We start from the raw sequence: 144,179 nt of genomic DNA on the forward strand, positions 1-144,179 counted from the left end.
CGCCACATTTACCTTTTTTGTATTACAAAGGATTAAATGTTACAGGTTTATCAGACATAGCAGGCCAGTGATATATCATTACAGGAAATTGAAATTAAATTCAACTTAGTTGAAGTGTGTAAAAGCACCAGTATTAACTTGTTCTAAAAGCCTGCGCGTGTGAATCCGCATTGGTAAAAGAAAAAGATTTGCTCTGACAAAGTGCCAGCCTGGGTGGTTTAATGACATTTTAAGAACTTCATCTGAATATCCCATTGAGCCTAATGAGGGATACATCCTTCCCCCTGGAGCTAAAGTCCTGTCTCTGTGGGAACCAACTGATAGCAGGTAGACTTTGCCCTAAAGGGGAACCAACACTAACACAGGAAGAGCAGCAGGGCAGATTCCTGGCCGTCACAGCGGAGGTAAGACACTTTATCATAGATTGCACCTGTAATGAATTGGTTTATGTGAACAGGCCTAAGTCAAACAGCAATTGATCACTTGGTAAAGACTTCAAAAATACAAGGAGGAACTTATAGCGCTCCATTCATCACATCTCTGAAGTGATGTTTGAGCTATATAGACGAACGGAAACAAAGTCCACTTCATGTCATTTCGATACAATTGTGTTTCCATGTGCGCAAGTATCCTGGTTTTGATCTTATTCAGGATATGGAACACGAGAAACCTGGTTATTCATATCCTTGTATACATGATATTAACAGTATCTGGGTTTCTGATCATCTGCATACAGCTGTATCTTGATCTGTCACCATCTCAACCACTCTGTTCTGTACCAACAAAGGCTGTTCAGAAGGATTAGGTGCCGCAGTATCCTGGTTTCTATTACAGTACTCCGTGTAGAATATCCAGGTTTCTGAAACCAGGATGTGTAAAACATAACCATAACATTGTTCTGGTTTTAGTTTGTGGTGTTGATTTAGAGTGGAAAAAGACAAAATTTTGCTTTAACCGATCATTTTGAAGTAAATATTGATTGCACATTCTATGTCTTTATTCTATAACCATTATGGTTATACATCCATGTTCAGACTGGTTCCCTATTCGCTTTCACTATACATATCTGTCTGCCACCAGGCAAAATTATGTCTCCATGATAGACTATATGAATGACCAAACTCAAACTTTTTCTTCTAATGTTTTCTTCTAATGTTACGCTCCCCTGTACCCCAACACCAACCCAAGCTCTAATTACTGGTTCGTGTGAAGCAATAACAGCTCAAACTATGTTATTACTATGTTATTACTGGGAGTGGGTACCGGTACTCAGTACTGAACAATACCTGCATTTAATCCTTTTTGAGTCCAGATTTAGAAGAAAATAACTTAATTGTATGCTTTGCTACCAAACTGTTTTAAGATCATGTCTATACTACAAAAAAAAAAGGTATCAAATTAAATACGCTATTGGGATTGATCTCTTTTGACACCGCACCTGATGTGTTTGACAACAATAATACCACATGGAAACGCTAGGGGGCTGAAAAGTCTCTGTCAATCAATCAATTATGAGCTACAGCTACACTTCTGTAAAAATAACTTTGTCATATTTGCTGAAACAGTCACTATAGTCTGGCAGTAATACATGAGGGAGATAATATTTGAAAAAATCTGGCTCCTTTGGCTCCTCTTTGTGCTCCTAATGGCATTTTCAAGAATCCATCACACCTGAACAAAAATAACCAATCAGATCCAGCCAGCGTCAGTATTTTAATGACTTGGGAATACGACTCGACTCGACTTGACTCGACTCGACTAGGTCAAAAAATGCCAACGTTTAGAGTTGGAAACTGGTTTTGACTGGTTTTGTTCAGGTGTGGTGGATTTTTGCAAATGCCAATAGAAGTACTAGGAGGAACCAGAGGAACCAGATTATCTGTCTCATATTACTGTCAGGATATAATTTCAGTTTCAGCAAATATGACAAAAAACGTCATTTTATAGAAGTTAACAACTGTAGCTTTGAGGAGGATGAAGCAGGAATCAGAGGTCAAAACGTGGTTGAAGTTGGCAGATGATTTATTATGGCAATGCATTCCACAGTCATTAGTATGTACTGATATTAGTATGTTTTGTTATTTATTAAACCTTAGATAGATTATTATGTAATCCTGATGTGTCTATAACTGCTGTGTGGAAAGTGTCATTGCTTTATTGCAGTTCTATATCAAACAAAATTGGTCATTGTGTAACAGTGATCATAACATCATTCATTTGTTTAATGATTAATCTTTAACAGGAATTTGTTACTCTCCTGTCGTCACTTTATATAAAATAGAGTCCCTAAGTTTCCTATCTGTTTGTCCTTCTTAATAACAAGTGAATTTCCTCTGAGATCAATTAGCCACAACCTATTTGGCCATTAAATATACATACAGCTATATTAAATGGAGGCTCAAGGCCATAATTATGGATGTTTGTCATGGATGGCTCCCTGTGTTTGTGTGATGCATCATTTTGTAATTACCCATTCATTTTTTTTTTTTCCCACACTGACATCGCCCCATTTGCCAAATTAACATCACTCATGAAAGCTCTGATGCTGTTCAAAAGAACGCTTTTATGTCTCAACTGTGACCTGAACTGTACCTGTAACTTTTAACTTTTTTTCACTTGTCAGTTTTGTGCCTCAATTGATAAAAAAAAAAATCTGCAAATAAAATGGATCCAACTCAAGGCAGCAGCAATGGTGGTTATGGACCTCGCCCTCCTCAGTACAGTCTTCAGGACTATGGACGCAGTCCTTACACAGGGATGAGCTATCAGGTTAGTAGCAATATTAGTACGTTTACGTCAGCCTCACAGGAGAAAAGTGAGTGAGGCAGCAAGCTAAAACCATGTTTTCTTCCAATTAATTTTGGATTTAATGTCCAACTATGAGTCAGGCTCACACACTAGGAGCCTTTGATCATCATAAAACCTTCTTAAAACAATTTTGATTCAACATGGATGATTGATTTTCTTTCATTAACACACTTCAAAAAGAAAACTAGGACCTTTTCATGATTTTTGTTCAAAAGTAGAATTTTCCCCAAGTGTTGCTTGATCTACCTGTGTTGTTGTTGTTGTTGTTGTTGCTTTGGATGAGTCAGGTAGGGAAGGGGAACGTTGCAGTGGTCTCCCCTCCTGGCACCTACGATAACATCCATCCTGAGGACATGGAAGCAGCTAGAGGCGTCCAGCAGTACGGTCAGACTCCACCTGACTACTCTCAAGGTTTAGAGGATAGCAGCTTCAGTGATGGTGCCATACGAAGAGGTGAGGGCTCGAGGGAGCAAGGAATGGGCAGAGGAAGCGATAGGAAGTGAGAAAAGATAATACATTTTTTGTTTGCATGGTCAGAGCTGAAAAGGGATAAGCAGTGTTTACTCCCTCATTTGCTTTGCAATGTTTTTCTTAAAATTGATTTCAAATTGAAAATAGTTTCCTGATCTCTGCTGTACCCTGCCTCAGCTCTTCAACTCCCACACAACACAAATCATTTTAAATGAGAGGATGAAATGTGGGTTTGATGAAAACAGAACCATTTTGAAATGTTGTGCAGCATAAACAACCTTCCCTGCCTGTCTGATTCACTCTGGCTGAGTTGCTGTTGTCTATCCTTCTCTTGTTTGACTACCTTTCTATGTGTCTGTGTCTTTGTTTCTGAACAGGTTTCATAAGGAAAGTCTACTTGACCTTGATGATTCAGCTGCTGGTGACTGTTGGGATTATCTGTGCTTTTCTTTACTGGTGAGGCACCTTTACATGAGGGTTTCCCCTCCAAAAAAGAGACAAATCCATGCCAGCCACCTATCCATCTATCCACATTTAGTATATTCTGTCAGTGTGTAAGTGCACCCAACATCCCACAGGACCACAAGTAACATAGTTGTCCTCACAAAACTTACAGCGTTCAGCCTAGCACATAAATATGTGAGGTGAGACAAGACGGTAGAGAATAAAAGTGCATTTCTGCCACATAATATTTTCGCTTGCAGTAGTTTGAAAGCTTTATGTTTTGTATAATGGATGTTGTAGAACACTGCTACAGTAATTTCTTTTCATAAATTGTATTCAGCTCCCATGTGCACAATGCCCTGTCCTCTGTTAATATTTAATAAAATCATTCTACTACCTATCAAATAAAAGGCGCCTCTATTAAACACTCCCCTCTCCCTTTCTCCCTTTTTCGTAACTAACAACAGGGAAACTCTCAAGAGATGGACGTGGGACAACTTCTGGTTCTCCTACACCATGATGTAAGCTATCGAACACATTCAGTTAGATTGTCTAGATGCTGCACAGTCTTGTTCTTTTGGTAACACTTTATAATAACCACCATTAATAAATGCTAAGTTGAAAGTTAATTAAACTTTAGTTAATATTTATTTTACTGTTATCAGACATTCAAATAATCTTTATATATGGTTTATAAACTGAACTTTTTAAGTAATTTATTCACCGCTGACAAAGTATTAGAGCTGTGAAACTTATAACCAGCAATAATAGATATGCAACATTTGGGTAGAGTTTCAAAATAAAGACACAAAAAGTACTTGGCTATGTTTAGGCAACAAATGTGCTTGGGAAGGTTAAAGAAAAGGTCATGCTTTAGGTTAAAATAAATTTGTTTCTTACATAAGTTCACATATGTAACATAACCTATGTAGTTTAGGTATCAGTTGCAGCTTTTTAATAGCCATCCAAAAATTCTTTATGGACGGTTTACAAACTAATTATGAATCATTACCAAAGTGCGACAAATATCTGGTCTGTCTGTGTATGTAATGATTTCTTACAAAGATTACAAATCATTTGGTAATCATTAACAAAGGCTTATATCATCTCTGTCTGGCAGAAACCTTAAATGTCCAAAATTGTTACTTAAATGAAAAAACCCTGCATTTTTCGTTTCATTAAATACTGTGTTGTCAAGACTACAAGCTTTTTAATACTTTTCATTGATTAAATATTTGTAAAACCCACAAACAGATGTAATGCATTACCAGTAGCATTTATTATTTCTGAAAACCAGACAACGTATGGAGATGCGAGATTTCTGCCCGACTGCAGTGATATTATATGTAAAACGTTATGATGCATACAACAATAAACTGTTAGTTTACCAGTGTAATCAGATGTAATTGTGATTGTATTTTATTAGCTATTAAACAATATACAATTTATTCAAGGATTCAAGAGCCTTTATTATCATCATGCAACGCAGGGCTGTGCAGTGAAATTAGAATTATAGTGCCTTCATAATACACATAAAATACAACACAGATGAATAATTAAATTCAGAGTGGCATAGGGTGAAAATAAATGCATATATATGTACATGTATATACCAAGGAAATAATTCTGTTGTGCCTTTTTTGAATTTGCATCAAGTTGAATAAAAAAAGCAGCAGCAAAATAGTGATGATAACATGTTCGACATCTTCACATTAAAAGTTCATAATCTGAGAAACACTGTCCATCACCTGTGACTGTGTTTAAGAACAGCGCGTCCTCCTCAGGTGTCCTGCCAGAGTCTAACATATTGCATTCTGTCAGCTCATTATTTTATATTGCACAAACTAATTATATAATAAGATAAACTATAGCATTACTAATTGTCAGTAAACATAATTAATTATGATTTAATTGTTTGTTGATGATGAGTGATGGTTATTATAAAGTGTTATCCTTCTTTAAATCAGTTTGTCCAGCGACAGATCTCCAGGTGGTGAGTCATCTGAATGAGAATCTTTCTTATGGAAATCCATACAAGTAAATCCCAAACTGTCACCCCAGTCCAAGAACCTGCCAGCTGCACTGTGCATAAATAATGCACTCAGTGAATTCACATATTGAATGCTGTGCTTTTTTCGGTTTATAGCCTGTTTATTTGCTATTTACGATACACTCTATATTCTCTGTGAAATAGGGCAGTGACAGTAGTGCTCATCCTGGTCTTGTCCTGCTGTGACAACCTCCGTCGTCAAGTCCCCCTCAATTTCATCACCCTGGGCCTGTTTGTGAGTAGAAGCAGTACCAGCCAGGCATCAAATTAAACCCCCACCACACCTGCTCTATTTTACTGTTTTGTTTTGTTTTTGGTCATGTATTTACTTTCCATTTGTCTTTCCCTCTTCCTCAGACTATTGCAGAGGGCCTGATGCTCGGCTCGGTGGCAGTGTGAGTGTTTGTTTCCAGGGTTGAATCCCCACCTGATTCTGACTCATTTACACAATAATAACCTATGTGATCTATATCTGATGACCTGTTGGATTTCAGCAATAAAGCCATCAAACCTGATAAGATGTTATCGTTGCTGGTTTACCAAATTAAAAAGGTTTTTCCGGCTGAAGATAAATCAGAAACATCACAAATAGCAATTTTTCTGTACCGGTGCCTGTGTAAACACGAGTTACCCCTTCCATCTGTGAGACGTTTCTTTTTTTAGCAGCTTGTCACTGTGACAGAAGAAGGTATCAGTTGAAGCCTGGCTATCAATAAAACATTCAAATTATCATATTTATAGGACATCGCCATAACTGAAGCTGTACTGTAACTGATATGAAATGAACGCAGGCAATACATTATGCAGTGCACGTCCAGAGGGGGGTCTCTGTCATCACTCTGGTTGAGACACATAACACAGACTATTAGATGAAAAAATACCACATTCCTTATAAGAAAATAATGTTTCCGTTTTAGGATAGAGCACCACCCTACTGTTTGTGTGTGCGCTTTGCCTGCTGACTCGTTAGACATGATGCTGTGGGGTGTCTTTTCCCTCTGAATATCTGTTTGATATTCCTGTCGGCAGGTACTTTCATGCCGAAGCAGTTATGTGGGCTGTGGGGGCCACGGCACTGGTGTCCTTCGCCTTGACGCTGTTTGCCATGCAGTCAAAGGTAAGATCTGTCACACACTCTGAACTCAGTTTGCAGTGCAGCCAAAAGTGAAATTTCATAAACTGCGGCGACTTTGCTTTGCAGTCGGCGGTGAATGTTCATACGCTGAGCTGTGTTTCCTGTGCACTCAAAGGAAAAGTGTTAAGCTGAGCTATTGGCCAGGTTTTCTCATGCAGTGTTTGCTATTTGCAGGTTTAAAACTCTGATGAGTTTGCTGCCCAGGCAAAAACTATGATTACTGCTGAGATCGGTGTATTTGTCAATCAAGTTAATTCCTTGTGTCCAGCGGTGGGACAGAGTTAAACCTCTGGGCTGTCCTCGTGCTGGCTGACGCTCATGCAACAAATCTTTGAGTTCAGAAATGGCCTGGAGCCTTTTGTCGTTTTGCTAAATACACCCTCTTCCTCTTTTCCTCCTGTCTCCTTTCACAATGACCTGTCTAATAAAGCAAGCATGCTCTGAGATTAATCTTTGAAAGATCCCTTTCAGGGAAACACTCAGACATGATGCCCGTCCAGAGAGATGTATTTTAATATTGAAAAGGTAATTTCTGGTGTGTTTGTGCAGCGGCACGCACATACTCTTAAAAAGAAAGAAAATCCAATTGACTTGCATTCCCAATCTCTCACCAAGAATCTAATCTAAAAATTACAATAATAATTGAACAGCTCTGAAATATAAAAGTAGACCCTAAAGTAGTTTCTCCAGCAAGATAGTTTTATTTTATTTTATGCTGTGTACAAAGTAGCCTGCTTTAGTGATGTCACTTGGTTTATATAAAACAGCTTGTGTAAGTGACATTTAAAAGTTGGGAGTTTTTATTAGCAAGAGTCAATGTGCACAAGTGAGGAGACCTTTCGAGAATGACTTCATAGATAGTTTGGCATGCTGCTTCAATTAAAGGCTCATATTCAGAACAAAAGTAATCATACAGTCAGCGGGGCAAAAAATTAGACAAGTGAAATAGATGTAGGCCAAATTCAAATTGCATTCTGAGTCCCTCTTAATTGCTTCTAAATGCAGTTTGGCATTTCACACATTTCGCCACTTATTACATCTGTAGGAGCTGCAGACATTTATTTCTCCTGCTTGGATAAAACCAGCAAGCAGGTGTCTAATGATTATGTTGAGAATATATCTTTGCTTAAATGCTCTCTGCTCATTAATCTGTAGAAAGAAGTCATAGGCATTAGGTTCATAGAGGAGAATGCTGTGATATATATAGATAAAGTGTCTGAACCAGTTTTACCAGTTTATTTTTTTCATGACTTCATGTTCATCTTGCTCTTCATTTGCTGTGTGCAGAGCTTTTTCTATCTCTGTGGTGTAGGTGTCACACAGACAGCCTTGGACAGTAAGCTCACAGCTCCTCTGGGGATCAGTGTTTCTTTGGTTGTTGGTCCAAAAAAATTTTTTATTATACTGTTTATGTTTTTTAGTATGTATTACACAAGTTGAAAGAGTTGAAAGGAGTAGATACACACACAGAGAAGTAGGATATCAATACAAAAACAAACAAAAACAGACAAGCAAAAAAAAAAAAAAAAAAAAAAAAAAAAAAAAAAAAAAAAATCAAATTAGGGGAGAGAAAGAAGACCAAAAAAGATAAACAAGTCTAAAATTAAAAGCTTACCATTGTATTGTCATTTTTTTGCTACATAAAAAAAACAATTTAGAACAAAAGGTAGCTTCATATTTATAGGCTTTATATGCAAATATGATTGTACATATTCAACCCCAATTCCAAGTTAGCACATTGTGTAAAATGTAAATGAAAAGAGAACGCAATAATTTGCAAAAACTTTTCAAGCTATATTCAGTTACATATAGACAAAAGACAAGATATGGAGTGCTCAAACTGATTAACTTCATTATTTTTTTGTAAATATGTATTAATTCTGAATGTGATGCCTGCAACTCATTCCAAAAGTGTCAGTAAGCGTTTGGGAACTGAGGACACTAATTGTTGAAGTTCTGAAAGTGAAATTTGTTTCCATTCTTGCTACAGTCTGGTTTCTCGATTGTCATATTTTACACTTCATAATGCACCACACATTTTCTTTGGGATACAGGTCTGAACTGCAGACAGGACAGTCTAGAACCTCAAGTGTTTTACAGTGAAGCCACAGTGTTGTAACACGTGCAGAATATGTCTTGGCATGGTCTTGCTGAAATAAGTAGTCATGTGTTTGAAAAAGACATTGACTGGATGACAGCATATGTCGTTCCAAAACCTGTATGTGCCTTTTAGCATCAACAGGGGCCTTCACAGATGTGACAGTTACCCATGATGCTATATGGACACAACCATAATATAACACACCCCCCATACTGTCACAGATGCTGACGTTTGATGTTAGTGCCGGTGACAATCTGGATGGCTCTTTTCCTCTTGAGCCCAGACGTCATGACATCCAAATCCATGATTTCTGAAAACAGTCTGAAATGTGGACTCGTCAGACCACAGCACACTTGTTCATTTTGCGTCAGTCCATCTCAGATGAACTCAGGCCCCAGAGAAGTCTACAGACTTTCTAGATGTTGTTGATATATGGCTTTTACTTTGCATGGTAGAATCTTAACTTGCATTTGTAGATGCAGCAACAAACTGCTTACTGACAACGGTTTTCCAAAGTGTTCCTCAACCTATGAAGTATCTTTTATACAATTATGTGGGTTTTTAATGTAGTTTTTCATGCAGCGCTGCTTCTTAATGCAGTTTGACATTTCACACATTTAGCCACTTATTGCTCTCTGAAGGAGCTGCAGACATTTATTTCTCCAGCTTGGATAAAACCAGCAAGCAGGTGTCTAATGATTATGTTGAGAATTTATCTTTTCTTAAATGCTCTCTGCTCATTAATCTGTAGAAAGAAGACATGCATCAGGTTTATAAAAGGGACTGCTGTGATTTAAATAGAAAAAGTGTCTGCACCAGCTTTAGTTTTATTTTTTTTTCCATGACTTCATGCGCATGATCTGTCATTGTGGTATAAATGTCATGCAGACGGCCTTGGATGTTAAGCTCACAGCTCCTCAGGTGATCGGAGTTAGTGATTCTCCTGTAGTAACTGCCATCTTTTTTCTCGCTATGTGAAAAGGGCACGCAGGCCAAAAGGCCACCTCCCCTCCCCTCTTCTGCGTTGCAGTTTGTTGATTAATTATCCGGCATCATTATATCCAGAATCATTAGATTTTCTTGTGTGTTGAGCTGCAATATGTCTTCATCATTTAGTAATCTGCGGCGCCTCACAGCACAGCTGCAATGCAGACGACCTTGAGCGCCCTGGCTTTTATGGCAATGATGAGTGTAAATGAGAGATGTTTTCTGTTTGAAAGGCTCATCACATTCACTGTCTCCCTCTTTCTTCTCCGTCTTTTCTTGCACCAGTGGGACTTCACCGGACTAAATGGGAGCCTGTGGGTGTTTGCGTGGACCCTCTTTTCGTTTGCATTGCTTTGTGCAATCCTCCAATCCAAGGTAGATCGAGGAGCCACAGTGTTTACACCTGTTTGCAGTGAGAACATGTTTGAAATGAACTGCAGTAGTGTGCAGTTGGAGGCAGACAGTACATACAGCCTCAAAGCTTTTATCCTCAGGATGTACTGGCACTGACCTGTGTGCAGAACAGACTATAAAGAAGAAAGCATGCACCCTCAAACCTCTCAGGAGTTGCACTGATCTCAGACTGATGTATTTAAATATACACGGCTGTTTATTCTGACGGCTGTTAGTGTTTCAGCCTTAAGCAGGGAATTTACAGATATAAGCATCCCACTGATTTTTAACTGCGATTTTTACACGGCAACAACTGAACTGGAACAAAAAATAAACACTGCTTTCTTAAAGCATATTGTGTGCACCCATTATCAGCCTTGATTATCATATTTACCTTACAGAACAACTAGAATGGAAAAATGGATAAAAGGAAGCAAAGTATACTCATTTTTTTAGCTACGGTTTAAGGGTGAGGCTGAATTATTGTGTCTGCAGGAAGCACACTTAATTGTTTCACTAAATAACAAACATTTAATTTAAATGGTAAAATAGAGATTTTTTAATTACACATTCCCCTTGTATAAAGTCACTTATGTTGCTGAATGCTGATTTTGTGTCTCTGATTCTTTCAACAGTATGTCCACATCACATATGCCTGCCTGGGAACCTTGCTGTTTTCTTTAGTAAGTACCCTTAAACTTTAAAAGTATAGTTCATATGATTTAATGTGGGGTTGTATGAGTTATTGATAGTAGTGTGTTAGCTACAGCAGATGGTGGTCGGCATGCCCCCAGTTTGGAGAAGCAGAAAGGGACACTGTCATGGAAGCTGGGTAATGTTTTGCTGGGGACGGGGTCAGCAAGAAAAGGTATTGTAGCCACCTAAAAAAGGTCAGCCTAAAAAACAGTTTAATTGTACACTATATTTTCACTGTTTCACCTTGCTGTCAGACAGGCTTTTCAGACAGGAAATTGCGGTTGTACCAGCCAGATGTCACTCTCTCCAAACAAACCAAACTCCTTGTGTGAAATCAGTAATTTTACCTCAAAGACCACAGGAGTTGCTGGTCTGTCGTTGCCTTGATATGGTAGTTAACTCTGTTAATTGCGTGAATCTCAAGTGTTCTTTTAAATCACAAAAGTCATGCAATAACACAGAAAAACGAACAAATCAAGGCTGCTTGTAACACGGTGGTTTCCTGCCAGGCTGTCTGACAGCAAGGTAAAGTGGTGAAAATACTCTAAATATAGCGTACACATAAACTGATATTGATGTTTTTAGCTGGATTCCTCTGAGGTGGTTAAAATAACTTTTGCTCCTGACCCTGTGCACAGCAGCACATTGCTTAGCTTCTGTGGTGATGCCCCTCTCTGCTTCTCCAAACAGGGGGTGCGTTGACCAAAATCTACGGGGGGTAATACACTAACTATCAATAAGCACCTCATAACTCCACTTTAAATAATCCAAACTATCAATTTATTGATACAATATGGTTTTCTGCAACTCAAGTTGAATGGAAAATATACTGAAAAATACCCCTTTAAATGAAAGAAACCATCATTACAGTAAAGAATGTGTGTGTTAATGTGAAGTTAATGTGAAGTGAATGTATGGGATGTGAGATGTGATCCCAGGGCCATGCAGCCTGCTTCCAGTGTCTGTCACAGTAGTTAGTGTAAAGAGAGAGACTCTGATGTCCTCGTGCCCTTTTAATTTCAATTATGCACCGCTTAACAGCAGTAGGCTTCATTTTCACAGCCACCTCTCCGCGTGCCATTGGCATTAACAGCAAATGTTGTGACCCATCTCGTCAGCTGGTGGAACAAACTGCGACTGCACACAGAGCTGAACAGGCTGTCAGCAGCGAGTCACAACTTATTTTCAGCTGCACAATTCCGACTACTCAAGTATTTACATGGCCTGTTTATCTCCACAGTCCCTTCTCCTTCAAAGATAAGAAATACTTCCCCTTGTTTCCTTTCAGACCGACTCTTGTAACCGGCTCTCCGTCTCTTTCATCACACTAACGCGCTGTCTTCAGATGTCAGTGTTGAAGCATCTCCTCGCTCTCTCTGTCTCTCTGCAGTATTTGGTGTTTGATACTCAGCTTATCCTGGGTGGGAAACATAGGAAGTATGAAATCTCTCCCGAGGAGTACGTGTTCGCTGCGCTCAGCCTCTATTTGGACATCATCAACCTGTTCCTCTTCCTGCTGCAGCTCATTGGCCTCTGCCGCTAACACTGAACCTCCATGACAGGCCACCATACAGAAGCACTGAAACTCTTCTGGCACACAATATCAAACTGTGTAGTAAATCATGCATCACATTTCTACAGAATGAAGATTCCCAGCCCACTGTTAATCCTACAGACATCTGCTGTCATACTTCAGTAAGCAGAGATGACTGTGATTTTTCCAAGATATAGGATTGGGTAACACTTTATTTTGAGGGGTCTGTGTAAGACTGACAAGACAATGTCATAAATATGAGATCACATCTGTCAAAAACATGCAGGAGTCTATGAATGTTTATGACTGTCTTTAAGTATAATTGGGTCAACTATGTCTTTTTAATGCAGTTTTTTTTTTTTTTTTTTTTTTTTTAGTTTTTTTTTGTTATGAAAACTAGACATTAACTAAGACAACATAACCTGTCATAATCATGCCATAGAGCACTTCAGTATCAATGTTTTTTAAAAAATAAATAAATTAAACTGCCTATATGTGGTTGAGTTTGACACTGGCTGTCATGAGACCATTATCATAAAATTTTCCTTGACGTCAACTACGGTAGTACACTTTGGATTTGGTCTGATGTCATTTAGTGTTATTACACTGTCATATAATTGTCTACCAGTGGCCTGGCATTAAGATGCCATAGCTAAATAGTTCAAGTTTGATCATTTGAAAAAGTAGAAGAGGAAGAGGAAGAACAAGGCATACTTTGTTAATCCCTGATGGGAAATTACATTTTTCACACAGTTGTAATTTTGTACATACATTCACAGGCACAAAATACACGTTTATGGCAGTTTATGTTTTCTTTGTTAATGTCAAGTTATCATAACAAAGACACTGGCAGGATGGGTTGTCTCTGTTAATGGTTGTCATAATAAATGTCAATTTAATGTTAACAATTACATAATTGACTGACTGGCATTTAATGGTAACAAATCCTTAACATTAAAGACTCCTTCATGTTCATGACAGGTGTTATGTCATGGTTATGATGGGGTTATGTCAATCTTATGCACACTGCTTCAAATAAAGTGTTACCCAGGTTTGTTTTCTCAGACCTCAGGTTTTATATTATGCACTGCATGCAAAATGCATTTTTAACTTCAGGGTACCATATTTGTGATTTTTGTACTGCACTAGCATGTAAATCTACCTACATTGATGTGCTTAATATTCTATTGTTTTAATATCACACTTGAACTTAGGTTCTATTGTTATATTCAGTTTTGTATAGTAAGAAATTAAAAGAAGTAAAGGCAAATAGAAATTGACTGAACAATTTAGCCACTGAACTATTAATTTACGGTATTACGGTCACATGTTCAGATATCCTTTGAGTTGTGCTGTATTTACAAAAGTTTTAACAGTCTTGCTGTTGAAAAGATCAAATTGTGTCATTTTCCCTCAAGTTTATGGGAAGCATAAAGATACTTTTGGAAAACCAGATTCCAGAAACCAAACTAACTCCATTAAAGGACAGAATCTGTCAGCTTCAGCACTCCCATAAAAACAGGTGGGTGAGTTTTTTTTTCTCCAAAATATTCTGTTTGCTCAGAATGTGCGTATCTCATTGACCAAAGTCAAACACACATTAAAACTTAACACATAGTTTATTGGCATCACACATCAAACATTTTTCATATAAAGAGGGAATGTATCAAGTATAGACTATGAAAGTGCAAATAGCATTTCAAGGATTAGTTGCTTTACAATAGAAAATCTCAACGAGTTACAAAATGTTATATGCCATTTTAAAATAAATCACCTGGACATTAGAGGTGAAATACAAAGGAAGTACAAATTCCATTTAGACTTAAACCCATTTCATGCACAGCGAACTGTTACACAAAATGTGTTATCTCCTCTGTTTAACCCACTTATATTAGCCAAGCTCCACTAACCATATGGCACTCACAGTTTCACAACTTCAAGACACTTGTCAAAGCATCGCTATCTTTAGGTTTAATGTGGCTCTATACATCTGCTAGAAAAGCAAAGGTAATTTACTTCAGTCAGACATTAGTCTGTACAAAAACACAATTAAACGTCTTAAAACACTGATCAATGTGTTCCATTTGATACTGATTACTGGTGATCCATTTTCAGATCTATTTCAAATAAATACCTACTTTATATTGCAACTTTCCTCCATTTTAGTGTCTTCAGGTAAGATACATGATACACATACAGTAGGTCAACTCATTCCAAAGTCAATACAGTGATTTTAGTTTCTAAACCACAGAAAAACCAACCATTTTGAAATGCAGACTAAGCCCCTCTGCACAAAAAAATGAAATAAAAACTTTTTCAAAATATTTGGGAACAAGATTTGAAAGTATGACATTAACCATTACCCATTAAACCAAACCATATAAAATCAGTATTATCCATTAACATAATACTACTAGAACCAACAAAAAGCCTCATGCTACAAATATTCTGATGGAAAAAGATCTCATGTTTGCACACTATAAACTTAATGAGAGAAAAAACTTTAAGGTAACAGGTGTTTGTCTTGTTTACATTGTAAATACTGTGTAATTAGCACTCAGAAAATGTGTGGAAAAAAATTAAATAATGGTGATTGACATAAAGGCACTGAATCTCTAACTGCGTAGAGAACTGTTACAAAGACATGGACTCCCCATGTGTTTGAGATGCAACACACATTCATGAATTCTCCATGCATTATACCCCACAGCCTGGGACTTCTGCAGAGCTCAAAGAAGGCTTTGCTTATGTTACACTTAAATAGAAACCAGAGATAAATTACAGTGACTTGGGCTTGATTAATTAATTCACCAAAGTCTGAATGTGATTGCCTGATTAGCTCTTTCACTGGCCTTTCCTGCAGTGTATAAACACGACTGCTCACTGTCTACTTAGTGTGTCACGCTCCACACTTCACTGCAGTAGTCTAACATTAATTTAAGCGAGCTACAATGGAATTCAGAATATAGTGAACTGAATGACACTGAGCAGCCCCTCTGGGCCTGTCAGCATTTGCCGTTTTTGAAGATCAGAAGACATTTTTCATTGAAAAGTGTGTTAGGATCGAGGCTTTGAGACGAATGAGCATTGTCAACTCAATTTTGAAATGTTTCCGAGCAGGCCACTGACTTCTCATGTGAATGATTAATCTAAATTGTTTTGTGTGAATGTTGAACAACCACTGTGGTCTTAAACTGCAGATTTACACAGCGCACTACAGCTTTCAGATTTGAAAATATCACTCAGCCACAACCACAAATAAAAATATGGCTCGTGACTTTCACATTTAAGTTCGGCTGAATGGTTGAGATTGTAACAAGCAGGCACAATTTGCTCTGAAGAATCCACTTGGTGACTGCAAATTGTGCTTTTGCTAGTCAGTGTTTGGCACCTAGAAAGTAGGCAGATTTGGACAGGAGCGAGAAACTATTTTCCAGCCTGTACCCCCACAGATTGAATATTAGAGCAAAATCTGCTCATCTGTACAGTTGAAAAACCTCTCTCAGACCTGACTCAGACACATACAGTAGGCTTTTACTCCAGTGGAAGAAAAAGAAAAAATACCTGCACTATGCTTAAGACTATAAATCTCCTCTAAAATTGATTTCAGAAAAAGCAAGTTACTCATATTTCTATCAGCACAGATTCACTGTAGGAACTTTATCCTTGAAAACTGCTATCAAATGTAATCTCTCCTTCAGTTAGTGTTTTCCTTGCAGGAGGGCTGGTTGTTGGGGGGATGACGATACAGTAAACGCAAGAAACCAATCTAACTGCAGTGCTAGACTAAGTCTAAATACTTCTTCCCCCATTTACCCATAAACACATTCTTCATTCTGTTTACATTCCACCTGAACAGCTACTACGCATATTCCTCAAATCTCTAGTGTTTTTTTGGCCTTTCTGAAAAATCTCCTTCCCCTCTCAGCCAATCACTTCATACCAAGTGCACTTGGTCCTCCCACTCAGACGAGCTGGTGCTGGGCAGCTGGTCAGATATGGAGTCACATTGTGGTGTGTCGACATGGCAGACCTTCGAGCCGCCCCGCTCAGCGTGGTCTCCGCTCATGTCGAGGGTGCCCATGTAAGGTAGTGGCACGGTGTCCACCCCAACCAGATCTAATTGCGTGGGCCTCTCGGCAACAGCACACTCCTTCTCCTCCATGTCGCTCAGTCTCTGAGAGCAGAAACCCACTTCTGACATCATTTCCTGAGGTTTCCTGGTTTCAGGTAGGACAGCGCCACCTTTCTCGTCATTCTGCAGGCACCCACCTCCACCTGCATGGAGCGTGCCGAGATTTGAGTCCGTGTCAGAGGAGGTTGAAGGGACCAGGGTAATACCTTGAGGATTCATGTCATGGAACCATGCCATTATGTTGCCCAGCAGGTTAGCGTTGGCTGCTAACGCAGAGGAAGAGGAGGGGTCGTGACTGCCGCATGTGGTAGAATCTATGGTGTCACTGGAAGAGGAGAAGAGGCCTGTCGAGGAGTTACTGCCGCCTGGAGCCACTGGTATCGGCACAGAAGCTCTATGGGCCCGGTGATGGCTGTCACAGTGCTGTACGGTGGTGTGTACAGCGGTGGTGGCCGAGTACTGGCTGCTGATGTTGATGTTGCCAAGTCGAGCCAAGTTATCTCCCAGCTCCAGCAGTTCTGAGCTGCTTAGGGAAGCTCTGGGGAGGACCTCCACACCTGGAGCGCTCTGTTCAAGCCTAGAAGGCAGGGAGGTGCCGATAGCGCCGAGTGAAGCTTCGTTGGCAAGAACATCATGGCTGGACCCGCTCCCTGCCATCCCCGAGTCCTGAAGTGACAGCTGAATGGCCAGGAGAATGTTCGGGTCATCGTCATCCAGAGAACCAAGACCCTGCAAGAAAATACAGTGTGTCAGTGACTCAGGCGAAACCAATATCATCCAGTTACAGACACCAGCAGTGTTCAACTTGCACCGCCTATTGGCAAAGAAAGTAAAAGCAGCAGCAGGTTAGAGCTGCAGATGTAGACAGGCTGTGTGTCATCTGCAGAAAACAATGGCTGCTGCTGTTTTGACACTTGTGCCACCTGCAGGCAATGGCAGTTTCTTTTTTTTTATATATATATATATAACTGCTGTGTTGCTGTCTGCTGTATGTATGTGTAAGGCTTTATCTATAAAAAATTCTACAGTGGTCAAAGATAAGGCTGATAATATGTTATGTGCATAATTTAACTGTGTGCAAATGACAATAACAGGAAGAAGTGTATTAGACTTTTAAAACATGTTGTCTTGAGACTGCCTTGACAATAAATAAATAAATAAATAAATAATAAAGTGTGACCCAACTGGTCAAGCAAAATGTTGTTAAAACAGCATTATCTAGCCACAGTGAGTGAAATGAAAAAAAGTCCTTCAATCACTTTAGCTAAATTAATGCAGCTCTTTTTTGACAAAGTCTGAAAAGTTTTAATGGCTGAAATGGTAACATTAACTCACCATCAGAGGACCTTGTCTGCGTCCACCTACAACATCCTGCGTGTCTTTGTAGAAAAGGAAATGGACAAAAACACGTACAGTCAAATACTGTCATTAGACGGAATACAATTTAACTCATTGCTAATTACCACTTTTAGGAAAATCATCTTCAGTTTGGTAAACGCTGCACAATAGTAAAGTCATAGCAACATGAAAGACTATGTGCCTTCAGCGTTTTCCCCAGAAATTCACTAATTTAGTATCTGAAATCAATTAATCCTCTTTGGCACAACAGAAGCCACTACCTGGCTTCAAAACTGCAAACTCTGTCCATCTTTGATTCCACACAGCCAAAAACAAAGCAGCACTCTGATGGACAAGTCTGATGGATTTGAAATATTGGCTTGCTGAACTTCAGCAGTTGTGGTTTTCCAAAGTTTGGGCCAGTAGCCTAATTAGGGCTCTGTGTGAATCAGTTAATCAAAACAGAGAGAGGATGACTGGATCAATGTAGTTTAATTTAATGGATATGTATTATTTTATCATTGATTAGAAAACCTGGCAATCGCACTAGGACAGTTTGCATTAACATTGTATTTAATTTGACATTTGCAGAGTTTCTGCAGGTTTCAACAAGTTAAATTCAAGACTTTTAAAAACATTTTTAAGACCATTATGAATGCAATTTAACCTATTTCATGTCCATACTACAAAATAATCTATGAAGGTTTTAGTGATGTCAGGGAAACAGGGAACATGCTTTGAAATAGCTCACGTCTTTTTTTCAAAAACAGTTAACAGCGAGACTGAACAATGAAACTTTATAGAAGTAATGTTAACTTAATCCAGTCAATTTTTAAAATCTGTCAAAATCATATGTAAGACATTTTAAGGCCTCAAATTCAGATTACTGGATGTTAAGACTTTTTAAGACCTCACAGACACCCTGATTTGTATGTGCGTGTGTATTCACACACGCACATACAATGAGGCTGGAGACTGTCTGCAGCTTATCATGCATACTACTGGACCCATTAGTCTAATATTTTTTATGTACATTTCTGACTATAAATTTAAAGACCTCTCATGTTTGCAGTGATTCACAATATAAAAAAATAATATAAAATCTTATTTAAAATCTCTATATATAACCTATTTGACTCCTCTCTCTTCTTAACTGGCCAGTAGGGGTTAGACTAAAACAAGGCTTACCTACTAGCAGTGCTAGGGAGTAACTATGTAATTAAATTACAAAACAAATGTAACTGTAATCTGTTAAAATATGTAATTAAATTACTGTTACTCGTCAAAGTGCTCAAGATTGCAAAGGGGTTACATCTGAATAATCTATTCAGGTTACCTGGTGGAGATCTGCACTCTGAGTGCACATATAGCCATATATGTTGTATTCATCCTCCTTATTTCCCTACATATCTCTACTTTCACGATCACAAAAAGGCAAAAATGTCTTTATATGCTGTGTATATATATGCACATATTTAAAAACAGGCCAATCAGAACTGAAATTGTAGTTTCACATCATCCACCTGTACAATATCATCGGGCTATAGAATTAGTTACTGGAGAATTTAACTGCAAATAACAAACTACCGACAAGTAACCCAGCTGATGAATGTCCACACGTGAGATTAAAGTCTACTACTGAGAACAAAAGTGAGTTACTCTCCCTCCCGAGGGAGAGTCCTGTACGTCCACTGCAGTACCTGAAGTGCTGTCGCTGGGGTCATCAGGATCAGGTGTGTTGCTCCGGAGGCTGGACATGTCTCCTCGCCTCCGCTGTCTATGTCTCCGTCTGTACTGGAACTCTGCATATTCCTTAAAACAACCATTACATCATCAATTAACACTTTATTTACATATTTACATCCTTTTTTTAAAAAATGCATGATTTTTTTTCCAGCCTATGCTGATAATTGCTTGCTTCTTATGGCTGATAACTTGTAGTTTATGCACACCTGAGGGTAGGAAAGGCTAAGATGTAATGAGCAAAGGTGGATGATTTAATATTCTATTGTTCTGACCAAACCAAATCTCACTGAAGTCATGATTACTTCAAAACAAAGAACAGTTCAAACTCTTCAATTGTCACTTCATATTGCTAATCTGAGGCTACAGTTGTACATTTACTTAGATTCATATATAAGTTTTTGTGTTAGAAACATTTAATAGCTTAAATATGTAAACTGGTAAATTTGATTCAAACAGTTTGTTTCAAATGTGATCTGAGTCTTATGTTATGATGTTTAGATCAGCACCTAAGGGACTAATTCAAACCCTTTAATCTCCAAACCAGGCGTTCAGTCTAGACTCAATCCAAGCGAAGTGTGTGCCTGTGCACGCACACACACTGGAAGGGAATGGGAAATGAAGCAATATGAGGCCTGAAGATCAGATATTTGAAAATACAACGTTTGTATGCCTGACTAATCTCAGAATCAATCAGAATACCTTATCAAACGAGAAAGTGATGCTAATAAAAAGTCAAGTCAATTAAATATTAATTTACTGGCAGGTTTTAAAAACACTCACCAAAATGAACTAAAAATACATAGTTTGTCCTGGTTCCGCTACAACTGGTATGAAATGATGTAACACCCCACATTTAACTTGACTAGAAGCCATGTTTATAATGCTGCACGTTCACTGCATTAGAAGTAGTGAGACCATGTAGAATATCTTTTCTTATTATGACAAACAGCGACACTCTAATTTGATATTTCTAGCACGTTGTCACTCAGGGGAGTTAAAATGAGGTAGAATCAATTAACACAGACTGTGTCTCACACAGCGTGTCCAAATGAAATGACAAAAAAAGCACTATAGAGTAGTTGGTCTTAGCATATGCATGTTTGTAATTATAGGATGTCTGGATATCTGAGTGTGTGTGACGGTCCCTTGTACTAATTTAACAATGTTGATATCAGTGACACAGATACAGATCAAGAGACTAAGATCCAATGATATGACTGCATCAGACAATGGATGATAGAATACGGCTTAAAAAAGTCATAAAAGAAGTTTTACAGATGTGAAAGTAAACTAGCATGAAACCAGAGTTGCAACAATTAATCGATTAGCTGTCCAAAACTATTCAAAATTAACCGAGAAAATGATCAACAAATTAATCGCCAGTAAAAATAATTGTTAGCTGCAGCCCTACCTTAAACATTAACATTTATTATTTTTTCACTTTGTATTTGTTTTATTAGATGTCTTTGGAACTGTCTTGATCCAAATGCCTCAGAAGGAACATGCTGTTTGGATGTGTAGCATAATGAAGTTGATATTGGAGTTGAAATCTGACTTTTGCTGGAATATGGAATTTTGGAAGCAGCAGGGAGCCAATCATGTATGGCTTCCATAGAAAACTATAAAAAAACAAGTGTTCTTTAGTTAGTTTAGTCATACTTCACTACATATGTAGTCTTTCAAGTTGAAAACAACACAGTGTGTGTCAGGAATCTAAGTTTGACTTCAAACCAGGCTCAAGTTATTTTGGAAATAATTCTACAAAATAAGAATCATAGTTTCAGGGTTCTGTTTCAAGCAGTCGGTACTTGTACTGGTCAACTGCAAAGTGAAAGTAAATGTCACTCTACTGCCAACCTAGTGTCTGTATCGCTGAATGCATGGCTATTCTAGGGTTTGATTGTAGACCAACATGAAAAGGTTACATACACTGAATTTGCACATCTGCATACCAATGCGTCCAGAAATAATCAAACTGCGTTCTCCTTTCAATCATCTCATACATTTGCAAAAGTCATTGAGTCACACTCGTATAATCAAAAGCCTGCCACCCAAACTCTGTCTTTCATGTTTCCAGCACTCTAAAAATAGCCCACTATGAAGTGATCTGCAGGCATTGTAAGAACCATGGAGCAGACCATCTGTAGCTGTGCCTGTGAGGCAGTGTCATCAGGCTTTGATTATTACTACGGCGTCCCCATTAACTACTGCAGCTGAGAGACAGAGGCCCTTAATTAGGGGACCAAAATAAAAATCTACTTTTTTAGAGTGGCACGTTGTTCAGCATCTGGTGTCAACATTTACTGTGAACATCCTCACAAATACACGTGCCAAAATAATTTTGTTGACAAGAGAATATTGCAGGCTTGTTTGTTATTTAAATCATGTAAGAGGAGACGGGGGTAGAGGTGAGACGAGCATCTCACCTGAGGTTTACTATGATAATTTGTTCTTTTGAAGATAAGCCATGTCTTTGTAGCGTGTGCTTAATTAAATCTTTTCTTGTGCCTCGTACACTTAAGTGGCTGTGTGTGCTTCAGTTTGCTTGTATACTACATTGTCAGAAGAATCAATAATGTTAAAGCACAGTGCAGCAAACAAACAGATAGATTAAGGTCTGACAGAGATGATCGTCGGCTAAAGAGACAGATGGAGTTTGCAGCTACTTCCAATTAGGATAAACATTGTGGTAAACTGTTTTACAAAGCTAAGTGCTTTTTCACTTTTCATGTGACAAGTGATCACTGAAAGAGCTGTACCTGTAACATCATGTCATGAGGAATAATAATTTATAATGTACAGACAACAGAGGATCTGCCTGGATCACATAGGAACTAGTTTCTGTTGCCTTGTCAAAGTATAGCTCCAATTCCAAAAAATTTGGCACTGCAATGAAAACATACAGAATGCAGTGACATGCAAAACCTTTTTAATCTATACTCAGTTAAATACAGTACAAAGACAAGACATTTAATGTTCAAACTGATAAATTTTGTGGTTTTTTTAAAATATACACTCATTCTGAATTTGATGCCTGCAAAACATTTAAAAAATTTGGGACATCTGCATGTTTACCATTGTGACGCATCACCTTTTTTTTTTTTTTCTTCTTCTTTTTTCTAAACAACACTCAGTAAGTGTTTGGGGTGTCTGAGGACACTAATTGTTGAAGTGAAAGTGAAATTCTTTCCAATCCTGGCTTGATATAGCTACTCAGACTAACAACCTATGGCAGGGATGTCAATAACAGAAGGGGCAAAATTTGCGGGCCAAACAGGATTAACATTTATTGATCTAAAACTATATTTTATTCAGAAATATGAATTTGAACAGCCAGACTGCAACAACTTTTTCCCCAATAAAATGAAATTTTAAATATTTTTTTTCTTCAACAATAACATAAAGCAAAATGAGAATACTTACGCTCAGAATATTTAAGCTCACATATTAAACTCACATATCCGATCAGCAACAGTATTTCTGCTGAGGCTTACTTTTGAAAATGCTTGCTTTTTGTCTGGACACGAGACGTCGCACACTTTAATTAGCTTCACTTTGTGATTTTGCTTTTATGAACATAGCCTGCTGTGACACCAGACTCTTTTTAAACTCTTCTGCCTTCTGTAGCTTCTGCTTTTGTACTTGTCCTGATGTTATGTCTCATAGTGCTGTTTTATATTATATTCTTTAATTATGGTCTTAGTAACTCCACAATCAAGGCACACAGGTTTACCTCTGATGTCGACAAACATGTATTCTGCCTCCCACCTACTTTGAAAGTCCCTGTTTTCAAAGTCCACTTTTTGTTTGGCCATTTATTTTGGGGGCTAGCTGAAGTGTCACTGTAAAAGTGCTGACTGATGCATTCATCTCCTGACCACTGATCCGTGTGTCATTAAAGCAGTGGGAGGGGTTGGTGCACAGGTCTTGACTTGTGCGGCAGCTGTTGTGGTGCATTGTGGGATCTGTAGTATGGGTGGTGGGAGTGCTATTTACCGGCGGGCCATTCATAATAGACACATGAAATTACCTTGCAGCCCTTAAATAATTGTATTGCAGGCGGGATGTGGCCTGTGGGCCTTGAGTTTGATATGTTTGATCTAGGGTCTCCGTTTTCATATTTTACATTTTATAATGCATTACACTTTGTGCATTAATTGGGCCTTCACAGATGTGATAATTAGCCATGCTCACACCCCTATGCCATCACAAATGATGGCGTTTGAACTTTGTGCTGGTAACAAGCTGGGTTAAGAAATGGTGAAGGTCTATCCATCATCTATCCTGAGAGCGTTTTTAGGATTTTGAGCTTCATAGTTCACTAGTCCAATGTTTTAGATCAAACTGCTATTTTGTCATAAACATGTTAAAAAATAATACATCCCTCTTCAACCGATATATTAAATATATTTTATATTTTATATTATTCTTATAAGCTTATATTTGGTTCACCAAAATTGACCACTTTGAGCGCAAAAAATCAGGAACAGTTGTGTTCAATATGGCCGACCTCCAAATTGATGATGTGCTTTAAAAAACACACTAAACATATATATACTTGTCCAGCAGCAGCCTTTTATTCAGTAACCCTTAAGTAAGCAAAAGCTTTACCTCTGCCTCACCGCATGATGCTGAGCAGGCAGAGGAGAAGGATTTTGAAAATTCATTTATCAAACTGACAGACTGATGTTGTCATTTGTTTTCCTGTCAATAGGGAAATGCCCGCTTTATGCTGTTAAAAGATGTGCACAGTAGCTCCAGAGGCTTAGGTTTGATGTAAGATTTGCATATTCGTGTCGTGTTTTTAACACTTCAGAGGGACTCAACAGTAAGAGCCTTAAGGAGTGATGGAGCTGTTGTGTTTCCGATGAAAAGCCTGTATGTTTACAAACTGCAGCAGTCGAGAAACTAAACACTAATGGAAACTTAGAGGAGTAACTGCAGTGTACTGACTTATGCACCGCTATTGAGTGCATGCATCAAGCTTTGCAGAAAAAGGAGGCAGGTCAATAATCAAACCATTATGTGGTCGACAGTTTTATGACTGTAAAAGTTAACTACAAATGCCTGTTGCTAATGCACAATGATCGGGAGCAACCTGCTTAGGTGTTTGCCAGAGAACTGTGCTTTAAATCATTCCAACTATGTGCACAGGGGAACACTGAACCATCTGGCTTGTTCTGGTGTGTTGAATAACATGGTGATCTTTGGATCATCATGGTTTGTCAGTGCTGCTGTAACACAGCCAAAGTAAAAACAGCAAAAAGATTTAGATCTACACACTGGCTTTTCTGAAAGGTATAATAGAGGGATACATCATTTAATTATAGAATGATCATGACTTAAGTTTTTGCAATTAATTATACCTGTTTATTACAGCATCAAATCAAGTGTTTACTAGTCACAGATAAACTATCTGACCAATCGCAGGTATCTGTTTGACTGATTAACCACTTTCAGCCTCAAACATCGGTATGATTACTGACCATTCCCTGGAGCTGACAGCAGCACACTGGCTGGACTATGGGAGGTAACTCTGGAACTGTCAGACAATCACTAAGCTCGTCTGTTAGACGTAAGAGGTATAACTTGGGTTTATTTTCGTTGGTGAGCAGACACATCGAGTCGCAAACTGAGTATTTTGGTTTGCTCCATGGGATCCTGAAGATGGTTCTTTTAAGAAACAGACTCATTCATTGTTAGTTAAACTGACTTCTTTTGAACTGGTTTTGTATTGAGTACTCACTGTATAATCCGCTGTGTTGAAATGCAAATTCTTGTGTTCTGTGTTGCTCGTTGATTACTGGTGCTTTTTGAAATACCAGCTTATTAGTGACTGTTACGGGGCCATGTATTTAAAGGCATGGTCCTCTGCAAGGTTGACTGGTACAAAACCAAAAATTTTACCTTTGTCAGATTTGCCCTCTTGACTGGAGACCCAGGTCCTTGTGAAACCACTACAGTACCTCACCATTTTGCATTCCATTATATTATCAGGCTTCTCAACTGGAATTACTTGCTTAGAGGGATAATAATAAAAATCACTCCCACCTAGATTTTTTTTTCTGGTTCATGATGTTTAGTTCCAGATTTATTTTGGCATTTATTGCTTTGACTTAGATCAGGTGTTTTCAAAGTACCAGCCAGTGGCCCTCAAATGTGACATGAAATGCGTGCGCTATATTTCATCATCCCATTTCAGCACTTTAACTTTCAATAGCCTACATTTAATGTACTGCTGAGCTACTGTGTCAAACTACACCCCCCTAAGAAGCGTCTGTCAGGTTAGGAATGACAACCTTTAGAAAGCTACTGCTTGCATAGCAACTAGTGGTGCAGGAATAACATTCACTTATCAATGCTGCTGCTGTATTTTGGTGGACAACTTGGCAGTTTAATGTAGAAGTGAGATGAAAAAGCCATCACAGAAAAACACTGTATGGTGGAGGTGAAAAGGGAGTGTCAGGAAAAATGGCTCAAATCTTACTTCTTACGACCTCTGGGAAGTGATCTGCTTTCAAGTTCACAGGTTTTCCTGAGTAGCCTGTGATCATATGCTGGCTCTCTTATTTGGCACTCAGTCAAAAAAAACATGAGAACCCCTGACTTATAAGCTCAGTTCAACTGTTATCCAGTTTAAAATAAAGTCAAGAGTTGGAGGGGGGTGTTGATATCAGCTCATTAACTGGCTATTAGCTTTTTCCTGCTCCAAATTATTGTTATTATATCTTAGCTATTATATCCCTGTAAAGATCCACCACAGTCAACCTGTATTATTGATGCTTGATTTGTACTGTAGATTTATCAAATCACATGTAAAAATTAAGGTACTTTTATGTCACTTTAAAATGTTTACCAGGCATTCCTCCCCTGCTCAGATCTGTCATCAGAATGTAATTTTGTCCTTAATTTGAAAATATGTATTTGAATCAAAATCTGATATCTGTCAGGATATAATACAGAGTGTCAAAAGATACATGCACTTTTGTTAAAGTGTGGGGTTCTAACAGCACAGCCAGCATTTAACTGTCAAGCCGTCACTGAAAATGAATGAAGTGCTTGTTCTGTTACCTCAGGTGATGCAAAGCCTAAATATTCCCAGTCCCACGTTCCACCAGCAAAACTGCAAGTGAGGAAGAGACAAAGAGGTCTTGTCAGCATAAAGATGTGACTGTGCTAAATTTTTATAGCCAATTAATCATTTCAAACAACTGTTATCCTGTTGCACTGTTTTTGCTTCTTATTGTAAAGATTACATTGACACATGTTTGTTACCTGCGCCTGGGAGCCTCAGGAGAGTCATTGGGGGCCACGCCCCTGGCTACTGAGGCCAGGAATTCCTGCCTCTTCTGCTGCACCAGACACGCCGCACGGATGATCTTGTGGCGTGGTGTCCGCAGATAAGGCCGGTTAACCTTTTGGGCTAGGTCCTCAGTCACCATCTCCAAGTCCGTCTGGGGACAGAAAGAGAGCTGGCTGGGCGATTTTTTATGAAACTCAGGAAAGTGATTTTAAAGCATGAATACACAATTTCAAGTTTAACTTTGTCTCATAAAACAATCTGTTCCCAAACTGTGATGTTCAAGGACTTTAGAAGAACCCCTACAAGTTAACTCCTTTCAAGGCTACCGTGTATACAAGCCTTTAAAACCTTATATAAGATCTACGGGAGCCATTCCCATTCATTTTACAGTATTTAAAAGGCCACAACATAAAAGATGGTGGATAAGTACATTCCTTGTCTATACCGGCGACCATGAATTATAAAACGCTAGATCTTAAACTAAAAGCTGAGATGTGCAGGTATAACTGGGGCACATTGTGAAGATCATGAGCTAGAAAGCTTTAGTCCCACACCTCTAATGTCCCATATAAAGACTAGCTGCTGTGAACATTTGTCTTTTTACTTAATAAGTAGGACTGAAACCTGCATAAGCTCGTAGATCTCTTTCTTTGTGCTTTTGGGCTCCAAAAAGAAGCCATAAGGATAAGAGCACTTGAGGATGCGGCGAGTCTTCAGTAGTTCTAGGACCGCATCTTCAATGAATGTAGTGTCAGGAGGGCCTCCTTTCCCTGGGAAAGAGAAGGAGAGAGTATGATAACACAAATATGTATTTGCTTTACTTTTTAAGGATACATCCTTTATTCCAGCCTAAATTACGTGAATCACCTCTTGAACAGCTTGTGAAAGTAAAACAACTCTTTGATCCAGGCTGAGTGTCATACTCATTGTGATCTGCTCTTTTCTATACAAAAAAAGCATCCAGATTGAGATTTGCATCAGAATACACAATAGTGTTAGTCAATCACAGCCAACTGAGTTTTGTTTTGTTTTGGTTTGGTTTTTTTTGGGAGAATTAGGCCTGTCTGCAAATGTTTTGTACAGGATGAATTGTGCACACTTTCAACTGAGCCAGACTCATAAATACTGAGTTATGGCTATTTCCATTTCTCTGTCAGCTGGCACACAGACCTATGCGAATACTACCGCAGCGATCAGAATCTACTGAAATTTAAACTGAGTGTTGTGTATCAGAAGAAAACTTGGCTATGCTAAATAGGTTGTAATTGCCTGTACAGATGGGGCTTTTCAGGATTTCAGACAAAGCTTATTCACAAAGCACAGCTTTCTTCTGACTCAGACGTGCCTGCTGAATAACTATACCATACCTTAATACATTATTAAAACACCTTTGTGTTTTTCCTCCCTCCTGCCTACTTCCAAAAGCTCAATATCAGAGGACTAGATTAAGATGTGTCTGAGTGTGTAATAAAGATTGACACCGCTATGGCAGACTGCACACTCACTTCCACTCAGGGCCCGACTAAGCTGCTCCATCTTCTCTTTGGCTGTTTTTAACAGGCGCTGCTCCAGCTATTGCGAGAAAGACAGAAGCTGTTAGGGTTTATTGTTGAGTAAAAATGTCTTGTGAAGACTACCTGACCAAACAATGAATCAAATGCTACAATATAAGGAGAAAAAAAAATTAACAAAGCTGGGAGCAGCAGACTTCAGAAATGTTATATATGTAAAGAATACAGAAATACCACACTTTCATTGTGTTATAGTATATTGCATTACAGCAGCTCTTCTCAGACTGTGGGCAGTGATACGGAAAAAGTTTAGATTAAAATTGAAATGGGGGGGGGGGTTGCAAAGTTAGATATTTTCATATCCAAATGTGCTCAAGTGTTGCCCAAATGTTTAATTTCAACGACCAGTTACATTTGACTATCGTGAACCACCATCCAGCATGACATGACATTGATCAGTTTTTGAAATGAAAAAGTGAAAAGATGTGGAGACAGTGCACCAGTAAAAGCTCCACAGCATGTGGTGAGGAAATATGACCATGAATACATTTAATCTGGATTCATTTAATAGCAGGCAGTGATGCTGAGCTGAAAGCAGTAGGTTGAAAGTGGTCAAAGTTTATTTTTCTCCTTGTCATGTCCTCTCCTTTTTTCCTCAATTATTTGGGAAGGTAGTCCTTGGAAACTATTGAACTATCAGAACTGGGCCTTAAAGGGATAGTTCAGATTATTTGATGGAGGGTTGTATAAAGTACTTATTGATAGTCTGTGTATTCCTGTTAGTTTGTTTATGTTATTGTGTGGCTTCAGTGTTTTAAAAAGATAGTTCAGATTCGCCAAAGTCACACAATAACACAAAAAAACTAAATGATCGAGGCAGCAGTAGACTGGCAACCCCATTGTTTGTGAGGTAAAATTACAGATTTCACCTTTGAGGTTTGGTTTGTTTGGAGAGATCAATATGTAGCATATGTAATGGTGGTTTTCTATCAGAGGAGGCTGTCTGATGGCAAGATAAAGCAGTGAAAATATTCTAAATATAGTGTACATTTAAAACTTGTTTAAATGGCTAAAATACCTTTTGTTGCTGACCCTGTCCACAACAGTGCATTACTCAGCTTCTTACACTGGTATGCCTGCTCCTTATTCATCTACTGTAGGTAATACACTGACTGTTAAGTACCTCACAAGTACCTCAACCCTACTTCAAATAATCCAAACTAGAGAGTATGTCCACCTATGAGGCCATGTGCCAGTTTGACACTAGATGACAAGTTCCCACTTGTTACATCAATAGTTGTTTGTACACCATGCAAAGTAGACATTATTGGAAAGCAAATCCAGGCCTGTTTCTTACCTGATAGCTGTGCTCATGATTCTTGAAGCGTGTGTAGTAGTGCATAAAACGGTCGAGTTCCTGAAAGCTCTTGTGCTTCTTCTCTGCCTGCAAAACCGTGATGAGACACCAGTCACAGTCAATAAACCCCTGAGCATGTTGTTCCCCCTCACAGAGGAAAGTGTAGCTCCTCTGGTTGAGGGCAGTCAGAGTAAGTGAATAGTGCCACAGGTGAAATCAGTACGTGTGATTGGGAGAAATGCTAGTGAAGGCTGAGAATGAACTTCTTTTCACCTTTGATGACAGTAGGCGGAATTGATTGTGGATGGTTCGCGGTCAGGACTCTAGACAAAGCTCAAGTCTGTGTGAGTGTGTGTACATATATATATATATATATATATATATTTATTTGTGTGTTTTCTAGCTTACTTATGTGAGCTCCATAGACTCAAGTGCTATCCTCTTAAGGATGTGCAAACCCGCAAACATAAGTACTGTTCTTGGCTCTTCACATATGTCTGTGTGGGCATGTTTGGATCAACATACTAATACAATGCTACATACTAATGTTTTAATGAGTTGCATATCTTGGTGGTTTGTCACACTATCTTATGTGTTTTTGCCCTTTTAAAGGAACAGTGAGTAGGATCTAGAGGTATCTAGTGGTGACCTTGCAGATTGCAAAAACATTATCAGTCTCCCCTTCCAAAGTGTGTAGGAGAACCTCTGATGGATGGTAATGCAACACTGCATAGAAAAGGTACACGCAGACTCAGAAGAATGTGTGAAATAAAAACAGATAATATCCCTGGTTCTGCTACATCAATTTTGAACCTTTTTTAAGTGTCCATTGTGAGTTTGAATGCGTTAACAGGGGTGCAATGATAAATCAGTGAAGTGCTCTTAACATTTAGCAACATACAGTGTAATATAAAACAGCCAAAGCTGTGCTCCCTTCAGCGTATTTCTTGTATGTCAATACCTTTGCAGAGCTTAACAAGGGGATCCCCACTACCAGCTACAACCACCTAACTCTGTCTGGTCGCATTTTGATAAGATGACGTGTTTGACAGTTAACTGGGCTAAAACACATAATGTTAATAAACACTCCGCTTCTTGGCTTTATTTAGTCTAATTAGATGGACAGGTGAGCTGTGGTAGTGCACTGTGACTACTGGCAAGTCTCCCCACCGCATGACCAAATTGGATATTTGCGATTTAACACACCTACAATGTGGATGCCAATGTGTGTGATGTGTGTGTGTGTGTGTGTGCGTGTGCGTGCGCGCCAACCTCTTCAGTCATCTCCTTTGACTGCTCCTCCACCTGCTGGATGACCTCGTAGCGGGTGCAGCGATAGTAACCTCCTGTTGATGAGCTGTGCTTTTTCCACTCCTCCAGACAGATCCAGCAGAAGTCATACTTACACTAAAATAAGAGGGTAGAAATATTAGACTTAAATCTGCTCTGGTTTACTGTCACATCAAAAACTGGATAGCCAAACACGAATGCTAGTCTGACTGGAGTGGGGTAATTCAGATTTTATGATCACTGAATACTGCTCAGAATTGCCATCAGAAAGTTTCACACAATAATAAATCAAAAATCAATCAAAATAAACTTTCAATTTCATTAATTTAAAGCAAAGGCAGGATGAGCCATTTACCCCAGTATTTTTTTCTCCATCTTCACCTACTTGCATGCATCTGGCATGTGTCCAAAAGAAAAAATACAACACATAAAAGACGACACAGTGCAGTGACAGGTTATCAGTAGACTTACTGATGCACTTTTCATTATCCAATTCTTTGATTGACCCTTGTTGTCTGTCACCCAGTGGTTATCTAACAGGTAACTAGAGTTTTTTAAATTTGTGTTTTACACAATTCTGCTGTGAAGAATGCAGGAGAACACCACAGGCGTTAAGTAACTACTATTATATGCTTATGTAGCCACATTATGGTTGACGTAAGTAACTTATCCACCCCTTATAGCATGAAGCACTTTTCTATTACTGTGGCAATGTGCTGGCACTGAGTAAATGACAGTTCAGGCATAAAATCAATGATCTGTTGATCTTTACAAATCAAGACTCAATAGTCTAACAACGGCACAGCTGAAAAAGAGACAAAATTCAAGCGGATTTGTGGATTTGGAGAATCGTGACACCCTTACGTGTCATTATATGTGATAGATAAAATCATCCCTCTCTGCACAAACACATACAGCTGTTTCTTGACTATTTTCACTAGATCCCCCCCCACCTCCCGAGTAAACAGACTTGCTCAGCTGATATTATGTAACTCATAATATTGACAAGTATGGACCTGTAAGGGTATGAAAGCTGAAAACACTCTGAAAGGATCAACAAGTCTAATCTATTTGAATATCCTTTTCACTGCTTTCAACATCACAGAAATATAATTAAGGGTGAAGGATGTCTTTAAGAGTCCTTAAACCTGGGACTCAAGATCAATTTACTTTTCTCTGAGTCGTCTCTACCTCAATCTTCTTCCCATCTCTTTTTCTTCTTTTACAAATGGCAGAGTTTAAAAGAAGTCACAACCAGTTGTTTGAACCTGGCGGTGAATCCTTGTGACCTGCTGCTTCTAGAAGGCACTCAGACAACATTTGAAACCAGCAAGTCCCATTGGGTATTGTAGAACAACAAAACTCTACAGCCACTCCAATCCGCAGCCTATTTGGGTGTAAGTGATTTCTCTCCCTGTGCCGCAAGTACTTCTGTGGGTGACAAGTTAGCCAGAGCAACGCAAACCCCTAAAGGCTAGGACCTCAGTTGTCTCTAAAACACCATGGTTACATGACACTTCAGAAAAATCAATACAAAATGAAAGAGTGGGAGGCAGGATGAATGGGACGACAGAGACACAAAAAGACAGCGTGTGAAATGGAGAAACTTAAGATAAAAAAGTGTGAAGCCAGACCGGAGGCAAGGAAATGGCAGTGAAAAGACAAAGAAATGTTCCTTGGCAACACTGAGTCCTGTGTTTCCAAGCAACAGGGGTAAAGCCATTTCTTACCAGGTAATAACAGGCCAAGAGGCTGAGCCCTCTGTGGCCTCTCAGCTTGCGAAAGCTGATCCATTCCTCCCAAACTAATCTCCATCTCTAGTCGGCCTCTTTAACCAGGATGGAGACAGTGAGAGTGCTGTCACAGAGACAAAAGGAGCCTGCTTGTGTGACTGCACTGTGCTCTTTTCATAGCCTGCCCTCCAGCGACAGTAGTAGCAACAGAGACACTGTCAGACAGCATGACTCTATGAGATTATCAGTCTCACACTCTCCCTCCACCACTGACTGTCTCAATCACCTCTGTATTACTCTCTCCTGTCCATCTTAATAAGACAGAAGCCGCTGACTAACTGCAGCACTTATTGGCTGTTTGATGGATTGTTTATGAGCATGACAGTATCATAAGCTGCCACTTCTTTTATAATGATAACAAAACTTGTCTGATAGCAGCTTGAATGTGATTAGACATATTTTGACCTTCACAGTGATGTTACACCACAACTGCTACAGTTACTTTCATCAGAACAAGAGTGCTTCTCACTCGCTCGAGTCTAGAGAATAATGTTGTCAGCAATTCAACACTACAGATGTTTCAGAGTCTATTATTTAATCATAAAAATCTGATGGGTCTAAGGTGTAAAGTATAACCCGACAAAAATAACACAGCCGCTGGAAAATCTTGAGTAATGAGCGAGGAAGAATTGCCCAAAATTGAATAACCTAGAGCAAATCATCAAGAGTGTTGTGAGATATTTGGAAGTTAAATAAGGCAAATCATCACAAGAATTCAAAATAGTGCTACAATACAATAGAAGCTGTCCTACAGGAAAATATTTAATTAGCCGCTATTTTACATCCTTTGTTTCCACAAGGCTTCTGAAGTTTAAAAGAAGCAACTTTTCATTGAGTTTGTTAGCAAGTCAAAACAACCATCTGTGTGCTTCTAAAAAATGATACAGGCGCTGTTCTTGAGCCTCCAACTTCCCTTTTTGAGTTAAACCAGCTTCTCTAGTGATGCTCGTCCCAAAGCCTCTGTTAAAGCCTGGGGAAACCTTAGTTAGGTTGAAGGCAGGAGGAATATTCAGTGTGTCACCAGAAACATTACAGGACACCCAGTGAGGACGATGAATATCTTGACCAGGACCAAAGGTGATCAATGCACATTTTATGCTTTGTAATTTTATTTTTCTCAAGCATTTTGACGGTATCTGTAAATACACAAAACTTATTTTCCACCCAACGTTCTGCTCACACTGAGAACAGTATATAGCCAACAAATACTTGTCAATTGTAGGATAGCAGGATGTCAATCATGCAAACTATTCTTAGATGTTCACAAACACACACTTCCAGACAGATCCCAACAAAACTCATGCCATCATTTTTGTGTTTTTCAGTGGAAAAGGCAAAAATGCAAAAAATATCATTTCCACTAAATTGTGACTCATATCACAATCACAATCTGTCAAATTAATTGTCATGTGATATTGTTGAGTCCTACATCCCAATAACAAATAATTTTGATACTATTGCAATATATTAAAAAATGTGGGCATATTTTTAAGCAACTCTGGTGTCTGCACAAAATTAATTCACATCATGTCCAAAAATAGTGGCACTTCCCAGTCCTGCCTTGGCTGTACTGAAAATACTGTGTCTGGCAGAAGAGGTAATTAAACATAGTGTACCCAGTTATTTTATGAGATCTCAAAAACTGCATTTTGCACTGTACTGAATGATCGTAGTGTGATTTTTACAGGGATATTTGTTTTAAAGATGCTACATGCGATTCTGAGTTGCTTGTGAGTCACCAACACCAAAGCAATGGTATTTGACAACCTGGGAACAATACTCAACACTTAACTATTTTTGTTCCAGAATTGCTTGTCGCACCTTTAAATCTGCAGGATATGATGCATAGGACACAGTTAGGGTTAGGGTTAGACACCCCTGCTGAATGGCAATTGTCACTTAACAAATATATTTTTCCCAATCAGAAAACAATCTACTCATTATTAACTGGAAACATATTAGCCAGAGTAGTCTCTGAGATTAAATAGTCCCCTCATTACATAAGATGTTAGTAAGACAGGTGTGCATCACCTCCCAGCCTAACTTACCTTAGCACACTGCATGTGGTTGCAGCCCTCGTTTTTCTGTATTGGTGACTTGCAATTGGCGCAGGGTTTGGAGTTAGACAGCAACCACAGGCAGTTGGCTGCATCCTCGTAAGCTTCACTCACACCAGCCACTTCAATTGGAGGAGGAGGAGGTAAACAGAACAAATAAAGGCATAATGAGACAGAATGAGAATGGCTATTAACATCTAAACAGACCGCTGCACTGAGTGGGAAATTGTCCTGCCTGACTAATGTGTATTGCTTATATATTTTGCTAACATCTCCCAAGATGCTCATGCACCCACCCACCCCAGCCCCCCCTCCCCAACACACAAACAGAATAATTGGCTATTATCAAAGCACCTCTGATGTGCAGTTTGAAATGCCAAGATAAAACAGAATCTGGGGAAATCGAAAGGGAAGACAGTTCTCCAACAAAATAATTGCTTTTATCTTTCAACTGTCACATCACTGAAGTGGCACTTTGGAGCAACTTGGGCCATCATAAATCATCTATTAGATTGCCCACAGTCCAATTACTGCCTCTAAACATTGCATACTTTCAATGAGTGGGTTGTTCATTTTAATTAATAATTTATCATCAACATGGTGGATTTTAATTGTCTTAGCGCTAAACTGTTTGTAATTACTGTAGTTGACTTCCAGGCAATTTAGCTCCACATTAATCACTTGCCTGCAACCCAAAAAAGTCTTGGCAAGAAAGGTGATGACAGGTCTAGAGCTGCAACTAACAGTTATTTTCATTATTGATTAATCTGTTGATCATTTTCTCAATAAATTAATTTGTTGTTAGGCCCATGAAATGTTGGAAAATTATGAAAAATGGTGATCGATGTTTCTCACAGCCCAAGGCGACATCCTAAAATGTCTTATTTGTCCATGAAGATATTCAGTTTACTATCATAGAGAAGTAAAGATACCAGAAAACATTCACATTAGAGAAGATGAAATACAAGAATTTGGACATTTTCTCTTAAAAATGATTTAAAATGATTAATCAACTATCAAAATAGTTAAATGAAATAAAAATACACAGACTGTGCAACACTAAGTTGGTAAAAACAGCATAAACTGCAGAAATTCGTACTGTTTGTAAATTACGCTGAAGCTACAAGTCTGAAGCAAACCAAAAAAACTAAAATAAGTAAATTAATGTCAATACTCACATTCTTCAGGTTTCATCTCAGTGACTTTCTGTAGCCACAACTTCCAGGTCTCGCAGTCGCAGGGCTCGTGGGCCTCGCCTTGGCACTCCCTGGAATATGTGCAGACAGATGAAGGTGATGCAGACAGTTGAAATGAACTATTCAAACCGCCCATACTGTTCCCAGACTATGAACACACCAATCACAGTGCTGTCAGAGAGGCTGTCAAAACCGTCAACCACCATCCATTGGCCACATCTGCCTTTCAACTGCATGCCTTCCTCATGTCAAAGTAACTATAAAAGTCGGACCCATGTTACATCCAGTTCCATTAGGTGTCAGTTCCAGTGTCATGTCGGCTGAACTCTTGAGTAAACCTGACAAGTGAACCTAACACCCACTTTTAGGAACCATATAGTGAGGTGAGGTGCATTGAGGTGTGTAGTATTGGTTGGAGTGTGGTGGAGATCATGATGTGACATGGGGGAGAAGCCAGGGCATTCTTCAGGGCTCTGGGTGCATAAATACAGAGGACAGAAGGTGGAAGACCATACAGCATCTGGGCCCTTCTGCCCTTGAGCATGCTGCCAAGCTAGCGCGCGCACACACACACACACACACACACACACACAAATATAAACCTAGCCACAAGTACATGTACACAGAAAACTTGAGTAGAGAGCCAGGCAACCTGACAAGAATATGTGAATGTAACCGCTTTGAAATCGCCAACATTTTGATTAGTAAGTGCATTTTTTCTTTTTTCTCTGTAACCGTAATGAATTATAATAACATTTTAGCCAGACAGATATATTGGTCAGGCATTGGCGTATATGTTGTCCAATTATTTTCTACAGAACATAATGCAGATTGTTTTTATCAGTCGACATATCGATAAGATTTTTTTTACTGCCTAATACCAGTATTGGCCCCAAAATTCCAGTATAAGCCGCGCTTACACCTGGCAGAGTTAATGAATGGATACCCATGCAAACTAACACATACAAACAGCATGGGTGCTGGAATTTTGTATTCAAGGGAAAGAACCGTGCATTTTCACAAGAAAATGGTTAATACTTTATAAAATGGACAAAAAGGACTTTAGCCTAGTATAGCATAAAGACTGGTGCAATAATAGCCAGATCATGAGAGACCGCTGCTTTTCAGCAGGATTTTTTTTGTTCTCAAACTCAGGTCTCTCTTTTTGGAAAACTCCTGGTGGGCTGTCACACACGTTTTATGAGTGGCTTCCATCTAGCCACTCTATCATTACAAATAATCGATTGAGTGCTGTTTTTTGGAGAGATGGTTTGCACAGAGCTTCAGAGCTCTCTGCTGGAGAGGCCATTAGATTGTTGGTGGGCTCACTGTAAATGGTCCCTTTTTCCTTGTTACTGGGTTTGACTGGAAACCAAACTCTCAGGTGAGTCTTGGTGATTTCAGCCTCTTTTCTGTTTCGCAGTGATAGAGCACATGGGAACTTTAGATATAGATAAACACACTTCGAATGTTTCTGATGCTTTTCTGGAAGACACAAGACATGTCTACAATAAAAAAACTGTAATTAACAGCCTATCTGACTCGTAATCAAACTGATCAAGGCCCATTCTTTGCTTTTAGTGTTACTAGAGTATTTCAAAATGTGTCTAAATTTAAACTTAAATACATACAATTACAGTCATGTTTCATTGACAAATATACAGTATGGTACTGATTACTGACCAGCAAAAGAGGTGACCTTTGCCACAATCTACAGCAGGGGCCCGAAGGAGGGGAAAGCTGAGAGGGTCTGAGGAGGAAATCCCAGGGCCCTGGGTGTTCAGTCTCACCGCCCTTTCACACCCTGCCTCAGGACACCAGCGGATTGCTGGATTGTTTTCCACAAATGCCTATCAACAGAACAAACAAAGAGGAGTCTGTAATTCAACAATCCATTGTTAAACTCTGAGTATTTTAATAAGGGTGGCTTTATTACATTTAGTTCTGCCACAACACTATCTGTTACAGGTTTTGAGCAGTGAAACAACAGCAATACAATCCTTTTCTGCTTGGTATTACTTTACTTTTTAAAGGCTGGACAGGTGCACATAAAAATGACTTTAAAATCTAAAAAAAAAAAAGGATCATGACTTCTGTTTTTGAGCCCAGATATTCAATTGACTATATCAAGTCTTAAGTGCTGCCCTGTATTGTGTGCAATTCAATTGTGACCCAAAATTGGAAATAAAAATAGCCTGAATATGTTGTCAGTGACTGTGCCACTTAAATCGGAAGATGTTTATGTTTCTATGCTTAGTCAAACATAGAGGGTGGTCACTTATTTAGGATTTGTGTTTCTTTGGCATTTCAATCAAGACAAACTATAAGGGAGAAAAAGGTACTTATGTGCAAACCAAATTTAGGTCATTGTTGGCTGATTGGTAATGTCATCTGTCAATTTGATTATAGAAAAAAAGCTGCTTTCAAGTAAAGACCACTTCATTTCTGATTTATTGAGTTCAGCCAAACTACACAGCTTGCCTTTCAAGTCCAAGAAAACCTCTCTACTCTCATTAATGTTTGCTCCCTTTGTGGCCCTCCATGTTAGCTAACTGACATTTATATTCAGTGAAGTCTTTCCTTGACATTGAAACTGAACTGCAGGACTCATGTTTATGTCTGAAGGTTGCAATATCATTTTAATATTATTTGTAGACAGTTCAAATTTATCTGTTTAGTGCACATCCTTGTTTTGTTTTTATCTTGATACCTTGATGTCAAACTGGAGGTAGCGCTTGTCCATCTCTCTAGACACCACACTCTCAATGACTTCCACAGGCACTAGCTGGTAGCAGTCAAAGGCTGGGCAGAAGATATTGTGGGCTTCACCCTCTTGGATCTTTAGATTTAGAAACCTGAGGAAGCACAGAGACATCACAAACATTGATGAGGTATACAGAAACACACTGAAGAAGATCAGTGTAATGCTGCATTCGCATGGATTCAGGCAGATGGTAGGTGCCAGGCGAACGTTGTAATGTTTACGAAGAATGGATTAAAATATCTTAAATAAAAATATTTTGTGTTTACTGTGTTGAATCCATGTGAATGAAGCATAAGGAAATTAGCTACACCCTGAGCCAATCTGCAGAGTCCACAAGCCAAACCAAAACATGACTTACCCTTCCCAACATCCTCTGCAGAACTCATGGCCACAGGACATGTCAACAGGTTCCTCAAAGACGGAGATGGAAGACATGCAGATACCACACTGTGACACAAAAGAAAAGAGATACCATCTGTCTTACAGCCACAGCAAAAAATAGTTTCATGTCAGTCTAGACATATAAAGCCTGATGTATAAGATAATATCCTGGTTTCTAATTCTTAAAACTCTGTGTCTAAAGGCCCTCAAGTACAATTCATGTATTATTGCATCACCCTCTGAATGAAAACACATGCTGCTTTTGAATCTTGGGTACAGGCATGTCAAAATGTGGTGATGGGTGGCATAATTTTAAATATTTAATGGGACAACTAAGCTAGAAAAACTATGCCTAATAAGTTGATATGTCAATGTGTGTAAACTATGCACAATGGCAGCTCTTGATTAATGAAAAAACACAGTGTCAGAGGTCAGCCCAGGCTGAGATGATGACGTCTCATTAGCATGTGGATTACTGTTTTGTCATCAGTTGTATTTTCTCACATCCACAGAAAGTTGACACACAAACAGAAACACACAGGGACAAATACACACTCACACACACACAGGCCTTGTTACAGTGAAAGACTGACCCTAACAAAAGACACAGAGGAGGCAGTGTACTTCAACAATGTAAGTATTGATTTGTGAAAGAGCAGAATGTGATATAATCAACTGTAACCTTTAAATGGGCCCTTGAGTAGAGTGGGTCGATTGGCACAGTGCAGTTCAAGGCACGCCTTTTCAGAACCACAACAAAAGGTACTGTCAGACAAACGCAACCTATAATTTCTCATAAAGTAATTGATAAATCAAGCCTGTGTCAGCTTTCACTGTCACCTATCAACAGTTAAGTTCACATACCGAAACACTCTGGATTGAAATATCCACCCAAGGACAAATCATCATTCATGCAAAGACATTGTGTCTTCTAACACTAAACTTTTCAGAGACTGGCAAACACTGCTGGATTTTCCCCACAGGTAGCAATGTCATTTCAAGAGCTTAAGTCCCTCATCACCAATATTGTATAACTTCTGTAGAAGGGATTTACTGAAAGGATCAGCTTTACATCATTATTGTGTACATAAATCCTCATATGCATGTAATAGCCAAGGAAGTGCCACGTTTATGCTCACAGTGACATTCCACCTGTCGTATACAATACAATTCACACTATTTACTCAAACACAGCAGTCTGTATGTGTCACCACAAGTGCAGATATATATATATATATATATATAAATATATATATGTGTGTGTGTGTATAGCAGAATGTCTTTTGCTCACATTTAGCACGTCAAAAAGCTTTTAAATAGTTTTCCATACTGAATAAGGAAATAAATCGATAATTAACTGTAGAGCTGCAATGATTAGTCAATTAATTAATTAGTTGTCAGTTGTTATACTGACTACACTCTTTTGCTAACTGTTAGTTGTCCCCTATTACATTAACTGCCAACAATTTTTATAATTGATTAATCATTTGAGTCTTTTTTTGTTTTTTTAAGAAGAAATGTCCAAATTCTCTCATTTCAGCTTCTCAAATGTGACAGTTTCTGGTTTCTTTGGTCCTCTGACAGTAAAATGAATATCTTGGGTCGTGGACAAAACAAGACATTTGAGGATGTCGCTTGGGCTTTGGTTAACACTCATTTTTTGACCATTTTCTGACGTTTTATGTGGTAAACAACTAATCCATTAATCAAGAAAAAGATTAGATTAATTGATAATGAAAATAATTGTTGGTTGCAGCCCTAATTAACTAGATTTTTATTTAAGTTAACACATATCCTTAACACTAATTAGTAGATGCGGCAGCCAACTTTGCCTTTCTATGCACCTGACCTCCTCTGGGACACCCTGATTGTTATCAAACACACTTGATACCTTCATTGGCAGGTTTCTATAGTGAGGGGTCCAACTGCCAACAGCATAAACGACATATCACATTACCATGGTAATTTCCATCTTGACAACTGCTCACAAAGAAGACCGCTGAGGAAAATGTCAAGCATGTTTGATAATTATCAGAAAATCCCAGACAAGGTCAGGATAATAACAGGGCAATTAAGCAGGGGGTGCGCCGACCCTCTTGCAGCAAGGGGGCAATAAAGCTCCATAACGCTCCTGTAGACATGTAGACTGTCTAAGAACATCTGTAGAAAAACACACATTCCATGAGGATTTGACAGTACATGTCATGTTTATGACTCTTTGATACTGCAGTTGTTGCAAGCTGGAGGAGAAAATCGATAAAGCATAGGACTGGTAGGTTTTCATATCAATTTTGGTCAGTCTATCTGGTTGACAATCCCATTTTACTGCAATAAAAATTTGTTAAGTGAGATAAACAGGCTGAAAACTTATTATTACTTCTTATTAAACATTGTATTAGATAAAACAGATGTTGACAAAATTTTACTTTGGAGACACAATTCGCTGCAGAAAAAAGGTAATAAATTGCAATATATTACAATATATGTTATTGCAATACTCAGCATATTGCAAAATGTTTAAAAATCATAATAATATCGTATTGTGACTTGAATATTGTGATACTGTTGTATCATGGGTCCTCTAAAAACAAATATTTTGTTACTTGCAACTGGTCATGGGAAAGGGGCTTGAATTTTAATTTGCAGACAATACTTGATACTCAGAGTGGGCCATATGGATAAAATCAAATATCATAATTTTTTTGACCAAATACCTTGATATTGATATTGTGACAATTCTGTAGGGATGACTATTGGTGCTTTCACAACATATTAATACAATGAGGTGTTTGATAAATAATCAGTAATGCGGATAAAATGACTAAGTGGGTAAAGCAAATAATAGAGCAGCTAGAAAAGCCTGATAAGTTGAGAAACTTCACTTTACTGTAATGCAGCCCTTACAATTAGGAAAAGACAACATTTATACCATATCATGACACAACGATATCCAAGACGATATCTAGTCTTGTGTCACGATACTGGTACAATATTAATTGCCCAGCCCGTGATAAAGGAACATGTCTCCCAGTGCAATGGAGTGGCTCACTGATTTGTTTTTAGTAGCTTTTGGATAATAGTGTAGGTCTTAAAATCTGAAACGTAGGAACATTATCAATTTTCAATTATTATCAATATGCAATTACCTATAAACTGTCAACAATCTACCTGTTTATGTTAGCTGTGAGTGAAAATATGAGCATACAGCTACTGTGTATGCCACTTTGCATAAAAGTTATTTTGCCAGTATCCCTATGCCCTGTAAATACAGCATCCCATCAGGGGAGCAGCATGATGAGCATGACATTTCAAGACTGAACAAACAAATTTGGAGGTCTCTGTAGTTTGATTGCCAATTCCTTCGTGTGTAACACAGAAGCAAAAGGTCACTGTGGGATGTTCTACCTTTTTCAATCACTGGCCTATGGACAGTTGAAGTGTATACACTAAAGACATCTTTATTTTCTTTATACGTATTTCAATATTCTCTCATGTTCAGAGCTTGCCGACACCAAAATGAACAAACCACTTGGCCTCTCAGGAGTAGAGGAAGTCCTGCTTGTGTTTATGTTTGTGGGGCAGGCCGCTGGCATGAATACTAATGCTTGCTCGCAATATGATGCTGGGAAATAATGCAACATTATGCAGAAAGACAGGTGTGGCAGTGAAAATTTAAAGAATTCAGCAGAAACACTTGAGGAAATGTGTGGCACCGTAGGGACTTGATTTAAATAAACATTGGTGTACAGTTTTTATGGGTACACTGCCAGTTACTATTAGTCTGTGCGCTTCTGAGCTAGCTTTATCCTTTGCTGCTGTAGCAGCAGCTTCTTGGCCAGGAAAAGATGCAGCTCCCTGGGGCTACTCATCCTGTGGTTTAATTTCATCTGATGGCCCTCCACTGATAAGTACAGTTAAATGATCGACTTAACTAAAATGATGTTCTCATCTACCATATCTGCAGCTTACATTTAAAGTTTTCTCTTAACTTTTTAACCTAAAATTTATGACAACTAAACAGGAGTTTGGAGCCAAATGTCTAACTTATTTTTGGTCTAACTTGGACTACCAGTTCAATGTCAAATGGGGAGCTGAGCACCAATTTTGCTAGAAAAAGTGACTCTCAATTTTTTTCCTCATTCTCTTATTCGACTAATTTAATGTAACTGAAAGGGAACCCAAAGACATCTCTCACCAGAGACGACTCCTCGTCAGCAGGTATGAGGCTGATTTGGTCTGGAGAGGTGATGGAGGATCGGGTGGTGCGTGGCGTCCGGGGCGAGGGCAAAGTGTCCCAGGCGTTGCAGCCACTTGGAGGTGGGTTGGGCATCTGTACCCCTGAGCGTTGGCAGCATTCCTCTGCATTGGTCATCCAGGCCTCTAAGAGCTTCTCTCTGTCCCAATCTGATGCCAAAAAAGGAAGAGAGATATTTAAAGAGGAAGAAATGCTTACACATAAAACCAAAAAAGACAAATAATAGACATAAATGAGAAACCTGATAATTTTGTTATGAGCACAAAGGTATGACAAAAGAGTCTGGATGACTGTCAAAAAAAAATTAAGCTGAGACAGGGAGAAAAGAAAATAATTACAGTAGGAGAAGCGTACAATGTAGTAAAAATCCAATTCTCATAAAACCTGGAACATTAAGTTTGAATGGCCGACTGGGCTGGCCTTTTAAAGAAACAAAAGATCCTAACATATTTTATTTTTACCACAATCATTAAAAACCATGTGATAATCTAACAGACCAGGCCCAGTTACATAAAGCTTCTAACAGTGTTCCTATCTAGAATCACAGAGTTGATCATATAATCATAAAAACAAAAACCATTATGTATTTTGTGATCATATTTTATAAATCTTCATGAATCTAGGCCCTAAACAGGCATGGATAAACACCAAAGACAACATGGGACAGAAATCCTATTCAGGCTGATAAAACAAGAGTCCTTCTCAACTAAAATCTCATTTCATCCACACAAAATGATTTCAAATAAAAATGTTTTTTTTTCTGTCCATCTTGTCTCATATTTGTAAGAATCGGTAAGCGCATTGCTGAATCCTCCAAAGCCCACACAAATCCCACTTCTATGGCAACACCACCACCTAAGCCTTTCAAACAGCCAACAACATAGACCTGCTGCCATCTGGTTTTCTGTTTTAGAATAGCTGTTCAATCTCACATTAGCACAGGAACAGGGTTGAGAGCTTTTCGGTATAAATATTGAATGACTTGTGGACTGTGCCTGAGTCCAAATTTTTCTCTGACGAAAAAGTCCCCTCCTAAAATAAGGAACATGACCCGGTCAACTGTGCAATTAGGCCATTATCAGCCTCGAGACACGTTTCACCACCAATCAAATGCCTCAGACTCTAAATGGCCTCGTTTAGATAATGAATATTGCAACAATTTCCCCCATCTCCATTCAATTAAAACTCATCAATGAATATGACCCTATCTTCATGCTTTTGGGCATTAAAGGCAGCCTGAAATTAAAAGTCTTCACATTTAGTCTTAAATATCAAAAATGAGCTGGCAAACAGAAATTGTCAGAAGCACAGGCAGATTGACAGGCTGGCAGCTCGACAGGAAAGCACCAAGAATTTTGATGATAAGACAAGACTAATATGGAAATATAAAAGTTCAGAAATGCGTGAAAGTTTTCACAAGAAATGAATGATACATAAATCCAAAAACCCTTCTCACCAGGAAATTAACTAAAATCCTGAAATGGTCCATCCCTCTTAAACAGAGAGACAGCATTCCCATGACAGAGGTGAATAAATATAGCAAGAATCTGGGGTCATTCTCTCCCCTCTAAGCTCCCAAAAGTATGTCTAATATGTAGCACACACAGCTCAACAGCCAGGCACTCAGACCGCTGAATTAGTCAATGAGGTATTTAAAGCCTGAAAATCAACCACAAACTGTGACACATTTTTTGAAGTCCTCCACTAAAAATATCTAAGCCACATTTTAAATTAAGACGGGCGATAGTTTTTAAGGCTTCAAATTCAAAGGAATCATGTATGAAGTTTATCATACGTGCTACAGTATCTTAGCTGGGTTAAGTGAAGCTAGTTTGAAAATCCATGTCTTAAGGCTGCAAATCAAATCAAAACTGTGACACTTGGCCAAGCTTAAGTTATAAGAGCATCAGTGGAATCATTCAGGGCAAGTGACTGATGTCTGTGAGCATGAAGAATGTGGCAAAATGAATTTCCTTCACTCTCCTTGAGTTAAAAGGCTTTCACTGATTTGGTCTAATGGCAACATATGTCTTTTGGATGCACGTGTGCAAGATTGCTGTGACGACTTGAAGTTAGCTGGACGATCATACGTGCTATATTTCATATGCACTGAACTGTGCGGATGTGTACATTAAGTTTATTTGTGAATGTGGATATATTACACTCTTAATAAAGCTTGCAAATTGGTTTTTAATTCATAACTACCACCACTTCACACACCAACAGATTTAGTAAGGTGAATGACATGACTTAAAGAGGCTCTAAGAAACTGTTTGTTGATTTGAAAGCACGTTTGGACAAAAGCAGTAGTGTTTCCACCCAAATAATCACAAAATATAACACCAAAAATACAATAATCTAAAGAAAAATTCCCTCATGCTTCTTTGTAACTGACAAACATACTACTCACTGTAACTTTGCCTGTGAAAATGCAAACACAGACTCTTCCAGTTTGCACGCTAAAATCGTTGTGTTTGATTTCAAGGAGAATCTGACCCTGTGTCAGGCATTAAAGGGGTAGTTTGAATTATTTTAAGTGGGGTTGTGTGAGGTACTTATCAACAGTAAATGTATTGTCTACAGTAGATGTCAGCAGTATAGTATTTTTTGCACACAAGCTGTAGATCAGCTGTTTGGGTCAGAGTTACAGCTGTTAATTCAAAAGAAAAAAAAAGGACAAGAGGACACCTTCATGAGTATACAGAAGAAATTTTGCAGATGGAGACTTGGGGTGGTTTATCATAATCCTCTTCAGAAAAATGATCACTGCAAATGCAGAGTTATACCTGTTTTGCAGGTTGAGTGCTGATGTCTATATTCAGTGAAACTAGCTACAGCTAGCACACCCATGTCAATGCAAATGGAACTGCAACATGGGCAAAAAATTAGTTAATACACATATTAATTAATCGTACAGTCTTTTTGTGGACTTCCTTTAAAAAAGACAGTCTATGTTGTGGACAATGTTATTTATAATAAATGCCAAGTGTTTGAGTACACTGACTTGAGGAAATACAAGTAATTCCTCACATATTTGGTGGAAAGGACAAGCCCACTAAAATAGCATTTAAAGCATGTGATGACGACACTCTCCACTGAGAGCAATAAAAATGAAATTCTTTCAGATAACAAAGGCTGTTCACAACTCGCCTCTTTGACTGCAAAGAAATCACTGGAGTGTAGCATGAAGTTTATAGGAGATATGGCCTCTCAAATCCCAATACAAACAAAATATAAGACAGTTTAACAATAAGTGTTTTCTTTCTACAAGTAAACAGTGAAATAGAGTTTGTTTAATAAGTGCATGCTCTTTGTGGAAACAACTAGAACTACAAAGGAAAAAAACATTGTAAGATTTTTGTAAGCATATCTCTGTTTAAAAGGCAATATTTCTGTACAACCTTGATTTAATATACACTGCCTATTTTCTTTCTTTTTTACTTTTCTTTTTACTTTATTGGATAGTGGCCGTGTAGAAACACAAAGGAAACTTAGAGAGACAGAAAGTAGTGTCATGCAACAATGGTCCACAATCAAACATGGGATGTTGTGTATTTATGGTATCTGTTTAAACCACGGGATCATCAGGATGTTGCCAATGTCAGCCATTTTAAGGACAAGCAACTACTCTGAATGTGTGTAATTATGTGTTTGTGAGTTTAATAGTACCATGGGCACGTAGCAGCGCCTCTGCAGTGAAGAGAGGAGCCTGCAGCATGTCGGCGGTCTCCACTATCAGCATGTCCTTCAACCTCCGAAGATCCTGAGGCCGCAAGCCCTCATACAGCTAGAGGGGGGGGACCAGGGAGAGGAGAGGACAGAGACAAGAGTGAAGGAAAGGAGGATAATGACAAGAGGAGAATAAGAGAGGAGGGAATCAAGAAGGGTAAGGAAGAAAAAAGAGTAAGGCAGAGAAAAGAAATTAAAAGAGTAGAGGGAGTGACAGAGGGTGAGATCAGGGGAAAAGGGGGGAAGGAATTAGGGTGGGAGTAGAAAGAAAGATGGAACAAAGGGGAGGAAGAGAATTAAAGTATTAAAAACAAATACAGATGATTGCTGACGCATGACCAGGTCAGGCCAATGAGCTGACACACTGATGATGATAGGAGTCACATGCCTTATGACAGACTATTTTGTGTGACTACTTTGTATGTTTGTTTGTGTCTAACCAAAGCGTCTGCAATGTGATGTGGGGGCCTGGCCAGCAGAATTCCAGGAAAATTTTAAACACCAGGCTAAAGACAAATAGTGTCTCATTCCGAGAGAAAACTACAGACCTACAAACTCTGAATGACTGAAAAAGGTTCAGTTCTTACAAGATGTTTCTCTTCTATTCATTACTTATGAAACCTAAAGTGTGAGGTTTATCATTAAAATGTTGCTCTCAGGAGAAATGATACTTTAATTGTAGGTCTTATTTGGTAGCAATATTACAATACCGACAAATTATGAGTTATTTACAACCCTGTTCAAGTTTTGCTATGTAAAAGTATCTAGGGCAGCTCAATTTAAGGTTTTATTTGATTAAACAATAACAATGACAAAAAATGCCAAAGGCTTCACTCATTCAGCGGTTACTCTTTTAGGAACTACATGGAGGTTTGGTGCTGGTAATGTTGTACGTGACACCAGTTGAGAGTGACAGACTGAGAGCCGTACACCCTCTGCCTCTTGGTATGTTATTCTGTACCTCTCTTCGGTCGAGGGCTGCGTACTCTGCCTCTATACCCTCTGCCTCAGGGGCAAGCGAGAAGACCATCTGCGACTCCAGGCACAGAGCCAACTCCTTGTGGTGCTGCTTCTCTGCACAGTCACATGGAGTCTCGCGGTTTTCGTTCTCCGCAAACAGGTCCGCTTCTCTCTGCACCAGGAACTGAGAGAGTGAAAACAAGAGAAAAATTTGTCTTTGAATAATGGAGTGCATACTATATGCAGGGACAGGTAATAAAGCTCATGAGTTTACATTAGTGCTGCAACTGCCAGTTATTTTCATTATTGATTAATCTGTTGATCATTTTCTTGCCTAATCAATTAGCTGTTTGGTCCATAAAATGGTGAAAAATGTTGATCACCGTTTCCCGAAGCCCAAGGTCCACAACCCAAAGATATTCAGTTTACTGTCACAGAGGACTAAAGGAACAAGAAAATATTCACATTTGAAAAGCTGAAATCAAAGAATTTTGTTTGTTTCTTTTCTTTAAAAAAATGACTCAGTAGTTGCCTAACTGATTAATTGCTCAATCGTTGCAACTTTAATTTCTAAATGTATTTTAAAATCACAAACACAGTGTAGTTGCACCAGTAACAGGAGTGCCACTAACCCTGTGTTAGTATTTAATATAAAATACCATGTAATTATGGCAGACATGCTAGTCCAAATTATTTTTTTATTTACTGTGACTGCAGTTATGACTTACAATTTTTTAAGTTTTAGAACCCATAAGTAGATTGCACTTGTACATCTTAACATAAATTTTCACCTTCAGAGTCGCAGCATTTCTGAAAAGTAGCAGCAGAGAGAATGTCTCCTTTTGATTGTTACTGTGGTACATCTGAGTACAAAAAATTAAATAAGTGCTTTTCACAGTGGCTGAACCACTTAAAGAAAACTGAATGAACTGTTCTCTCAAGTATGAATATGCAATTTCTTCCATTCGTTCTTTTCCACTTTGCTATTTGCTACATTTTCCAAAGTCCTGTGCAGGGTTTCTATCTTTCTATCACAACAGACCTGCCTGCATCTCAACTTTGAGGTTTGGTTCTGTATGTGGTGTAAATTGCATTTTTGGACAGAATTAAATTCAAATAAAAGCTCTACAGTAGAAAATGACATAATTAAAAATCATAGATAGGGATGCTAAAACGCATTTTAATTTGATTGTCTACAGTTAGTTGTGACACCACGGTTGAATCCATCTGATAACTGTGGTTGTTTATCTTATGTACAATAAATCCTTCATCATGGAGATTACACAGCTAGGTTGTACACAAAATCCATTTCAAAATTAAACTCAGATCTTTACAAAGGCAGATATTCAGAATCACACAATGATCATTAATCTATGGGACTTTTGTATGTGATGCATCCTGCCCCAAGGACTAATAAAAGTGTTTTGTGTTGCACGGCATCTTTCCAGAACTCACAAGGGAGTGGTTTGATCAAACAAAACATAATGGATGTGATCATCATGCAAATTATTGTCCTTTACTCAGGGTTGTGACTGCATCCAACAAAAAAGCCACACACCAGCCACTATCCTACAATATTCATAGTTCAAGAGGGCAGATACTAAATAACTGCTGTCAACATTGGGGTTACTCTGGCCCCTTTTATCTTCCCTCCATTGAAATTGCTCCCCGCCCAAGTGAAATTCCTCAGTTTCAGTCTATGAAGCCTTTGATCTATACCTAAATTATTAATACTTGAGAATATATTACATTAGTCCGCAGTGAAAAATATCCACAGGGATTTTGGAATCTCACCTCGACACAAGTCTTCATGCCTGAGGCAGCAGCATAGTGCAGACAGGTGTTTTTCTTGTTGTCGGTAGCATTGATGTCAGCGGTCTCGTACTCTCCGTGGTCTAGCTTTGCTCCGGTCCATGCCAGGATGATTTGTAGACATTCTGCCCGCCGCTGCCTGTCTTCATACGGCCGTGAGATCCGGGGCTGCAGTGCCCCCTCTGAGGTCAGGATCTGGGGCCCCATGCAGAGAAGGTGCAGAGATGTCTCGTTGTGCACATTACGCTTGTTAGGATTCCCATCTTTGCTTAGGAGAAAAGACCTAAAAGAATAAGACAGGGACAGGAATAACATGTGATTTCAACTAAACTCGTTAATTAACCAAGTTAAGCTTAAACTTTTAATTCTAACTTTTTCAGGTTTGATCAACAAAGTAACTTACTGGAGTTTACATTTATTGGCCGATATTAGGGCTGCACAATCGAATTATTATCAGAACTGCAATATGCTCAAGTGCAATATCCAAATCACAGAGGCTGCATTTTTGATACGAGTAAAATGTGGCAGAGATGCTCTGGCCTACAAATCTTGTTCTCCACATGCAAGACAACATGTTTGGTACAGCAAATGTAATGTCATCATGATTTTAACTGTTATTTTTTTTTTTCTGTGAAAATGAAAATGATTACAATAATTCCCACTAATCATCAATCATATCACAATCACAATATCTAACAAAATAATTGTAACATGATCTTTTTTTAAATATATTGCACAACCCTGGCCTATATGAATTTACAGCATGTAAATAACATTAAAAGCATTTTATCTTCTGACAAACGAATTAAGAGTAGAAATAAGCAATTACCGATATCACTTATTTCTTTAATACATAACTGATTTGAGTTTTAGTGTAACTGTACTGTATATTCTAGAGCACTTTAAGTAGTGTACTAAGTAGTGTAGTGTACTACAGAATTAAAAAGTAAAGATCCGTGTGGAAATGCACAGTGCACTTCAGGTAAATTAATATCCAAATCAGTTCATCATTCTGAGTCTCAGAATTTCAATGCTCCACGTGGAAATTAGAATCATCAGAATCAAATCTATCCAGCTGTGTATTTTGCTTTACTTTGCCTTCTTATGTACTGACATTTAACAACCCTGAGGAAATCTGAGGAAGAGCCTTGAGCTCGAAATGTCACTAGCTGATAAAATCTGTTCAACTGGAGCATTTTAGTGTGCAGATCTATTGGTTTTAACTCTGTTAGACATCTTACAAGCCTCCTAGCATCTTTTTCGTGTCAGGTAGGAGGGCAAAATTGAGCAACCATCCTATTAGCAGAGAAACAAAAGGGCCTGACAGAAGTAAAGATGAATACATGCAAGGCTAATAGCTTGTGGGATGAGAAGCTCTTGGAGCCCCATCCTATTCCATCCCAGCATGTTGCATTCCTGAGAGGTGCTAACAGATGGCTATGTGGAGAGACAGATGGGACAGAGACATATAGAGACAAAACATGACATTTTTTCTGTTACGATGCAATAATACAGTACTAGATGGGATCAGCTGATTAGCCACAGAGTGCTAAAAAAATAGAGAGGTGATCAAAGTATACTTGCTATCTGCTCTATAAGAAATACGAAAAATAATTTAAGTAATAAATAACGTGATGAAAATAAAAAATAAATAAATAAATAAAATCAGGCCCTCATCTACCAACCCTTAGATATCTATTTCCCCCTAACTGACAGCAGCCAGCACAAAAACATGCAGCTCTGAATATGTACATTCTGTCTGCTTGCTTCCTTGTTTGTTTGATTTTATCTCAGCAATATTCTGACCTGAGTAGGCGTGTCATGGCGTGCCGGGCAGCATAGTGCAGTGGAGTGTTGTGCTGGTAGGACTCTCCATATGTAGCGTTGGGATCCAGAGCCTCCTTGAACTGCTGGTTGCTCTCGTACAGTTGGCAGGCCAGCACCTCATCCCCGTTGATGAGAGCCTTACGGAACTTGGTCGCTGTGTTGCCCATCTCGTCCAATAACGTAGGTTCAAGCTGTCTGACACAGCAGCTTCTTAAGTCGTCTTCAATCTGTTCAAGTCCAACAGGCCAGCATACTGAATGTCCTAAAGAAAGAAACAAGAACAAGAATTTAATTCCTTTATGGCTCTGTCCAGTTCCATCAAGGCCTTGCTAACTAAAAAATGGTGACTGTCTTGTCATTAAAAAAATGTAAGTCTATTTTCCCCATAAGCCAAACACAATGTCACCATTGTTTCAAGAAATCAGGGCTGCATTTAAAAGTATTATTCACTTCCACTCACTCTGAATCACAAGGATGAGAGCTGCATCTCCAAGGCTGCTCAGGCTGCTCTGCCACAAGCCCCTGTGTCAGCATCACCACTGCACTGTAAACCACCTCTCCCTGTGTTTCTCTTTTTATTTTTTGTTTTGAATAACTAAACATGGTGCCAACAAAGCTCAAACAGAGAGAGGGACAAGACTTCCTTTGGCATCACCAGGAGCTTCCGCCTCTCCATGCCAACACTGCCCATCCCACTGAGGCCAGGAGTCATTGTGAAGCAAGATATGGTCAACTCAAGAGCAACACGCAGCGAGTCAGCATTTCGCTTCCACCAGAGCACCATATGGTCATGACTGTTTGGGCAATGTGATGCTTTTATATGTTTCTGGTCAGCTACAGCACAAATCAACAGAACACAAAATCATGTCCTTCAGCACAATATTTTCATCTTCATGACACTAAAATTTATTCATACTGAATTCACTGCTCACTATCATGCATATCCTTCACTAGAATAGTGTAATCAAATTTTGACATTCCTTTATAAGACAATTGACACTATTTCACAGTTTATGTACACAAAGTCAAGTATGTGGCTGAATCTGACTCCATGGGCTAATCTTCACACAAAGTCAGCAATCTAAAAATACATAAACAACTGTGTGTGTGTAACAAATAGGAATGGAACAGGAGGGCTTTCCAGGTAATTTTCTAATTATCTCATGTTCCAGGGAAAAGTATTACTCACTATAACTTGGGGAATTCACAACATCTTACTAAGAAAAACATGAACAGAATAAGAAGTTGAAGAAAAAATACACATATACATGGATACATACATGTAGACAGCGAGACTGCTGTGGTGATTTTAGTTATTATATCAAACACAATAGCTTTACACTCAATTTCTAGATTGTTAGGTAGCTCAAACTATTTCAGTATAACAACAGCCCTGCAATTAATCTTCCCTTGTTTTTGTTAAAACCAGGAAACTCAAGCAAGAAAGAATTGTGAGCCTGGCAGGTTGTCCAGAAGGAAATATGTACAATGTATTGAATTAATTATTATATGAATTTGAAACTCCACTATACCTGAAATTAGGCCTGAGAACTTAAAGCCATGTGTGTCTCAGAGGTCTTGATTCAACTTAGGCAGCTGCTACCTAAACAGATAAACTGGCAACTACGTACACAGTATATCTTAAAGATGGTTTGATATCACTTTTTCATGCCCAATGCTGATGCCAATCACATAGCCTTGAGTATCTGCTGACATAGATACCAATTCAATACAGTTAAACCAATCCAACGCATTTTTAATCTCTCTTAAATACTTCCCCTCTTCCCCCCTCTCTTAAACAACTAAGATGTTAATGATACATTTGTGTATGAATGCTTTTTGCTTAACCCAGGCATCTAAAAAAAACATTATACTCAAACTGTGGAACAAATACGGTGTGTTACTTGTGACACATCTCTCTTACAGCATGTTGCTAAAGGTTTAGTTAAGCATTTAAGAGACATTTTAGACTAAAGAACTGTTTCGTATTATACCCATTTTCCTCCTGATATGCGAGCCAGTAATTTTGGCCATTATCAGACTGATACCAATGTTGAGTATCATAGTGGCACATCCCTAGTATATCTTTAGTTAAGTTATGAGGTGCTCACATACTACAATTAAATGAAGATCAAGTGCAGTAGTCAATTGCCCATGGTCATGTTCAACTTTTTAGGAAGCTTGGTGAGAGAAATCCTCAACGAAAACACCCATTGTGGAATGGAGGAACAGAGGCTGGACCAGAAAGGGATGGGGCATGAACTCGTCCTTCTCTGACACCCTGCAACAGACTTAAGTCAATTAACATGCATGACTTACCATTTGCTCTTTATTCAGCCGACCCACCTAACTAAATACTGTATACTTTTTTCACATTTTGTGAATCAAACGTGTTAATTGAGTGCCAATACGAGGAGAGGTTATAATCTCCAGCCACACTTGCAATAGGAACCATAACATTAATACGATACACATACACCACTTACACGTTATAAAATTATACATCATTTAATTAGTGATAAGGCCAGTCAACTTCCCCTGCATCACTAAATCCGTATCAAGTTCGTGCTATGTAAGAAGGACAGACACAGTCATAACCACACACAGTTGGAGAGAAACACGGACTATGTCCCACCTTGGTGAACACTTTTAAACACCTTATCTTGAGTTATACAGTCTCACAGTTGGTAACACATACTACTCGATAAGGTTAACTTGCTCTCTCACTGAATAACTAATTAACGTGCCTGGTAATAGTTAACGACACTTCTCCACGACAGATCCAAACAACATCTAATTATAACGTAGCCATCCAACACTAGCAGCTAATGATATAACTAAAAATTTAACAGTTTGTGCGCGTAGCTTGCCACTTGTCACTAAACTCCTTCATGCAGGCCTTTCCCCATGTTGTGTGCTGTTTACCGTTTTCGCTAGCTCAACCCGACGCCTGCCCTGTGTTGTGTTTTGTTAATGAACAGTCCGCAATAACGCTTTGTTATATGTCTGGTTAATGAAAACACTCACCAGCCGACTGACCTTAGATAACGCGAGCTGCAAACCATTCCGTTTGTTGATAGGACCCGTGCTAATCACAATGCACAGGATTGCTTGCTAGCTATATGTTATTCAAAAACATAAAAACATCATGACGCTACCATCTGCGTTGGCTAACGTCAATGCATTACGCTAGCGGGTCAGCTAGCAAGCTAACCGCGCTGCTAGCCAACTTAGCTAGCACAGTTGATAAACTCACAGTAAACAATGAGTAACAAGTATTCATACTTACACAGACGGTTCATCTCGCTGTTATAGATCTTGTGAATTAAGTGTCACTCGCTGGCGGAATAAACAGAGGCTTTTCTTGTTACGTGAGGCGTTTCGTGTTAAGTGAGGCTATCCATAAATAATGTGTGCTCAGAGCAGTGATGTTGTTCCTGTCAACTCTCCGTTGACTCTCTGCTGGCTGCGAGAGGGGTTGCCAGGTTTCAGCACAACCCCCGAAACAAGCGGAGAAAGATGTGGTTCTTTTAGCAGTTCTCAGTTTTTTCTCGACCAAGGATACAATAAGATAGAAAATACACCGGGAACTCCCTCATTTTTACGTGGCCTATTTTTCGTACACTTCTACTTATTAATGTTATGTGAAATAACAGCACAAAAGAAATGTCTTAAAGGGATATTAGACTTTTATTAAATATTTGTACAAAACAATAGGCCAAGCCTGGAACTTGATATGCCTCGAACGTAATCTATGCACTATTTTGAATTTAAAAAATAAAAATATTATTTGTTAAACCACAGACTTGAGCATTTTGTAAAATAAATAAATAAATAAAATAGAATATAAAGTAAATAAATAAATACGTAATTAATTTGGAAACTTTTCAAAGACCCCTGACAGAGTGTCACGGATCCCTGAGGGTCTCTGGAACTCTATTTTAAGCACACACTGACACCACTGACGAATTTTTACATCCCAGCGTTGAAATATCGGACTGCTGACATGCAATGACCATGTGCATGTTTTTGTTGGTTTGTTTGTTTCATGTAGCCTTTTTGGAGGCTCACTTTATGGGACTTCCTATTTATCACACTATTTATCTCAAAGACTATGCATGATGATAAATATGCAGGATTCTGCATATTTATGGTGCAATATGGGAATATGAAGGACATATAAGCTTATCCTATTCAACGTGTCAAATCTACAGGTTCCCATGTACAGAAAAGAAATTGAGTCTTCAATATAAACTAAAATAAAAACTTCAAAACTTCAAACCACTTTTTGGCTGACGGCTGTTTTGCATTAATTGTCAGATAAAATGAAGAATTAAGTCAATATCATGTCAGATGCATTCTGTCACTATTCCAACCATAGACTGTAGATTTCAACAGGCTACTGTGGTGATTTAATTTGGTAGCTGTGAGTGCAACAAAAAGCCACTAGAGTGCGACAGAGTCCACAAAAACAAATGATGCTTTTAGATGGACTTGAAGCTGTGCATTTTATCCCCTGAACAGTCGAGGGTTAATATGCCTTCAGTCAGTTTTGACTCTGCCTTTATTGCACATTTAAAAAGACACAAAAATACTCAAAAAGGTGGGTTAGCTGAATTTTATTGGCTTTACCTGTTTTCACACTCCTAAGCATTTAGTGGTTCTTATGTACAATGAACCAGTCAAAATGTATGTAAGTATCAAACCTGTGAGTAATAACAGATAGTAATTTTAACTGGTGCATTCATATACAAACAATTTATTTTATTTAATGCACACCTTAGCCCATCATATGTAACGTATGGGAAACAGTGACAAAAGCTGTCTTAAGTTGAAATAACCACTCAGATACTAAATAGAACACATATGCCTTTTATTATCAAATAGTTCAACATTGCCATGAAGGTATATACAGCTATTATTTTCACGTTTATGAGTGCACAAATTTCATATCAACAGGCCTTCAATAAATAATCTGTAAACACACAACCTCAATGTGAAGGCAGATCCAGTAATGTATGAACAATAAAACATACATAACACTGTTTAAAAAAACATAAGCGTAACTTAAATGCTTTGGCACTTTCAAAATTTCAAATACAGAGGTTGTTCAAAAGTATGTGTAGTCCAGGAGGACAGAATAGATGGAATAAGTCAATATCTCAGGCTGCTGCTGATGTTTATCGTCACACACACACCCCTTGACTTGATGTCATTATTTTAATGTGTTTTTGATATTTCCCGTGTCACCACAAAAAAACAAAACAAAACAAAACAAAACAAAAAACATTCATCACCACCATGATTAATTCTGGGTGCACAAAACAACAAAAGCAAAATAATATTTTTATTCATGATGGCAAATGGAGAACAACCAAAATGACAAAATGAAAAACACTTCAGAGACGACATTTTCAAGGGTTTGTGTAAAAGGAATAGTACGTTGCCATGCCTTTGGATGAGGAGGCTTCTTTGCTATAGGAGCTGCTGTTGGTAACAGCAGAGGCCAAGTCTTCACACTTGATATTAGTGTGCGAGTCCTCTGAGCCAGGAGCATTAAGAGACAAGCGCCTTCGTTTGCAGGCTGAGGAATAAGAATCAGCCTTGTCTAGAGACAGAGCTGATGGCTGTGTCTCTGTCCAAGAGGAGATCAGCCCTCCGCTGCCGTTAACCTCCTCCTCTATCTGTGTTTTAGTTTTGTTTGAGTCCTCTGGAAAACTGGCAGTGGGACTGGGCCTGGGTGACCAAGGCAGGCTGGGGGTAACCTTTCTCTGATATGCTGCTCTGGACCCCCAGCCTGCAGACATGGTGGTGAAAGGAGAGTCTGGGTAATAGCTGAGAGCATGAGATGTTTGCATGGAGAGGGATTTGATGCCATAAGGTAGCAGGGAGCTTGAGTATTCCCCTTCATAGGGTGTGAGATCTAGTTTGTTGCTGGTGCTACTGCTATTTCCTCCTTGCTGCATGGAGGTGACAAACCACCTCTGCGATGCTCCGTCTTCTGTCTGAGGTGAGAGGAGGCTGTTAGTCTGCGGCACCGCTCTCTCGCTGTTGTAGAAGCGATTCTGGGGAAGGTTGTTGACAAATTGGTCCTGGAAGAGGGGCTGCATGGTGTAGCGGGTGCTGGGGACAATCTGGTGGGCGCGGGGAGAGTCGGTTGGAGATGGGGTGAGACGGTCATGCTCTGGAGCTGTGTACATCCTGAAAAAAAAATACATGTATATATGAGCATGAGGTCAAGTGTGGGCTGTGTGTGAGTGAATAAAAAAAGTGTGAAATGTCTGAACTTGCACAGACATGAACAAAAGATCATAAGCTGCTAGATACAAAAAAACAAACAAACAGACAATACAATAGAGCAATAAAACATAGAATTTGATGTATTCTTGTGTTGTAAAAATATAATATTTATACACAATTGATGACTTTTGTGAATATGACTATGAAGTAAAATACTCACGAATCATAATTATCTCTGAATCCTTTGGCAAAGGGGTTATGATCAATTTTCAGCTGTGTGATCTAAAACAGGGCAAAAAGGAAAAATAAGATACACATTCATATATAAAGATGAAGAGAGAACAAATGTAAAGAAGCTTCATGCAGTTACATGTCTATTATCCATTTGCATGTCAGACTACACAAGGAAATAGGACATAGCTGATTAACATTAACATTAACTGAGTTTCAATAAAAAGAAATTACAAATGGATCAAAACAAGACATAACATGCAATTTATGCATATATAGCAAATATTTGGTTTGAGTATATAATAAGAGCAACCTAACTCAAAACCATATTGTGGTATATAAGGGAAGTAAAGTTGAATGCTTCCTGCTTACATCAGTGTTCTGGTAAGCAGTCACAGCTATGAACTGGGTCTCTGGAAAGGTGAAGCTCTGAGTCTTTACGTCACTGCTAATGTCCTCCACGCCATCCTCCGTCATCTCCACGATGTGCAGCCTTGGCTGATACTTGTGCAGCGATTGCAAGACAATCATCTGCATGAATTAAAAAACAAAAACATCCAATAATGTAAAAAAAATAGTTGATAAGCCTAATAAATTGTTTTCTAATTTTCTGAACACGCAAAAAATTGTATTGATTCTCTTGAATTTATGTGCTTCATTTTATTCGATCGTAGTATTTATTTGCATGACTTCTGTTCACAGCAAAAGCATCATGCAATCAGGCGTTGCATATAAAACCCTGCAATTTAAAAATTAATGTCCGTCCAAACATTAATTTTTAAAAATGAAAGAAGGAAAATTTACCCTAATTGTGCTCTATGATGTTCCGCTTTGATCTGAACTGTTACGCAGTATTTACCAGCGTAACGACTGGCAAATATCTAAAATACTAAAAATAACCACAGTTCAATGCAACGAATATTACGTTGACAATTTAATACTATTAATTCATATTAAAACTAGTGAGGGTTAAATGCGTTAATGTTTATTTATCATGCTCTTTTATTGTTACCTGTGAAGTACTGTGACTGGTTCCTTTGTTGTTGGTGAGTTTCAGTTTGCTGAAAGAGATTTCTTGTCTCATCCAATGGGCCCCCGTGTTTGGAGACTCTGGATGAATGTACACTTTGTTCCCTGAAATAAGGAAATATATTTTCAAACATAAACACAACTCCAGTAAAACCCCCAACTGGAGTATGTAAGTGGGCTACTGAAATATGTGCTATAACATGCAAAAATATTTACTTATTTATTTACTTATTTACTTATAGAAGGTATAAGGCAAAAAATAAGCTCAATTTTGCATCGAATAATTTTATTCTTTCAATTAGAAAATCTGAAATAATTTTTCCAATTGTATTTTATTTCCAAGGTTTCTTTAATTGAGGGGTAAATTAATTTATGGAACATGGAACAAAATTAAATGATAAAAATGTCAAATATCGACCTGTTTCAGTACCTTGGCTACTGTTGTCCGCCTTCCCACAGGTCACCCACTTGCCACCTTGAAATCTCCAGTGGTTTGGATCCGCCAGCACCACCTCCACAAACACGTTGTAGTGCGTTGTCAGGTTGAGACCAGCTATGTTAAAACTGAGGAATGGGAACATCCGTCTGCAAACACAAGACATATTCAAATTAATAACAAACTGTACTGGAATTGGCTATTTTTATTTTTTTTTATATACATATATAGAGAGAGAGTAATGGAAATTATCTTACAGCAAATAAAAATGTCACACACACGAATTGAGGCAGTTTCACTTAATGATTGCGTCAAGGTGAAGTTACATCCTCTTTATTCTCACCTGCCCTGCTTGGTGATGATCATCTCGGTCTGGTGTCGGTGGAACTTGAGCCACAGCGGCCGGTTGCAGAGGTAGACCTGGGGCCTCATCCCGGGCCCGCCGGTGGGGAGAGATATGTTGCCAAGAGCGGACCCGGAGCCGGTGTAGGGCGGGTAGATGCACCCCGGGCTCTGCCCGAGCTGGTAAGCCGAACTGAAGTGACTGCGGCCGGCGGCGGAGGGGGAAAATCCCGCGGGAGGCAACACGGAGCCCAAGTGGAGAGATGAGGGGTACCTAGCAGCGCTGGACGGGGTGTAAACCGTCCCACTGGGAGTGTAAGGGATAAAGGAACAGGGGCTTGGTGCTTCTGGGCTTTGTTTGGAAACTGTGGGAGGGATGTAGTACCGGTCAGCAGCACCCATCCCGTGCTCCGTGTACCTGCTGCCAGCAGCCGGATCGTCTCCATCCACAGCCGGCGACTTGCACCTCTCATCTGCTGCTTCCTTCGAAGAAGAGAAAGTACTGCTTTCTCCTTCACCACCGAGCATGACTGCTCTTCTCGTCTTCTCAGTCTTGTCACAGAGGCTGTTCACTTTCTTTGACTCCACTTGAGGGATATTCCTTCCCTCTTCAGGAATCACCGGTGCACTTTTTTATGCAAAAAAAAAAAAAAAGTTCTTGTGGCAACATCCACCGCAGTCTGAATTCTGGAGACAGAAACAGATTATGGTTAAAATCAACCTAGATTACAGTCATTACACTACCTGAGTTACCGACACAAGAAAGGCCTAAAACAAGCTAGCAACCTGTGCGTAAAGGGAGATAACACTGAGATGGTGGAGAAAGTGACTGTCATATCAGAGCCGAAAATTTCTGTGGGCGTATTAGGGTGTGGCTGTGAAGTTTATCAAACTTGAACTGCTGCATTTCAGTCATTGCCCTCTTTTGAAAATCAGAGTAACTCAAATCAAGTCATATTTGGCATATGTATTCCTTTCCCTTTCTCTTTTAATTCGCTTCTCTGTGAAATCAAATTTAGGAGTATTATTCCATTAAATTAAGTCTATTGAAATAAGGCAACGTGCTTTATTAGTTTAGAAGCTAAAATAAAGATGCGATTCACGCCAAAAGTAAGATTGCGGTCATTATGCTCAATACATGGGTGAACTGAGGACCTGTATTTGGATGATACTGGAGGGGAGCCGCCTGAGAGGTAAGAGACAGTTTCTTGTAAATCATATGACAAACTTCAAGTGTGGCACTGATTTTTTGGGGGGTAGTTTTGTGGTGTAAAACTAAAATGAAAGCTCGCCCACGGCACCTGAAATTACGTCCAGTGAACAGTGTTATATAAACCACAGCATTTTCGGTGAAAACAAACTGTGCTATTTTTACTTGTCATATTTTAAAACGAGATAAACCCACGCCTTTACAAAAAAATTAAACAACCTACAAAATGTAAAATAATAATAACAATTCATTTACATTTATTTATTTATTTATTTATTTTATTTATTTATAATTCTTTGTGGGGGGAAACGATCAAATTTACTTACTCTACAAGTAATAGATGGGGTCCTGTTAATCCTATATTATTATTCAGAGTTAATGAATTTGCATTCAATTCTGACGCGGCTTCATGTCCCAACGGGATACCCGACGTGAAAAAGGGAAAAAGCCAATTATTTTTCCGTTTGAAGAAACCGGTGATGCTTCTTGGATCAGACAGTATGATGTGAGAAACCACAACAAACAACTCTAAAATGATAATATAATAATAAACTAAATACATCTGTGTAAGGACATATGCGATTATTTTACCTGGCTTAATTGTCTGTAAATAATCCCAAAGGGTAAAAATATTTTTAGTCGTATTTCGGGGCAAGAAATGTTTTAATTTCTCATTTATTGCAATGTTAAATGAAACAAATATTTAATCAGATACTTTGATAAGACGCACGCGTAAAAACATAAACAAAACATATATTGAACATAAACTTACCAAGCGATTCTCCCTTCTGTTTCAGTTTGCAAATCAGATACAAGGTGCACGGAAATCATTTAAACGAAATAAAGTCTGTGATGAGCGCGTTAAATGAGCTGCGAGGCTGAGCCCGTACCGGTACATGCCATCATGTTGTGTTTGGGGTTCAGGAGGGAGTGTAAGATAAAGCCTGAGCCATGTGGAGGCGGACTGATCGGCGCGTAGCTTTCACCGCTGCTCTCTCGGTGTGGTCGTGACGTACAGATAGCAGCCTATTAACAGTTTCTCGTCTGATCTCCAGGGGAGGGGCAGGGGATCCTCAGCATCATAAGCCAAGGTGTACTATAAGAGCGAGCTCCCCAGTCCATCTGTGAATTGTTTCCATCTCATCATCCTCACAAAGATATCACTATAATAACATTACATAACATCAGGTCTGAGAGGGGGTCTGTGGGGGTCAGTGGTGCAGAGTTTATGGTGACCTTATATTGTTGTGTAACCTGTGTCATTAAGCATGTAGAGCCCTGATGTCTAGAAATAAAAAAAAAAAACCCTATTTGAACAAACAGAGAAAGTTCGGATTTAGTCGTTGCGCAGATCTGGAGTTGGCCTCTAGATTTGCGTCTACCTTTTAAAACTTTTAGATAAAAATTATTCCCAAAAATGCTTAAAATCAACATGAAAGTTGCTGCTAATTTCAATTTCAAGTACAACCCAGGTAACTCAGACAGATAGTGACTCAGTCATTGTGATTCTTTACCTACAATAACACGTTGTACAAAATGTGGCAGACTGTGAAATAAAAACTTGGAAAGTAAATGTACCTTACTGACAATAAGACATAAAATATAAAAATAATAACCACAATTATTTAATTTTCAGGTCAGTTTTGCTACAATAGCTGCAAGATGGAACCTGTCATGATTGAGACTCAGCTGTATCACTGTCTTTGTAGAGGTGGTTAAAGACTAGCTCGGATATACAATCAATATGATCCCTCATATCAATGCTAATAGTAATGGGGCTGAAGAAGGATGAAAAGGAATTGTCATGAGATGGTTAGATTGCTACTCTGTGAGTCATAATTGGGCTGAAATGAGTAAATTCCCTTCGAAGAAACACATCTGTCTCAGTTACCATTAATGATAGTGACAGAGAAACAAAAGACATTTCATTTTCAATATTTATATGACTAAATCAACAAGTTAACTCTAGAACTCACATACAAACTAGTGTATCTGTTGACTGTCTTTGCACCAGTGAAAAGGTACAATGCTCTTGTGGGCAATCACAGGGGTGTTAACCCATCCAACTTGACATGAGGTTGTCACCCCCAATAAACTGTTTCTAAATAAATTATATAATTGAAAATATATGTTTAAACACAACAAATTCAGTGGGAATTGGGGAAATGAAATTAATGCTTTGCTGATTATCCTGATACCTTTGAGGGTACTTCTTGTGTTTTTAAATCTGGGCCCTATTTTTTGTAGATATATTTTTATTTAAATATATATGGCAAAATACAATGTACAGTGTATACTTAAATTTGCTCATTGCAGAAACTGCCACCATGATGACTAATAGGTCCAAAAGTTTTTTGAATTGGTCCAGTAGATCTGGTGGTGAAATGGGCTGCAATGGTTGCAATGTAACCCTTAATGGCAACTGTGTCAACGTCTACTAAAAGTTCTTGTTTTGCCACTGACAGGCAAAACAGATTCTGACAACAGTATAGAAAGGATATAGTGTGAGATTGAAACCCTTCAAAGACACCAGACACATTTAAAAAAATAATAATTTTGGTTACTGGTCTACTGCTGCCTCCATCAGTTATGTTGTTTGTGTTATTGTGTTTGAAGGCACTACTACACCCCCCGCCCAGTTGCAATGAGATCTGAGCCTTTGAATGCTGATGATGAATGTTGTCCGTTAGTTCTCCCAATATACATCTAAGTTTGTTGCAAAAGTGACAAGAATTCATAGATGATTTTGGCTTTAAGGGGACTATCAGATTGTTTTCTCCTTTACTCCTTCAACTTGTTCAGTTCAAAGGAAACCAAATTCAGACTCTAAGAGATGCTGCATTACTGCGTTAATGGCCCGCCGTTTAACAGCTTAAAGACCAGCTCTTCTCTCAGGACCAGACGATGCTCAGCTGCTGCTTGGTCACTCAAGGAAGACTTTGCATGATAAAGACAGTGAGAGGATTAATGAAGCAGGTTGCCACCTCTGAAATAAACACACCGCACATCAAACAAGACAAATCAACTTTTTGGGTAAACTATTTGAACAGCAAACAGTCCAAAGCTAATGCACCACTGCTAATTTGCACTGATAAACTGATTGAGTTGTTTGATTGTTTCAGGAAGTCATGAATATTGAGTAGAGTCTGTGTGTGTTTCGGTGCTCCTAAATTTACTTAGAATGAGAAGTTTTTTTTCCTCTGCGTGCCTGTTTCCCCCTTCCATGCATTATGACAGACTTTTTGTGCTGTTATTCTTATATTACTGAGTTTATTTACATGTAACAAAATGCTCACTCTCTTTTTCTGATTTGTAATGAATTGAAATTCAAGCATATTAAACTCTCTGCCTCTCTTCATCTAGCTTTCTCTTTCTTTATTTAGCAGCAAACTACCCATATGACACACAAACACCTATGGTCACACACTTTGATGGTAAAACCAGTGAGTCAGAAGTGAGAATTTGCGGAGTTTCTATATAAGCTTCCATTTGTCCCAGTGTCGTAGGGGCTCACATGCTCACTCACACTGTGGAAGATTTAATGCATTCACCCTCATTCAGGCATGTCTTTCTAAGTTCCCCTTCCACTCAAAAATGTCTTCTCCTTGGAAGATGTTGATGTTTGACCTTTGGTGTGCAGAATGATGCATGTTTTACACAGTTTTCACATTAATTTTCTGAAAATCTGAAAGTTTCTCTTTGCTCACCATCATCATCTGAGTTGAATGTAGGCATGTGCAAGAATAATCTTGTGACATCACAAGTTCAGAGCCAATCATGGTCAGATATGCAACTTTACGCCTGTTGTGGAAACTTGAAACCTGCCAGTGCACATTAACTGAGAATGGATTTGTCAGTCAAATAGGAAATGTCTTATGACTAGTAGGGGAGACTGACTGTTGCATCACCTGATTACTTGTAATACTGTCAGGTTTACCAATTAGAAAAGTGCTTTAGATTTTTCACATTATTCAAAAATGTTCATTCTTCATTAGTCAATGAAGTTCTTTTGCAAATTGGAGAAAAGTATCTCTCATTGTTGCATCTAACCTCAGCTAGTGTTACAACTCGCAGCAGTAGTGCAGTAGGTTGCTACAGCAAAACTGTTCGTATTTAACTTTAATTTACATAAGCTGTGGTTGTATAGTAGATGTAGTCGATGTAGTAGATGTAGTAGATGTAGTAGATGTTAAACTGACTTTTGTTTGCAGTGGACGCAAATATACCATCTATCAGTTTGACAGATCAAGTGTGAACAACCACTGAGTTACTGATGCTCAAAAAAAATGTTACGACCATCCCTGGTCTCTCCTAGTTGAACTTTTCAAATAAACACAATCTACAAACCTATAATTGCATTCTACCAGACTCTTCAGTTTAAACAGGCATATAGACCCATTGCTTATATACTTTAGCCTTCTGTGATGATGAAAACATACATTTTCCAGCTTAAATCAGCTTATCTTATCACCAAATATGTACAAAAAAGCAAAATTCCCTGCATAAACATCACGCAATGTTGGTTCTCATGTGTTTATTGGGCAGCCTGTCTGTATAATGGCCTCTCTCTCTTCTCTCTGTCACGCTCGATGAGCAGCTTCCCCTAGCTGTGCCTGCTTTTTGACACGTCTAAAGGGCTGTTTCTGACATCTTGCCATCCTGCCGGCCACCCCTCCCACAGCGCTCATGCCAGGCAGGAGGAAAAAGCTGGTGACCTGGCCACCGCCGCCCTGCCCTAGGCCACTGCCACCCTGCTGGCAGCAGAAGGTCTGTTGGTCTGAAGCCATGCCAGGAACTCTGGTCGCCGCAGCTCGTGATGTCACGACAGACACGCTCCAGGGCGAGAGCTCTGATTGGCTATGAGGATTTGCTTTTCTCACTTCCTGGGAAATGCCCTCTCAATAATTACAGACACACAAATGTAATTAATTAACAATTAATAAGCTTTAATTGAATGTGATCTCAGCTCTCTGCCCTCATAGCTGATGAGCTGCCTTCACAGATCATACAGAAAACCAGAGACACGTCCTCTCCTTTTCTGATGTAATTTGAACCTTTTTAATTAAAAATTTTACAACTCATCTTTTACTTCCTTTTGTTAATTAGTTGCCAGTGCATAAAGAACAGACTTCATTTGTGCAGTTTTTCTTGCCAGATCAAAACTAAACTTTCATGTTCAGACAAACTTGAAGAGTTTTGCATTTGAAAATGATTTTCTGTTTTTGACACTCTAGACCGTGAGTGTAACAATATACTGGATTCTTGAGGCCGATACTGATATTACAGAGTAAAAAAATTGCATATCAGCCACTGAAACAATTAACTTCCATTTGCATTTTTAATAATTATAAATAACTGAAATTTACTTGAATTAAGAAAAAGAATAAAATATGCATACAATATTGCTTATAAAACAATAAAGGAATTTAAGAAAAATAAATTGATAAAAAACAATCTACATCAGTTTCTGCAAAAAATACAAAAACAACAAAACAATATCATATGCCAATACCAATATAGATTATAATATTAGAATATATTTGTCTGGCTCTATGATGTACATTTTTATATGAAGCAAACATGTAAACAGTATTGAACACATAAGGAATAATGTACAGTGAGCAGGTTGTTACTGTGAAATAAACCCTGGTGGTGAATGACCCTAATGGGGTTTAACTCACAATAATGACCTGCTCACTATACACTGTTGTTTTCTCACGTATTGCACGGCTAAAGACTTAACAAAAAACAATAATTTCACACAATACATCCATTTAAAAATTATTTTATTGCTCCTACAGTGTCCATGATCAGAACTGTGTTCCTAGCTGTTATAAAGAAATAACAGACCTTAGACTGCTTTAATTGACAGATCAGAATCGAGTATTTAATGAAGCTGTGTAATAAATCATTAGAACACCTTGCTTGACTGCTATAACAGACGCCATCCTTATTCCACAAACCAGTAGTCACCCATTAGAGGTTTTAGAGCAGGGCTTCAAATGGCAGAAGGTGAAGGCCTCTAGTGACCCACTTCCTCGTCTCCCCCCCTACGCTTACATTTATGGTTTGGTCCTACATCCTGTTAAGAGTAGCAGCAGGAGCGGACCATCACATTTGGTGCTCAGCGTGGGGGCGGTTGGTGAGCTGTCATGTTCCAGCTATCCCATGGAGATACACTTCTGCCTCTCTGCGAAGATTTGGTGTTTTCTCATTTGCATTTGCTAATGAGATCCTGTTTGCATGACTTTATAGGGGAGGCTATCTCTCTGAATATCTCTTTACAAATACAGTCAGCAGATGAAGTCCTATTTATTTAACCTTTAATTAACCAATTAGTCCCACTGAGATTAAGTGTGTTTTTCAGGGGAGTTTTGGCCAAGAGAGAATCATTATGGTGATGTAATGTTGCACAAAGGTACAATGATACATTCAAAAACATCTTGTTAGTGGCAGTGAAAGTGTAAGTTTGGGATTGTCAAATCTGATGCAACAAAGGAGCCAAGTTGGCATTCTGAGGTACCTACAGTCATTAGTGAAGCAACAGTTGCAGCAACTTCACAGTGATACTATAAAAGCTCCTATGCTGACTGATCAACAAAGGCAAAGGTCAGATTTTATGCCATCATATGATTTTTGAAATTTGTTCAAACCCAAAACACAACACCTCTTATTTTATCTATCTATCTATCTATCTATCTATCTATCTATCTATCTATCTATCTATCTATCTATTTTTTACTGTCTGTGCTGTCTGTTCTCTGATGACCAAGCGTCATAGCCTGCCCTCACCAGTTCACCCTCATCACAACTTCACACAAGAGATTCATCTTCCTGGGAGCTTTCCTCAGCCAAGACCCATAACTCCCAAAATCGCTTATCCGAAGGGAAGTTTTGGAAGTCTTTGGCCAATTAGGGTCTGTTTAGAGCACTTCCTCGTTATCACCCAATCTGTACTGTTAAAAATTCCTGCCTACCAATCTGCCAGTGTCAGCAGCCCCCCACCCCCTTAATCAATCACAATTTCAAACCAGGTCACAGTAAAGAGCTATTGCTAAAACCAGGTTCATCCTCTGAGACAGTGATATGTTTAAGGCCATAATAGTGAAAAGTGAGATGATCACACCCTTAAAAAGCTTCAAACACATGCTGGATTCAAATGATTTCTAAGGCCCCCTTTGCTTTATTCTCATGGGCTATCACATACTTACCACTGGTAGGTTGTTTTTCCTCCTGACCTCTGACCTCCCCGTAAAACAGGGTTATCACTTTGGAGAATTTCCTGCAGGCTTCCAAAAATACATATGTATTCAAAAATACATGCTTTCCCCTGGCCTGTAGAGTTATTTATCCATCTATCTTTTTTATTGCCGTTAATTACAGATCCTTGGATGCATTGGCCGTAGAGACGTCTGCCCTCTAATGGGACTAGATGGCACTTGGCTTGTGGTGCTCAAAATATAAAAAACTACATGTGAACATTTTAAAACCAGTATCTCTTTCCAAAAATCACGACCCAGTTACTTAAGATAGTTTCATGTCGGAAAGAAAAGAAGGTAGTTTTGGCAGATTCTACTGCAGAAAGAAAATAGTTCTTACATTTATTTCTTATTTTTAATACCAGTCTTACACAGATGTTTGCAGGATGTATATCAATAAGAGAATTAATCTATTTGTGCAAACATTTAGATTAAAAAAATATATAGCGTGGTGACAACATGCCTGTGCTAATTATAGTAAAAAAACAATACCTTTTTCAAGTTTTTAAAGATGCACTCCCTCATGCATTGGTTTGATCCACTGTCACTGATAGCTATGTGTCCCTCTTTACCAACAAAATATTTCATTTATGAATAAGCAACTTGTGACATCCAGTGAGTTATATAGACCATCAGGGAGAAAGTGAGAAATCTACAGCAACCTATAATTATTTCATGATATATTTCCATGCATGCTGTAATATTAGTCAGTGGTCCTCTGGCAGCGGCACAACAAAGTTTGCACCTCCTGGTGCTCAAATTTCCCTCCATCATAGAAGGTCAATTCTCCAGCCAGTAACCCTGAATATGGTGCTGGCTTAGAACCAGAGCTGGTCCTTAGGTGCTGCACACAAAAAACATTCTAATGATATAGTATGATTGTGTGATCACAATGAAGACGGCCTTTACTTTTAGGGGAATCAGAATTAAACTGAAACGGATTCATAGCCAGTTAAAAATTCTTTAAAGCTATTTTAAGACAATATTTCCAAAACGGTTCACACTCATTCTTGTCATAAATCTTATAAATATATATTAAGATGAGATTTTGTGAGACTACACTGATTATGTATCAATCACTGTAATGTACCAATTTTCTCATTACAATTGGCTCTGAATATGCCTTTTCCCCACACCGATTGCACACAGATTTATATCTATATATTGACCTCACAGTAATACACCATCGATATAATAACCCAGCAGTAACAAAAGAACAAATACATTCTCTGTATTGTCTAGAAGAGTGTCCCTCTCTCCATTGGGGTGGAAAGAATATTTTCTGCATTATGTCCTCTCTTGGAGCCGATAGGCAGGACCCTGGGCATGTTTTTCTCATATGGGGAATCTGCTGACTGTGGTATCACATTATGATTAACAATTTAACTATGATCCTCTTCTTTCCCATTGTTATTCCACAGATGACTGAGAGTAAGAGCGAAATGCCACCAACGGCACGCAGGCTTCATTAGATTCATTGATTGATTTATTGTTTTCCATGGTTGTAATCACTTCCCCCAAGGTAATTTGTAAGCTCTTTATGGTTCAGAGGTATAAGCCTGAGAGTTAATTAATCGGCTTTGTTTAGAAGTTTGAAAGTAGAAATGCCCGTCTGAATTAGTAACCGCTAGGAAGGCAACACTCCTAGAATCCCTTGTTTACCACTACAAAAGATCAAAACTAAGCAGGTAAACAGACATAATTATGTCTGGATGATTGCTGGATATTTTGCATTTACCTCAGTTCATCTTTACTCTGTTAATTTTCCTCTTGTCAAATGCAAATTTAGGATTTTGTCATGTTTCAGGGGACACAGCCTTCAGTGAAAGCTGCAAAAATTTGGCATTATAAGTTATGATTTAAGTAAAAATTTCAAATTCCAGCCAGTGGTCACCAAAAAATAAAGAATCCAACTGGCACTGACACTTTAACACCAAATCAGTGTAAAATGTTAAAGAAGTAAATTGTAACATTTAAACGCAAGACATGTTATATATTTTGCTGAGCTGTGCACTTGCACTTGTTTCCTTCCATTGCCAGCTAGTGGCTATAACTTCAGGGAAAATATGCAAATGTGACTAAGCATCAAATGAATAAAACCACAAAATGACCTCATCCATGAACATGACTTCTGCCTGAGTCATATCAGATAGATTTTCATCAGCTGTGGTCATTGTTTAGCAGTGAGGACCATGACTCCCATGATCCCATGCTACTTCACAATGTCATCAAACTACCTCTTTTATTATTGTTATAATGTGACCAGCAGAATTTACATATTTCCTAATGAAACTAACATGCAGTGAAAATTTTAAGGCAATTAAAACAATTTTTTTCAGTGTGCTCTCACTCCTTGACCAATTGTACTTTATTCCTGTGGTAGCCACTTCAACTGAAAAAAGCCAAAAGTATTGCCCCTCTCAACTTAAGTAACGTATTATCACCCCAGAATTTGATAATACTACTTTTATATTCTGACAAAACCTTTGCTCTTGGCAGAGGCTAAAATGACACAGTCCTCCATGCTCCCCTCCACCCAAAAACAAAACCTCTGGTATTGTCTGGCCTTTGTCAGTCTTAATTGAAGTCTCGGCCTGCTTTAATTGGCTTTTCGACGGTATGTGAATGGGGACTGCTGTTTATGGGTTAAGTGCATCTTAATCAGAGCTTTAATCCAGTCATTAACAGAGAAACATGAGGTGTTGAGAGGAGTGGAGAGAGGTTGATAATTGAGAGGCTGCTTCCTTGCTCCCTGTGCTGTGTGTGTGTGTATGTGTGTATGTGTGAGTGTATGCTTACTTTAGCAGATCTAGGAGTTATTTAGGAGAAACTGGCAAGCCAATATGAAGAAAAATCTTCCAAAAAGTTAGCAACATCAGCGAATGTTTTACAGTGTATGTAGGGATAGAAACATTTTCTTTTCAGACTTTACTATACCCTCACATTTTCCCTATGATTATACTGTAGCAGAACAAAAATGCAAAGGATTTTGAAGATGAATGATATGCTGCAGCAGCCAGTACTTTCAGAGGAAAATAAAAATCACCAGGGAAAACATTTGAACAAAGAAAGATTTCTTTATTTCAGACCATGCATTGAATTCTGATGAAAATATACACCACTACTGATAGTAAAAATAGATTGTTGTTGTCTACAAAACACAACTCTTCCTTACCCGCCCCATTCCTCCCTATTGCTCAGCTGTCACATTCTCACTGAGTTTTTCTCGCTGTATATTTTAACACCTATCCCCGGTGTGAGGCCTGTGTTCTTCCGTACCCCCGCTCTTGTCCCCGTCTCACACACACACACGCACACATACACGCACACACACGCACACACACACACACACACACACACACACACACACACACACACACACACACACACACACAAACAAACGAGCACACACACACACACACACACACACACACACACAGATGCACAGAGCATTGAATCAACGCGTCTATATTGAATAAACATGCTGCTTTTAGATAGGTTCCTGATTTGCATCATCCTTTGTGAGGTGTACTTTTCACCATTTTTAGTGTAATTTATTACAGACATACACACACCTACTGATCCTATAAAAGCACTGTCAATTGCTCAGAAACCTTCAGCGCTAGTCACCTGCTCAGAGAGGATCATTGACAAATAAAACCAGGCTACAGAGAGGGAATATTTAATATGTTTGTGCTCTATGATTGAGATCGGATAATAATGCATTGTGAATTGAGTACTGAATTATGAATCCTATCCCTTAATCACTTAATTTCAACTTTAAAAAGTGCCTATTTTTCCTGTGGCTTGTATGTATTCATCTAGATTGTTTTGGTGTGAGTTGTCTAGTTTGGGAGATATCAGCTGTAGAGATATCAGCCTAAACACATTTGAAAACCCCAACAGTTATGTGTGTTTCTAGAAATCCTGATCCAGTACTCAAGGTTCTGCAGTATAGTAGTCCATAGGGCCATTCAGGAGTTAAAGCTATCTAGCAGGGATTCAGGAGCAGGACCATACCTAAACCATACCTCTTCTGGCATAAATACCCACCTAACACTCTCCTCTCCTGTACTCCTCACAACAATTTTGTGGGTAACTGTCCAAGTACCCAAGTGACATAACTTAACAGTGAAGAACTATGACTCAAGACTGACAATATAAGAAATAACATTCCAACTTTTGACAAAATACATATTTGAAAATGTTTAAAATTGCATCTTAAAGTGGCCAAATTATGCTTTTTGGGGTTTTCCCTCTCTGTTAATGTATCATATAGATTTGTGGGCATTTAAAAGGTCTGCAAAGTTACAAGGACCAAATCAAGCAGACTACACCAGACCAGACCACGCCAAAGGGCGTTACACAGTCCTACAGAAAACACTGCTCCTGAACTGCTTTGTACTTGGTGCATCACCTTGCACATCCGTGAGTCCATGTGTGAGTGTATTTTATTTGTGTATTATTTTAAGGTGTGAAAGGCCTGATGACAAGGTGAATGCTGTCAGCCCAGCTTTACCTCTCCCCAAGCTTCACCACACATGACTCTCCCTGTGAAAGTGTGAAAACATTTACAGGCCATTTACAGCGTGAGATGACACTTCCTCCCAGGTCAGCGGGGTCACCAAACACACACACACACACGAACACACACAGTTCGCTGTCAGTCTTATAGCAACATCTCTCTCTAATGCTGACAGGAAGGAAAAAGGATGCAGCCGTCTTGTTTCAGGGATTAAATTTATTAGATAAAGTGAAGAAAAGAAAAAGAGAAGAATATGCCTGCATATTGTGAGAGCAGCTGCTGAAGATATTTGACTATTGCATGCAAAAAGCATAGATTCATATGGCTGTATCTGCAGCATGACTCTACTAAAGCATACTGACTGTAGGACTGATAGAGTGAAGACATAATGGCGTCTGGACAGTGCTTTTGTACATTTAAAAGTCACAAATGTGATTTTACTTGAGCACACACATACTGTAAGCACACTCTCACACACACACGCACTGATGCACATACATCGTTACTTCTGAGATGTTATAAAAACTTCTCTTTTATCCATTAAAAACTATCGATCTTGTGCTTTGCCTTCTCTACTTGATGGGTTTTTTTTTTCCGTCATAATGGAAAGTCTCCTGGGCCATTTCTTCAGCCTATTCTTCATTTGGAGTAATTATAGATGGAGAGGTAAAAGATGTTTTTTCCCCTTTCTTTTCTTTTCTCCTTCCTACCTATCTTCCTCTCCCCTGCGTGCATTCAGAGGAGCTCTCACCACTGCATTCTTATTAGGGACATGTCTGAAAGGCTCCCGCAGCATGTGGTGTCCTCTGACCATCCGCTATGGCTGCTTTTTGTTGGCATTAACAAGCCAAGCAACCAAGGATAGCTTTTCAACAGGTACAAACTTTTCCTTTTAGATAATTAACCGCATTCAGACACTCAGTGCAGCGTAGGCAATGTGGGTACAGAAGCCTAGAGAGGATCATATGCTAGAAAAAAAAGGATAGAGAAAAGGGGAGAGAGATAGAGAAAAAAAACTTGATCAAAAGACAAGATGTTCTCTTTGGTGTTGTTTAGTGCGAGTGGATTCTATACCAAACCCCTATTCAAATGGTGCGGTCTTCATTTCTGCTCTCCTTGTTGTCCTCATCTCTGTCCTCTTCATCTTTTCATCAAGATGGACCATGTAATGAGGGAAAACTCTGGTCATTGTAGAGTGGTCAAAGGTTCGCCGCCTTAATGAATGGGAGAAACACAAGAAGGGATGAATGCTCTCCCTCGTTCCTGTTTGCCGCGCTGCAAAAGCCCCAGGATGCCTCCTGAAGAAGGCCTCCTCCATCCATTGCCGTCTCATCTCTTGTTAAAGGGGGCATAAAGCGAAGGCAGAGGGGAAAAGTAATTTTCTTCTCCTGTCTCTCCATTCTTTTGGTGGGTTTCTTCCACTTTTTGCTGTGTACTTTCATAAAGCTTATAATTATCTTGGCGAGAGCTCCTCAAGTGAGAACGAATGGGGTCTTTGTACCCTTCTCTCTTCAGCCCTCTCCTGTTTCTGGAAAGAAGGAAGTCGTATTAACATTTGGTCTTCCCCTTTTACAGATGCAGTGAGAAAGACAGATGGGCCTCCTCTAAAAAAAGCCCTTTCAACAACTTAATTTTACAAACGTATTTTCTGAATCACTCTCTTCTGAAGGAGAGATGGGAGGATAATGCAGTAACTGGAGGAACTCATATTTTCTGTTTACTCCATTCTAATTAGTGAATTCTCCATTTGCACAATGTAGTATGACATAAATCCATTTTATGAGCTGCACGTCTGTTTACTTTCTGTCAACGCTATTGTAACATTGCCTTCACCTACAAACTCATTTTTTCATCCTGAAGATACTTCACTTTTCACACGTAGCTTGGTAAATATTTTTTTACCATTCATTTTCTAAATAGTCTAGTATTTTTGAGCATTTTGATAATCATGTCAGTGTCTACGATATTCATAACCAACGTAAGCTAGCTATCTAGCATCATCATCCTCATTCAAACTGGACAGAAACAAAATAAAACCCACTTCTTGACCCATCTTTCCACTGCTCCAACAATCAGCAAATCTGGTTTGGTCAAAATAAACTCTTAATTCACCTCCTTAGATGTGAAAATATCTCGAGAGGGGCGATAGGGAGGTTGGACTTCAGAGAAGCAGCAGGGAGAAACAGTGTGCACAGCCAGAATATTTCCACACGTAACAAAGTGAATTCAGGGTTTATTTCAACTAAACCAGAGTTGGTGATTGTTGGAACAGTGGAAAGACGAACCAAGATGTTTTTGTTGAGTTTCATTTTGTTTCTTTCAAGTCTGAATGAAGATGGAGATTACAGTCTCCATCTGCAGTCTATGTTGCAACCCTGAGCTCATCTGGTTACTTGTACTAACACCTATCACTCACTGCTTGTAGCATGTAGCATGTACTCAACATGCAGACAGCACCAACACACACAACACTCTGTTATGACACACAAATGTTTCCTACATGATAACATTGCTAACAGTTATCTAAGACACCGATTTTCAATATCAAAATGTTAAAAAAAATAAAATAATAATAATAGTAAATACCATTAACAATACATATCTACCAAGTTGAATGTGAAAAGTGAAGTAACTACAGGATGAAAAATCACTTAAGTTTGTCAGCAGTGTTAATATAGAGAGGACAGGAGACAGGAAGTAAACAAACGTGCAGTGTGTACAACAGATGTATGTCACACTACATTGTGGAAGGGGAGAATTGGCTCGTTGAAATATTTAAAAAAATATATAAATGAGAAGTGCCATTGGTATTTTCTTGCTGTACTGTCACTCCTTTTTTAAATCTATATAGAGTCCCAGAAAATCCTCAACAGTACACAAACAACTTCAAGCTGATCAGACATGGCAATAACAACATCTCTCCTGACCTGGCAGCAGAGATCACTGATTTAGGGTCAAACTCGCTCTCCCTCCATCATCCATGCAAACCATACCTCGGCTCACCTACCCCTCCCTCGATCCCTCTGACCTCCATCCCCTACTCTTCCGGCTGATTACCCCTAATGTAATTTTAATTAAAAACTGTGGTGTCAAAGGGTTTAGCCTGCCTGAGAAGCGGGTGCAGATTGTGGCACAGTGGCAGACCCCTTCACTTGCTTGAGAGGAAATGCATCCTGACATTGCCCGGGTGGTGCCAACACAACCAGAGCCAGTTTAAGCAAAAAGGCTTTCTGGCCGATTTGAATATCACGGTGTAACATTTTTTTTTCTCCAGAGATGCTGGGTGATCTATGTTATCTCTCATATTTTTAAAATTTGGGTTGTATATATTTTACCTATAGGTGCCTGTTGATATAATTTGGTTCACACAACTGCCATTATTGCTTCAGACCTGTATTAGTTGAGCTGGAGCAAGTTGTTAAAATCTGAGCATGTCCAGAAGGGAACCCCAGACCAGCGAAAGATCTCTTGAGAGTGATCATTTTAACCCAAACTATGATCTTTTCCTAACCCTAACCAAGTGTAACCAAGTGTTTTCTGTCCTTAAACCTACCCACATTTTAACCACAGCATTTCAGATTGTATCACATATTCAGGTGCAAAATCTTGCAAGATTTTCATAAACAAGGGTTGCCTTCTAGACACAACCTTAAAATCTTAATAAAATAGGATGGGAGAGGGGTTACTAATAAGTTAAAAATGTTTGATTTGGGGGGAGACAGTAAAAGCTTGTGCTTTCCTTCATCATCAGTCATTCTCCATCAATCCACCAGATATCACCAGTGCAAAAAGACAGCAAGAAGAAAAGGTAAAGCCTCCTGTGACTCCTTCTAATCTCAGGATAGTCCAAGATATACTTAGTTGACATTGACAATAATCGCCACTGCCAAATTTCACAGGGGTGACCTGCGGAAGGTGCCCCACAGCGGGACTCAACAGCAGAGGTCTGCCTGTAGGTTTGTAATCCCCTCACCCGAGCCGTTGGATTATCTGCTCTCCATCGACCCTGAAGAGGCTCCCCATGGCTCAGGCTTAAACACTCTGTAAAATCTCATCTCCACACCCCATCTGCCGGTCGTACGACGTCTTGGAAGACATGGATACGGAGGAGTGGGGAGCAGACGAGGAAATCAGAAAAAATCTCCTCCGTCTTGCTGTGGCTGTGCGCAGCAGAGAGGAGCCCTTAGTGAGACACACACAGTCTGACTCGGGTGCTTCTGCTCACAGAAATTACTTTTAGGATCAGTTTCATTTTTTCTTTCCTCTGTTGTACAAGTTAAAATCTGTCCTGTAGCTACTTGTTGCAGATAAAAGTGTTATCAACCTTGGTGCAACATATTTTTCTCCTCTTTTAATAGTGGATTCTACATCAATATTATGTAAAGAACACACATAAATCAAAGATCAATAATCAGTTTTCTAAAGGCTCACAAGTGCAAGTGGTGTCAGTGTCAATGACCCTTTAACATTCTCTGACAGGGGCCGTGTTTTGTGGCCGTCAGTGGACAGTTGGAGGAGCTGGTGGTTGGCCCTGAGCAGTGAGGCATGTAGTAAGAGGGTTTAACTTTGCTAACCTCCTTCTGCCAGGTTCATGGGGTCCTGCTGCTTGGGTAATATTGGATCAGTGTTGGGAGCCCGTGCCCCTGCCATATCAGCCAGCATGCTACCTGGGGTAGTGAGCAGTTTCCACTATAGAGCCAACTGGGCTTGATACGTGCTTACTTGCTCTCTTCCTCAGACATTTTTGATGTGATTTCTTTTCCATCTTTAGCAGTATCTTATTGCTTATTTATTTAGTCTTTGTTTTTAGTTATTCAATTATTTAGTTATTATTTTAAATGCACATTAAGTGAGATTTTTACTCATCAGTGACACAAAATGAAAAGAAAATGTGTGGTTTGCTGAACTGGGAATGGGAAACACTCTCCAGGGTGTTAAGATTTCTGTCTTTAAAGGCTGATCTTCCAGGATCTATTCTGTTTCAAAATAAAATAACAATATGCAATTTCTGCTGCAAGCGAGTTTGTCACATTGTAACTCAGTAACTGAATTAGTGAAACTACCTGATTGCAGTTTGACTTACATCTTGCCTTCTCTTCTTAATCTTATAATTTTAAGTGTACTGAATTTAAAAAGACTAATTGCAATGATTTTGTAACTATTTAAAGTAAACTAGTGAAAGTTTCTAGTCAAATAAACTTAATATTAATTCGATTGTACTTGAGAAAACACGATCCATTATTGTGTAAACAAGCAACCTATGAGTGTAACACAGCAAGTTTCCACCACATACGTTTGTTCAAACTATTAAAAAAAAGTTTTAACTCTCAAACAATGCATGCTGGGAAGCCTGCTTACATGCTAATCATCTTTTTATAGAAACTTAATGAGTTGATTGAACTCAGTACAGTACATTCAGTCAAATAATCTTTTCAAGTCAGAGGACTTCATTTTAGAATAACTCACGTTTATACGTTGTGAATTTTAAGTTTTTTTGCAGTGATATTATCTGAGAATGAGATTTTCTTTGTAAATCCAAAAAAGATGATGCACTATTATTTCCAGTGAAACCCCCCTCATCATCATTAGACCTCTGCAAAATATCACTTATACACATATTTCTTCTAAGTTACCACACATTGGGTCTTACAGACTTGTCAATATTGTAGTAGAATTAGTAGATTTTTATGGTTTCAACTATTTCTATAGTGACAAAGACTTTTAAAAATTATTTTAATGGGACATCTTACTTGCGGGATGAAATGTAACACATAAAACTAATGTTTTGTCAAGCATTCAAGGGATATTAAAAGTTTTCAGATTTGATTCAATGGTGGTGCAATCATTCGAATAAGCTCCACTTGGCCCTGTTGTGGAAATTTGGCTGGTGCTGCAGTTTGGAGAGATCTGCTGATATTAAAATCTGGAGATGCCCACCTGGTGTCGAGAGGGATGGAAACAGAAGAGTGCGTGCTGTCTGTCTGGGAGGTGTTTGGTTGGTCTTGGAGCTGTGTGTGTGTGTGTGTGTATGTGTGTGTGTGTGTGTGTGTGTGTGTGTGTGTGTGTGTGTGTGGGCTTCCATCTGTCTGTATGTCTCTAGGTCGAGGGTAACAAAACAACAACTAAAAAAGTGCAGTGAAAACAGGTGAAGGCCTGCGGTCTCTATTGTTAAAAGAGTCTTTTTTGTACTTGTAGAAATCATTGTTTTTTCTCTTTGGCCTTTGATTTGCAGATGAAAAGGATGTGCTCCTCTACAAGTGGCAGCTTCTATGCTGCAAGGTCAGAGAGCCGTGAGAACGTCAGGCAGAAAGGCAAGAGATTCACCGTATCCCCTCTGCTGGTGGTGTGTGTGGGTGAGTGTGAGTTGTGAAGACGCATTGGGTGTGTGTGTGTGGTTTGCATGTGGAGGTGGGTAGCTTACGCCTCTTTCTGACTGTAGTCTATAGTCTAACTGTACGTGTGAAGCTTGTCTTTTGCTTCAAGGTGTGTGGGTGTGTCTGTGTGTGTATGTGTGTCTGTGTGTGTATGTCTGTGAGTGTGTACCTGTCGCTTTGACTGAACAGGTGCGGGCTCTTTGCATGGGATCTAGACAGCCAGTCCGCTGCACAACTGACTGTGGTCAGGCTCACTGTGCTCAACATGCAGTCTGGGGTGCAGGCACAGTACACTGTGGTTGGATGTCGGTGTGCTTTCAGCGGAGTGTTCCTCCACCACTCTTGTGGCTCTGATCCACTCATGCCATTTGGTCCAAATGACAGATTTTATTTCATTGTTGCGTGAAAGAAGAATTGTTTATTAAAGCATGCACTCATTAAATTTAACAAAACTAAAAATGTAATGTGTATCAAACTGACACACCAAATCATATGTGACATTAACAATTATTTAATTATACTCAATAAAATATAATGTAATCATGGTAATGGAAGGAAGCACTTGTCTTCACTAAATTGATTCTTGACTGACTTCATCATTTGACTACACTGTTTTAAGCAACTAAAAGAAAAAAAAAAGAAAAAAAAATTGAGACCGTAAGTTTTACAAAGAAAATACTCTTTGTAAGACTATTGTATTGCCTTGATTTAAGATGTTACTGTTATTATGTCCACCTCCTGTAACATACAGTGTCTATCCAGCAGGAAATAGCCGTACACATTATGTCTTTTGGGAGCAATTTCATATTGAGAAGACAGCTGTGATTGGGCTTATTATACCATAGGTGGTCGGTATGACACAGTCTGTTGATGATGGATTCACAATGAAAACATGTTAAAAAGGTCTCTGCACACCTGAAACTATGACAGGTGCGTAGGAGGAAGATTCAACTTGAAGAAAAACAGAAAAAGCTCCCACACACTGTTTCGCTTTCTGTTAATTTATTAAATATCCAAGAACAACGTTTTGGTCTGGACGACATTCATCAGGTATACTAGCAGCATACAAACATTTCTACCCATATATAAAGAAAAAGATTGCCTCTATTTACAAGCATCCAATCAGAGGACTGCTGAGATTGATCAACACCTGAAATTAATTCAGGTGTTATCAGCCCGGCATTAGGGCCAGAAACTCATCAAACTGGATAATGTCCACAGAGATCACAATAATCTTTTTTTCTTTTTTTCTTGTAGTACCCCACACACGTAAAAAATATACATATATACAGACCAATCAAGCCTAACAAGTATCAATATTCTCTTGTGCATCATACTCCAAACTGTATCAATCTCCAAAAAAAAGGGCATAGGTATATCAATATCAAAAGGAAAACATTTTTTAACCACAATTATTTAGAAACTGGAAATAGTCTTTCTATCCCTTAGATCCTAGAATGTTTCTGTGACTTATCCGGTGTAAAGTGTCTATGCCCTATCCGTAGGACAGGATGTATTTATCTGTTTATTTATTTATTTTTTTCTTTCTTCTACCTGAGGAGGCTGGGAATTTAGAAAACAGGTCTTAAAGGGAGATCAATCCCCCCCCCTCTTTTTTTTTTTTTTTCTTGTTGGGTCTGTGGATTCGGCTGGATGAGTTACTTGACAGCCCATGTAAAAATTTGGTAGTGGGTGGTGGTGTTTTGTTTTGTTTCCCAGACATGTATTTTATTTTCCTTATTATTCTTTATTACTTTATTTGTCATTACTAAGAATGCTGACAATGTAAATGGCACTATGTTGTTAAATTGCATTTATGTTGAAAAGTCAATAAAAATATGTTCAAAAAAAAAAAAAAAGAAACTGGAAATAGGGTCTAAGTGAGTTGTTAAATAAAAAAAGTATACAAAAGTATAAATATTTACATACATACATATACACACACATACATACATGCATACATACAACACCCCCCCCCCCACACACACACGTACCTACGTATATACATACATACACACTTCTCTCACCAAAAAACATCTATTAGTCAAAGGCAGTTGCAAACAAGGTGAGAACTTAATACACAACTCCAGAGTACAACAAATAAGATATCTAATCATTCAAATCTTCCAAAAAACATACCATTTTTCAAATATGGAAAAGTGTATTCTTAAATATTTTTGTGGAATATGTTAAAAAAAATTAAGCAAAATAAAAAGGGGACTGCTTGGACCCCTAATAATAACAGAAAAATATTGAACACAGCCGAAAACAGACTGATAATATTAGAAACACAACAATATTAATAGTAATAATACCTAATTCTGATACTAATGCAATTATTATTATTATTATTATTATTATTATTATTATTATTATTAGTAGTAGTAGTAGTAGTAGTAGTAGTAGTAGTAGTAGTTGGTGTAGTAGTAGTATCGATTTATCAATTTATCTGTTTATCTGTTTATCTATTTATGTGTTTATTTTAATTATTATTATTATGGGTCTGTTGTAAATGTAACAAAGGTATCAGAAACTCCTTTTAAAAGTGCACTTCACACATGACCGTAGAGCTAAATCACCACTTCTCTGGTGTTTATTAGAGCTTCACAGAGGAACGGTTTATTGCAGGACTGTCAGACTGTGTGTAATTCTGGTACTTGTAGTTTCTTACGCTGCCTAATACGTCAGCGGAAGTGTTTTGAGCGTACGCAGGTCACATTGGCTCTCTGGTTTTGTAATGTTTTGAGACACCACTACAATGGAGGCAGCTAATGCAGGTATTAAACTATTCTGTTGTCTTAAATGCTTGGCGTGACACGCAGTATCTAAGTTAACATACGTGGCTCTTTTCTAACACTTTTATTCAACCCCGTACATTCAGGAAACACGAGCATATTATATTCACTCGTGTAGCTAACGTCAGCTAGCTAAGTACCTGAAGTGGCTAGATCTACGTAAAGACAAATTAAATGCTTATTCATATGTCCACTAAATTAAACTTCACCACCGTCCTCAGTGGTCGTTGACTTTGTATTCATTCGGTTGTCGGAATGAACGCAATTAAGGAATAACTGTGATGATGTAGCTCTATAATGAGCTTGTCAGCCTCTCATAAACAACCAGTGTCAGGTTGTTTATTTAAGTTAACGTACTTCTAATGTCACACTGTAAAAATTATCTGTTGCAAATCAGAAAAAATATCCCCTGTGATTGTCACAGTTATATATTATTAGGTTATTAGAACTCATGCATCAATGTAGAAGCAGGGTTCTACTGTTGTAGTGGGTTGAGGTGGAGCCAATGTGAACAGTTTAACTAATGATTATTATAGAGCTGCAATGATTAATCGATTATTAATAGACTATTAATTTAATTGTCAACTATTCTGATAATCAGTTTATCGTTTTGAGTCATTTTTTTAATAAAAAAAAAAAGTCAATTCTCGATTTCAGCTTCTTGAATATGAACATTTTCTGATTTCTTTACTCTTCTTCTAACAGTAAACTGACAGTGAACTATTTGTTTTGTGGACAAAACAAGACATTGATTATGAAGTGATATTGGGGATTATTTTCTGCATTGATTCATTGATTGTTTGGTTTGTAAAAAAATTCACCTGTGTAAAAACTGACACCTTCACAATGATTGTTTTGTCCAATAGTATAAATGTCAATGTTAAAAAATAAATAATTTCAAGAAAATTCATTTTGCAGTTGTGCTGTTTTTACATATTTGCATAAAAAAAGACTTAAAATATTAATAGAATATTTGCCAATTAATATTCTGTCAACTGACAATCATGTCAGCTGACCATGCATATACTGTTGGGTAGATAAATTTTAACAGCGCAATATTTTATGAGCTCTTCAGATTATATATGTGCCAGGAGCTTAATCTGAGAAGAAACTTAAGATGTCAAATAACAATATTGAAGTGGAAAAGTACACAATTTTTCTCTAAAATGTGGTGGAGTAGAAAGCATGATAAGACTCAAGTAAAATACAAGTACCTCAAATTTTCTTTTTAAGCACAGTACTGGTGTAAATATACTTAAAAATATTCTGCTTTATAGTTACACACCACCACTGTAATTAAGGTAAGAGGCATGAACAGGGGCTAGTGTTGATGCTGACCTTGGTACTGATAGTTTACCTGTGGATCTGTCTTTCTTTTCCCCTGCTTACTCAGAGGAGATCCAACTGAGGCATGTGGAGAAAGATGTCCTCATCCCCAAGATGATGAGGGAGAAAGCCAAGGAGCGCTGTGCTGAGAAAGTTGAAGGTGTGTGTGTGTTTGTGTGTCTGTGTATCTGTGACTGACAGAGCACCTCTATTCCTACAAAGGTCAACACAGTACTCATCAAAACTAGTTTAGAAAGGCAGGACTACAGCCAGTCTTGTCTTGAAATTATTTTATAGTTTCTGTCATGTTTTTGTACAGAAATTTGTATGTCTGTCTTTTAAGTCCATAATTGTATTATTAATTGACATTGTGCTTTTATGCATAAAAGTACCTTTTTCATAGTAGATATTTTGATCTGTTAGATGTACTTGATAATGTTGGTAATGCCTTTATTCAATTTAGTGGTGTCAGCTCCCGGTCTTTGTTTTTTTTTTTTTTTGCTTTCAGTCTCTCTGGAATGTTTTAATAGAAGTAAACCATAACACCTGTGCTTTTCCTTCTGAAAAGGTTTAAATATCTGCTGTGGGAAAAGGTCAGTAGATATTAATCTATACTGAGCAATGACAGGCATTCACAAATATATTTGGTCTTCAGTACGATGGCATGCATGCATTAATCTGTGGATCTGTGCTAAAAGGAAAGAAAAGGAATTTTATTGTATGACCACAATGAAGTTATATTGAGTGATGTTTCTTCTTCCTTAAAGGAAGTCATGCCACAGAAGGAAAAGCATATATAAAAAATATAGTATATAATAGAATTCCATTTAGTTACTTTAGTTTCAGGGTACTGGCATTTTGCATGATGGCTCACTGTCACACTGTCATGGCTTACTGGGACACATGAACAAGAACAGAGCTACTGTTACTGTTAATGTCTGCTGTGGAAAAGGCCAGTTTTGTCTGTTAAACAGCCCTGTCTCACAGCAGCCATATTGATATGAAATACTAGGCAAACACAGGTGCTACCAATGATACCAATCAAGGTCCTATTCCATTTAGTGTTGCAGAGCCTTTCCAGTGAGCCAACATACCCAATAGCAGCATGCTGACTCTGTGTGACCTCATTGTAACTGGACCTTAATTAGTATTATTGGTAACACCTGTGTTTACTCTACTGTTTAATATCAATATGGCTGCTGCAAAAAAGGTTTGTTAAACTGCATTTGTTTTAGCTAGGCATACAGAATAAACTGGCAACAGGGTGTTTGTTCTAGGGCTGCACTTGACTCAAAATGTTGTTGGTCGAATCGGATTTTGACAGTTTGTTCCTTTTTTCAATTCAGCACTTCACTAAACCCTCATATCAGCCTACATGTTTTACCACTAAGACTCATTTTTTAAATGCCTTTCTTCGTCATCTGTGATGTGACAACATCAAATTTCCACAGAGTCAGAGAAAGTAAAAGTGTGCATCCTCCTGCGCATAGTTCACATATAAAGTCCCTCCGTGCACTGCTGAGAGTCTCTGCTGCCACTGTAATGTTTACTGCTTGTCATGCTGTTGCATTGCTCTGTGTTCAATGCTGCAACTAAAAAGCAAGAGTTGAAACTTGTTTACCAATCATTTGTTTCTTCGGCTCTCACCAGTTAACCACCTGCGTGTATTGCCACATGGATCTTTAAAAAAAAAAAAAGCTAACTAACTAACTAATAAATTCCTTATATTTATAATTCCTCATTGAAACCTTATCCCTGTGCATTTTGGGAAGCTTCTTTCTGTTTTATCCCATTGTTGTAATACACACTGATACTGACAAAAAAAAGGCAGCTCAACTAAGAAGAATCTTAGTCGACGGAGGGTTCTGACTGACTATTTTAATCTTCGACTTTCACGGGGCAGCCCTAGTATGTTGTGGTGTTACTTTTGTTTGTCTGATTTGCTTTTAATGTGTCTACATGTGTAATGTGTCTAAAGGCCTACATTCTGTACTGTACCACAAATTGCACCTCAGAGGACACTAAAGGTTTTAGTCTATCCTGTCATATAAGTGCTATAGAAAAAGGATTGCACACAAACCGCAGTACTGGCATACCTGTACTTTATCTAGAGGAGCAAAGGTCATAAAGTACTATTCTTCTTTTTTCCAGTCTCCTTATTGCTCCCCCAAATAGAAATCTGTTATACATTTTAAAATTCAATTTAATGAAGTCCCTCTGTGTGAATCCTTTAATTTCAAAGGTGTGTTTCATATTTAATCTAGAAAAATGTATCCCCACAAACAACCCAAATTCAGTCCAAGAATTAATATGAAAGTTTAAGAAAAAAAAATACAAATTGATCATTACTATCAAGTCTTAGCCTATATAACCATGAGTGAGCAGTAGTTTCAGTTTGTTTGCATGTCTTTGAGGTCCCTCATACTGATTTAAAATATTTACCTAATAATATTCAGTTCTTATTACAGTTAAGCTTCACAATAGGATACCCACCAGTGTAGTTTAGTTTATGGTCTGTATTTTACCTCCAGACTTATGTAGACTTTCTACTTTGTGTAGACTTTCGCAAGGCCATAAAAATGAAATTCCTTGAAATTCATGAGAAAACCCTTTTTTTTCAGGTAAAATGAACAAAAGGATTAGGTTTCCTTATTTATGGTTTACTTTCTCACCTGTTCACAACACTTTTCGTCTGGCTATGTGTGACCACAGAACGATTCAATAATACGACACCAGGCATTGATGTATGTTATTTTAATCCCAGCCTAAACTTTGTGTCTGCACCCATGAAAATTTTTTTGAGCAGAATTTTGAGAGCAGAAAAGATGGATTCTTAAGGCATTTAACATTGCAACCCTTTTTTGAAATGGTAGAAATTATAACAAGTAACGTTTTAGCTGATGTTGTTATATCTACATAGTTTTTGTGTAGTAATGTAGACAGTAGATATTAATCTGTAACACTGCATTTCTTAGTATGGAGGTTTATTTGATATCTTCCTTCAGTGGACTTTCTTCTCACTCTGTTTTCCTGTCCTGTAATGTTTTGACTCTTTATAGCTAATGTGTTGTCCACTGCCATAAACCCCCACTTCATGGGTCCTTTTAATTTATCTGAATTTGGGAGCAGACAAACTGGCATAACTCCAGTTGTCGCTTGAGCTGCATTGAAACGGTGGCTGCAGCTTTGCTCATGTGTGCCCTGTCTCCTGCAGCAACACATCAGCCAGATGATGACTAGGTTATGTGGTTTCTAGAAATCTGATGACAGGCTGCATGAACCAGCGTGTGTACTGCTCACGCGGAGAGTCAGTGCACATGCTGCCTGAGGTGATGGGACAGACAGGGGCTGTGTGGGTAGTGGAAACCCCCCTCACATTACTAGCTTCTCGTCCCACTCATTTTCACACCTTCACGTCCGCCCTCTATCATTTCATTTTGTATGTTTGTTTCTGTACCGGGTCCCCGTGTGTGTCTCATTATGTTTTACAAAGAAACGTAAAAAAAAACAGAATCTATGTGTTTTTTCCTGTGTTATCTGTCTCTGCCTATATGCATCTAAACACCCCACGGTTGTATTTTATAGGCTTTGTTGTTGAAGCAGGCAGGTAACCTACTACTGACCTGTACACAACATCTTTGTAGTTTCATTTTACTTGACGTGATTTTTCCTATTGCATTGATGATTCATGTCAGTACTCTCGCATGCCTTTCAGAATCAAACAATTGAATATGCAAACAACCTATACTCAATTAGCAGCCACTTTCACTTTGACATTGACTACCGTTCATGTTTTTTTACAGTACTCTGGTTTGCAGCTTCTTGGCTGTAAATTGAATATATAGGGTCTGCATCTGGATCCCCACATCCAAAACATAGATGGAAAACAACTCTCACTTGAAATAGTCGGCATAGTTACTCTTTCATGATGAATTAATTTCCTTTTTCAGAAATACACAAATTTTACTGTAAATCTGTTCATATTTTTTTCTTTTATAGCTAAATATGTGTGAGAAGTTTACATATCACATCTTCCACTAAAGGTCAGAGTGTCCCGAATCGTTCAAGCCCCTTGCTTCTGCTTTCTACTAACTGCCAAACTACACTTCTGCATCTTTAAAAATGGCACAGCTTAAAGTGAAGGTGGTATTACACCTTTCTTGAGAACTGCTTCCTCTGACATATAGCTAGCCTTATAGATTTGGCTTGTGGTGTAGCTGTGATCATAAAGGCAACTTTCTACAGCCTCTATTGGTATCATGGGACAGGGATGAGGCATTTGCTGATTAGATTAGTCGCACTGTTCTGGTTCTCTAAATTGGTTTTGCAGTTGTTTTTTTTTCCACATCTGCATCCTGATGAAAGTGTCTGTGTGATAACCATACTGATGCCACTGATAATGGTAATTATGATGTCAGTTGTTTGGAAGGGGACATGGGAGGGCAGTGTTTTTAATTAAATCCTTGAGAAAGAGCTTGCTAACAAGGTGAAGACTCGGAGTGTTCAACACCTTGTTTACAACGAGGACCTTGCACATTAAATCTGGAATACACCGCTAGCCAGGGAACAGTGTCATCGATGGAGCTTTGTGGAAGGGCTTTTCATGTGTATCTTACTTGACAATCATCATACTTAGTGTTCACCTTGTTTTACATGTTATGTTCCAGTTATATAGATTTTTTTGCATTTGATTGCTGTCTATATAGAGGTCAGTGACTTGGATGGGTCAGATGGGACTGACATGTAACAAAGGTTAGGCAAACATTTGTAAAGTTGGATTTGGACCATATCAGGTGTTTTGTATGTTCATTGTTTTTAACTAAGTTTGCTTTGTGCTTTATAAACATGGTTTGTAAGGTTATAAGGGGTTTTCTAAAAGTCACAATATGATGAAATCCTTTGGCCCTTGGCCTTGTCTTAACCATAAAAGACAGGTGCATGACGTGTAGACTACATGCACGTCCCAGAAATAAATGCCATTTTTAAAACTACATTCTGCCTCTCAGAATCTTTTGCCATAAAGGTGCAAAGCGTCTGGCAGTCATCCAGGAATTTACAGATCCATAGTTAACTACATAACTTCCTTTATTTTTCATCCTCCCCAACTGCTATTGGCAGTAAGCAAAGTGGATATTCATACCAGTAGTGGCAGAGGAACAGAGACCTACCCAGGTTTCAAAATTAACTTTTTAGCTCACCAGCCAAATGTCTGGTAGATTAAAACTTTTTTGTTTTTGTTTTTTTTTAAGCCAGCCAAAATATAAAATGTATATATACAGCCTTTTTGTATGGCACATCATACATATATAATAACCAAAGTTGGGTGCTGTTCACATTTGAACTGATGAAGTACCAATACCTGGAATTAGGTACTCAATTGTACTATTGTATTGGACTTTACTCTCTCTTTAATAACAAAAAAATAAATTTATTTGAGAAAAAATAAGTTAAATATCAGCTCAGTTTTTATTTTGATTATTTTGTTATTTACTTAGAGCATTTTACATACCACACAAAATAAAATCCCTCTGCCATCTCAGACTGTTTCTGCAACCTCAGTTGCAGTCGGTTAACAGGGCAGTGCTCTTTTTTATGTTGTGGAGGAAACGAATGGGATAGCCTTCCTGTTATGTTGTTATCATAGTTTGTAGCTTTGTGCTTTATACTGCAATATTTCCCACTTTTGCACTTGGCAGTTGGCGTTTCTTAATTTCAGACCTACTGGTCAACGGCAGAAGCCAATAGTACAATAGCTGAGCATGGATCTAGAAGCATCATTAAGGTGATAAAACCTTGAAAAAGTGCAAGGTGTTGTCCAGCATGTTTCTGCCCACATCTCCAATAGTGGCACCCCTCTCATTTGTGCCCGGGATGGCCACACAAAAGACAGATAACATTTTAGGGGGCAGGTGTACCTGCTGCCTCATAGGTCGGCTTGATTGTTTCAATAACCTGGAGGGAGAGCCTTTGTTTAGACTGTGCTTGTCTCCTGTTCTTTCTGCTGTAGCAAACTGCTGTAGCCGCAATATCCAAACAGGACACAACAAGTTCGCCACCTCCACCTCAGGTCAAAACAGGAAGGATGGTATTCCCTCCATTTCTGTGGCCTGACCTCAGTGTCACCCCAAAACCATCTGCCAACCACCAAAAGCACATAAGACTAATAGAAAGTGTGTAGAGTTAACTCACACCCTAGGTTGGCATAACCGCAAGAAGAAGCAGTTTTCACTGACATATTCATTAGGATCACCCCTCCCATAGGCTCAAAGGGTGATCTGCCCAAGGCCTGCAGGACAAGAATGAAGGGAATGCAAAAAGGAGACCTCTTGGCCAGGAACTGGCAAGAGGTAACGGCAAGCACCAGACCCTCAGCATGTGCCCTGAGGGGGCGCTGGTTGTGCCAGGGTGTTCACATCCCTACCATTACGAGCTGATGCCCATGGATCTGCTCTGCAGCATCTCAGATTATCCAAAAAAGCAGGCAGTGGTTAAACTTCAAAAGGTGGAACATCAGGACACATTTGTAAAAAACGTGTTGCACACAGGGTGAGCAGCTGGTGTGATATAGTCCAGTCATAGCCAGCACTACATGGCGTGTCTTCCTCAGTGTGCAACACTGCACCTTCTCCAGTTCAGTTCAGAGTTACAGAGCTCCTGAGGAGAAATTTCTGAGCCACCCTCAGCATAGCCGTAGTTAATACATGGGTCAACAGGGTTTCTCCAAGGTGACGTATACCCAGACACTCAAGGCAATACTCATCATGGCTAACTCAGCCTGATGTTGAGCATGTTGATGATGACGAAGCACATGCCACCAGCATAGGATAGCTTGTCAAAAATTAAACTGTGATCATAAAGTCCCTTGGAGTTGCAAGCAAAATATACAACCACAACGCACATCTAAGGAGTGGTTAACCTGAGTGGAATGAAACAGACCCTATTTAGGCCAATTCTCTGGGCCACAGATGTACTTGTATTTGCAGATGGTTGGCTGACTGTTGCAGAGTCAGTGTGGGGACTGGGAGACCACAGATAAAACCACGCAGTGGCCAGTGCAGTTAAGTTTGATCTTTGTGTGAACAAGAAAATATGGGTTTAAGTTTGGCATGTCAGCGCAACATGTAACCAGGTTCCTTATTGTAGTGGAGTGCCATGGTGAAGACTATCTTGGTTTGCCTGTTGCTATGTTTTGTTTTGTTTTTTTTTGCCTGTGCTTGTACTCTAGGATCAAATAATAATAGGTGAAAGGTAGAATGATAATAGATGTGAAGCAAGTTTTATAAATACATTTATGTTTGAGCTACTGTACTTGTTGAGCCTGTTCCTCTTTTTCTGCTAATTTTGCCCTCTCTCTGCTTCCTTCCTTCTCCATCTCTTTCCAGCCTTCAACCACTGCTGTAAAGAATCTGGTTTCTTTATGGTGTTTAAGTGTCGAGAGGAGAATGCTGCACTGAAAGAATGCCTGACAATACAGTGAGTATTTTTCAGATTTTTCTGCAACACACACAGTAAGGTGTATCCCTCCAATATCTTTTACATGGGCTTACCCACTGCTGCCCACACTGACCCTCTCAAATGTTGCCTCAGTCTCAGTAGTCTCAAAGCCATATAATCAGCATCAAAGTAAAAGTCATGCAGGCTACATTAATTGTGTAAAATAAACATTGTACCTTCTGTCATCCAACAGCTATAAGGACCCTGCATTCTTCGATGAGTGTAAGCAGGAGTACATCAGAGAGAAAATGGAGTTTGAGAAGACGGGGGTCCCCGCAAAGAACAGGAAACAAAAACTCCCAACTAGCATGTAATGAAGTATATGACAAACAAACAACTTTGCTCCTGTCTCGGTCAATGTGTGGAGTGTGAAGCTGTGGCTGAAACCAGTCCAGCAAGCCCTGCACACCCAAGATATAATGACATCTGGCAGAGTTCATTACTCATAGAGGCACAAGTCTGTGTGTTCTATTTAAATATGTGGAAGTAATGACTGAAATGACTTTAGTGTGCAAGAATGGTTTGTAATCAAAATAATGCCTATTTTTTATGTTCTGTATATTTGCAAAATGTTCTCCATCTGATGGCCAGAATGACTATTCTTCCTAATCGAATCAGCTGGATTTATATTACATTTACCAATGAGCTTATAGAATGATTAAAAATACAGAAAGATCTGAGCATGGTCACCTCATTTGAGGTACCATTCTGCTAGAATGCAGCACTTCACCTCGGCGGTGTGCAGTCATAAATTGAGGGATCTTGCTGAACACTTGGTAGTATGTTTATATCATACATGAAATGACAGCACAAGTGTTCACGATCAGTCTGGCTTGTTGTCTTTGCCTGGGTCTACTTGGTAAATCTTCTGTATTAGAAAGCGTATATCAACATTCAAAGACACTTGTACAGTGCAGGGAAGACCAAGCAGTGAATATGTGATTATTTGACATATGCAATGAAATGTGATATTGTAAATAAAAAAAAAAAACAGAAGCAAAGTGTATTTCTGTGACAAATTAGATGAAACATGAATGCATTTTGTTCCAGGTATTCAAACTTGAATGACATAAATGGTTGAGGTTTACTGTTGAAAAATGTCCATCATTTTTTAAACTTTTAAAGCTTTTTTCTAAATTTTAGTCACTTACTAGCTTTAAGTAGTTTTAAGTAGTTTTCTTTTTATATTTTGATATTGAGTGTGTTGACCATCAGCCTTCCAACCAGACCACACACAGCAGTCTGGAGCTTCTTTTTAAATTAATAAGGATTTTTGAAGAATCATGAAAAATAATTTAAAATGTGAAAAATAAATTTTGGTTGAATTTCTGTTTCATTATAAGAACTTTACCTTTTCATGTTGTCATTGTGCTTCCATGAGGCAGGCTGTTCAGGCCATGTCTTATACTTTTTATTCTATATCTGTACTTCTAAGGATCAGAGATGGTACACTGTGAGTACAAGTGTCAATGGGTTACTGTGATGGGGTATCAGTGTTGCATATAAAGGTATAGTTATCTCGTAGTTCTTTTAATAAGTTGTTCTTATCTTTTTGGTGACAGGCTGACTTGACTACAGATGTTCACAAGGCAAGTGTCTGAGGTTGACTGCCTTATATTTAAGGTTACTGAAACATCAATATTGCAGTTAATTGTAAACAAGGCAGTGCAGGACTTAAATGTACAGTGTGAAATTGCAGGTTGACATCTTTCTAGCTTTTAAGCAATGGCAAATGGCATTTGTTAAACCCTAATGACTTGTCTGCAAGATTTCAAAACCCCAAGGTCTTCAATTTTTAGCATTGTGACTCAGATCAGCAAATCCTCACACTGAGAAGCCATAACCTGCAAAAGTTTGGCAATTGTACTGGATATGTCACTCAAATCATTAGGTGATTGTTAAAATGTTTTTAAAATCTGATAAAATAAATAAATTGAAGTAAATTGCTAATTTCAGCAGTAGTAAGAAGGCCTTATGATGGCCAGTAGAAATTGATGATTCCTTGCAGAGATAAATAAATGTCTTAGAAATGTGTGAGGACAGGAAGCCAAAAAGAAAAAAAAGTTATCACTGGTTTCAACTGCAGTGTAACTTGATATGCCAAAGCTTACTTCTAAAAATATGAATAGAGACACAGCAACCTCACACAGTCACTTCCTTTCCTTCATTTAATTGATCGTATTTACAAACAGTCTGAAGTGCAGTAAATCTAAAATATAATCCATATCTACTGTACATTGCATTTTGGTTTGCAAATCGTTTACAGAAGTATGAAACTACTGCTGTAAAATAACTTTTCTTTAAAAAAAAAAAAAACAAACAAACAAAAAGACCACAGTTATCATGAAACAGACTGAAGAAAAATGGGAAAACAAAGTCTTTTCAACAACCATGGGCCTTTGTGCTTTGTGCACCTATTTTTCAAGTCACAGCTCACATTTCTTCAGGTTAATAGACTTATTGTCACCACCATTGCAGACAGCTCTTATACACATCAGAAGTCTTTGGGGTGGGGGAGAAAAAAAAAAACTATGGTTTGGAGTGCAAAACTGCGTTTGGCAGAGTACTGAAGCCCACCATATACATTTATACAGATATGCACATTCCTCACTCTGTAAATCTTGTGTTCTACTCATAATGTGTTTTGCTTTGTACATCTTTCAGTTTTTTTAATACTCATCTGAGTCTTAAAAAGAGAAATCACTGAGAATGTTCCCTTTTCACACAACTTACTTACATCATACTGCAAAACAAATGTATCAAAGATTAACACCAGCACAGTACAGAGTTTAGATACATTTTCTGTAATTCAAAGTCTCCACAAACCTCAACAGGTTTCCAACTTAATCAGGGTTTCAAATACAGGGAAGTGTATGAAGCCTATTCAATGAGTCTGTCAGATTCAGTCCTACAGAAAAAGCTTCAACAATGCACAGCCTTACATCTACATGATCCCTTTGCAGCTCAGAAAAGAAAACAACACAACAGACATTGTCTGACAGCAGTTCTGAGAGAATTAAATGTGATAACAGGCAGATTTAAGGAGGCTTGCTTAAGTCGTGGAATTTCAGTGAAATCATTAATAGCTGCACCTTTTGTGGTGCCAGTGAGGGTGGAGTGTATTTCAGAAGCAAGACATTTTTAGATTAAAATAATAATTTCCTCTAAAATCTAAATACTGTGTATCTTCATTCTGAAAGATGATTCCGTAAAGCACTGGTAGATTGACAGCCTGCTTCAATATTAATCCATTAGGACTTAGATGAAAATCAAAACTTGTCACAGAAGAAACATATGTCAAAGATTTCATTTGGTAGCTGTTCAAATTTGGAACAAAATCAGTTATTATCCTACAGTTACTGTATATCTGTCTCCATCACAGTACAAAAACAATCACATCAAGTCCTCATTCCTTGACATCTCCTTCACACGATCATGAGACATACATGGGACTACATACCTTGTATACTTTACAGCGATCAAATGTAAAAAGACTTGCATTGGAAGGAGTACAGTTTTACAAATTTGAGTATTATGCTGTGGCCCCAGTGATCTCTGGCCACAGTGAGTGGAGAAAGAGGCCCTTTGAGCCCTATTAGGTTTATTATGATGAGATGCAGGTACAGGCAGGCGAAAGATGCCCACACACTGATCTGCAGACACAGGCACACGCTGTTTGATGTGTGTATATACGCACACACACAAATAAAACTGCTTGTATGCATGCTTGCACACATTTATGCATGTGCATACAAGGACACACACGGACAACTATTTGTTCTGCTGAGGGTCTCTCATCAACTTTTCCTCTGCAATGTCAGATATGTTCACCAACGCAGTGTGCAGAGGCAACTTCAGAGTCTGTACCTCAAAAAGGCCTCCTCTGGCCTTAGTTCCCACAACGAGCAGGTCCAGTCCAGCCTAGAGGAGTGGTCTTATCAACTTAAGGCAGGTCAGGTGGTAGCTATGTGGCAGGGTCGGAGAGTCTATTCATTCATCCATTTGTTTATTTTCCATCCAATTACACACTGATAATCTATTCTCTTATTGAAGTTCTTCTCAATAGGGCTTGGTCCACCCGGAATTGGGAGGGCTCCTGGGAGTGCAGATTCCAATTGAGGATGAGCTGGATGCAGCAGATTGTCCCTCCCAGAACATGGCATCGCTGGGTTTGGGGGGGCTGGGGAAGGAGCGCGAGCTGTCATCCAGGGAGGCCTGGTTCAGGGGAGGCGGGGGCAGGACGACGGAGCCGGTGTCGCTGCCGACAAGAGCCTCTCCAGAGCAGCTTTGGGAGGGCCAGGGCCCATTGTACCAGCATTCCTCCCTCAGACTGTCCGGGAGCAGGGTGCCTGACGGCCCGCCGGCAGGGGGGCCGGGACGGCCGGAGCATGAGGGGAGTGGGGGGGCACTAGGGGGGCGAGGCACCGATGCCCGAGGGACTGTATGGTTGTTGTTCTTTTCCACATCGTCCAGACACTGGATTGGAACTGTTGAGGCACCTAGAGACAGAAAGGGAGAGGTGGGGGTATAGATGGGAAGGAACAAAGTGAAGGATAAGGGGAAGAAAAAAGTTAGTATGGTTGCTGAAATTCTTGAAAAATTAGCACAGATTGTCAGTACTGGAAGCTGAAGCATCAGTATCAATATATGCATTTTGTTTCCTAAATATTTTTTGAATAATCTGGGTGTCCTTCATATTGGTATTGATATGACTTAAGTCACTAATTTAAATATTCATTCATCATGTTATGACATAGAAACATGCTGATACAACTTGATGTAGCTTTGACAGAGGGCCAGCAAGCTCTACTATGAGGAAGAGATTAATGAGTGATTAGATATATTGCGTCTAAATCCAGGGTCACAGAGGTAGCTCTCTTTTAAACCTGGCTGTATCGCCACGGTAACATGCTGAATACATAACCTGGCTTGCGGCAGGTTATCACCTGTAAAGAGTGCCATTCTTGGACTAATTCTTTTCCTGAGGATGTTCTTTATGAACGATATATATACACCAATCAGGCATAACATTATGACCACTGACTGATATATTAGGCAGCAAGTGAACATTTTGTCTTCAAAGTTGGTGTGTTAGAAGCAGGAAAAAGGGCAAGCGTAAGGATTTGAGCGAGTTCGGGGGGATCAAGACAATATTAGGCGGGTGGACATAATGTTATGCCTGATCGGTGCATACCTATGTTGCCATGGGAATCTACTCGCATTCAGTTGGTGATATAGAAAATATCTTATCTCCTGTTTGCTTCAGGTCATATGAACACTTAAAATTTTACGCAGTATATCATCCATACACTAAAAGAATGATGAAGCAACTTTTGACCCATTTGAATGAATATGTTTGAGTCGGTTTTACACTGCAGCTCAAATACGTAATATGTGTTTTATATTCTTTATAGCTCAATCCACTTTGTGAAGAAGAAGAGCCAAATGATGCCCCAAACTCCCCCTTTTAGCCTGAAGAAAAAAGCCTAGGTTAACATAGAAAGTTGGTAACTGCAGTCATGATACCCATTATCTCTGATGGGGGTTTTAGGTTGTCGAGCCAGCTCATGCTAAGAAAGCCTTGCTATGTCAAACTTGCTTCATAGTGCAGCTCCTCAGTATTGAAATCTGTGCATTGCAAGAAAGTGATGCTGAATGCTCAGTCACATTCTTGTTTTTTTTTTACTCATTCTTTTTCATTTCCAGATTAACACATGTACTTTTGTTTGTTTCGTACTATATTTTATTTAGACAAAGTTCTTGTATGGCTGAGAAGAAAGATCACAAAATATTCTTGCTGACATACCGAAGGATAATTACATTAAAGCTATTGAATACATATCTGCAATATTAAAAGCTATATGTCAAAAATGGATATTATTTAACATTTACTTTTTAGATTTTAGTTCATTTCTATTATCAATCACCATTAGACAGACAGGACACACAAGAGGGCAATCTCTTTTGTGATTTCAGTAAGACTGAAGATTAATTTTATTCAATTTTTCTGTGTATAAGCTGGTGAGTGTGTGTGCGTGTGTGTGTATGTGTGTGTGCGTATAGCTACATCATGTCTGTCTGTAAAATCCAGTTGACAGCTTAAATAAAGTCATCTTCTTATTCCCCCAATAACTGGAGGAGATCTCTTTTTACATTTGGCACAATCACACCTCTGTACATGTTTACACGTGGATTAAACTTAGGTTTCTAAAGAGATTTAAAAATTCCAAGGTGTGTTCAACAGAGCCTTTTGATCCCTGACTAGATAATAGGCCTCATAGTGTAAAAACAGAGCAGTGAGGTAAAATCTCACACTGTGCAGCAGACAGCTACACGTTGTACAATAAAACCCTCTGCACCATGGAAATATCACCGCATGTGAATCAGTAAATACCCAAAATGATAATTAGGTTTTGTTCACCAGAACAGAATCAGATGTCCTAATCTCTCTCTCTTGCACACACACACACCCACACCCACACACACACACACACACCCACACCCACACACACACACACACACCATTTCTTTGCTATCAAATCATTGTCTTGAGCGAATAATAAAGTTTAAATGAGTATCTCCTCCCGCTCTCTCCATCTACACATCATCTCTCCATCCATCCCTCCCTGCTCCTTTTCCATGAGAGGGTCTCCTGAGTCTAGGATTTGAATAAAAGTGATTCCAAAGGAGGAACATTAGAAGAATACAGATGCACAATATGACTGAATAAATACATAGCTCACTCTCATCCCCCCTCCCTCGTCCTCTCTCCCTTTCTTCGCCACTCTTGCTTTCCTTATTTCTCTCCATCAGTCTCATCTAAGTTACAGGATTACCCTCTTATTCAGTGGAATAAATAGGCCAAGATTTATTTTCTTGCCATATTTCGTTCTAATTTTCACTTCCCAGCCTGCTCTTCTCACACTCCGGGGGAATTGACAACAGAGGTAATCTCTCCTGGGGTAGAATACATCATCACAGAGGGATTGGAGAGGAGGGACAGAGCATTTCATGATGTCCTTTATCAAAGTGTTTGAGTACTTCGATAATATCCACAGTCTTATCACACCCTCATACAAACTGCAACAAGGAGCAGCAGGAGAAATCTTCTCAGTGAGTAGTACTTCTTCAGAAAAGCCTTCCTTTAACTTAAGAGAGGCAGCAGTAGTCCTCCTCTTTCGTTTGATGTCAGCCACATTAGTGCCTGAGCAGAGAGGTGAGGTCTGAATTTCAGCCACGAGACTACCATAAATCTGACACTGCCTAACATTCAGGTTAAAGACACGTTTTCAATTTTCAATTTTCAGAGATAAGCGTATATATATATGCTACTAACATTTGTCAGTGTATTATTTCAATCCTTCAGGTTGTTATAAACACTCATTGTAGTTGCAGAGTAGTCTCTAACTGCAGTATTATCTTATTTTATCATTTCCCCTCTCTGTTTTATCATTCAGTTTCAAGTATACAGGCTCTATAATCATCTCCTGTAATCTGTTTGTCAACAAAGTCTTTCAAATTGAAGTATTTTGTAGTATTTTGAAGTATTCCTCCTGCCTCCTTCTGCCCGCACTCGGGGAAGCTTGGACAGGCTGCAGGAACACTACAGGAGCACCAGACATGCGCAACATTGTAATTTGAAAATAACAAGTGATGACAAGTACTCCACTGCAAGTTGATCAGCAATTTAAAACTGCCAGCTGTCTGTCAATGCAAAGCTAAGCCCGTTATCCTGAAAACAAAGGAACCACTGCTCTGAAAATACACACATTTGGAGTTCAGCGGCTGCCTATCTTATTGCCTGCCAGACTTCACTGATATATTACTCAATTTAACTGTTCTAAACATCTACTCCTTCTAAAAGATTACTGAAGATTTGCTACAGCTCATAAACAGATACTTTTACTCATTTTAACGTTCTACAATAATAAACAAAAGCAGTTTTTCCTGTCCAAAATTTCAAAGGGGACACCGGGGGGCTGTAGCTTTGTTGTCAGAGAAATGAGCATTTCATTGTCATTTTAGGATTTAGTACAGTAAATAAATGACAGATTTCTCCTTTAAGCGACTGCAGACAGCTCCTCTAGAGAGCACGCACTGCTTGATAATTCAATGGTATGAGAAAAAATTTGTGCTGAGAATAAAGAAATAAGGCTGGAATCAGATCAGCAACTGACAAAACACAGACATTCAAAAGTAGAGGTACAATTACATTTATGAATATGACACTTGTATAAGCAAAGTTTATAAATGTTAATGTATTTTCATCAGAAAAATAACAAAATAAAAGCACAGAAATATAAGATAATGGACAAACATTAAGGTATGTATTCATCTGTGCTGCATGGACTTTTTTGAAGCTTTGATATCTATTGAATTTAATGCCGTATAACTTATTTAGTATTCTGGAGGGTTCTGTTGGTACCTGTAGGATTTATTTATAGGGACCTACTTGAATGAATGTATGCTGCCTTGATAAATTTGATTATTGTTATTTAACATACAAATATGTTAATGAATTGTTTGCCTTGTTGTATCTATTATGTAGGGTTCTATTTATTTATGGATGCTGTCTTTCACTTGCCTTGTAAAGGTTCTTTTAAATTCAAATTCAAATGTAACCTGCAAAAAATGGGAATGTATTATTCAGATTTTTTCGAGAATGTGTTTCAACCATTTGGGGCTTTAAGCGTTAAGCTTTACCCATTTAATGTGAATACTTTGGGATACATATATAATTACTATTATACACAGTGCTTTATTATTACATTTCTAGCTCTTTTCTAAAACAAACGGTTTGCCTAGTACCTGGTACTGAAAACTTTGCAAAAAAACGTAATATTGTTACACAGTGTGCGGGAGTTTTTTTTGCAACTTTTTGGTCCAGTTTTCCATCTTCTTCACCCCTGTGTCATCAAATCGATGTGCAAAGTGTTTTTTCACAAACATTCAAAGGAAGAGTGCTTAAAACAAAAGAAAAAAAAATTACCTATGCCCTTAAGATAAAAGTAAAATTGCCAATTGTTTTTATGCTAGTCTGGAAGACATAAGGAAATTGAAATAAAGATTTCTGCACTCACTGCATCTCAGTAGCAACCTGTGAGAATCTGCTATAAGGGAATACATGGCATGCTCCTCCTGCTGGGGACGTGTGAAAAAGCAGAAGGGGAGCAGTGCTGGTGGGTTATCATCACATGTACTGACACAAACCCAGAAATTAAAGATGAAATCATTTGCAACAACAATGGCACAACCCAGAGTGTGCCCATATGTTTGTGTGTGTACCTCACCTTGTCTTGTCTCACTGACAAGTGGCCTGAGTTTCCTAATCAGGCCTGTTTGGTGCTTCAGCTCTGAATGGAGACGAGTGACCTCGCAGCACAAAGCCTCGTATGTCTGCTGCATGTTCCTCTGCCTACACAAGAACACAACAGTTCATTTAAACATTTCTGCTTACACAATCAACTATAAGATCATAAATGATGTGTCATACCATGCCATTCAAATATCCTTGATATTACTGTATTTACTCAAAAAGGAAACATTTTGTGCAATTATCCTTGTTCTTAAACTCAAGAAATATTTGATTTCACTTGTTTGTTGAATTTTACAGACATGAATTTGATCAAAATTTGTACAACATATGATCATAGCAACCTAAGCTGTTTAATAACTAACCTGGAGAAGCTTGATAATTGAGCGACTTCGATGTGATAAGTCTAATGCTGCAATATGGTTTGATTCTTTGCCAGCTGTGCAGGTTTAAGGCTACAGAGAAGTTCCACAGGTGCTATCCAGAATCACTTCACAGCAATAGCTTACATTACTTGAATACATTTAAGCTATATTTCTGAGATTTGCAGGGGAAAAACGGTAATGGTAATGCCATTCCTGACAGAAATAGAACAAACTGTATTGATGGTTTACATGCTAAACCGCCCAGCTGCAACAGCTGCATTACAACCCAACAACATGGTACATGAACAAGGTAAAAATGAAAAACAAAAAAGTGGTGGTATTTGAGGCAACACCTACAAACTGGCCAATCCACACCTTATGTAAAGATGCTAAATCTTATCAACACTTTGCCTTAACTTCAAACACCTGCTTAAAACAGCAAAAAAAAAAACATGAGGTGAAAAACTGAGAGAAAAACTAAAGCTAAAAACTAACACCGTCTGAAAACTGCTGACACGTGAAACAATTAGAATGCACCACAAATAGAACTGTTTTCATGAAATGTGAGGAGATGCTAATTTACAGGAGATTATCCTTGCTGAAACAGTAGGTGGAGGGTGATTCCATATGCTGTAGACCCCTGTGCACATTAAAACACTGCAAATTTAAACTATTCAAAATGTCTAAAGCTGCACCCTCCTCTAGTGGCCAAATAGGATAATTACAACACCAGTGCACTTCATGAAGCATACAGTTGAAGACAAAATTATTAGCCCCCCCACTGAAATTTAAAGTTGTTATTCATAATTTTCCCAAGTGCTTTTTTTTAACAGAGCAAGAAATTTTCAACATAGCATAGGGTCAATATTATTAGGCCCCTTAAGAACTGACCTATTTATTGAGCCATAGCACAGACCACTGTTGTGCATCGATGTGCTTTAACTTTGTAATCCTAAAAGCTTGTAAAATCAGGTTAAAACTGAGGGTTATCTTCCAATTTACACACAGTATAAAAACTTCAGTAAAGGTTTGAGCTGTCACTTGAGAAAGCTTCATGCCAAAAACAAAAGAAATCAGTTCAGATTTGAGAAAAAGAATTGCCGATGCTCACAAAGCAGGCGAAAGATACACAAAGTTATCACAGCATTACCAAATATGAAGAACTGGAGTGAGAAGGATCATCAAGAAATTCAAAGAGAGCCACACAGCACAGAACAAGCCTGGCAGAGGCAGAAAAAGTTATGTATGTACTAATTCTGAGTTTTATGCTTGCAACATGTTCCAAAAACGTTGGGACAGGGCAACAAAAGACTGGGAGAGGAATGTGGAACGCTCACAGAAAACACACCTGTTTGGAACATTCCACAGGTATACTGGTTAATTGATAACGTGACAGGATCATGACTGCGTATTAAAGGAGCCATCCTCAAAAGGCTCAGAGTGACATTCACCATTCTTAAAAATCTGTGTGGGGAAATAGTCCAACAGTTAGAACAACTTTCCTCAACACACAATTGTAAGGAATTTAGGGATTTCACCATCTACAAATAATAGTTAAGACTAGGCAAAGCGAAAGCCAGTATCAGCAACATTCAGAAAAGCTGCAGACTTTTCCGGGGCCTGAGCTCATCTGAGATGGACTGACGCAAAGGGGAAAGGGTGAGTCCACATTTCTGACTGTTTTCAGAAATCCTGGATGTTGTGTCCTCCGGGCTAAAGAGGAAAAGGACAATCCAGATTGTTACAAATGTAAAGTTTAAAAGCCAGGATCTGTGATGGTATGGGGTTGTGTTAGTGCCCGTGGCATTATGGGTAACTGTCGTGTCTGTGAAGGCCACATGAATTGTGAAAGGGAAATAAACGGCTGGAGCAACATAAACTGCCATCCAGATGACGTCTTTTTCAGGGATGTCCCTACACATGTTACAACAGAGTGGATTCTTTGTAAAAGAGTTCAGGTACTAGACTGGCCTGCCTGCAGTCCAGACCCGTCTCCCATTAAACATGTGTGGCACATTATGAAACTGATACTGCACTGTTGAGCAACTGAAGTCATATATCAAGCCAGAATCACAAAGAATTTTACTTTCAAAACATCAACAATTTGTGTCCTCAGATTTCAAACACTTACTGAAAAAGAAAAAGGTGATGTCCCAACTTCTTTGGAACATGTTGCGACATCAAATTCAAAATGAGTGTATATTTATATAAAACAATAAAGTTTAGCAGTTTGATCACTAAATATCTTGTCTTTGGACTTTTTTCAATTGAATATAGGCAATAGGAAAACGATTTGCAAATCAATGCATTCTGATTTAAAATTTGCTGTAGATATTTGTTGCATTTGCAGTTGCAAACAGATTGGAAATGTCTTCCATGTGCTGCATTAAGTGAACATGAAAATCACTGCATTCATGAGCTGTCTTCTCAGAAAAATTAACAGAAAAAAACAAACAAACAAACAAACAAAAAAATCAATCATGCACATTTTGAAAGGGATAATGTTCTGTCATTTCTTGTATAAAAAAAAACAATGAGCAGTGGACTTTTAGGTCTGATATTCATAAGACACTATACCTTGCATTATACTTTGCATCACAGGTCTGGTCCAAGTCTGGTCCATTAAGGCCATGAGGTTCCTCCTAAAACAGAGTTCAGTTATGCAAAATAGAGAGTGGAGGTGGTGTCTGAAGTTTTTTTTTCATGATTACAACATAGCTCAGATCTCCTCTGCCTCCCTTCGACCCAAACTCCATTTTCTCTTCTCTTCTCTTCTCCTGTTTGTCCTTCAGCAAGTTATTTCTTCTGTTTAAGTTGGAGCATATCCACCCTTGCCCTCTTAGTCCCACTTCTCTCCTCTACTCAGTTTCCCAGAGTCACCTTGTCTCACTGTGCTCTAACACCTCTCCTCTGCTGTGTTCCAGTCCTCTAGTTATGCCACATCTTTCCAAGAGTCTGCTGTGTTTTTTGGCGCTCCTCTCTCTAGTCCCTCTTATCTTACCCCTTCTTCTCTCTGTCCTCCTTTTCCCATTATCCTCTCCTGTCTTTTCGGTTCTTTCTCCCTGTCTTCACGTACCCCACTTCTCTCCAGCAGTCTCCTGTTTTCCAGTGTCACCCTCTCCAGCTCCTCCTGCAGCGTGTGGATCTTTAGCTCAGTGCTGACCCTGTCCACCTGCCAGTACTCCTGAGGGCTGTTCAGGCTCTTCATCACTGCACAGACACACAATAAAATTAAAAACAAACACTGTTACATTGCATTACATTGTAGAGCTACTGAACTGTTAAGTCTTGATGTTTTCCATTCAGTCTACAAGACATTATTATGATTATCACTTCAGTGACTTTTGCTGTATAGTAATTGTAATTTAAATGTATCAGTTACTTGGTAAGATCAGGCAACACAGTAACAATGCATTTTAATACATAAAGATGATATATGATCCCTTTATACAATTTAAATAGAAATACAACATAAAAAGTAAAAGTCCAACTTTAAAATTTTTAACTAAACTAAAAATATAGTATTATATTTTTATATTTTTCATTGGCCCATTTGAGTTTGGCAACTGACCACAAAAATGCAGATGAAAGTTTTGGATATTAATAAGAATTACGATTTTAAAAGTAGTTAAGTTGGTACAGCACGCTCATTAGTTTATTATATATATATCTGTGATTTATTTATGTTTTGTATTGAACTGTTTTGTAGAAATAGTTGAAACACTGTATTGATGAACTCAGGAATAAATTTTAGGTAAGTGTGTGCACAACACTGTCATTACACAGTGTAGTATGGACTTTGCCTCACAAGCCTCATCATCAAAATATTTAACCACATAAATCTATAATATCATCTTACGGTAAGAAGTACTTTTCCTTTTGTTCTGCATCATTCAAATCTAAAAGTCATTTCAAAACCCACACGCACAGATGTTTTCCATTGTTCATCCAGTGTTTAAAGTACTGTTCAGCTGTTACAGAGAGTAGAAAGCAACCCTGTTTGCTCTACCTGTACCTTGGCTGGTCTCCATCTCCGTCCTCAGCTGAAGCAGCTCCAACTCTTTGGCCTGGAGCTGCTCCGTCAGCAGCCTCTCACTCTCATTCTTCTCCTTTTTCTGACAGAGAAATAGAGGAGAGAAAGAGGTAGAGGAGGAGGAAGATCAAGGGAGAGTCAGCATTCACATCAATGCACCAAACTCTCTGGACCAGGTAAGATTGGTGCACCTGTGGTGCATTTGTGCAACGCTATCATGAGTATGGTGTTTCTACTTAAGTTTTCAATTGAAAATTACAGAATAATTAGTTACAAAAAAAGAAATATATTTACTCTCCTTTAAAGTAGGCAGTGTTTGCTACATATTTTATCTCTGTGCCAGGGTGTAGTCAATTTGAGGAAGATTCAAATTCATCAGCAGACGCACCAGTTTGTTAAGCTCCATCTGCAGGTCCTCCTTCTCTATATAGATACCTCTGTAAGCACTGAAGGCCTTGTTCACATACTGGGGACCCTCTGATGGAGGAGCCTCTGGCCTGAAGAGCTACAGAGGTGAGACACGAAATACACAGAAAACAGAAAAGAAGAGAGGTCAGATCAATGTCATTTCATGTAAATGTCTGTGGCAGGAAGTTACTTTCCTCTCACCACATCCTATCTTGATGTGCCAATTGCTGCAGCAGATAAAACCAAGACTGTTAAAAGATGAGAGACTTCTAGAGAAGCAGCCCTGTCCACATGTTGTGCAGCACTTTTACTTTAGCCTGCCATTTGTATTAAGACCCCTCCTGTTTAAATAGCTCTCTCTCTATATTGTACTCAATCCTTTGTTTTTTAAAATCCAATTTCAGGAGCCTTCTCCCAAGTGGAGTGCTCCAACACAGTGTTTGGCAATGCCATACTTTTCCAGACCTCCTCTTTGTTTTTCAGACAGTGCAGATTTATCTCTTATTGTTTTATAGCTTTGACTATAGGCCAACAATATTAATGATGCTGGCATGCAGACTCTCCCAAAGGCAAGTATTTTGCAGCGCGCTGTTGAATTTGCTGACTTTTTCCAAACTTCCTCAGAGCATTTTGTGTTTGTCTATAATTCTGACGTCCTAGAAAATGGAAAATATCTGTTTTCATTCATCTCTGTCTAGAGCACACCCTCTCTAAACCTCTCTCCCTGGCTGTTAAGCCATCTAGATAAGCAGTATTTTCTTTTACTTCCTTCTCCTCATGCTCTCATCTCTTTCTTTTATCTTCTCCTTGCTTCTCCCTCCATCACCCCTCTGTTTACATCTATACCTTATCCTCCAGCTGTTTAACCCTCTTCCTCAGCAAGGTGTTCTCCCGCTCGGTGTCTCTCAGCCTCTTCTTGATATCCTCGTAGGCCGTGACCAGGGCGAAGTGGGAAGCAACAGATTCATCGCCGGCACATACTGATACAGGACTCTCGCCAGCGGCAGTGTAGGTCTCATGTTTAAGGATGCAAATGTCATCATCCACTGCCAAGGGCTCCATGCCTGCACAGGCCTACTCTGTGACTGATAGAAGACCTGGGGATTACAGGAAGAGTTTCATTTTCAAAGTGATAAATCTCTTTTTGTTTTTTTGTAAAAGCCAAGACAACAAAATGACTGAATTAAAGGAAGTAACATTTTGTTTAACAACTTAAGTTTGCATCTACTATCATGAAGGATTTGTATGGCCTTGAATTTACAATACAGTGGCTAGTTAAGTAGGTTTATAACTATGTTCTGCACATTAGTGTAACATGTGAGGGGATACTTGGTCATTGATATGTTTTGTACTACATATCCAACAGATCATTCTGCAATCAAACAGTGTCCCCTCGCTCTAATGTTGTTTGGTTGATGACACTTTGAATTTCTATAGGCGGCACTCTCCTCTCAGTACATGCCTATAAAGAGAATGTCGTTTATTTCTTCCATACAAACCACTGCTGCGGCAAATTACAATATATCACTAACTGTGAGCAAGCGACATTTTCACAAGGAAAGAGCTGTCAGAGGTGAAGTGTTTGGAACAACAAATGCAAAATAAATCATGAGGAGGATTTAGCCCAAATCAGATCAGACTCAACATCATGTCTCAGGGGAAACTGATTTTCTGTAGCAGAATGCTGAAAACCAAACCCATTTGCGCTACGTAAATACAACCACGACGCTTAAAACCTAAACAGCAGCACTCCATTAAGATCATTTAGTCTGCATTTGAAAGGAAACTGAGACTAAGTGGCAGAGTTTCATCTTAAATTTGATGGGGTTCACAAATTGTTAAGTTGTCCCCTAATATTAAAGAGCCTAATGTTGTATTATTAGCTGGTCAAAAGTTGCCTCAACCTTCACCAAACATTAATCCTATGGCTTATTTGAACAGTAGTTCAACAATTAAAAAATATGTGATAAAAGGTATGCAAACATCTAAATATTTTAATGAAAAAGAATCAAAGCATTTGCAACGGGGTTACTATAAACAATGTCAGATTTATAATGCAAATAAAATGTTTCATTTCAGTTGATATTGACAGTTTTTGATCACCCCAGATAGAAGTGTTTGAATTTATTTTTTTTAATTTTCAATTTGGAAGTATTTGTATCTAGGTACAAAGGGAATGGATTTAAGAGTCTTAAAAAAAACAACACAAAAAATTGCCATACTGGAGTTGTCCTGTCCTTTCAATTAAGAATTTCATGACCATCTGCACTTATTTATTCCTTCCATGCCATTTCTGTTCTTGTGTCATATGTCGATGGCGCAACTGCACAACACTTGTTAAATGAATGGTTGTTTACGTGTCATTCATATAATGCTCCATTATAAAGGGATACGATAGACTGTTTCTGGGCAAGGGCATATTGGTTATGTGCTTTTGCAGCTAATGCAAAGTGAAACTATTAAACAGTTTTATTGAACAATTTTCTTAGTCCTGTCTATTGCCGATAAGTTTTATTGCCCAGGCCCACTTATAATAGTCTATGTGAGATATACAGTATTTAGCAGCTGTGAAGAGAACTGTTATCGTGATATCTGGGGCAATTGTGTGCACTATGATCAATGATCAATGATCAATCATGCACATGGAATGCTGTATGTATAAAAGCACACTATTTGTGGGGAAAAAATTCTCAAGTGTTAAATACAAAGGTAAACTTTGATTGTGCACAGGTACAAAGGAGAAAAGAGTCTCACACTGACTATTGTTATCAGCGGTGGAAATAACTATTTTCAGCTTTTCATGCTCAAAGATGTTCACAAAACCAAAGCTCCTTAGTTTACCATCATAAAGCAGTAGAGTAAAGAAACCAGAAAATATTCACATTTAAGAAGCTGAATTCAGATCATTTTGACTTAACATACTCAAACCAAATGAACTGATTATCAAAACAGTAGTAATAATAATTTATTAATTGATTAATAATCCATTAATTGTTGCAGCTCTAACAGAAACTCCTTTTGATTCCCTGCTATTGATAATGCATTAAATATCATCAGAAAATAACGAATATCCTGTGTTTTTTTTAGAAGCACACTTTGTACTTTTACTTTAGTGTTTTTTTAACATCAGTAGTTTTACTTGTAGGTGAGTAATATTTCAGTAAAGTAACAGCACTTCCACCACAGTACTATTTCCACCACAGGTTGTTATAGTACTGTAATACAATCCAGCTGATTCTCAAAAAGAATTAAAGCAGCCAAACTACCTTAAATAAAAATAGTCTAAAACTAACGACCCCACACCACTCTTGATGCCCTGGCTGGGCAGCAGAGAGGGTGCAGCTATCGCTGGTTGATGATGTCAGCATGCAATGATGCAGCAAACACCGAGGAGCCAAGTTTCTAACACTGAAGGCCGAAGCTTTTAGAAGAATAAGTTTAAGAGAATAACTGGACAGTCGATTGAACCCATGCAATGGATATAAACCAAGGTAAACACACACGCAGAACCGCTGACTTTGAAGGACGACTTCGGAAAATGGTCTGAAATCGAAAGTGACCCCAGCAGCAAGAACTCAAAGCGAAAGTCAACGTGACTACAAATTAAGACATGAAGAGCAGCGTCATTTCCTAAAACCACCCCGATGAAACATAAGAGCTGACGGCTAACAGGGTGGTAATAGCAACGAAGATACTTCATTTCGTTCAAAGAGACATTGGAAAGCAGTCAGAATCTGGATGTAAACAATCAATGAATCTCGTTTATACACGATGCTAACGTTATGGTGTTAGCTTCCGTGATCTGTGTTGACAACCGACAAAACACATTGTTGGCTGTTCTAAAATCGGTCTCTGGATGAATAACACAATAACTGCACAGTGACATAGATAAACATGCACGAAATAACAACAGGCACAGTGATTAAAATGATCGATCTGTTATGATGATAACAGTTAGCTAACGCTTAGCTAACGTCTTTTGGCTATTTGTGGCTAGGTGAAGCAAAAGCAGTCGATTATTTTTCACTCTCGACTTTCACTAACCGTGTAAGATGCCGTCCTCAGTTAGGTGTCCGCTGGCCAAACAGGATTATCATTTATTCTTGAGGAAAGAAGATCTGTTTCCCGAAGAAAAGCAAAGAGACGAGGCTGTACACCCGCACCGTGTCAGTACTGACAGGTGAGGAAACAAAAACTTCCGGGAGTCACTTGACTGCTTACGTCCTTTCAAAATAAATGCATCATGGACATACAACAGTGTTAAGAGGCAGACGATTTAGTTGGACTGATGACGAAGAGAGGGAAGGTTTACGGATTTAAAACAACTGAGAAAAGGTAATAAACTGACTGACTAAAAAGAACAGTTCGCTACGATATATACGTATGTGTGTGTGTGTGTGTGTGTTTGTGTTTGTGTTTGTGTTTGTGTGTGCATAAAAAACCTAGTGGCACAGACAAGACAGTGTCAACTAGCTAGCATAGTTAGCCAGTTTTTGCTCACCTGCTAAACTCAGGTGAAGATATCTTTCACTGACGCTGCCAAAATAAAACTCTTCATTTCTCTCTTATTTGTCAGATTTTCTGTCAGTTATTGAGCTGGGAAATATAGATATTTAGCTATCTAACCAAAGCAAAAAAGCTAGATTAATTGCTGCAAAAAAGTGATGCAATTTTCTGAACTCAGTGAAATGTGACATTTGAACATTGTTAGTTAGTAACTATTTATAATATACACATGTACAATAACAGAGAAACTAGCTGACAATAGCAACCATATTGATAAGAAATAGTAGGATAAATACAGGTGTTACCATATCGTGCAGCCCCACAGTGAAAAAGTTCACATGAATTAGTTTGAAAATAACATACCCCCAACCCTTTGATGTATTTTTAAAATCATGGATTGAAAATCAAAACGCCTGTGTCACTAAAATCCTACAGGAAGTGCACCAATGTGAGTTCCTGTGGGCATCTTCCACACTTCCGCACTCTCATTCTCATATTTGAGGAAGTTCAGTAAAATTGGTTAATGATTTGACACAATATGAAATCCAGTTGGGCCATTCATTGACTCGAAACAAAACATTAAAATCTCTTACTCATAATGTCTAAAGCAGTTGATTTTATAAATCTGTTTACTAAAAGAGAATACTATTTAGATAACAAGTGACCTAGCCCAAATGCCTATAATAGTCAATCAAGACATACCTGTAGTATTTTAATTTAGGTGCCTATTGTGTGATGACAGCAAGTTTGTATCAGACCTTTGTTTGTATAAGAACAAAATCATTCACCCATTTAGCTTTATAATTTATCTGAGCCTTTCAAGAAGTCTCAGACTATGCCATATGTCCTAATTCATTCTCTGTTTCATACTTGGGCTATAGGTAGGCTTTAGGTTACGTGATGTACCTTAGCAGCTCTTCTTTAAGAGCACCCGCTAAGGGATTGTCTGGGAAACACTAAGAAAAGAAGTTCCTTTGTTAGGATATACCTTAGAAACTTTCATGGAATGCTAAGGTACATCAAAACTGGGAAACGCGGCTCATAACATTAAAGTGTGTGTTCATGTGTGTGTGCAAAAATCTCTTTTAGCCAACATGTCTAATTAATATAAGGGTTTGAAGTGTATCATGCAAGCAACTCTCCAAGTTTAAGAGAAAGTAAAAACAGATAATAATTTAGTGTACTTGTTGTGTACTGTCATATTCACCATGTTAAAATGTATGTTTTGTTATATCTATATCTTGTTATATATCTAAATGTGCTGTTTTAATTACATTCAGGGCCATAGGTGTCAAAAGAGTGAAATACAAACCCTGTGGTTTGGCTGTGGAAGAACCTGGGAAGATGAGTGACATGACATGTGAGCAGGAACCAGAGATCTCCATCTCCAAGACTAGTGAGTTTAACACTAACACTTGCGTATATTAGCACAAAATTGATAATGTGTTTTTACTCACTTCCCTGTGATTGTGGCATGGACTAAGTTAGTTAGTAAGTTTTGTTTTCAGTCCTTCAGTGAGGGAAAATATTTTCAATTACAGTGTAAAGCTTTTCTTCATTTCCAAATGTAATTATTTGTCATATATTTTTGTATGCTCCTAACACCAGTCTTGATTTAAAGTTAACACAGATGAGACAAACTCTTTTCACCATCATTTGAATATCACAATGTATTTTCTTGAATACAGTTACAGTTACATAGTGGTGCCTTAAGGTTGTAATTATATGTATACATAAAATTCAAACCAGTAGTTTGCAAGTCCTCTATGCTGATCCCATCTTGTAAAATTGTTTTTCTTGCCCTAAGAGATACCCTTCAGTCCCAGTGGCATGTCATGACATCTTGAACGGGTTTATTTTTCTATTTTTGTGTTTATTTTTGCAGTAGTTAAAAAAAAGTGCTGTGAAACTGAGAAATTGCCATCCTGCAACAGTGCTGCAATAATTCAGATGAGGAATTGTTTGAAAAATACCAAATGTATCCTGGATGGTAGAGGCAGGGACATCGACTGGGTTTTATGTGCCATTGTCATTGCAGTGTTGTCAAAGGCTCAGCTGCAAATGAGAGACATAGAGGAGCTGCTGGACTGGTGTACATCAACAGACCCCTGCAACCAGAGTCGGTGCAGAACGGTACGTTTAGAGCCAACAGGGGTGCCGATCCTCAGACCTTCCTATGACCATGACTTCAATATTCCCCTAACCTCAACCATGTAGTTTTATGACCCTAAACTTAACAATAATGACTTTAAGGTGCGCAGTTGGTCTAGTTAGGTTTCATGAGGTTTGACTTCTCTTGAGTAAACACAAGAGTTCCCAGAATTGGTTTCAGTGTAGTAGTCAACTGGTGTAGAAACAGTTTTATTTTACCATTTAAGCCAATCCTCTCAGCTTTTTTTTTTTTTGCATGGTCTTTCATCAAAGTGATCAAGTGACAACTTTAAGCATTAAATCCTCCTGACCTATTTTGTGAAGCACCAGTGAGGCCAACAAATAAATAAAACTTTTTCCAAAAAGTAGGAGAAATATTTCTTTGCTTTAAAGAAGTGCCTCCAGTGCATGGTGTTCTGATTTAGGAGCTGTTTTCAGTCAGTTGATTTAAAGTCTCGATAGCTGCGTTGATTTCTTCCATACTTGTTGCCATATTTCTTTGGATTCTGGCTGTGGCTCAGTCAGATGACGCTCCCAGCCTCAGTTCCTCTTAGAAAGGCAGTGATTGGTTCAGTGGTTTCTTCAACTGGAAAGACAGCCATTTACTAAAGGCCCTTGAATGTTAGTGTTGAGCTGTAGCTGGAGGCATGATGTTTTCAGATTGTCCTTCCATCTGTTCCATTCTTGTGAATCCAATGTCTCATGCCTGTGCGATTAAACGATAGACATAGCTATCGACGATAGACACGTCATTGATAGCAATAGGAAAGATAAAATGTTTGATAGTTTCATTTAAATGCCTTAATTGTAAACTACCATGAAAGTACAAAAAATGACTGTACCCCTGCTCATAGACAGCCTGTCATAGTCCTTGATAACCCTGGCTTATGAACAGCCTATCATATCATTAGGTGCTGCAGTGACCTGTGAACAGCCAATCATGCCCTGTCAACATGTGAGAAACAGCATGGAGTTACAACTGAGACAACAAACAGCATTAGTGACATGTGAGACACAGGGCCAAATTGACTGTAAAAAATAACATTTCAGCTCACTGGCGTGGCAGTTTTTTTTAAGTCGGACACCAACTGCCAGAGGGAGGCTTGTTGAGCTTGGAGTAGAACCACTGGTCCTTAGTGTCGAAAGGAGCCAGCTGAGGTGCATAAGAAGGAAAGCACTGCAGAGGAGAGGGATGTCATGTGTGGCATACTGTCACTGCAACCCAACCACCGATAAAGGGAAGAAAAAGGACGGATGGTGGATCAACAACTATCAGAGCATCATTGTGTGTAAACTGCAAGAATAGTGTCCTGACCAACACTAGTACTGCCATAACTTTCATTTTAATTCATACGTTAATTATGACATAACTTCACACACTATCTAGAAGGATAAATCATGAAGTGATGACATTTCATTTCCAAAAGGTCAAAGGTCAACTTCACTGTGACATCATAATGTTCGGCTCTCTATCAGTCCCTCTGTACTCCTTTGTAAATATAGTATCTCAGTGAAGACAGCATGTTTCTCACTGAAAATTATTCAGTGGAATCGTCTTGTCAATATAGTGATGTCTTCAATTTTGCCAAAAAAAAAAAAAAATCACTTAATATCTCTTATTAAATTCCTTCAAAGTCTCGATACATATATTGTATGAGTCTAGACTGACATGGATGTACACTGCAATTTGACTGTTTGGCAGAGACATCCAATCGTGGTGGTAATTGTAGTTTAAACAAAATTTGTAGGTGCCTGTTCAGAGGCCTGGAATCAGGGTAGCAAAACATGGTAGTGAAATAAATTCTCTAACAGGAAACTTCCGAGCATATGAACAAACACTTGTAGACATATAAACCTATTGGCATCTCTATTGCACTTACTGTACGGGGAGGTTTTATTTTTAACAAGCATGGATGACTTTGTTATTATTCTATGTGCTGTGGCATAGTGTATGTGTGTGCATGTTGTTGTTGTGACAGGTTCAGCGGCACTTTCAGGCAAACATAGAAGAGGATGGAGAGACCTTGTCAATAGAGGGCTTCAGGTTTTTGAGTGCGACCAGCAAGGAGGACCTGAGGAGGCTGTGTTCACAGGCCCCTGTTGGAGGACGCAGGATGACGCATGACTGATGGCTACCTTAGTGATTTCTATCACACAAGGTCAACAAGCTCAAACGACCGGCGGAGGTAAAAATGGCCGACAAGAGAGCCAGCAAATGACATGATTCAAAATGATAGGAGAAAAGTTAAAGGAGAAAGGATGTAGACCATTTTTATACACGATCCAATTGTTTCTTGTTGTTTCTGTTGAACATAAGTTGTTTGTTAATTGCTGCTTGTTTTAAGGTATTTCATCAAGTACATAGTTTGACACACATGATTTACCATATTTGGCACAACCTTTCAGAATATGGCCATAGAGTTGTTGTATTTATGATAGTGCTGTAATATATTTCAGGAGGTATTATAAGTTAAAGCTAGAATACTTTTGTTAAGGCTAATGGTGATATCTTTGAATTATTTATTTCACTTCTGTTCGTCAGCATAGTGCATTTTGCAGTTTCAGTAATATGATCTAAATGGGACAGTAGCTCTCTGACTTTCCATTCATTTACGTCTGTTTCATTTCATTTAGAGTTGTTGCCTTTAAAAATAGTGGGGATTGCACACACGCTCAATGTTCTTCTGTATACAACAGCACACTGTGTAGGTTAGATGGGGACATGGCTTTCTCTTTGATTACACAAAGCTGTTGGGATATTCAGCGTCCTTTCTGTTTGTTCCCTGTTGTAGATCAACTTAGTCCCTAAAAGCACCTCTACCGCGCTGATTATAGTAAAGTTTCACAGCCCACCGTACTTTTTAGTGCAGCCGCTCTGATGAAAAATAGTATAATAAATGGACATGACAGTGCTATACTGAACCTATCTGAAGGTCTGTAAGAAATGTTATAATCTTATAATTGAATAACCTGAAGTCAAGACTTTTAAAGTGCATAAATACATGTCAGTGCATTGGAGGAAGATTATGACAGTAGAGTGTCTGAGTCTTAAATATGTTGCTCTTCCACAGTTCACTCCTGTATGTAGGATTTCCTCTGGTAGGTCAGATAAATTATTTACTGTGCCCTCCCTGATTTTGGTGGTAAAACTGGTATTTAAAAATTACATGCACATAAATTTGATATTTATATGGAATTTTATAAATTAATTTATAAACATGTGATACCACTTGCATTACATGATAGCATTGATTTACAGTATGTGATGATGACTTATATTCTAAATGTTGTGAAACTGTTGTATCAGCTCTACAGGGGAATAAAAGAAAACTGGTCACATTTGTAATTGATTTCTGACAGCAACTTTCTATGCATCTAACTGTAATTTTATCTAAATCAAATTTAAATTCTAAAGCACTCTATTGCAGCAGAAATTTAATTATAGTAAGTGGTCATCTTTAAAACGTTGAACTGATCATGTAAAGGGAAGCCAGATGCACTATCAGTGAGAACAATATACTAATCAGTCCTTTAATACCATGTAAATGCATCTACTGTATGATGTTAAGGGATAATTCTGTGCTGCTGTAGCCTCTTTTACAGTATAGCCAAGGGATCCATGATAATATCTGCATGTCATTCGTATCAGCCAATAAAGGCTTAAAAAAATTAATATTGCATTGGTCCAAAATGAACTTTTCATTTGCCCTTTAATTTATATGACAAGGCAATAAGATGACACTAATCATACTTTCGTGTCGTGTGTATGTCTGTGGTGTGGAGGTTTTTTTTACGTGTCCTAAACTGACAACAGCATTGATATTTGCAGTGATTGCTCAGCATTGGTCATTCAAGGTGGAGCCAAATCACATTTCTTCAACACTACAAATTTAATTGCACATTTTTATAATGAATTTGTGAATAACACAGAGAAAAAGGAACTCGCTAAAAAAAAACTGAAAGCAGTTGTTTTTACTTATTTTGCCCAGTGAATGTGTCCATCTTGAGGAGCACTGTAATTTACATTTGCATCTGCCAGTGGGCCATCACTGTGGGTAACAGCACACATATTACATTAATTCCACTGTAAGAGAGACTTGATATTCTCTGCAACACAAAGAAAAAAGTGGATACGTTGGTATTGGCATCAGCTAAAATGAGTTGAGAAAAATATCGTCAAAATTTTGAATCCCTTGTGTAGTTCAACTGCATTCACCAACCTCAAAACAAAGTGTTTTGTTTTGTTGATATAGAATTAAATGTGAAAATCTACTGTTTTGTGAACAAATTGTCAAATAAATCCCTTAGATGGTGAAACCAAGACATAAAAATTAATCAGTCTTTCCTTGCCATGTAGCTCCTTGTGTACAGTGGGAAAGGAGGCTGTTTGGTTCTGAAATACAAATGAGATCTGCAAGTAGATTAACAAGTGTCAGAGCATCAATGTAACCAATTAACAAACTTCCCATTAGAATGTCTGCTGAACGATTAAACCCCGAAGTTTACCAAGCATTAACATGCTAAACAGACTGACATAATATATGCAAATAAGGTCATTATTATGCATGTGCTAGTTCAGTGCCCAAATTAAGTGCTTGTTTGGAGCACTGGGGATGTGTTTGCAAGCATGAGCTCTATGACAACATATTAATGGTCACTTGAAAAATCTAATTCGTTTTACATTTGGCTGTAAGCTATACTAGTCATTAGAACGCAAAGACAGCTTAATCAATTTTAGTAACCCTTTCAAAGCTATAGTGAGAAATGCCCCTGTATTGTTAGGAATAGGGGAAAGGGTTTAATAATAAATTGTTTGGACATATAATATGCAGATGCACACTCACACTCTGCACACAAACACACGTATCCTGTAATCAGGCCAAGTGGTAGAAAAAGTGGTAGAAAAGCATTCAGCAGATGCTGAATTAGTAATGACAGAAGTTGCAGATTGGCTGTTTTGATTGTCATGTTTTTGTCCTAAAGTGCTGCATGAATTATTTATGTCGCAGCCCGTGTAATTAGATGTTGATGGGAAAGGACTGGACCACGAAAAGTCGACCTCTTGCTGTTCTTTGGAAATGATTAATCAGTTGCTTGGTCCTTAATCATTTTTGACAATTTTAGGACTTTGAACCTCTTCAAAACTGAGGCGGCTACTGCGCCCACCTCTTCACAAGGGCTTATAACAGATTGACACTGCTGCATTGGATGACATCTTTTGGTTTATGATTACCATTGTGGTTTGTGATCATGTCGTGTCTGTGTTTGATATAAACATCTGCTGCCCATAAATCTGCATCGATAGAACTGAGATACTTAAAGGAATGGTAGATGCATGTTATGATTGTTTTCTACCAGAAGAGGGTGCTGTTTCTTTGTCATTTTACTCAGCCCTTGCACCCGTGCATTAGACACTTCAGTGATTTTAAGGGATGACAATGAGACATTCAAAGGCATATGAAACTCATTCTAGAGAAGTGGAGAGGCTGATGGCCATACCCTTACAGAGCTGCATTTTACTACCTTATAAAACCTTGAGTTAGAACATTATGAAATTAGCAGAGAGTACAGACATGCAGAATATACTCACCTTTGTCTCCTGGCAAAGTTTTCACCTATTATTAATCACCAGTGAGACATGCATGGATGGTGGGGTCACAGTATACCCTCTATGATCCCTTTCTCTGCAATATAACACCCCATCAACTACAACTGCACTACTGCAGTTAAAGTTAAGATCAGTGATGCCAGCAGTACGGTTGTATATCATACTGCTGTCTCAGAGTTGTTTCACACTGCTGAACTAAACTGCACCAACACAAATTACACCTACGGCAGACACAACCCCAGTATTTCTCTCCCTCTCTTTCTGTTTCAAAACACTGGGGAGGTATGACAGCCCTGAATTGCCGTGATGTGGTGAAGACTTATCGCCCATCAATTGCGTGTCATGCTGCACAGGGAGGAATGGCATCATAAAGTTTTGTTGGAGATAGAAGTAGGGTGTTTTTTTTTTAGCCTGGAGTTTGACAAGTGCACTTAATGAGAAAATGGTTAAATCAAACACTGGGCCTCATACAAAAACCATTTGCACAAACAGATCGTTCTTAAATGGACAGTTCACCCCAAAATCAAAAATACACATTTTCCTTCTTGCCTGTAGTGTTATTTATCCACCTAGATTGAGTGCAGAGTTTTGGAGTTATCGGCAATAGAGATGTCTGCCTTGTCTCCAGTATAATGGGACTAGATGGCACTCAGCTTGTGTTTACTCAAGATAATCCACAAACGTTGTTGTGAGCAGTTTCATGTAGGAACTTCTTTTTTTTCTAGTAGAAAGAAAATAGTTCCAATAGATTCTACTGCAGAAAGAAAGTATTTCCTACATGAAACTGCACAACAAGGTCTGGAGGTTATCTCGAGTAACAGGGTCATGATTTCTACAAGGAGACATTGCTGTTGAGTTTTTCAAATGATTTTGGGGTGGACTGTCCTTTTAAGTGGTTTATGTGAGTGATTTAGCAAAACTTCTTACATTTGCCAATTTTCTCATATTTTGAAACACAATTTGCGAGTGGTCCACACCTGTTTTTTTTCTAATGACTATATTTCATTAGTTTGCACACATTTTGTGTTTGTAATGTAATTCTGTATTTACTCATAAAGCCTGTAGGATTCAAGGATTCAAGGATTCAAGGTACTTTATTGTCATACCAGCTCACCTTTACAGTTTATGGTACGAAATTGGTACTCGGGTCCGGGATTGAGTCATAAATAATTAAAAACAAAGTATTTAAAGAGCGCAAGTAAGGCAAGAGAAGAATATACATATATACTGTATCTTCACATGCGGGTTTATAAAATCACTGTCCAGGGGAACATCCTTCGTTGCAATGCCTTACAGTGCGACATCGCCTATTATTCTGTGTATTCTGCCGTCCATCTCCGTGACTTCCCCTTGACTCCCTCCTCCAGTTGAAGTCATCCATCGCCTTGCTGTGGCAAGATGTTCTTTTTAAAAGCCATTTTCATATCGAACCATTTCTTCTTTATTTCAGTGACAGTACGACCCTCAGGTGACATGGCATTAACAGCACTCATTTTTTCCATTTCTTGGCTTTAGCAGGTCCCTTAATTCCTTTGCTGTTAAAATTATAGAATTTCCTTTATGGATCTCCAAAAGTAGAACTTCAATCTCAGAACTAGTAAGGTTTTTCTAGTTACTTTGATGTCATTGTTATGAGTGAAAGTTTCCTGATATACAGGACAGGAAGGTTAGCCTTATATTATTATTTGGGTGTTAATTTTGCTAATAAATTCATGTCCACTCAAATAAGTTAGGAGGGTTTGCTAAGTCTGATGTGGCACACTCGTAGGAGCCCAGAGGACTTTAAGAATATGAAAATGCTCCTGCATGAGGCCCATTATATCACATACTTTGTACCTTGTGCGAGATGCTTAGCCTCTGAGCCTGATTTGAATGTAGAGTTCACAAGACCTCCGTTGGCCTGTGCATTCTTGGCAACCCGCAGGGTGTTTTCATAGTCTGCTTCAAAACTGTTTTGAAGTTAAGTGCACTTGCCTGCTTACTGATTCAATACACACCCTGAAACTGTGCCATGTAATCAAGAACTGGCCTTTTTTAGACAGCACAGAGGTCAGCCATATCCAAGGCCCCTGTATATGTGTTGATACAGCAGAGGGCATCCCTGTAGACTGAATGAGCATAGCTGCAGCAGGGCATCCAAGGCCCTTCCTTTGTTTTTGCTGAGCCAATTAGAGAGAGATAGCATCTGCTATGAAAGGAGAACAATGGCTTGTTCACTGCGTGTTCGAGTATATGTGTGTGTGTGTATGAATACGCATAAAGTTTGTGTGTGCATGTCTGTAGGCTAGTTAGTGATTATGCGTGTGTGTGCGTTTCTGTAGCTACAGTATATGAGCATGTGGAGTGTGTGTGTTGAATAGTAATAAGAGAGAGAGCAGTATTGTATACAGCAGAGGAGAGGAAACAAGAAAACGACTGCCTACAAAGTATGACAGACAGCATATGGCTTCATCTGCTGTGATTCAGTTAAGCCCCACACATACACACGCACACACACAGCAAATCACCAGAGAGGCAAATATAAATTAGGAAGACTTCCTGCATTTATGCGCTGAGGCACATACAATGCTTGTAATTAAAAAGTCACCGCTGTTGAGTGACAGTCGGGCTCATGCACAGCTAGTTTGTGTCCTCGCTCCAACTTCTGTGAAACTTTTTGACAGGAAGTGTGGTGATGATTTCACAGTGGGCCATAACACTCCATCTCTCCAAAGGACCTGGAGGTCATTAACCCCTACCTGCTGCTGTCTCGAGCTGTGCAGAGTTTGATGACTCTTCTTTTCTAGCTAAGGAGCGAAAAGAGAGAGGTATGAGGATGTGTGTGTGTGTGTGTGCATGTTTGCAGAGCTAGCTAGCACCCCTGGCTTGGCCAGCCGGCTCCACCATATGGCCACATTTATCATGTATCTCGCTATTCATTAAGACTGCCCTTGCTGGCTGCAGAAGCACTGCTGGGGGCCTCAACCTCACCTCAAAAACGCTGTGGACGACTGACTGCAGTCCACTCGCTGCAGTCAACTGTAATTTTGGGTGTGAATGCTGCAAAATTATACATATCTGAACAAACACTATGACGCAAACACAGTTTTACTTTACAGGAGGCACCACTTTACATCAGAGGAAAGTGTTGATTACAAGCAGTTTGAATTTAATTATACATAACAATAATAATATGATAGTCTATTAGGCCTGAATGTGTAATTTGTGTTTTAAAGCTCTGTAAGGATGCCAAGATCAATTGTCTGTGGACAGTCTCCCACAGTGTACTGTTCTCCCGTACTGGGTGGCATATTTTTGTGACTAAACAAGCATAATAACAACATATCAGTATTATCTGACCCATTGCTTGACTGCAATGTGATAGTTTGGGGAATATGCTGTTATTTTTATTTTTAATGCTTCAAGATGGCGGCTTTTAGTATACAGCTATTTTGAGATATCTGTGGCTGGCCGTGTGCTTATGTATTTACACATAACAGACTTCAAAGGCAGTTGGGATTGGCTGGAGGACAATATTTTAAAGGAGAAGAATAAATCAATCCCATCATCATCACTATGGTATCATCCAGGTCCACCTACTAAATCAGATAATGGCATTGTCAAGTTTTCATGTGATATTATTAAAAAAAGTTCTTAAAAGAATGGGTACACTAGAACTGTGTTAGCATCTTGCCCAGTATGGCACAATGCAGTCTTTAAAGCTGCTGGTAACTTGTTGTCAATCAATATATGGCAGCAACAGAACATTACAGAAATTTCACAAATTATTCAGACTGGGGAGATGTTGCCTTTTGAGGAACTTAGAGGGATATATTACTTGAACACAAATGCTTTGTTACTGTATGCACAGTTAAAATATTTTTTTTCAAAACTCCCCAAAGAATATTTGGATTATAATCATGAGACAGATAGACAGTTCAGGTCTGCAGCATTAAACAGAGGTACCGTTTCAAGTTTGTATGAGATGCGTCCTCCCCAAATCCCAACACCCAGACTCAATCCCAGCGGGAATGAGATTTAGGGGTCTTACTTACGCCTGATGACGGGAAAAAAAATACGGAGTTACCCTGTGGTGATTGCTAAGTCCGTTAGAGCTGGAGTTGTACAATTTAAAGATCCTCCATAGAGCTTAGGTGACACCCTCCTGAATTAAAAAAATAGACCCAAGCTCCCCTGATCTCTGCCGACATGGTTGTAGACAGCTGGGAATTTTGATTCATATGTTATGGCACTGCCCTGCAGTCATGTCCTTTTGGGCGGAAGTGTTTCATTTGATCTTAGTAATAATGAATAAATCTTTCCCCGTGTCCTCTGGTTTGCTTGTTGGAATGCAGGGCTATGCGGGTAATATCAAAAGAAGACAGGAAAATAGTAAGCCCAGCCTTCTTGACTGCTAAAAGAATTATTTTGTTAAATTTGAAAATTCGTAAGTCAGAATGTTCCTCAGTAGAGGAGTTCTCCAGTCTCCTCAGTATGGAGCAAATAGCTGATATGATCAGCCACACAACTTTTTGAATTGGGACCAAATTTGGAATTGTGTTTCAGCATGGTGTATTTGAAACTCTGTTAGTATGTCTGTATTGACATGAAAATGTACATTTTACATTTTTAGGTTATTTGTAGTAAGTTACTTTCCTGATTTTGTGGTCCTTATTAAGCTGTGCAGTTTACTAGCATCTCTCAGTATAATAATTTCACAACATTATTATGGACTTGCAGAATTATGTTTACTATTATAAATGGTGTTATATATGATAATTATTTCATTATTATTTACAGCATTTTAACTAGTATCACACATTTACATGTGTAGTATTTAAGTCTCTCTTGTCTAAGAGATATTTAGTTCCTACTTGCCATGGTTTGGGGGGGGGGGGGGGGGGGCAGGTATGAGTGTGGTGCCATGTGTGCAGCAGTTTTGTTAACCCTGCTGTGAACCACAAAGTGTGAAGTTGCGTGTCCTGTGCTGTCAGGCCGTTTTGGTGAAGAATACACACACAAAGGGAAGTTTCAGCAGCCTATTACGAAGAAAACGGGGTTACAGACTGGTGGCGGCTGTGTTTTTTCTTTGTCTTCGGATTAATTTGCTGAGGCATCAACTAGTTTATGCCCAACAGGACAGCGGCTGGCTGCGGTCTACAGATGGACTCTGTGCATTTATTTCAGTTTTATATGGACTTACATGGAATTTTACGGACAGTTTCCAGAGTCGCTGCGGTCATTAGTGGATGATGGGTATCCGAGTAGTTTTATGAGTACAAGTATGAGTACGTGAAGACAGATCTGACCGATACCCGATGCTGGTATCGGTATTGGTGCATCTCTAGTTGCCAAAAATAAAATTCACTCTGTGATTTCATCTGCATGTGATTATATTGTCTTGATGATTAAATAGCTGACTTGACAGAGACATATTGCACAGCTAAAAACACTAAAACAGGGGCTTGTTTAGTAGGCTGACATCTAGCTAATGAACCAGCTAGCTTCTCAAAATGCATGCCTACACATCAGCTTAACTTTAGTACAACTATTTGAAGTTTGAAGTAATTAGTATCTTGCAAAACTATGCTTTCAAAGTAGTTTCCCCAACACTGTTTATGTATCTACAATGAGTCAGACAAACTTCATTTATGACAGACATGTTTTGGTCTGTAATGTTAATGCTTCTAGTTTTCATGCTTCCTTTGTGAAGAACACATCAAAAGCTTTTCTAGTTGAAAACATAGCACTTCTTGTTATATAAAAAAATTTACATTTTAGACATGATGCATTAATGGATGGTTTTCTGCATCAACTACAAATAGCGCTCTGATTAACATATCAGCCTTGTTCCCCTGAGCTAACTGTGGCAGTGCAAAATGATTACCTGAGCGGGGGATTTTTTCAGTTTGATCTGCTCTCCATGCAGTGTGTCAGCCTATTAAAACGACGCACACATCATCTCTGACTTTCTGATCTTGGCTGTGTTCATTTAGTTTGAATTTGCAGTAGTTGTAGTTCTGTGCCTGCTGTTTAAAGACGGGGAAATAAAATAGGGCTGACAGTGATATCCCAAAGTCTTTACCATCTGAATCAGAGAGCAGAAAACACTCTACTCGCCAATACAATACATTAACTGGAATTTTCCTTGGTCAGTGGTGTGTGGTATGAAAACTCAGGTGGAATCTAGCACTGTTCAAAAAGTGCAAAGTAATTTATTTCAGCCTGTTAGTTCCCTTCTTTTTGTTTTGCTTTTGCTTAACAAGTTCAACATTTTGACAGGCGTATTTCCAAATTGTCAAAGTTGATAAGTTTATACGTCCTCTACTGTGACTATATTTCTTTCCCTTTTGTGTAGGTAACCTTAGATATCTGTGGGCTCTTGGATGTGTGGAGCTTTGTGTCTCTTTGTGAATATGTACCAGACAAAACAGGTGGGGAGCTCAAATCTAGCACTGATCTAATGTTTACTTGTTGAGCATCCATCTGCTGACATCCTCCTCACTGGCAACAATTTTAAACTATTCAGTCAAAGAACTGTGTGAGAATGGCAGCAAGAATAGAACAATTGTTTTTATTTTGTATGCTATGATTGGGATATAGCATATATAGCAAAGTTAAAGACATATGTGAGAAGTCTGGTGACTGTATCTCATCCTGATACAGATAACCACGCTATGAGTCTAGACGGTGTTGGTGGTGAAGAATCGAAGAACATTAAGTCTCGCTGAAGATCTAGATGGATGGAGCAGGATTTGTGATGAGCTCATCAGATGGTCCAGTTGGACAGCTGGTTCTAATGAAAACAGGAGGTGGAGGGGTGGAGGTGGGTTGCATCAATCTGACACTTAAATGACAGCTGAAAGCAGCCAAGAAGGGAACAGACTTTGAAGTTTTGACCGCAACAAGATGCTTGGCTCACAGAATTTGTGGCAAAAGCTGACTGGTTTCAGTGAGTCATCAAATTGATTTGGAAGCGAGAAAGCAAAACAATTCTAAATAAATACAAAGATGCATGTCTGAAATCACTATCTATTTGCTGCGTAGTGCACTGTTTGTGTCCTAAAGTCCTGCTCGCACAAAACTAGTATTTCCTGGAGACCTCTTATAATTTATAATAACTGTGGAGGTCCTCTGTGATCTTAATCTGGTGCCAATCTGTCCATAATTTATAAAGTAAAAATTCCACAGCAAATCAGTTACTACATTCCACCAAGCACAGACGTCCTGTGAAAGTATTAGTCTTGTGCAAATTGGCATCTCAGTGATATGTGGTCATAATTTTTGTTTTCTGTTGTCAGACAATTGAAGTATTAGATTTGATCACAGCAGTCAACAGCTGTACTGTGAGATCAGCTAAATTTGTAATGAGAGATGATAACAGAGAAGCTTAGCTAAAAATGTGTACTCATATTATAACACATGCAGAACATGAGAAAAACAACTCTAAACTATTTTATTACAGACTCTACAACCTCAGAAAATGTTTATTGCGATACCAGATGAATGACAAGTTGAATATGAGGTTGTATGTGGTTGTTCGGTGCTACACACAGAACTTCAAGAAGTTCAAAAACTAAATTAAATAAAAAATAAAATAATAAAGTAAAAAGTTCATTCAGAGCTGTTGCGGTTCTTCTTCTTCAGCGGTCTAAGCACAAAGCCCAATTACTAATTACCCAAATACTTGACAGTGATTGATCAAACATATCAACATATCATTTTCGTTAATTAGACAGAAAAAAATGCTTTTAGCAAAGTTTAGCAAACTAAGACAAGTTTAATTACCTTGATAACTCATAAAACACAATTCATTCAAACTTGACAGAAAAACTAAATAAAAGTCACCAGAATGGTCTTGTTTCTGATATTCTTTCTATTGTTACAATAATCACCTACCCTGGTTTAGTCTAAATAAATTCTTATTACACCACATTAGATGTGAAAATATTCTGGCCCTACAGGCTGTTTTCTTCTCACTCGTTCTTTGGCTCAGTGGGTGTGTACTGTGCCGCTGAATTAAATCACTCGTTCTGCGGAGGCAGACCATTAAATTTGCAAAATAGAAGGATGAAAATCGCCCCCAAAAGACAACTGGTGATGGACTGATTAACTGACTAACTGCTGAGTGTCCTTTTAGACAGGAAACAGAGCAAGAGAATGATTTTGCACACAGCATGGGGGACAATCTTCCTGACTGAACTTTAGGTAAGGTTTAGGGTTGCAAATTCTATGCACTTTCCTTAACATATCATTGATAAGGTTAACAATCAATCACTCCATTAATCATTTTTAAAAAGCATTAACATTTTGCTTATACCAGGCAGTACCAGATGTGTTTCTTTTCCTCCTCAAGCAAAGCTTTATTCCACAGCAAAATTCATATTCATATTCATATGCATATGCATATTCATATGCATATGAATATTCTCTGACAGCTTTAAATAGCCTCTGAACCACATAAAGACGTAAAGGCTGATATATTGAACACACATGCCGAATACTGGATAACATGGAGTGTGCTCATAAAAACAGTCTGTTCTATTTCAGATCTTTATTTGATAGTAGATCGATTACATTTTACTTGATCAACCAAATTCTTTATGACAGATGAATCAATCATCGATTAATCTTTATCATCTCTAGTAAAGTTATTTTTCTAGATGTGTTTTACACAGTGGCGGAGCAATCACTTACCAGTCTTCATCAGTGTGGTCGTGCACAGACTCTCCTTGCTCTCCTCTTTATTGGTGATTTGTCCCAAAGCAGCAGGACTATTCCACTTGGCTTTGGCTTGTGTTGGGACTGTGAGGCCAGCTGTTGTTTGAGTGTGTCCTCGTTTGAGCATCAAAACATCAAAGTGCAAGCATGACTTAACTGCCCTCAGAAAATCACAGACTGTTGTTGTGCCTGTCATTTTTATCTCAGGAAGAAGTCTTTGCATTTCTCTCCCACTCTGTGTAACACACTTGATTTTCTCTCATCCTGCCTGTCCGTCTTCCTCTGTCTCTTCTTGACGGTTTGACAGTGTGACAGCGGTGGAAAGACGTCTTCAGTCTTGTGGGGGGATGTCAGCAGGAGTGAGATGTCTGTCTTGGCACCACTGATTGCTCTGTGTGTGGGTGTGTGTCTGTGGTTGTGTGAATCTGCTGCTTGTGTGAGGATACTTTAGGTGTGCTTATGTGTTGAATATTGAGTATGTTTCAGTGAATATTCCTGTGTTTCTTTTGTGCATCTTTGCTGCGTCACTCTAGATTTTGTTTTTTTGTACTGTATATCACAGAAGGGCTGCACAATTGATCAGAATTTGATGGAAATTGCAATATGACCAAGTGCAAAATCCAAATCACAGATGATGATGCAGTATTGTAGTGCTGCAGAGATGTCCTGCCCATAAATCTTGTTCTCCAGATGTAAGAAAACATGTTTGTTTGGTACAAACCCCAAAATGTCACATTATCAGCTTTTTTTTCAGTGAAGATGCATGAAAATGATAATTCCCACTAACCATATTGTGCCTCATATTTGTAGAATGTGTAAGAGACTACATCTACCTGACTTAAAAACAACAGATGCACAAATACTTTATGATATATATCTGACATAAATTGTTTATAGATTTTACTGTCTTGCAGGAACACAGAACTAGCAGTAAATGCTAAGATTTGAGCTAAATGCTTTACTTCAGAGCATTTCAGCACAGCTTGTTATTCATAAATACTATAATACCAGCTGTTCTGTGCAGTTTTTCCCTTTAGTGCTGTTATCCTTCTTTTTGCCTTTGCTGATATAAATTACTGATAAATGCATTTTGATGCATTGGAGGATTGGCAGAGCTAAGGAAAGAAATCGTGTTAGTTGACAGTTTGTAAAATCACATTGCTGTATTGACTGTATAGACTGTATTGTAGATTTCCATGGCTAGAGTCTTAGAAATAAAATTAAACAAACTACACTGTAATGCTTTCTGTTGAGGCAGTTTAGAAATCTAACTTTGTGCTGCTTATGGAAGTATTTCTAATTTTGTCCTCCTTTCAGACAGTACACCTATAGGTCATTTCCACCAACACGCTTAGAACCTGAAAATTGCCGGTTTAAGAACCAGACCTTATCTGGTGGAGAAGGGCTTGAATGTGGGAACAGATTGTAAGTACGAATGCATAAAAGTTTAATGTGCTGTTCCTGTCCTGTTTCCCTTGTAAAAAGGCTGTAGCTTCAGCTTACACTGTTTTACGACTGTAGAAATTTCTAAAATATGTTGAGTTACTTTATTGTGAAGTTTTAACCGTGTTATTTGGATATCTGCCTTTTTTTTTAAAGAGGCTATGTACAAGAATTTGTAGATTTATACATTAAGAATTATTTTTTTATTTGTAATGTGTTAATGTGAATTCAGTAAGCACACAGACTTTTGGAAAAAAAAAAAAGACCCTAAAATACCTCCACCTTTTCAAATTTCCTTTATTTGTTTCAATCAGCAGCACCAAAACTAGCAAACACAAACATACTCTCAATGTATGTATGATAATGCAGTTTGCTCCCATATGAAGGGATACCACAAATTTCTGGCTTATAACCTTCCTAGCCAATACGCAATGGCTTCTGGATTCACAACAGTGGGCTGACTTGCCATAAAGACAGCGAAAAGCAGCTACAGTCTTTTCTGTTTTGTCTAAGATGTGTGTCTGTGACAGGGGAAGTTTTGTAGATGCAGAGCAGGGCGGCTTGAAGAGGTCTGTTGTTGTAAATCTAATAGCAGTGTTCATATCCTCTCCTTTTTCTTGGACTCATTTTTTATTAAGGTTATTATTTTTATTAGTTAGCCAACGGCACCTTATATTGCACAGTGCTTTGTTTATGCTTAGCTGTTCCACTACAGGCTTCAATGGAGATGGGTTTCAAAAATAACTTTCATTTAATTTGTGCACTGGCTCCTAGGCTTAACAGCAAAAAAAAAGTACCAACAAAGCAACAGTTTGTGTCAGAGTTTTTATTAATATTGGTAAAGAAGGCAGACATTTAACCTAACACTCATACAGTTTTCATGAGGAAATAAAAAGGGCCCAGTCACAAGCCAGAGTGTGAAGCCAGAGTTACTGAAATGCTATTAAATTAATATATTTGCAAAGAAATCACAGAATTTCAGTGTATAACGCTGGATATATTTTCATGGTGCTGTAATTTCTTTTTCTGTGTAATAGGCTTCTTATTTCAGATTTCGTCTAGGCAGGGTTGGTCGACCAGTTCAAGGTCTATACATAAAGCTGCGGGCAGAGAGACATGCCACAGCATATGAAACCAGTGGAATGGGAGGATGTGTGGACACAGATAAGGATGAGAGTGAAACCATGACCTTGGCATGGCATTAATGACAGACTTGATCACATGCTGTATAACCTTTGATGACAAAAGAGGCCCTTATTACTGCAGGTAGGGGAAACCCTATGAGAGTGGTATCGGCATTCCGAAAATGATAAACTAATCAGATTTTATGAGCATGTGGTTGTGTCTGAAGGAGTTTTCAAGTGCAATGGAATTTCCCCCATTCTTGTTTTTCTATCAGTGGAATTACCCCTCAGGACACCTGATGCTTCATAACATGTCCAACACACACACACACACACACACACACACACACACACACACACACACACACACCCCTATACACCAAGTCTTGTCAAAGTGACAGAGATAGATATTTGTCTGCTTGTGTCTCTGGTCAGGGGCTTGTTGTTGGGTCACAGACGTGCTCTCATATGTCATACCTCTATGACACGTCACACTAATATGAAGCAATATAGAAAAGGAGAAGCTGTTGTCAGTGTACATGCTTTGAACTCTTCTTTACTGGAAGTTTTCCGGTCTCTTTAGGAGCAGAAAAAAATTGTAAACATGCAGTTAATCACTCAAAAATGCCACATGTATCCATCCTAAAACACATATTGTATTACTGTAGTTTCACCCAACATTAAGACAGACTATATTTTAAAATGTAACACTTTATTCCTTTGCTATACATTCATTTGGGGCTGGGCTATATGGCTTATAAATAATATCTCAATTAGGGCTGCACAATTGACCAGAATATTATCAAAACAGTGATATGGCCATGTGCAATATGCAAATCACAGAAGCAAAATTTTTTTGATTAAAAAAAAGTATAACCAAACAGTATTATTATAACAATACTGTAGCGCTGCATAGATGCCCTAGCCTACAAAGATTGCTCTCCAGATGAAAGAAAACATGTCTATCTGCAACCTGTCCTGTGAAACAAAGGCTAAAAGCCCTAGTTTCATATCACAATATCAATATAATATTGATACTTTGCACAGCCATACATTCATTTTTAGTTGTAAAATCAATGGCATGTATAATTATGTCAGTTTTACCAAGACAACTAGAGAAACTCAGAGTCTTATTACTCATGAGTGTCATATCTGCTTTGCATGGATTAGAGTCTACGTGTATTAAGGACATACCTTTGTTGTGTTGATAAAGTTCCTACTGTGAGTACACAGAACTGCAGATAAGCATATATTCTTATGCTGATTCTGTGTCATTAAATGCCTCAGGCGCTTCAATACTCAAGCATGTTTTCTATACGGGGCCCTAATCAAAGCCAGCTTCAGCCATCCTGCCGGCACCCACACACAGGCACTGTGGACTGACTAGAGTATGATGTTATTTTCCAGGCTGAGCTAATTGTCTCTGGGGCTCAGTTCTCTCTCTCTGGTTGCAGTCGGACTTTGCTCCGTTACACGATGCAGCCGCGGGTCCCTGGGAAGGCTCTAATGAAGAGTTATGAGAAGCTGGATGCCTCCTGGCTGTGCAGGGAGGGATGGAGAGAGGACACAGAGACAGAAGATGGGAGTAAAGCAAGGGTGAAGAGTGAGGCATGAGAGGAAGATGGCGGGAGAGGAAAGGAGGGAGACGGCATGCAGCGAGGCAGAAAGGATGGAGGGAAGGACAGCATGAGAGGCTATGGGAAGAGAGATCCTACACCATCTGAAGCCCATGCAGGCCAGATGCCTGTCACTGCAGTACACTGCTCTACTGGTACAAGTGCTGTGCAACATGCACAGTACACACACTTAACATGCAGTGTGATGTGCCTTGTTAATAGGATGAGTGTGGTGAAAATTAAGATCTGAACTTTTCCATTGTAATCAGGGGAGATTGCTGATGTTCTGTAACCACAACAGAATTGCAGTATTTGCATTTTTATGTAACATTTAGGGCTTAAGCCTGCTGGCCAGGGTTAGGGTTTTACTGTCCTCGAGTGTGCTAACATGAATTATCCTCCGGTTGTACAAGTTGGGTGTTTACGTTGTCTTCTCCCTCAAGATCTTCTTGCATCCACGATGCTGTCCTTTTTTATCCTGCCCCTCTTTTTCTATCTGATATATATCCACTTGTACAGCGATTACATTTGTGAATGTACCGACCTCAAAGCTTGCTCCCTGTATGTCTTTTTCTTGCTGTAGTCTTTCTTGCCTTGTTCCTGTTTGTGTTTGTGGGAGGCAAGTATCTTGTTTTCACTCTGACCCATTGTGGGTTCTCTGTAATACATTCGAAGGATTTAAAAAGCAAATCTCAGGATTTATTCAGTGTCTGTCAGTTTTCAAACCATTTAATGTGCAGCATGTCCCTGCATATTGTAGGTATGCTAATCAAAGTTTTACCTCCAGGTTGTGTTTTTAGCGTCACCTTTTGCTGGAGAGAAATCCTATAAATGAACATGTAAATATAGATTGTCAGCGCACAGTTGTTTCTTACTTTGATAAGCAGCGCTTATGATCTAAACTGAAGTACAGCAAGTTTTTAAATCCTTAAAGTAAGGAATGTTGATTTTACCAAGGTCGTTTAGGGAAATTACGCCACCCGTACCATCTTGCATTTGGTTACTTCAAGTGCATTTACTTCATATTTAGCCATAACCTAGGTTCATGAAAGTCCATCAGCGGGGTTTAAAATGTTAAAGGGTAACTTCAGTATTTACCAGCCTGTATGTTTTTCTGTTTAAGTGAACAAATTTGAAAACTGGTTCAGTACTGAGGGGCTTTTAGCTGTTAGAAGTGAAACTAAGATAAAACGTAATCCCAATGGGCAACTGTGCTCCGTCAAAGTTCACTAAAAGTCCTTGTTTTTGTCACTGACAGGCTCATATTCTTCAGTGTCTAATAACATTATTGAAATGATCTTTAGTATATGGAGGTTTTTTAATAAAGAGTAAGATGCTTTTTGTTCAGCCAGAAACTGCTTTATTGCTCTCCCCAAATTCACCAGACTCCCTTTACAGCAACGGTAATTTTATTACCGTAAAACACACTTCATTCAAAGTCGACAGAAACGAAATAAAACTCACCAAAAATATCTTGGCTCACCTTTTCCACTGTTCCAGCATTCACCAGGTCTGGTTAGGTTTCAAACAAATCATTATTTTACAATGTGAAGGAGCGCTGCGTGTGCAGGCCAGGTGATGGCGGACAGCGGCTGCAGTGCAGCTACAGCCTGGGGAGCAAAGCTCTGCTGGCGCAGTGGAATTTAATAGCTGACTACTGAAGGACACACTTTTATTTTCTCTGACGGATGTTTTCACGTCACAGATGATGAAGAAAGGCACTAACACGTGAGCTTTACTGGTAAAACATACTCATGTGGGCTGATATAGGAGTTTAGTGTGATGCACTGAAAAGAAATATTCAGATATAACGGCCAAATTTGCTTTGAGTCAGCTACAGAATTTTTTAGCCAGACACCCTTAATATGTATATGTGTAATGAAGTGTAAATATTGTTTCATTTTGTGTTATATTTTAGCCTATTATACTCTAATTATCTGTAATAAATGACATTTGATACCCTCATACAATCAACTTTCATTAGCAGGGTCTAAATGTTAACTGACACAAATATGGAATCGATATAGCTCATCAACAGTTTTGTCGGTTGCAAAACATCTGGGAAAACGATCAAGAAAAACAAGGAAAGAAATTCATGGCAAATTAATTGTAGCTTTGAAAAACCTCTTTCTGGGTTTATTAAAAGGAGAAAAAGAGCCCTCAGAGGCCATTTTGAATGTTTCTTGCCTACACAACAAAAACTTCTTGGTTTTCCTGTGTTTAGAGCTCTCCTCTACAGATGACAGGGCAACTTCAACTATTTTGATTTCGGATGGCGTTGACCGGGTCAGGCCTTCAGAGGCTAGAGGAGACTCTCTCTGTCCCTTTTGAGGGGAGAATCCTTTCTTTGACTTCCTCTCTTCCCTCTGCCTTCACTCGAGTCTAAATGTCAGGCAGCCTGTGAGAGGGGGAGACAGAGAAAGACGGAGGGAGATCTGCGGTCTGCTGGGAGAAAGCCATTGAAAGCATACATGATGACACACTTTTCCCATTCAGTCTGATGAGCTATTGAAAAGCAAGATGACATTTTGCAATAATACACCATATAGCTCCAGAGTTTAGTGAGATGAAACATTATTCATAAATATGTGATGCCTGGCATTTATTGATGTTTGTGGCTAGATTTGCTGTCAAATCATTCTCGGGTTCAGTTGGAGTTCTTTTTGCGAGGAAATGTGCCGCACCTTGACAAAGCGATGAACCATGACAGTGAGCTGTTATAATCAGCTATACAACCACATTGTTTAGCCCAAGGAATGTAAAGAGTCACGGTGAATAATATGACAAGATTTATAAGGCATCTCCTGCGTAACGATGAAAAATGATCCACTCTGTATGTGTGTGAGCAACCCCCTCTGATTGTTGATGTTACAAAGAATTGAGTTCAGACTTGAGCTTTGTGTCCTAGTTACAGTGGAGATTCTGCTACATCAGCCTGCACACAAACCTGCGAAATCAGTTTTAGGTGATGAGAGAAAATGATTTAGTTGATGTGGTTTCCCAGGAGAGAGTGTTTGAAAACTTCTGCATCTTGCGCTTACTGCTGAGAGGTGTGTGTGTGTGTTTTCTATAGCCGTGTTTGCGCACACACGTCAGGTGGAACACTAACAATGAAGTGATTGGGGAAATCAGTTTGGCTTTTTGGGAACGGCAGGCGAGATCATGCTATTTTGCTTCTCCTTCATTCTCGTCTGCCTCCCTCAATTTTGACCCTTTTCACCTCCCTCTCTGTGTCGTCCTCTTCCATCATTCCTCCCTCTGTAGAAAGAGGAACGCGTGTTATTTCCTTTTATGTCCCAAATGCGGTCTGAAGTCCCCATGAAGGGTAGTAGATTAGCGCCATTCTCATCCAGATAATTTTAACAGCTGCAGCGATGGCGGTGCTGCCGACATCTGAAGCCTCTTGTCTCCTGAGAGACACTCTGGCTGTTGGTTGAATTTCTGTCGCTTCAGATCAGCCCAGCTGGAGAAACACTAAACAGGCACATTTTATTCGCTACGGGCCCCCACGGATGTTCTGGCTACACAATGCCTGAGCTGCAGTATCAACGAAGTATTGACTGTTGCATTCAGAGGATACAGAGGGGGCTTGAATTAAGTTTTATAGAAAAACGGAAAAAAGAGGGGTGTTTGAAGAGAGCAAACAGGCTCGTGGTTTGGATTGTCTTAGCATGTTGTTGTTAAAGTTTGTGGGTTTAATATCCTGTAGGCTCAAGTGCAGAAACAGAAAACCTCTTAAAGTGGTCATCTTAGAAGAGACTTCCAGTAAGGCATTCAAATTGAGGCTTGTAGTTTAATATTTGACTTAAGCGATGATTATCTGAGGGTGGACACCTGTAGATACAATGTGGTTCTACAGTCATTTCCAGGGTATTGTTGGGTTCTCTTTCTCCTCTCCATCTCATGTCCAAAGTAGTTTTTAAATGCTCACTTGTGGACTTACTGTAATTCTCTACACTTCAGTTGTAAACTTGATTTAATATCCCAGCATGTAGCATCTATTGTTTATTGTATTCTACTCTTGCATCCTGTGCTGGTTTTGTATGACAGGGCTCTATTTTACAGAGAGATACACGTGGGATGGAGAATACTTGCTAATATAGCAAATACTAGCAAGTTTGATTTTTGACATACAGTGGAAACTGCGTTATAGTGATCACAGTTACAGTGATCAACTGTCTGAAAATCTGATCACTTGGCACATAACGGGGAGGACAGTCTGTGTTAAAGATCTGTTTTGAGAAATAAGTTTGGTTGGTCTGTAGTCTGGACGAACCAGCTGCTGGTTGGTTAGCCTAGCTTAGCATAAAGACATATTTGGAGTACAGATGTGCAGATATATCAGCCTTCCCCTCTTTTGACATTTCCCAAAAAGACTATTGTTTATATTATGCAAATCTTACTTCCTCTGGGACCTTTCCCAGACTGAAGCTGTTGCACAACAATAGTTAAAGCATTGTTAATAAACCTACACTTTGCAAACTTTGCTCCATTACTTTTTTTTTGCAAACTTCCTTGGATTTTGCAGCTATTAAGTGATCAAAAATAGGGAAGGACAAAATGTAAAACAGAAGTGATTTCAGTTTCAAGTGTAATGTTGCTGAAGATTCTAAATGTATATCGTCTGTTGGATCTATCCATAAGCTAAGTATGAGTGAAGGTTTCATTAATCATGCTAGCATATTTTTGATACTAGCCAGGCTAAAGTTGACAGAGACATGAAAATAACTACTTTTACTTTGCTTTTGTTATTATTAAAAATATATGTATCTGCTCATCATATTTGCAGGAAATGTCCAGGGTTAGGCTGAAAAGGACCAACAGAGGTCTCACCAGTCCAGATGTGTGTGCAAGAGCATGTGAGGCTGTTTTATTTGAGAGACAGTCCATACGAGGTGATTATGCAATTAAGGGAGTTGGACACATTGGACTAATTTCATACATTTGCAACATTTAACATGTTAAATTGATCTGAGAGTAATGCCTTTTTTTTTAACACATTCAGTTACATTTAAGTAAAAAGAAAAAAAGCAACTGTATTATAATTCAACAATTTTTTGACTGAACTTTTCCAGACATTTGTGACACAGACATGCCATGGAAATGTCAAATAAAGTTGTATTTTAAAAATAGTGATATACTGTAGATCATTATTTCGCCTTGACATATTATTGGATCATTGAACATTGAATCAATATATCAATCCAGACTGATGTTTCATTACACCCCGACAGTAACATGATTATTTGCTTTTGAGGTTAACTGAGGCAATGACGAGCATTATATGCCAGAAAATATTAAATACTTATTGTCTTTTGATCGATTTATCCAACTGTTACTTTTATCCTGACAAAGAGGTACAAAATTAACATTGCACAACATCAATAAGTTCAGCTAATTGTGTCTCACTCATTTACCACAAAAGACAAAAAAGTTTGTTTTAGTTGTGGACATGTGTATGTTGTTCACACTAATATATGGGTTATGCTAAATAAATGCATCTCTGTGCAAAGAGGGAAATCAAAAAAACTTTAGTGATTGTATGTAGTGTATTCACATTTGGTATTATAAAGCACTGACCAAATGTTAAGTATTGAGTTTGTGATGTAGCCCTCTGGTAAAAGAGATGTATTGAGTGTTGTCAAGTACAACACTGGAGAGCATTTCTGATGGATTTGATTCAACCAAAGGATGATTTATTTTTTTTAGTCATTACAGCTCTGTAATCACTGAACTCTGTTGCAGGGTATGAGCCAGCGTCATTGGCAGATCTGCTGAACTGCCTGTGTGCTGTGTTTGCGTTGGGTGGATATTGATTTTGTGTTTGTCCTGGTAAATACTGTATTTTGGAACCCAGTGCCTCACTGAAATCTGGGCAGAGTTGTTGGATGGTAACAGACGAGGGGGAATGACACACATGGGAGAGAGGTAAAAGAGTGCATGGAGAAACAGTATTACAGCAAGTAAAAAAGAGGGATAAAATGTGAGCTTGAGGACACAGGAAGAGAAGGGAGAGCGGAGAGGAGAACAGTAAAATGAGAGGAAACACTAAAGGAGTCGTAAAGGAAGAGATGATGGGGTGGAAATGCAAAATTAAAGCAGAAGAATAACGAGGAGAAAGAAGGAGACGTTGGATTATAGTTTCTCATCCTTAGTTGGAAAACATACAAACACAGACACACTCCAACTCACCTCCAGCAGAGCAGACGAGATTTGTGGCCAAATCATCCACCACCCTCTTCTTCCTCTCCCTCCCTTTTTGCTGTTCAAGAACTTAATTACAGCAATAATTTGTCCTTGTTTGTTGTAGTCATTATTACGTTGTGTAACTACTGGTCAGCTAATGTAAACACAAACACCAGATCAGAGATGTGATCAGGCCCCTGCCTAAAAATTGGTAGAGGGAAAAAAGAACCAACTGTCAAACATAGTGTCAAGTATAATGAACGCCAAAGCTTTCTCCATGTTCGCTGATGCCAGAAGACATGATTAAGAAAGAATTAAAGACAGAAAAAAAAATAATAAAGATGAGTTGGTACTTAATCTTGGTTGTTGATTGTGGTGTGTCATTTTCGGAAAATGAGACAGTGGGAGATAAATGATCCTCTTAATGCTTGCTTTGTCTCTAATTAAGTGAAATTACAGACTTTCCTTCATTTAAACATCAAGTAAAGACACTTCAAGATCTAGACAAGCCTAATTACAAAGAGGAGCAGCATACGCCAGAAAACTGTTGTCCCCTTCAGCTTTAGCAGTGCTTAAATAGTGTCATTTTGTTACTCTGATGCAGCTGATTGTGACAATGATGGGATATATAGTTTGAATTAAAGGCTTGGCAGACATCCTCTATAGGGAAAAAGAAGAACATAAGACAGATGGGTGATTGTGACTTGGACTTGATATGGGTTTTATTATTGTTCTTTTATAATACAATGGTAAAATTTATCACTTTACTCGTATTTTATGCTAATATATTAACTGACTATGTTAAAGCCAAATGATTTCAGATGCAGCACATATTAATAATGATTATCATAATAGTTATTGATGATAGTTCATTGGAATCTAATCAAAATGCAGCATTACAATCACATTAGGGTACTTCAGGTTTTAGATTTAAGCTTCCCATCCAATACCAACTCATTAGAATCTATCAATGATTATAAATATGACACTAAACAAATATCAAATGGCAGTTAATAATCCAAATAATAGAGATGCAACCATATTTTTAATATAATAATAAGCCCCTCCTTATGCCCCCCTCCATATGCACTTTACAGTGGCACATTTAACACTGAAATTGGCAGTCATTTTTGAAACACTCGGTCTTTGATTCCACAGAAGTGAACAAAAGCAGTTTCTCATTTCTAACTCACAACCATGGATTTTGTCAGCTAAAATGATGACTGTCACCTGCATTTTTCGTAAGTGTAGCTAGCTAAAGTGAGCTAATGCTAATGTTCAAACTCCATGAAAACCCCAAGGGTCTTAAATATGTAAAGTTACTTAACAGCTATGTACATAATGCAGTGTTATTGGTAAAAGACTAAGGCTAACACTACATCCCAGCAAACTTTAATTGGATGGATATACTTATATGACACAAACATATATATATATATATGTACATACTGGACATGCTAACGTTTGCAGCTTTTGTTAACGTAAATAAAGTTCATTTATTCCAGTTTTGCTCCTGTTATAGCCCAGTGTACACCACCTCAACACATAGAGAAACGCAAAGCTCGACAGGCCTGCAGTGTGTTGTTACAGTTGCTAATCTATGATTGGACAGTTGTTGTTTGGAGGACAGGCTTAGCAAAGGGTCAATCTTATAGTGTGCCTCTAAACTATATTGGATCTATAACATCTCTTGTGATTCACTTGTCAGAAGTTGCAATGACTTCCATTCCACCAATTGCATGTCCAAACTATACCAAATGCTTTTAGATAACCACAAAAATACCACTGCAAAAATGACCATTAATGGAAGGCAAGATTTTAAGTGAGACGAAAGGACTGCCACAGTTGTAGATTGCATTACTTAAAGTCCTGACTAGATAAATTGCAGACTAAGCTCATCCTGAAGCACTACTCAGTCTCTAGAACCCTGAGGAGGCATTCAAGTCTGCTGGGATGCCCCCCTCCATTTATTAAATGATTTTGCTGCAGTTACATAGCTGTATAAATGTCAGCTGACATATGGGCGAAACTCCATTTAAAGCTTGTCAGAGAGATTTATCAGGGTATTAAAAACTTTTAAATGTGCTGTTTTTTAAAGCTGTTGTGATGTGTCATACACCTCGAGAGCTTCGATATCACTGCAGAAGAGTGAACTGGGTTCTTCAGCAAATAAACACAATAAGCCCTTGCACAGGCCACCACTGATCCACACAGAGTGAAATAACACTTTTGACACTGTGCATTCAGATAGAAAAGGCAATGTATAAGTCTGTGATTAATATAATAACTGTACGATGAAATACAAATTGCTGATTTCTTTACATAATTGCATCACTTCAGTAAAAAGGGAACTGCATTCCATTTATTACAACACAAGATGGGACATGAGACTGGCCTCACATTCAAACTATGCAGTGCTAGTATTTCTTTCTATTAAGACACTAAAATAAAGGATATGTCGCTCAGTAGAAAGAGGTTGTATCACTGACCTAACCAGTGTGTGCATACTCCTCTAGCCTAGACACTCATGTGATACATATTTGGCATGGACTCCCTTTGGTGACAAATACATGTCCTCAGTTGACTAAGCACAAATGGGCCAGAACGAGGCCATCACTGACCCGCAGTTTCCAGACCAACCACACTCATATGTTCCACGTGCTGCATTGCTAGTCGTCTGGTGCATAACATGAAATTATGACAGCAGTGTCATTTTTATGATCCTTATTCTAGAATTAGGGCTGATGCAACTGAGCCAACTGTGGGGTTTCCGTCATGGTGGCTGCCGTGACCATCATAAAAGTCCCCCTGGTGCCTTTACACACACGCACGCACGCACACACACACACACACACACACACACACACACACATACACATACACATTGTCTCTTCTCGTTTACTCTAGCACATAGCCACAGACTGTGAACCAGTGGATTTATGGTGTGTGAACAACACAGTTTTTTTTTTATGAGGAGCTTAGACAAACAGTATTTGGAGCCAATTGATCGTTATGCTGTACATTATCCCATTTGCTGGAACACATTTCTCTCTTTGCCAGTATCACAGGCTAGAACTTGGCAAAGCTGGACAGTGGACCAGACACACACGGTCAACAAAACAAAGGAGTTAACACACAAAAATATGTGAAAGTGGTTTTATTTTAAAAAAGACATACTGGAAATAATTTTTATTTTTGTCTGCAATGTTTTTGTTTTTACCAGAGGGACTGTTTTGAAGAAATGCAGTTAGTTACTTGTTTTTCATTAGATTGTTTACAATAAACAAAGTACATGCATACATGTGAACATACAGTATGTCTGTATGGATACCAAAAATGTGTTAATACATATAAAATACAAGTAGGTGTGAAAAGGCTCTTTTTCTCTTTGTCATGCATTCACACACACACACACATGCACATACGCTCACACACACACAGAATAACGTGTGCTTCTTAGTGGCAGGTGCAGTATATAACTTGTAGCTTGATCAGACAGTCATGTATGGCTGTTAAAGCGTCCCAGGGCTGTTGAAGGGAAATTAAAAATGTCCTTGGATAGATTTCCAAAATTTTCTCAAGATGAATCTTTTATAAAAAAAAGGAAAATGGGGACCAAAAATGTAGCAAAGTAGTGCAGTGTACTATGACTGTGTATTAACTAAAAGTTGAAGGGTTTTATTATTGTCATTATAAGAATAGTCACATGAGGAAACCCAAGGTTTACCAGTCAGAAATGCTGCTACTTGATAAATGTTGTTAAATGTTGTGTTGACACACAGGGATGTAAGAAGAGCAATCTGAATGCAATGCTTCCTACCTCCTTCTGTGATTGCTGCAGCTATTTGTTATAATTCTCTTGTGCTTGTATTGGTTTTCAGAGGATGGCTGTGTGTGCGTATGAACTTTTATTTCAACAATAAAATGACAGGTTGCAATTAACTTTAATTCCTCATATATTGTGCAGTCTGGTAATTGTATTTTCATGAATTTATTTGGTGATTTTTTTTCTCCATTGAGGGAATCAACATCTTTGTATTTTTAAAAATACAATTTCTTCATGAGAGATTTTTTTCAACTTGTACTTTCTTGACATGAAGTATTTCAGCTTGATATAAACTCAGGAATGTGTCTTGCTTTTACTTTTGTTCTTCATAGATTACCATAATGTGGAAATAATCTCATAAATTTTACTTTACCATGTATGTCAATTAATTACCATTTCATCTCAATAAACACAGTGAATAGATGACGTAGGTTTAATCAAAGGACAAACAGTAAAACTGAACTAGCAGAAGTCATCACTTGGATTGTACCCTAATCAGGGCTCGTTCATTTAGTCTAAATGAAGAACAAGACTCATGGAAAATACATTGTTTGGTTTGGGAAATTTTCAACAAGTTCAGGCTGGTCAGCCTGAAAAATGCAGCTCATTGTTCGAAGCACAATGGCATGGTTTCACCTCTGCAAACACATCAAATCTGATTTTGCTTGGACCACGCTGCTGACCTCACTTGCTACATTAGCAGGGTTCATCCATCCTTTTCAAACTGTTCTACACTCTACCAATAGAGCAGACACCCTTACATCTGACTGGCTTGGCTAATTCAATTAACTCAGCAACATTTGATCAAATAAAAGTCCGAGCCTGGGAGCTTAATTAAATACAAGGCTCGTGTGTGTGTGTTTGTGTGTGTATGTGTGTGTTAAAGTGCCTGCACCTACACATCTAGGTGAGTGTATCTGTGTCTCTTTACAGTACGCGTGCATGGATGGTTTCTGCGTGTGTGTGTGACTGCAGGTGCATGCCTGCTTCAGTTTGTGTGTATATGCTTGCATGGCTGTTTGGGTGTGTGTGTTTTTATAACTGGTTGCTAGGCAAGGGATGAGATAAAGCGTTTAACAGAGACACAGGAGACTTCCAACGTGCTCTTTCGTTGAGCTGCTGAATACACAATAGGAGGGAGTTCGCAAAGTTCAGACAAACCACTTCTGACTGCTCACTCAATTCTACATGAATATGGATTTGTGTTCGTTTGTTTGATTTTATTTTTTTTTTCACCAAAGAGAATTAGTTATTCAAAAAAAAAAACACCTTGCAGCCAAAACAAACAGGCAGCAGTGTTCATGCAGAGGGAAGGGGCATGCATGCCCCAAAGAATCTGAACCTCTAAATTGACATCAACAAAGACGGGGCACAAGCTTAGGCATAAGTTAAACTCAGTAATTTACAGTTATTTATTTACAGTCAGCACACAAAAACAGAAGCTAATGCTTTGACCAAATGGCCTACTGTAAGGCTATGTAGCTGTATTTTTGTGGGCGTCTATTTTGTTAAGACAAATAGTGATAATAAAACAACAAAACATGTGACAAAGATATCCAAAGTAAGTAAATAAGTATGGAACCTAGAACCAGAAATCTGTTACACACTGTTGAAGAATAGTTAGGCTAACTAAAATGATGAAACCCTTTGCTGAAGTCTGAGTGATAAATTAGGCAGTATTTACATGCTGAAACTTTCACACAACTTAAGTTTGGTTGAAACTTAAGTGAAACTAAGTCGCAGTTGATTTGCATGGTGTAAAGCCCCCTATAATGCACTTGAAACTTGTCTGAAACTCAGCTACAACACTTGCAAAACTCAACTTTTTGAAACTAGTTATATGCGACAGCCAATCAGAACACTCATAACATGTCATGTGATAACATTAAAGTATGGTGTAACTGATTTTAACTAATTTCAACTAACAATGGCTTATCACCAAAATGAATAAAATAAGGAGGAGATGATCTTTTGTTTACTGTAATGCTGTCAACAAACAAACATGAGCCTGGCAAATTTGTTCACATTGCAGTTATCAGATGACTAATGTTACTGCTCGATTAGTTATTGTTATGCTTTGATATAAAGTGTTGATGATAATGATAACTGTTATCTATGATACAATCATATATGAAGCTACAATTTCATAATGTCAGAAATTGGCCACAAAGAGCTATTTATTTATTTATTTATTTATTCCTTCCTTGAATCTAAGAGTGAATACGCTCACTGGAAGCGCCTTGAATAGTGTATGAAATGATCAATTGGTCTGTCTTTTGAGGAGCCAGTAGGTCGTCCAGCATATTAATAATTATTAATGCACCGATAGCACTTTTCCTATTCTTTGGGACAGCCATTATGAAACAAATTAGTCAGTCAGTGCCAGAAGAAAAAGCACACAACACGTCAGTTGATATTATCCAGTGAAAAAACAATAGAAGTGAGAAAAAAAAAAGACAGATGAAAAGTTACCATACAAGCCAACTAATTTTTAGTGAGATAAAGTATTAAATGTCATTGCATGTGACTTTGACTATTTTTTCATTGCTCCACGTAACTGTCAAGTTGCATGGAAATCGTTTCTTTCAATCTGCAAATTGCAACTAGTTGCGTGAAAGTTTCACTGTAAAGCCAGACTACGGTAACAGCATCAACAAATTTAAGTAATGGCACAAGTTGTGGCTGAAAACTGTGCCCTTCAGGAGTATGCAGCCATTCCCTGTTCCCAAACAGGACATCTCCACCAACCTCTAATGCTCTCCACGTTGAAGAGGATAACTCTGGATGATCACTCAGACACTTTTGGAAGTCCTTGAACTGTTGGCTGCAGAATGGGTGCTTCGACTCCTTTCTATGTCACCAGAGAAGCATAGCTCAAGGCACAGTTTCCTGGCATCCTTGTTGACTGAAGCAGCCAGTCCTGGACGGCTGCTGGTTTCAGGGGACCCCCTGTAAGGATGCTGGCGTGTATCACCCTCTAGTCTATGACATGGACAGATGGTGATTGTAGCTGCAGATTTCCAGCCTTTCGTGCTGGAGAAGCTCTGTATCTGCCTCTAGAAAGTCAGTTGATTGGGACCAGTGCCACCAGCCCTCCACCCTTGCTGCAGCCATAACACAAGAGGAGATCCATATGTTCATTTAGCCATCAGCAGGTGGACACCCAGAAGCCTGGGAGTACACATGGACATATTTAACACCGACTGAAAGCCTGCACCCTGTTACTGGTGCTGTCTCCTCTGCTAATGCTCACCTTCTACGCCTGACTGGACGTGACAGTTATCATGGGAATTCTCTGTCCTGTGATTAGCTGGTTAGCTTTTATTGTCTCATCTATGACTGTTAGATGTAAAATGGGAGCAAAGCAGAGTTTTTGCTTGTGCTACAGACCTTGGTCTTCTGGTGTGTAATACTGGTCAGTGGGTATCATGATGCTTAGGTGTACATAGGTGTCTTATAAAGGAAATATACTAGTTTGCACTGCATTTGTGTTTATAGTTGTTTCAAATTGCCACACTCAAAGGCAGGTTGGGAGGCCAGCTGTCATTAATTATTGTTAAAATATG

The 144,179-nt window shown here is 38.6% G+C and overlaps 5 protein-coding genes and 1 long non-coding RNA gene across 9 annotated transcripts; 3 read left to right on the plus strand and 3 right to left on the minus strand.

Annotated features, from left to right (window-relative positions):
- Positions 1 to 318: 318 nt before the first annotated feature.
- On the plus strand, positions 319 to 12,978 carry LOC146321194 (protein lifeguard 1). Its single transcript, XM_084726247.1, has 11 exons — positions 319 to 404; positions 2,624 to 2,769; positions 3,096 to 3,261; positions 3,657 to 3,735; positions 4,191 to 4,244; positions 5,918 to 6,008; positions 6,131 to 6,168; positions 6,803 to 6,890; positions 10,282 to 10,371; positions 11,025 to 11,072; positions 12,476 to 12,978. Exons 2-11 carry the CDS (start codon positions 2,665 to 2,667, stop codon positions 12,626 to 12,628), a joined length of 912 nt encoding a protein of 303 aa, XP_084582373.1. The 5' UTR covers positions 319 to 404; positions 2,624 to 2,664; the 3' UTR covers positions 12,629 to 12,978.
- A 1,241-nt stretch (positions 12,979 to 14,219) lies between these two features.
- Positions 14,220 to 55,548, minus strand: ankib1b (ankyrin repeat and IBR domain containing 1b). Of its 2 annotated transcripts, none has more exons than XM_084726248.1 (20): positions 55,363 to 55,548; positions 52,053 to 52,335; positions 50,229 to 50,529; positions 48,436 to 48,618; positions 47,415 to 47,532; positions 43,686 to 43,894; positions 39,468 to 39,556; positions 39,056 to 39,200; positions 38,029 to 38,195; positions 36,328 to 36,416; positions 35,141 to 35,271; positions 31,282 to 31,416; positions 30,010 to 30,096; positions 28,647 to 28,713; positions 27,766 to 27,911; positions 27,114 to 27,292; positions 26,910 to 26,961; positions 19,793 to 19,904; positions 18,090 to 18,133; positions 14,220 to 17,483 (listed from the first exon to the last, which is right to left on the minus strand). In XM_084726248.1, the coding sequence occupies exons 2-20, from the start codon at positions 52,238 to 52,240 to the stop codon at positions 16,557 to 16,559; spliced, it is 3,369 nt and encodes a 1,122-aa protein (XP_084582374.1). In that variant the 5' UTR covers positions 52,241 to 52,335; positions 55,363 to 55,548; the 3' UTR covers positions 14,220 to 16,556. The 2 variants fall into 2 exon arrangements, with proteins under 2 accessions (XP_084582374.1, XP_084582375.1); XM_084726249.1 differs by lacking the exon at positions 55,363 to 55,548 and adding an exon at positions 55,113 to 55,229.
- A 1,381-nt stretch (positions 55,549 to 56,929) lies between these two features.
- LOC146321196 (eomesodermin-like) lies at positions 56,930 to 61,134 on the minus strand. Of its 2 annotated transcripts, none has more exons than XM_084726251.1 (6): positions 60,353 to 61,134; positions 60,004 to 60,158; positions 59,557 to 59,678; positions 58,917 to 59,075; positions 58,534 to 58,595; positions 56,930 to 58,274 (listed from the first exon to the last, which is right to left on the minus strand). In XM_084726251.1, exons 1-6 carry the CDS (start codon positions 60,877 to 60,879, stop codon positions 57,488 to 57,490), a joined length of 1,812 nt encoding a protein of 603 aa, XP_084582377.1. In that variant the 5' UTR covers positions 60,880 to 61,134; the 3' UTR covers positions 56,930 to 57,487. The 2 variants fall into 2 exon arrangements, with proteins under 2 accessions (XP_084582377.1, XP_084582376.1); XM_084726250.1 differs by having other exon boundaries at positions 59,992 to 60,158.
- A 21,249-nt stretch (positions 61,135 to 82,383) lies between these two features.
- Positions 82,384 to 92,292, plus strand: cmc1 (C-x(9)-C motif containing 1). Its single transcript, XM_084725636.1, has 4 exons — positions 82,384 to 82,496; positions 83,908 to 84,000; positions 91,223 to 91,313; positions 91,528 to 92,292. Exons 1-4 carry the CDS (start codon positions 82,478 to 82,480, stop codon positions 91,646 to 91,648), a joined length of 324 nt encoding a protein of 107 aa, XP_084581762.1. The 5' UTR covers positions 82,384 to 82,477; the 3' UTR covers positions 91,649 to 92,292.
- A 1,196-nt stretch (positions 92,293 to 93,488) lies between these two features.
- azi2 (5-azacytidine induced 2) lies at positions 93,489 to 109,652 on the minus strand. Of its 2 annotated transcripts, none has more exons than XM_084726253.1 (8): positions 109,498 to 109,652; positions 106,300 to 106,550; positions 105,434 to 105,550; positions 105,028 to 105,127; positions 104,089 to 104,222; positions 103,590 to 103,654; positions 100,625 to 100,749; positions 93,489 to 95,833 (listed from the first exon to the last, which is right to left on the minus strand). In XM_084726253.1, the coding sequence occupies exons 2-8, from the start codon at positions 106,513 to 106,515 to the stop codon at positions 95,394 to 95,396; spliced, it is 1,197 nt and encodes a 398-aa protein (XP_084582379.1). In that variant the 5' UTR covers positions 106,516 to 106,550; positions 109,498 to 109,652; the 3' UTR covers positions 93,489 to 95,393. The 2 variants fall into 2 exon arrangements, with proteins under 2 accessions (XP_084582379.1, XP_084582378.1); XM_084726252.1 differs by having other exon boundaries at positions 105,022 to 105,127.
- A 36-nt stretch (positions 109,653 to 109,688) lies between these two features.
- LOC146321199 (uncharacterized) lies at positions 109,689 to 114,356 on the plus strand. The gene is made up of 4 exons (XR_014771385.1): positions 109,689 to 109,787; positions 111,240 to 111,355; positions 111,998 to 112,092; positions 114,090 to 114,356. It is a non-coding gene; the product is annotated as an uncharacterized LOC146321199 (long non-coding RNA).
- Positions 114,357 to 144,179: the final 29,823 nt, after the last annotated feature.

The sequence above is a fragment of the Lutjanus erythropterus genome, chromosome 9 (assembly GCF_056507025.1).
Source record: "Lutjanus erythropterus isolate fLutEry1 chromosome 9, fLutEry1.hap2, whole genome shotgun sequence".
In the NCBI taxonomy this organism is placed as follows: domain Eukaryota; kingdom Metazoa; phylum Chordata; class Actinopteri; order Lutjaniformes; family Lutjanidae; genus Lutjanus; species Lutjanus erythropterus.

Coding starts and splice junctions, on each gene's coding strand:
- ankib1b (XM_084726248.1), bottom strand. CDS start 52,240: ATGGGCAACACAGCGACCAAGTTCCGTAAGGCTCTCATCAACGGGGAT. Junction 27,912..28,646: donor TAGTCGGGCCCTGAGTGGAA/GTGAGTGTGCAG, acceptor TCTCTTTCCCAG/GGAAAGGAGGCCCTCCTGAC. Junction 17,484..18,089: donor GCAGACAAGGTCCTCTGATG/GTGAGTTAATGT, acceptor ATTTTCTTGCAG/GGTCTTGGTTCTCTGGATGA.
- LOC146321194 (XM_084726247.1), top strand. CDS start 2,665: ATGGATCCAACTCAAGGCAGCAGCAATGGTGGTTATGGACCTCGCCCT. Junction 3,736..4,190: donor ATCTGTGCTTTTCTTTACTG/GTGAGGCACCTT, acceptor AACTAACAACAG/GGAAACTCTCAAGAGATGGA. Junction 6,169..6,802: donor ATGCTCGGCTCGGTGGCAGT/GTGAGTGTTTGT, acceptor TCCTGTCGGCAG/GTACTTTCATGCCGAAGCAG.
- LOC146321196 (XM_084726250.1), bottom strand. CDS start 60,879: ATGCTCGGTGGTGAAGGAGAAAGCAGTACTTTCTCTTCTTCGAAGGAA. Junction 58,596..58,916: donor CTGCTTACCAGAACACTGAT/GTAAGCAGGAAG, acceptor GCCCTGTTTTAG/ATCACACAGCTGAAAATTGA. Junction 58,275..58,533: donor TTCAGAGATAATTATGATTC/GTGAGTATTTTA, acceptor TTTTTTTTTCAG/GATGTACACAGCTCCAGAGC.
- azi2 (XM_084726252.1), bottom strand. CDS start 106,515: ATGGAGCCCTTGGCAGTGGATGATGACATTTGCATCCTTAAACATGAG. Junction 105,551..106,299: donor TTAAACAGCTGGAGGATAAG/GTATAGATGTAA, acceptor TCACCTCTGTAG/CTCTTCAGGCCAGAGGCTCC. Junction 103,655..104,088: donor GACTGCTGGAGAGAAGTGGG/GTACGTGAAGAC, acceptor ACTCTGTTTTAG/GAGGAACCTCATGGCCTTAA.
- cmc1 (XM_084725636.1), top strand. Junction 84,001..91,222: donor CTGTGCTGAGAAAGTTGAAG/GTGTGTGTGTGT, acceptor ATCTCTTTCCAG/CCTTCAACCACTGCTGTAAA. Junction 91,314..91,527: donor AAAGAATGCCTGACAATACA/GTGAGTATTTTT, acceptor GTCATCCAACAG/CTATAAGGACCCTGCATTCT.